The sequence below is a fragment of the Pyricularia pennisetigena genome, chromosome 1, assembly GCF_004337985.1.
Source record: "Pyricularia pennisetigena strain Br36 chromosome 1, whole genome shotgun sequence".
Taxonomy (NCBI): Eukaryota; Fungi; Ascomycota; class Sordariomycetes; order Magnaporthales; family Pyriculariaceae; genus Pyricularia; species Pyricularia pennisetigena.
In genome coordinates, this window is record NC_043740.1 from 546,770 (window position 1) to 690,948 (window position 144,179).

The following is a 144,179-nucleotide window of genomic DNA, read 5'->3' on the forward strand; positions in this document are numbered from 1 at the left end:
CCATTAATAGATATTACCGGATTAATACAGTTTGAAAAACTGGACTATATGCTACGACGATAATTGTATAATCCATAATAGCGTAAAAATGGACGCAGGATAATACCCACAAAAATTTAAAGGCATTCGGACCCTAGCAGTAGGAAACCGTGTACTTATTAAAACCAGACCACCGGCATAATTACGCAGGTAAAACACCAAATTACCCGAATTTACGGAATTAAATATTTCAAAAAAATTAGAACCAGAACCATTGGGATAAACCTACCGTATCCGGATGATCTAATAAGCCCCAACGGACGAATTTAATAACGAATTAAAAGACGAATTTAGCGAAAAAAAAACTATATTTTTAAACTTATATAATGCAGCAAGGGAAAATAACCCCTATGTATATAAAAAGAAATTTATCGATTTATACCGAAACGACCAATTAGTGCAATTTCCCGGAATACTATTTCGAATATAAATATAAAACCCCATAAGATTAATCGATCCAAATTTCGGAAACCACCCAATTTTGGATATTAAATATCCCAAATATATAGAAATTTTTTGGGTAAAATGTTTTCGAAACAATTGCGGATTGCATTTTAGCAGAAAAATAGTCCACGATTTTTTCCCACGACGACGCAAAACAATAGGCATCCACGAAATATATACCATTACTAAACTATTTAATTGGGAAATTAAAATAAGATTTAATACCGAACCAGCGGTAATTTTTACCCCTTATGGCGATTACCCCATGGCATACTATAATTAAAGACAATTCCCATGGTACGAATGCACCCGAAACATTTGCAAAATATATATGTTAGCCAAAGCACAGGTATGGCACGAAACGAAGTTACGATAACCAGGACCCGCACCTATAACCAGAATTGTGTGGAACCCCAACGTTAAAAATAACGAAATACCCACAAACGCACGAAAAACGCCTGCACCAATAGGGCACCGATTTAATAAAATTAACGTTAAAAACAATTATACGCCCCGAAATAAGAAGAATAAAGACCCACGACGCGAGTCCAATAAACCAAAAAACTAGGATAGCCAGACGGTATAAGGCACCAGACGGTAGTAACAAAAACGGAATAAAGAACCCTAAACGCCACGCAAACCACGAAAGCAGTACACGAATATATATTCCTGAATATACGATTTAATGGAAAACCTATACGAGCGTTCCTTGATAGCGGAGTATAAAATAACTATATTTTTCCAAAAATTGTGAAAAAACGACGAATATTTTGGCGATAAAAGGAAGAATTATATCGATTACAGACCGTAAAAGGAAAGGCAGTTTTATACGGGAACGGCACTATCGAAATAAAAACCGTACACCTTTGGATGGAAAGCTATGGACGAAAGGAACAAATTACTTTAGACATTACGGAAATAAGGAATAAAAATATGATTTTAGGAATTCCCTGGTTTAAAAGGAGCAACCCCCGGATAAATTGGATTATAGGCCAAATTTAATGGGAAAAACATTTAATTATTAAACGACCTCCAGCATAGCAGGGTTTATATAGGAAGTATAGGGCACGGAAGGACCAAATAAAACAAATGGCGTACCTATAGGAAGGACGACTAACCCCGGAACCAATATCGGAAAAAAAGCGATTATTTACAGGCCAAAACCGATCCAATTACATAATATAAACCACGAAAAAATAGACCAAAAACGGCAAAATCCCAAAAAAATATTAAAATTATATACGATTATTTAGCCAAGAATTCGAGACAGGATTACCCGAGCATAGTCCGTTCGACCACGAAATACTATTAAAAGAAGGAACCCAACCAAAATTCCACAAAATATACGGTTTAAATCCGACATAAATGGAGGTTTTAAACGAATATTTCGCGGAAAACCTTAAAAAAGGTTACATTAAACCATCGATATTACCAGCAGGATACCCAATCTTTTTCGTACCAAAGAAGAACGGAAAACTACGACTATGCGTGGACTACCGACAACTAAACGACATCACCAGCAGGATACCCAATCCTCTTCGTACTAAAGAAGAACGGAAAACTACGACTATACGTGGATTACCGACAATTAAACGATATTACAATAAAGAATTGCTACCCGTTCCCACTAATAGGAAAATTTCGAAACATGCTCTACTAAATATAATGGTTTACGATATTAGACCTTAAAGGAGCATACAATTTAATCCGCATAAAGGAAGGCGAGGAATGGAAAACAGCATTTCGCACCAAACGAGGATATTACGAATACCTGGTAATACCTTTCGGTTTTACCAACGCCCCCGTAACCTTTTAAACCATAATTAACCACGTTTTTAGGGAATACCTAAATATTTTTGTCGTTGTTTACCTGGACGATATCCTTGTTTTTTCCAAAACGTTAGAAAAATATAAAAAACACGTCCATACAGTTTTACAAAAGTTACAAAACGCTAAGCTCTTAATTAAGCCCGAAAAATGCATTTTTTACAGCAAGTAAATCAATTTCCTAGGATATATTATCGCCCCTGGAAAAATTAGGATGGAAGAATTAAAAATTTAAGCAGTAAAGGAATGGCCCCAACCACAGAACGTAAAAAACGTTCGGGTATTTTTTGGATTCGTGAATTTTTATAGAAAATTTATTAAAAGTTACGGCGCGATCGCCACCCCATTGACCAATATGACCAAAAAAAACCTAGAATTCCAATGGACGGAATAAACATAACAAGCTTTCGAACAGCTACGAAAGGCAGTAACACAAGAACCGATCTTTAAAATACCAGACTTAACGAAACCCTTTAAAATCGAAACCGACGCATCCGATTACGCAATCGGAGGACAATTTAACCAACGAAACGAAGAAGGACGCCTGCACTTTTGCGCCTTTTTTTTACAAAAATTATATGGACCAGAATTCAATTACCAAATCCACGATAAAAAATTTATAATTATTATCCGAGCATTTGAAAAATGGAAACCACAACTATCCGGAATTAAATACGAAATATTAATTTACACGGACCATAAAAACCTAACCCATTTTATTACCAGCAAAATGTTAAACAAACGACAAATTAAATGGGCAAAATTCCTATTAAAATTCCATTTTAAAATTATTTACCGAAAAGGAACAGAAAATGGCAGGGCCGACGCTTTTAGCAAAAAATTAAATTATAAAAACATAATATCCGAGGAAATACGGAAAATTTTTACGGTAAACGACAACGGAAACCTTTTGCCAATTCACCGAAATCTTATAACGACCAATACGGTAACTATACCAAAAAAAATACGGAAAATCCACGAAAGCAAAGTTTACGGATACCAAGGGATTTCCAAAATATGGAAACGGTTAAAACAGCATTATAATTTTAAAAAAATACGATAAAAAGTACGAAAAGCCATTAAAAATTGCGAATTTTGCGCAAAAAGCAAATCCGCCAAATATAAATTTTACGGGTTTTTACAGCCTTTACCAGCCTTTAACAAGGCCTGGCAAACCATTATAATGGACTTTATCGTCAAACTACCACCTTCCGAAAAACTATTTATTAAAACTAAATACAATAATATATTAATTATAATGGACAAATTTACTAAATACGCCTATTTCCTACCTTATAAAGAAAGTAGCAACGCCGAAGAAATCGCCTACATATTCTTACAAATAATTATCAATAACCACGGACTTCCAGGAAACATTATTACGGACAAAAATAAACTTTTTACATTAAAATTCTGGAAATTTTTAATGGAACAGCTAGGAACCGATTACAAATTATTTACAGCATTTTACCCACAGATAAATGGACAAACAGAACGAATAAACCAAATATTGGAATAATATTTAAAATGCTATGTAAACCATAAACAGGATAATTGGGTACGGTTATTATTTACAGCACAATTCGCATATAACAGTTTAAAAAATGAAAATACCAAGATAACCCCGTTTTATGCTAATTACGGATTTAACTTTACGGTATATGGAGAATTAAAAACCACGATTACGGCCCCACGAACCGATAAATAAGTAAGCGAATTACGAAAACTCCACCAAGAATTTTAACAAAAATTGGAATTCGTACGAAGAAAAATGACCAAATACGCTAACCAGCATCGGATAAAAGGACTATTTTTCCAGGAGGGAAATAGCGTTTACTTTATTCGACGCAATATTAAAATACAACGACCAAATAGCAAACTTAATTACAAAAAGTTTGGATTTTTTAAAATCGACAAAAAAATTAGTAAAACCAATTACAAACTATTATTACCAGGAATTATAAAAATCCACCCAACGTTCCACGTATTATTATTGGAACTAACACCACCCGGTACCAATATATAAGAAACAATCGAAATCGACGAGGAAGAAATATACGACGTCGAACAAATATTGAACCACAGACGCAACCACGGTAAAATAGAATATTTTATTAAATGGGAAAACTACGGACACGAAAAAAACACTTGGGAACCCCTTAACCACCTCCAAAATTGCCAAAAACCACTCCGTTAATATTACCAGGAACTGGATTTGCGAGCAAATTAGTTAAAAAAAAAAGGACGACCTAAAAAAGCACCACCTACCATTCCTAAAAGCTAAAAATCGACCAGGACTCGAAATTATACCATTAAACGAACCTATAAAAAAACGATTAACACATACCAATAAACCGAAACACACGGACAAAACAATTCACCGACCGAATACTGCGCAAAAACATTTATTTTATCCAGCAAAAAAAAATTTAAAAAACTTATTGGGAAAAACGAATCCCAAGCGAAATTGGAATCCGGAAAAAGCGATTCCAGAAATATTTTAAAAAAAATTTCGGCTGATCGCCGCCGCTCCTCCTATTCCGCTTTTTCGCGTTCCACCCGATCCAATTCCTCCAAATTGTCGATACCGCGACGAACCGCCCTTATTATTTTTTCAAACCATATTTTTTTTTGTTTACGCAATCGAAGAATTTTTTCTTCCGCCGCCTCCAATTTAGATTTAAATTTTAAATGTTGGGCCGCGATTTTATATAGCTATTTTCGGGAAATACCCATAATATCGCATCGCGAACGACCCAAGCGAATACATTCGATATAACGAAAGGAATCCCGAGGCGATATAACGTATTTCGCGATTCTTTGCGATTCGCAAGCAAAATAAAAAGGTATTTCGACCGCCGAAAAAAGAAGTATAAAAAACAAATCGTTACGACGAGCGGTGGACGTGCGATTACGGGTTTTAACTACGCGATTGGATATGGCGTAAAAAGGTTAATAAAAAAGGAATATAGAAACAGAAACAAGGATTAAAAAAGTATAAACTATTTAAAAGCCAAAAAGATTTGGCTAAGGAAGGGGAAACCTAATATTACGACCAAATAAAATGGGTCGGTACCAATAAGGCCAGGCGGGGTTACCCCCCTCCTAACGACATTCGACCAAAGGAAATACCGACCGACAGGAAATAAAATAATATAAAAGATTACGTAACCCCACGTAATCGCCAAAAAAACGATATAATTGATATGTTATATATTAATTATAGTAGAACAAATAATATGCGGGTTATGGGATATATTAAACATATTATACCCAGGACAACGGACTATATAAGATACGTTTATTACCATGTAAATAGATTCGATTTTAGGATTATTTAGCAGCAATTAAACTCTAATTAACCTTAATACTTACTTGAAAACGATTATAATTTCACCCCAATTATTGAGAACCCCAGTTACCCAGTTAAGACGCTTAGTTGCTTTAACCCACTGTATTTTACCCTAAGAACAGGTTACCCGATACCTTGATCGTAACATTTCTATATATAAATTTTAATATAAATAACGCAAAACCACTAATTTTACAATCCGTATAAAATATATATTATATAATACGTTATATATCCACCCATTAAAAAAAACCATTATTTCCGCAAATTTTTATATATTCGTATTAAATTACATATATATAATATTCGGAAACACGCCCATATATATTTCGTTTTCCCACCAAATCGACGCAATTTTTCGCGGTCCCAATCCCGCATACGCGGCGGCAAATACCTTCTCCGACGTACACATTTTCCCGGAATTATACGCCAAAACCAAAGCTTTTGGTAATTTAAACCTATAATATAAACTCGTTTCCTTAGCTGCTATATAGCTTTTAAACCTCCACAAACCCCCCAATATTCCTGCACGAATCCCATATTATAACCAAATGCAATATATATACCGGGTTTTATATAATACAAAAAATATTATTTTGCTGGTAAAAACCGGGTACGGGAAAAATATAATATTGCAAACTACCTCGGTAATTCGCAATAACATTATTATTATCCAAATAATCCCATTAAGCAAATTAAGGCAAAAACAATTACGCAATATACAGCGTTATCCCGCCGCGAACCTTAAATTAATCGACTAATCCATTTTAAACGTAAATATAAATATACGGTTTTTATTACCAAAACTAATTTTATTTAGCATAACCCTTTTTGGAACCCGCAAACCGCTTGTAAATACACGCACATTCTTTTAAACCCGGAACAAACCACCAATTACCGATTCCTTAAACTTTTTCGAAACTCTATATTTTACTAACGTATCGCTTTATTTACTATTAATAAATTTTACATAATTTTACAGTGGAAGGATTTTAGGGAATTGTTTTCCATATTGCGTTTAATCCGGGCAATTATACCAGCAAACGTATTTATATTCGGGTGCACCGCAACCTTTATAATAAAAGCTAAAACCTACGTTTTCGACTAATTATATTATAAAAAGATAATACGTTTCGTTAAAACGCCTTTCGACCGACCCGAAATTACGATTATAATACAGTATTTGGAACGCAAAACCCTTATTAACGATTACCGGCGCCTTTTATTCCTAATAGGGAATACTATACCATTATCCGCCACCCGTATTCCTAAAACCATTATATATATAAACGCCAGGAACCGTATTATCCAAACACGCCAATTCCTAATAAAAAACCTCGTATTTAGGAAATTTATTAAACGAAACGCAACCGATATAATTATCCGGTATAATGCATTTACACTTAAAATCGACAAAATTAAAATTTACGCAAAATTTTCCAAACCGGATTTTAAAATTCGTATTATATTTTCCACTTTATTTTTGGGTATAGGTATAAATATACCTAATATAGAACGTATAATGCAATACGGCGCGTTAATATTAAATGACCCCGCAAACCTATGGTAAAAGTTCGGACGAACCGCACGCGGGCCCAACCGTAAAAAAACCGCATATTTTTTTACGCCCTATTGGTATTTCGATACGCAGGGGTTTATCGCTAAATATAAACTAACCAGGTTAAAATTATTAACCAAATTAACCAAATAACCCGTAATATTACGAGGAAACGCTAAAAATTTACAAATTACCCATTCAAATTTTTTAACGTATTTATAAACGCGGTTATTCCTTATTAACCTTCCACGTATCGTTAAATTTAATTTAAACGATAATAACCGGGCAAAAGCGTCGGAATTACCACAAACCGGCCTTTTAGGTATATTTAAACCACGCGTTCCGCCCTATTGGACGCAATAGGAAATAATAAATAGGAAAAAATTAAAAAAAAAGGCGCCAAATATATAAACCTTCGCTAACGTTAAATATTTTCGACGAATTATATTGGATTTTATATAGGAAACGAATCCATTTTTTACAATAAATTAATTTGAAAATTGTTGCAACGTTTACGTCCACCAAATTAGAGTTTTACCCGCATTACCCCCTAAAAAGCAGCCAATTAAAATACCCAGGAAAAATTCCAAAAAAAATTATATATTTAAATAATTGGATAAATGGGGTACCCATTTTGCAATAACCATTTTTTACCCAAACCCGCGGCGGTTATACGACCTATTATCCCAGTTAATATTACCCAAACCAATAATTTTTAATATCGCTAAAAAACTCGTCCATTCCTATAACCGGGAATGGACGAAAAACGATTTGTTGGAAAATATTCCAAATTTATAATTAATTAAATGGTTTAAATAATATAGCGATTATTTCGTTGCTCAATTCCCAATAATATACGAAGATGGGATACGAAATTACGCCTCCTATTTGCACAAATAATAAAAAAAAGGCGGCGGAATTAAAACACGGTGGTATTTTAGGAAACGATAAATATAATTAATAATGATTCGGGAAAATAAACTAATAAACGCCGACGAACAAATTAAACGGTATTATAACTACAGGTTAAAATGTTGGTTAGCGTTAACGGTTATAAAAATATCCAATATAGGAACGTTTATAAATTTATAACCTAAAAACTAAAAAGCGAGTAAAATTAAATCCTAATTAAATTAAATAACGTGCCCTGGATTACAAAAGGGTCGAACGACAAAAAAAGCGACGCCGAATTGGATTAACCAGGGGGGGAAAATTAAGCAGCGCAAAATATATAATTGTTAAATATTAAAATCCCCAATTAACGGCTTAAATAAAACGACCAAATACTGGATAATAACAATTATTACGTAAATTGAAAATTTGGATTATATATAGGCTGGTACGGCGTAACGGCGCCCCGATTAAAAATAAAAGGGTTCGATATTGCGAATTGTGACAATTATTACGGCTAAATTCCGGAAATTTTGGCGTTTCCATTTTAACCTTATTTTATCAGCAGAAAGCCCCATACGTAAACCTAGCTATAAATACCTCCTTTTTTATTTTTATTAGCTTTTTTTCTTTTTTTTTACAATAAAAACCTTTTTCCCAACCGCTAAATTCTTTTTGTAACGATTGATAAAAAATTATAACAATTAAACCAACGCTCAATTTTTAACCAATAAACGTAACAACTATTACAATCGCAAAATTGCCTCAGCAAATACTGCAAACATATTCGTTAAAAAACCTAATTAAAACATTTTTAATTGGATAAAACTGTTTATATTTTACCCACCCAAACAGGCATTAACCTAATCGTAACGAAGGTAAATTATAATTAACGCCCCTGTATCGCAAAAATACCCCCTACCCGGCTAAGTCCGGGGCAGTTTAATTAATTTTATTATAATAATAGTTACAATAATTGCTCTAATTCGCCAAAAACCGTAACAATTGTTACAATTACGTTCCCTTATTACCATAATTCCCAAAAAACGCCAAAAAGGCCAAACCTCCGCCCAAATTACCACCAAATTTACGTTGGAACACATACCTAATAATGTTAAATTACCTGCCAATTTAATAACCACACCATAAAAAAAAGCGCGGATAAAAAAAATAAACCAATACTTTAAAAATTTGGAAAATTACGACGCGGATACTACAATTATTTTGGAGTTAAATTTTGTTCGGTTGGACCGTTTTACATTACAGGGTTATTCGGATGCAACCGGAATCCTTTTAAATTTTCCCCCTATTCCTAATAATAATAATAATAATTAAAATAATATTAATATAAATTCCGGCGATAATAAATTTACCCCCGCCCCCGTCGATAAAAATGGAAATAATACCGATATGGACGCCGGCGATAACGAATTTGCCCCCGCCCCCGTCGATTATAATAACGACGATATTTATATAAACGAAAACGATAACCAACCTGCCCCCGCGTCCGCCAATAAAAGCGATAATAATATTAATATAAACGATAATTATAACGAATTTGCCCCGGATTTGGATAACCGCCAATTGTAAACTCCCCTGGCATCCTTTAAACCATTTACCAACGCATTATCCCCGCCACCAAAAAACCCCAAAAACCGGCCCCCTGCATTATAACCGGAAATTATTATTAACCCGGTACCCGCGCTATTAAATAAGCCGCCCGCACCCCGTATATATAAAACCACCACCGCTCGGCCAGCCAAAACCAATTTTATTTCGGTATCGCGGACGCAACCCAAACCTAATTCGACGCCAAATAATGGACTAGTAAATTTCGCATAACCCGAATATTATTTCCTATTGTATAAGGATACGGATTTCCTGGATCGTTTACCCGTCCCGTTATGGAAGGATTTTTAATTGGGTAAAAACCAATCCGTATCGGCGATAATTATTATAGCCTGGCGCAGGGTAGGGAACACGAATATTGCCAAAATAGTTCGCATTATGCCCCATTTAGGTTATATTAATTATTTTAAAATTAATAATAATACCAACCCGCCCGCCTGGTTCGGTCGCGGAAATAATATTTTCCGTAACACGAACGAAACCCTAATCGCCCAAACTTTTAAGCGTTTTTAATCCGTTGCTGGCGTTACCGCAGCAAAAATACGCGTTAATAACCAAATTTTGGCATACTATTTTAACAGTAATTCGTTAAATATAAACGAGGTAATAGTCGTACTTAATTACGAAACGATAAATGCTTTAATATAATATATTAATATAATAGGTTAATATTTCCTTTTATTGGATTGCGACAATTGTTATAATCCCTGCATTAATATATCCTGCTATTTATTATATTATAACAATTATTACAATTTTTTGCGGTAATACCAAATAATTATTGTTACAATATAACAACTATCACAATTTGGTTTTTACCCTTTTATATATTTTGGGACAACGGGCACAATTTTAATTATTGGTTAATTTATTTTTAATCGCCGACGTATTCGGCTTTTTAGCTTATTTTAAGGTAAATAATCCCGGCAAACAAATTAAAGGTAATAAAATGCCCGTTTGGTAAAAGACCTTGGCCTCCGTACCGGATATATTTAACGACAGGGGTATCAAACCCATTTTCGATAATTTGGCAAATCGGCGTCGCCTACCCTTTATCCCCCCCTTTATCCGCCAAAACGATATTAACTTCCCCGGGCTGAAAATATTCGCAAACAAATTTAAACCGGCTATAATTCCCACAATCTTCGCCACGATGTTAATTTACCTGCGGATAATAACCACCGGACCTAATTTTAAAAACGGCGATTTAAAATTTAAAACCGCTAATTTTGGACCACATATATATAGCGGTTACCACATCGACGATTAATTTAAAATTTGCTACCATTTCCTTTACTTTATTTTTCGCCGGTAGGCAAAAATCGTTATTGGAAATAAAAAAAATCCTAGCGATTTTGGTGGAAATTACCGTAACCCCTTTGAATTTAATATCGAATAATTTTCCACCCTATTTATTATCGCCGATTATACAATTATCGCCGATAACGTTATCGTTTTAAACAATTTATATTTAATGCAATTTTAATATCGTTTAATTGCCCGTTCGCGAACCGACCAAATTATCGACGTCGCCAATTTATTTGGTTTTAACCGCGTTTGTTATAACAGGATAATAATAATATTCGTTATTAATACCTGGTCCCGTTTTAAACCCATTAAAGTCGGACGGTTAAAAAAGAAAAAAAAGCGTGCAAATCAAATTTAAATACACCTATTGGATTTGTTAATATTTAAAAATATTTTTAATAATTTGTACGATAAGGGGCGGTTCCATCGTCCTATCTTTACTAAACCCAAAATAAAAATTACCGAATTTTATCCCAAACTTTTTGGCGACGACCAATAAAACGATTTCCTTAATTTTATATAAACCCAATCCACCATCGCCGATCGATTTGCTAATATGGACCGCGCAAAAAAAAAAACTTTCGAGGACGCCCGCGAAAGGATCCTAGCGGCTTCCTTGGCATACTATGCGCAATTTTTTATTTTAACCAAAAATTATCCCTGGACTGGTTATTTTTCTGATTCGGACGCGATTTAGGCTGCTATAAAAAAGTTGCGCCTTTTTTAAAACACTTTACCTGTCGACGGTCTAAATACCGACAACAAAATCGGTTTTAAATACAAAAAAATCAAGGGCAAATACTTTTAGTCTAACTGGGATATACCTCATGCTCCTTTTAATCGCTATTAGCTACCCCATTAACTGGTTGGTAAATTATATATGCATTATCCCTAATAGTTGTAACTATCGTTACAATTTTGCCCTTATTTTTGTAATTATTATTACAATCCCACCCCTATTTTTATAATTATTATTACAATTTTTGTTTTTATTAAACTAATTTTTTTTTCGGTTTAAATACCCACACCTTACTAAAGTTGGAACAATTAGCTTTTAAAAATTGGCTATTAACGAACGAAATAAACACAGGAAAAACGATTATTTATTTTACGGCGATTTATATATAATACATCCGTTACCAACACGACCGATCTATCCAAAATGCCGACGGATGTTTTCCCACCTTGATTTTCGTCCCGGCCAACCTTGTTTCGCAAACATTTAAAAAAACAGTAACCAATTTCCCAACCTTCGACGTTAAATGCTACTATAGTTTAACCGAAATATGCGTTACCGATGCCCCGCGAACGGCTGCTATTTTTACCCAGGCGTAATTTTACAATACCTTAACCAAATTCGCCGCCCGCAAATTTAATCCCAAATTTGCGGGCACGGTTATTATTACATTTTATTCGATATTTTTAATCCGAAAAATTAAACAATTGGACGAAATCCATAACGCGGAAAAAATGTTTAACCCATAATATATAAATAAGGTTATCGATTCCAATCCTTAGCAGCGCCCCCCCCGACGTCGATAATTTCGACGATAATTCCGATATTAAAAATAATACCCAGTAAATATTTTTTATAACAATTATTATAATTTCGTTATACTAATATATTTGTTTAAATTAAATAATTTTATTAGGAACCGTTAACGCAAAAACGGTCGGAAAGCCGACTTTTCCACGGGCGAAAACACTAAAAATATCCGGCGTCTGGTTATATATTTATTATCCGGTACCTTTTCTCAACGTATAATTGGAAACGAAATTTAATATTTCCGCTACCGCGAATCGATAATATACCGCGTATTTCGCCTTATCTTTTATATTAATCGGGGTATGGCCATTATTACACCGACTATTAACAAAATTAGGGATATTACTGGCCTTAATACCCTGGTTTGGGATAAAATTGCGATCCCTTTCGCCCGACCTAAAAGCTTATCCTAGGAAAATATATTTACGGTCGATTACATTTGGGAAAATAATGGTTATTTCGTCGTTTTTAATATCGATAAAAATACCAAAACCTCCCTACAAAAATTCGAATCGATGGGTTGGAAATGGTAGCTATTTTACCTTCGAATTTTAAACCTTATAATTTTTACTACTATATTAAACGAAAAATCGTTAATAATTTTTAAACATACGGGCGTATTTACGGTACGCAGGGGTATAAATACCGGGTTTATTTTACCCAACGGTATAATTATTTATCCCCGTAAACGTATTCCGCCCTATAATATTATTATTAAAAAACTCCAATTTGGCCACCGTTTCGAAAACGTTATAACAAATACCGAAACAATTTTTAAAAACATTATTACCGCATTCGTGGGCGAAAATACCGACGATATTAGTCCCGTTCCATTAGGAATTCCCATTAATACGGATATTACAACTAATAACCGCCAAACCTCGGTTTTTTTTAACATAGGTCTTATCCGCCTGCTGCAGTTTTTAGTAATTAATTACCTTTTTTGATTAATAATCCACGCCGAGGACGATACCCGGGATGTTAATTCGGCGGAATTGGGTAAAATATTAGCGTTAAAAGGAATGGATTTTAAGGCCAAATACCGCAACGTCCGACAAAGTTTTAAAAAAAACTTATAGGAAGGAAAAACCCGCTTTAAATCGGTAATTATGGACGTTTTAATTTAATATAACGGCGACGGTCCTTTTAGCTGGGTTTATTCGAAAACTTGCACTAATCCTAAAACGCTACCTCCGTGTTACGACCAGACAAGATGGGTCGGTACCAATGAGGCCAGGCGGGGTCACCCCCCTCCTAACGACACTCGACCAAAGGAAACACCGACCGACAGGAAACAGAATGATATAAAAGATTACGTGACCCCACGTGATCGCCAAAAAAACGATATAATTAATATATTACATATTAATTATAGCAGAACAAGTAATATGCGGGCTATGGGATATATTAAACATATTACACCCAAGATAACGGACTATATAAGATACGCTTATTATTATATAAATAGATTCGATTTTAGGATTGTTTAGCAGCAATTAAATTTTAGTTAACCTCAATATTTACTTGAAAACGATTATAATTTCACCCCAGTTATTAAAAACCCCAATTACCCAGTTAAAACGTTCAATTGCTTTAACCCACTATACTTTACCCTAAGAACAGGTTACCCGATACTTTAATCGTAACATTTTAATTGCTCCTATTCAGTATTTTGCCTTAAAATATACCGAACAGTATCGCCGAAATAATGTTTTCCAACAAAACCACCCCTTAAACCCCCTTTACCATTAACGCTCCGGCCAACGCTAACGCTTTGCGTTAAATGGTCGCGACGCTTTAAGCAAAAAATCGACAATTCCAGGAACGAATAACCGAACAAATTAATCGAACTAATAGGAACCATATTAAATACCTTTTACCATTACCCTATAATAGCACCCCAGGTACCCTGCAGGGATTTTTTACGGGAACCCGGGTTTATTTTTATTTTAACGAGGACAATTTCGATAATAACGCAGAAAAGGTTACCTACGCAGCCTCGCTATTAAAGGGCGATGCGTTTGCCTGGTTCGAACCAATTTTACGAAATTATTTGGACCACGATAAGGAAGAAAACCGTAAGGTTAAAACTAACCGCATTTTCGACGATTACGAGAATTTCGAAAAATGCCTTAGGGGAGCATTCGGTAGCCCAAACGAGGAACGCACGGTTAAGCGTAAGCTGGTACGCCTTACCCAAACCAAATCGGCATCCAAATATGCCAGTAAATTTCGATAAATTACCGCTAAACTACCATGGGGCCCCGAAACCCTAATGGCACGCTTTTATGCGGGATTTAAAAAAAAAATTAAAAACGAATTTGTTAAAAAAAAACGACCCGATACTTTAACCGAGTACGTAAAACTAGCAATTAAAATCGATAACCGATTTTACGAACGGAAATTGGAACGACGCGAAAAACGCAACGTGTGGGGGCCAGTTTTGCGATAAACCAATACGGGACGCAAATATTAACACTTTAAACCGTTTCGCTAATACAGTATTTCCTACGGAATATACAACGGACCCATGGATTTTAACGCGACCCAATATAAAAAATTTCGTAAAGATCCTAAAAGTGGTAAATGTTTTAAATGCGAAAAACCAGGATATATAACCAAATTTTATCCCCAAAACATTCCGGATTTACACCCCGATTCCAAAAAACTACGAGAATTAAATACCACCACCCACTAACAGATACCACCGGATTAATACAATTTAAAAAGCTGGACCATATATTACGACGATAATTGTATAATTTATAATAACGCAAAAATGGACGCAGGATAATACCCACAAAAATTTAAAGGCATTCGGACTTTAGTAGTAGGAAACCGTGTATTTATTAAAACCAAACCACCGGTATAATTATGCAGGCAAAATACCAAATTACCCGAATTTACGGAATTACATATTTTAAAAAAATTAGAACCAGAACTATTGGGATAAACCCACCGCATCCGGATAATCCAACAAACCCCAACGGACGAATTTAATAACGAGTTAAAAGACGAATTTAGCGAAAAAAAATTATATTTTTAAACCTATACAGTGCAGCAAGGGAAAATAACCCTTATATATATAAGAAGAAATTTATCGATTTATACCGAAACGACCAATTAGTGCAATTTCCCGGAATACCATTTCGAATACAAATATAAAATCCTATAGGATTAATCGATCCAATTTTCGGAAACCACCCAATTTTGGATACCAAACATCCCAAACATACAGAAATCTTTTGGGTAAAATGTTTTCGAAATAATTGCGGACTGCATTTTAGCAGAAAAATAGTCCACGATTTTTTCCCACGACGACGTAAAATAATAGGCATCCACGAAATATATACCACCATTAAATTACCCAATTGGGAAATTAAAATAAGATTTAATACCGAACCAGCGGTAATCTTCACCCTTTGTAACGACTACCCCATGGTATATTATAATTAAAAACAATTCCCATAGTACGAATGCACCCGAAGCATTTGCAAAGTATATATGTTAATTAAAGCACAGGTATGGTACGAAACGAAGTCACGATAACCAGGACCCGCACCCATGACCAAAATTATGTGGAACCCCAACGTTAAAAACAACGAAATACCTACAAACGCACGAAAAACGCCTGCACTAACAGGGCACCGATTTAATAAAATTAACGTTAAAAACAGCCATACGCCCCGAAACAAAAAGAATAAGGACCCACGACGCGAGTCCAATAAGCCAAAAAACTAGGATAGCCAGACGGTATAGGGTACCAGACGGTAGTAATAAAAACGGAATAAAAAACCCTAAACGCCACGCAAGCCACGAAGGCAGTATACGAATATATATTCCTGAATATACGATTTAATGGAAAACTTATACGAGCGTTCCTTAATAGCGGAGCATAAGGCAATTACATTTTTCCAAAAATCGTGAAAAAACGACGAATATTTTGGCGATAAAAGGAAGAATTATATCGATTATAAACCGTAAAAGGAGAGGTAATTTTATACGGGAACGGTACCATCGAAATAGAAACCGTATACCTTTGGATGGAAAATTATAGACGAAAGGAATAAATCACCTTGGATATTACGGAAATAGGGAACAAAAATATGATTTTAGGAATTCCCTGGTTTAGAAGGAGCAACCCCCGGATAAATTGGATTACAGGCCAAATTTAATGGGAAGAGCACCTAGTTATTGAACGATTTCCAGCACAGTAAGGTTTATACAGGAAATATAGGGCACGGAAGGATTAAATAAAACAAATGGCGTACCTATAGGAAAGACGACCAACCCCGGAACCAATATCGGAAAAAAAGCGATTATTTATAGGCTAAAACCGATCCAATTATATAATATAAACTACGAAGGAATAGACCAAAAACGGTAAGATTTTAAAAGAATACCAAAATTATATACGATTATTTAGCTAAGAATTCGAAACAGGATTACCCGAGCATAGTCCGTTCGACCACGAAATACCATTAAAAAAAGGAACCCAACCAAAGTTCCATAAAATATACGGTTTAAATCCGACATAAATGGAAGCTTTAGACGAATATTTCGCGGAAAACCTTAAAAAAGGTTATATTAGACCATCGATATTACCAGCAGGATACCCAATCCTTTTCGTACTAAAAAAAAACGGAAAACTACGATTATGCGTGGATTACCGATAATTAAACGACATTATAATAAAGAATTGCTACCCGCTCCCACTAATAGGAGAATTTCGAAATATATTTTACCAAATATAATGGTTTACGATATTAGACCTTAAAAAAGCATATAATTTAATCCGTATAAAGGAAGGCGAGGAATGGAAAACAGCATTTCGCACCAGACGAAAATATTACGAATATTTGGTAATACCTTTCGGTTTCACCAACGCCCCCGCAACCTTTCAAACCATAATTAACCACGTTTTTAGGGAATGTTTAAACATTTTTGTCGTTGTTTATCTGGACGATATTTTTATTTTTTCCAAAACGTTGGAAAAATATAAGAAATACGTCCATACAGTTTTACAAAAGCTACAAAACGCTAAACTCTTAATTAAGCCCGAAAAATACATTTTTTACAACAAGCAAATTAATTTCTTAGGATATATTATCGCCCCTGGAGAAATTAGGATAAAAAAATCAAAAATCCAAACAGTAAAGGAATAACCCTAACCACAAAACGTAAAAAACGTTCGGGTATTTTTTGGATTCGTAAACTTTTACAAAAAATTTATTAAAAGTTACGGCGCGATCGCCACCCCATTGACCAATATGACCAAAAAGGATTTAAAATTCCAATGGACGGAACAAATACAACAAGCTTTCGAACAGTTACGAAAGGTAGTAGCATAAAAACCGATCTTTAAAATACCAAACCCAACGAAACTTTTCGAAATCGAAACCGACGCATCCGATTACGCAATCGGAGGACAATTTAACCAACGAAACGAAAAAGGATGCCTGCATTTTTGCGTTTTCTTTTTACAAAAGTTATATAAACCAGAATTTAATTACCAAATCCACGATAAAAAATTTATGGCTATTATCCGAATATTTGAAAAATGGAAACTATAACTATCCGGAATTAAATACGAAGTATTAATTTACACGGATTATAAGAATTTAACCCATTTTACCACCAACAAAATGTTAAATAAACGATAAATTAAATGGGCAAAATTCCTATTAAAATTCCATTTTAAAATTATTTACCGAAAAGGAACAGAAAATGGCAGGGCCGACGCCTTTAGCAAAAAACCAAATTATAAAAACATAATACCCGAGGAAACACGGAAAATCCTTACGGCAGACGACAACGGAAACTTTTTACCAGTTTACCGAAGTTTTATAACGATTAATACGGTAATTATACCAGAAAAAATACGGAAAATCCACGAAAGCAAAGCTTACGGACACCAAAGGATTTCCAAAATATGGAAACGGTTAAAACAGCACCATAATTTTAAAGGAATACGATAAAAAGTACGAAAAGCTATTAAAAATTGCGAATTTTGCGCAAAAAGCAAATCCGCCAAACACAAGCCTTACGGGTTTTTACAACCTTTACCAACCCCTAATAAGGCCTGGCAGACTATTACAATGGATTTTATCGTTAAACTACCACCTTCCGAAGAATTATTTACTAAAATTAAATACGATAGTATATTAATTATAGTGGATAAGTTTACTAAATACGCCTATTTTTTACCTTATAAGGAAAATAGCAACGCCGAAAAAATCGTTTACATATTTTTACGAATAATTGTTAGCAATTACGGATTTCCAGGAAGCATTATTACGGATAAAAATAAGTTTTTTATATTAAAATTCTGGAAATTTTTAATGGAATAGCTAGGAACCGACCACAAATTATTTACAGCATTCCACCTACAGACAAATGGACAAATAAAACGAGCAAACCAGATATTGGAATAATATTTAAGATATTATGTGAACTATAAGCAGGATAATTGGGTACGGCTATTATTTACAGCACAATTCGCATACAACAGCTTAGAAAATAAAAGTACTAAAATAACCCCGTTTTATACCAATTACGGATTTAACCCTACGGTATATGGAGAATTAAAAACTACGACTACGGCCCCACGAGCCGATAAACAAGTAAGCGAATTACGAAAACTCCACCAAAAACTCCAACAGGAATTGGAATTCGTACGAAGAAAAATGACCAAATACGCCAACCAGCATCGGATAAAGGGACCATCTTTCCAGGAGGGAAATAGCGTTTATTTTATTCGACGTAATATTAAAATATAACGATTAAATAACAAATTTAATTATAAGAAATTTGGACCTTTTAAAATCGATAAAAAAATTAGTGAAACCAATTACAGATTATTATTATTAGGAATTATAAAAATCCACCCAACGTTCCACGTATTATTATTGGAATTAGCACCACCCGGCACCAGTATATAAAAAACAATCGAAATTAACGAGGAAGAAATATACGACGTCGAACGAATATTGGACCACAGACGCAACCACGGTAAAACAAAATACTTTATTAAATGGGAAAATTACGGACACGAAAAAAATATTTGGGAACCCTTTAACCACCTCCAAAATTGCCAAAAACCATTCCGTTAATATTACCAAAAATTGGATTTGCGAACAAATTAACCAAAAAAAAAAGGACGACCTAAAAAAGCACTATTTACCATTCCCAAAAGCTAAGGATCGACCAGGATTCGAAACCATATTACCAAACGAATTTACAAAAAAACGATTAATATATACCAATAAACCGAAACACACGGATAAAACAATTCACCGACCGAATGCTGCGCAAAAACATTTATTTTATCCAGCAAAAAAAGATTTAAAGGATTTATTGGGAAAAACGAATCCCAAACGAAATTGGAATCCGGAAAAAGCGATTCCAAAGATATTTTAGGAAGAATTTCGGTTAATCGCCGCCGCTTTTCCTGCTCCGCTTTTTCGCGTTCCACCCGATTTAATTCCTCCAAATTATCGATACCGCGACGAACCGCTTTTATTATTTTTTCAAACCATATTTTTTTTTGTTTACGCAGTCGAAGAACTTTTTCCTCCGCCGCTTTTAATTTAGATTTAAATTTTAAATGTTAGACCGCGATCCTATGCAGCTGTTTTCGGGAAATACCTATAATATCGTATCGCGAGCGATTTAGGCGAATATATTCGATATAACGAAAGGAATTCCGAGGCGATATAGCGCATTTCGCGATCCCCTGCGATTCGCAAACAAAATAAAAAAGTATTTCGACCGCCGAAAAAAAAAATATAAAAAATAAATCGTTACAACGAGCGGTGGACGTGCGATTACGGGTTTTAACTACGCGATTGGATATAGCGTAAAAAAATTAACAAAAAAGGAATATGGAAACAGAAATAAGGATTAGGAAAATACAAATTATTTAAAGGTTAAAGGGATTTGGCCAAAGAAGGGGAGACCTGATGTTACGACCAAATAAGATGGGTCGGTACCAATAAGGCCAGGCGGGGTTACCCCCCTCCTAACGATATTCGACCAGAGGAAACACCGACCGATAGGAAATAGAATGATATAAAAGATTACGTGACCCCACGTGATCGCCAAAAAAACGATATAATTGATATGTTATATATTAATTATAGCAGAACAAGTGATATGCGGGTTATGGGATATATTAAGCATATTACACCCAGGACAACGGACTATATAAAATACGCTTATTACCATGTAAATAGATTCGATTCTAGGATTGCTTAGCAGCAATTAAATTTTAGTTAACTTTAATATTTATTTGAGAACGATTATAATTTTACCCCAGTTATTAAGAACCCCAGTTACCCAGTTAAGACGCTCAGTTGCTTCAACCCACTGTACTTTACCCTAAGAACAGGTTACCCGATACCTTGATCGTAACACTCCGTCGGGCAGGGTTAAAATAGTTTATTTTATATTAAACAAATCGCCATTTATTGCCCGCGTGATCGAAATTTGCATGGAGGAAAAGAAAAAGGGTTAACGCGTCCTGGTTATAACCCCCAATCCTTGGATTTAAACGTAAATTGGCCATATAATAATAGTTATTATAATCCCTTTCCTTCCCCACAATTATTATAACAATTATTACAATTTTTATATTTTTGGATTGTAATAAATGTTACAATAACTATTATTTTTCCATTTTTGTAACAATTGTTACAATTTTTAATATATTTGTTAATTTTTTTAATTTCATTGCTTTTATTTTGGAAAAAACCAGTTTCGGTGTGGCTATTATCCGATTAGGCCTATCCCAAACCGAACGCGATAAAACCGTTTCCGATTTCACCGATTCCAGCTCCAATTTTAACGTTTATATTTTAAATATTAATATTTCCAGCGCTGGTTTTAATTTGCACCCCAATTGTTGCACTGGCATTATTATCCCCTTAATATGGAACGCCAATACATAATTGCAAATTTGTGGTCGTTTAATTCGGTTGGGTTAAAATAAACCTGTTATTTAGCGCATTTTCGAAATGCGAGGTATTTTTTTCGATTGGGTAAAAAATCGCATGTTCCGGAAGGTTAGTGCCCCTTTTTCTACTGTTCCGGCCGTTATTAATATATAATAAATATTATTTAAATACATTACGCGTATACGTTTCCCCAAAGTTATCCAATTTCCAATTATTAAACAATTCCTGGCGTATAAGGTAATAGCAATTATATTTTCCTGGCCTTTTAACTGCTTCGTTTGGATAATAAAACCCCCCCAGCATTTTAATACCTTTTATTTTAACAGGACGCGTCGTATGGGCGAATTTTATTTTCGCCTGGTTTTAATATTCGTGTTAAATATCCTTAAACAATTTAACAAACAGGATTTAATGGAAAAAACGTTAATTTTTATTTTAACGTTGGGTCCAATTTATATTAATTATTAATACCAGGAGCAAAATGGTGGCCGTAATACGTTTATTAATTATATTAATCGTACACATTTGCCTTATTTCGATTTTACCACTATGGATTAAAGGTTTATGGTTAAATTGATAAAATGGATTAAAAACAGCGATGGATTTTACGACGAAACCGCGACCGCGCGGGTTATCGGGGCCCCAATAAGGGATTTTAGCTCCTGGGTTATTAAACGCCGGGAAACCAATAAACCGTTTAAAAAAAGCACTTTTGGTCATAATAACGCCAATCCTTTGGCGGTCGTTATTCCGTTTTCTTTATCTATCGATTTTGGCCTTAATTACGATAAATTTATATTCGATTCGTTAAAAAAGCCCTGCATACCCATTTTAGAAAAGGATGAGGAAAAGGACGATTCGGTCCCTGGATCGTTTACCGCGACCCCAGCTCGGAAAAAAAGGCGTAACGCTGATAAACCCACTCCTAAAAAAACATTTAACGCTGCCAAACGTTTTCGTTTTTTTTAATCGGTTTGGGTTTTTTTGTTTTGCTTTTTTTTTGGGGTTTAATGCTATAAAATTGGGGGTTTTATATATATAATATTGTAACAATTATTATTATTAGGATCCGGTTTAATGGATTTATTATTCGTGGTTAATAGGGTATTATAATAACGGTTATTACCAGGATTTTTTTTGCTGGATTTATAATTGGCGGTGGATGGAGGATATAGTTTATTTGGGTAAGGAAAATGGATAGGAAATGGGTTATTTATGCGGAAAATTTTGGAAAAGGTTATATTTCGCATTTTATTTTAGACCAAATTTATAATTGGTATTTGTTTATTTGTATTTACTGGTTTTGCGGACGCTGTTTTACCTCCGTTATTCGCGGGTGAGGTCACCGTTATTCGTCCATTTAATTCCTTTTTATAATAAAACGATCCTCGTTTTTACCCGTTTTAGTTTGCGTAATTTGCCTTTTATCATTTTAAATTTTATACGCCTTTTTCGTCGGATTTTTCGTATATTCCGTCCAGCAAATCTCCTTTAATGTTAATTATACCACTAATATTTAAACCGTTTATCCGGTTATATCCTTCCTTTAAATTTGCCCCTATTTTTTCAATATCCGCCTAAAATAGCACGCTATTAGGGCGTACGACTTTTTAATTAAATATTTCCAATTTATCGCCCATTAACTTTTTCAAACCCAAATATAATAAATTAGGGCCGTCGAAATCGAAACTGGGTAATACCTCGGCCTTTTCGCTTCCCCAACTATTTTGGAATAATAAATACGTATAATGGATTATATCCTGGTTGGTTAATATTATATAGTATTTGCTGTTAATACGTATACGGGCGATATTTTCCAATATTTTGCGCACCGTAATTGCGATTAGCCCCATCGCTGCACAATTTAGGAATGTTTTTCGCAAATCGTGTGTGGAATTGCGGTTATTTTTAATATTTATGGCGAAACCCCTGTTAATATATTTAATTGTTAGGTTTACCGGTTTGAATCCACTCCCGGCCGTGGTATATTTTACGAACGTTAATTTTAAAATCCCGGTACGCAGCGGCTAATTTGTGACTTTTGGTCGTAATAACCAGGTTAAATATAGCATTTTAGGGCCATAGTTTTTTGCTTCGCAACCGTAAAAAAATAGGACCAATTGCGGCATTATAATTTCTAATACGCCGTAATCTCCTTAGTGGAACGCGTTTATTATTATTTATAAAAAATTAATTATTTGCAAATAACGGCGTTACGTGCGGAAAACGATATTAATTTTAGGTTTTATATCCCATAATCCAATACCCATTAAACCGTTAATATAACCAGCGAATATATTATCGTAAATACGGTTTACCACGGAAATATATATATTATATAATATATCGGTAAAAACCTTTTCCAGGGCGTTTTTAAAAATTTAATCCTTATCCAATAATCCGTTTTGGATTAAAACAGCAATTATAATGCACAAAATGCGGGACCGGAATGCATTTTGTAAAAACCGTAAAGCGTGGTAAAACTCCTTTTTATTTTTTTAAAACTGGTTATATTTCCCCAACCCTATTATATTTATAGATATAATGGGGGCGTAATATTGCCACAATTGGTTAATAAAATTGAGTTCGATATGGAAAAACGCTAGTACGGGTAATATCCATTATTTTTTATTAAAAGGTTAAAATAATTCGATATAAATTCCCTAAATAGCACGGATATATAACGTTGTTTTTTAATCCCCATAAACGAGGAGCAGGACGGAAAAGTAGTCGAAATAATTGGGTAATAAGTTTAAAAAACGTTTAAAAAAGATTTCGTGGATTTGGATAATTCCTGCGTATTCCCCTTCGTTTTCGGTAATGGCGGGGGTTTGGATAAGGTAGGAAGTTAATATAATTCGTGCGAGGGTAGGGTATTATGGGATTGCTTTAGGCGTATATGGGCGGTTAGGGAATAAAAAACCACAAATTTGGTGCATTATATAATATTTGGCGCTTTCGTAATAGGTATCCGGATATTGTAAAAAGGCGGGCGTTTGCAACCATTTTTGGCGGAAAGGTACGGTGGCGTACCATTGGGATTGCGTGTATCGTTTAAATCCTGGCGTTAATATAAGGAAATACGATGTCAAATTTTGCATTCGGTTACGTTTTCCATGTCCAAGGTCCTGTACTTTGTCCAAAAAATTGAAATTGTTATATACGAAGGATAATATTGGGTCACGAGCGATCCTTTTTAAATTTGTTTATATATTAATATATATATATATATATATATATATATATATATATATATATATATATATATAAAAAATTATTATTGCTGTTCGCGGTAAAAGCTAAATATAAATATGGATATTGTTAATAACGTATTCGGGTAACGGCGACAAGCTGTTGGGTTTACCGTTTAATAATTTTATAAAATAAACATATTCCAAACCCGGATAGTGTATCTATAATACGTCGTGGAATTTTATTATTTATAAGGTATAATGCGAGTGCGCGTAATAAATAATTGCTTTTTTGGGGGGAATATCCGTGGGTTAAAATCGCCAATATTAATATAACGCGTTGGTCTTTTAACGTTGGGGGGTTTGTGGTTTTTAAAAAAGTATTTAGTTCCAGGTGTATTACGTTCGAAATTTGTAACGATGGATAAAACGGGCGGTAACCCCGGGAATGCAATAATAGTAAAAATATAAATTTGTATAATATTGGCGTTTTGGACGGGATTTCCTGGGTGAACGTGTCGAATACTTGTTTAAACTAATCCATATCGCTCACGTTTTTGGCGGAATAATTTTTTATTCCCGAAAATTGGAAATTTGTGGGTTCGAACCGGTTAAAAAAACGTAAATATTGTATTAATTGCTGCAATTCCCTACGCAAAGGGTCGGTTTCAATGGGCGCAGGAAATTTATTATTAAAACGGTATTCAACCCCATTAGCGCGTAAACGTTTTCGGATTTAAGGGTTTCGTAATACTTTTTTAAAAAAAAATATTCGCGATGGGGTAGGTCGGGTAATTTCGTGAAAATTTGCCGTTATTACCTAAACGTGGATAAATTGCGTAAAATTGGTGCGTCGGTAACGGTTGCGCCAAAATTTAGTAATATCGCGAATAAATTTGGTTTCGGGGTTTATTTCCGTTTCGGATTCGGATTCCTTCGGTAATTGCTTTTAATTAATTAAAAAGGGCTTAAATTCCCATTTATTTTCGAATATACGATTGGGCGATGGTAATTGGGATAACGATAAAAACGAAGGTAATTGCGATATCGATGGAGGTAATGGGGTTAGGTTGGACGTAAAGTATTGGGTTACAGGTTGCGCGGATGGGAATACTTTTTCGGGTATATTTATTAGTATTATTGGAAATATGTTTTTTATTGTTGGATTCGGGTTTTATTTGGTTTAATGGTATATCGAATAAAGGTTAATATGCGTAAATATATGGTATAGTGGTAGAAATTTTTTATTTTTTTGTGTGTCGGGGGGAATGGTGGTTGGCGATATCGCAGTATTGGGTGTTTTGTTGGTGGTACCGCCATAAACGGCGAAATGCGACAAATTGTCCTCAGATTAGAACGAGCGCGATTTTTTCGACCAATGTAATTGGTCGAAAAACCATGTGGCTGAAAGGTATATGGAGCGTTCGGTCCCCACTGCGAAGCAGGGGGGTTTAGTCTGAGCACTGAGACTATCGAATCCGTAGGTGCAGATCTTCGATCCGGATGTCCGGAATGCGGGGTTACGTCACATGATTTGGCCTTATTCATGTGACTGACCTGCCGACCTATTGAGCCCAACGGCCTATTGTGCTTATGCATGCACAGAAAATCTGCGACCACCACGGGATTCGAACCCACGAACTTTAACAACGTATATATGATATAGATTATGGTACGTGCATTATACCACTAAGCTAGATTATATATGACGTGTTTGTTTTGTTGTTGAAACTATGAACAAAGACGTGATATATAAAGCTTTGTGTGTATGCTAAACGCGTATACGTTTTATTTGTTATTTGTTTATTTATTCGATGCAGGGTGACTAATAAAATTAGCCCGTGCTAGCCGTTATAAGATAATGCAGGGTAGCTAATATAATTAGCCCTGCGCTAGCCATGTTCACATTTTTTATACAAACAAATGCTAAATATGTGTTATTTTTCTATTTTTTGCTTTATCTAATTAAATACAATTTAGAAAAGTAAAGTTAAATAGTATTTATATATAGATTTATAAAAACATGGATGTATTAGAATCTCTTCTAATTCTGCCTATATTAGCATAAATTATTATTTGATTTTTTAATAAATATTAATAAACATAAAAATAAAAATAAAATTCTTATTTTAAACGATAATTGCGTACGCTTTATAGATTTAAATGCGTTAAACCAAAAATATTGTAATCTCATTTTAACTTAATATTATATACCATTATTCAAGTCAATAAATAAATAAAATAAAAACCATAAACTTTACTAAATATTTAAATATCTCTCCAAATAAATTGCTCACAAAAACGCGGTTTTTAACAAAAGAATTATTAAATTCCAATTAATCCAACGCAGGTCATTTTATATTTTTACAACTTTTATTTAAATTTATATTCCAACATTTAATTGCATACTGTGGTTACACGATTTTCTTTCGTATTACAATGCGAATACAGTACGTATATACCCGCTATAAACGGCGAAATGCGACAAATTATCGTTGGTAGTACCGCTGTAAACGGCGAAATGCGACAAATTGTCCTTAAACTAAAACGAACGCGATTTTTTCGGCCAAAATAATTGGCCGAAAATCCATGTGGCTGAAAGGTATATGGAGCGCACGGTCCCCACTGCGAAGCAGGCGGGGTCTAGTCTGAACACTGAGACTAAATGACCTACAGGTACATTGCAAAGCCACAACTGGCCACAATTGTGGAGCTTTGGGCTTTAGGAGTGAGCCCTGAGGCTAGTGCCATATCAATTGCGAAGGCCTTCATATGTTATTGAGCAAGGTAACGACCGACCATATTTTGCACGCCTCTTTTCCGCACCGTAGATTTACATAACGGCGTTTCGACTCCCTTTTTCACTTTTAAATATATATGTAGATTAGGGTCTAGTGAAATTCCTTCCTTGGGCTTGCCTTTACCCACAATGGCCTTTTTTTCCGGATGATGCGGATATGGTCGGCCCCATTGGCCGTCTTCCAATCAAGAGACTGCGGCGCAATCTCGAAATCAAAATGCCAGAGTAGGGCTGCAAAAGCCATGCCTACCTCGTGTCGAACAAAACTGGCAAGACGAGAGAAAGTCAGTGTTTGGTCAGGATCATGGTGAAACTCGGTCTTACCGTTGTCCAATGCAGTCCAAACTGCCTTTGGCAAATGGGCGAAACGCGCCTCTGATGTCTTGGTCATATTTGGGATCACGCTCTTCGGGGATCCAACGCTCGGGGACAAAGCTCTCTGGGTCCTTGAAGTTGAACTTCCAGTGACCAGCGCAATAATGAGGTACTCCACAGGTGGTCTGTGCCAGTCAGCTCTGCTTTAAATGACAGAAAAAAGCATGTGTGTCCATCTCAAGCACTTACACCTTCAGGCAACCAAAAGCCGTCCACCCACGCGCCTCCAGGCGGAACAATGCGCGGTATGGTGGTAGCAAAAGGCGTATCCAGCCGAAGACTCTCCTTCATCACGGCCTCCATGTACGGAATCTTCTCCACGTTGGCAGCAGTGATGTCGGCTCGACTGTTGAAAATACCAGACTCACGGACATCATTTCGAAGGCGTTCGTAGCAGCGTGGCGTATTTAGGAGATTCCACATCATAGCCGTCATAAGGATGGGGGTGGCCTCCCCGCCCGAAAGTGTCAAGATGGACGCTACGTCGAGGGCTTCGTAATAAGTGACTGGATCTTTGGTGCCCTTCATGCCGCGGTATACGGTGGCCATGATATCGTCGCGCTTCTCGTCGTGGATTTCCCTAATCCATCGCGCCCCGAAAGAGTCCGACATTTCCCGCAGTGTGTTCCAGAGACGCATCCATGGCAGCCGCAAGGCGATGTTGTAAAAGCCACGGGTGATTCTGTACCGCAGAATAACCTGCATCCATGAAAGGAAAGGAGCGCCCAACTCGGCGGCTCGCAGATACGGATGGTCCTTCTCGCCGTCAAGACAGCCGAAATTCTCGCCAAAGCTGAGGGCGCCCATCACGTCAAAAGTAAACCAGGTGAAGAGACGGTCGATGTTCATGGGCTCACCAACCTGCCGAGCCGCGATATGGCCCAAAAGCTTGTCTAACCATTCGTTGACGAGAAGTTCATGCTTTACGTAGGTCTTATTGGAAAAGGCCGGCAACAGCAGGCGACGAATCGCGTGGTGTTCGACCTTTTCAAGGGATATAAAACTTTTGTTGCCGGTTGGTTGCAGTTGCGAAACGGTGAAAAAGTTGGGGTCACGCATAAACTGTACCGAACCGCCTCCGATGGCTTCCCAAGCTTCCGGGGATGCGTTTGAAACCTCGTCTGGTCCGACTCGCACGCTAGTGCCATATTTTTCGTGTAAATCAATAAGGTCCTTGTGGTGAGCGCCTTTTACGTGCTGCCGCCAGAGACGTGGGATCCAGGATATGGCGTATAGCTTGGGTCCTGGCACTTTGGCAAGAGGGTGGAGGTACAGGTTGTAAATAATACGGTAAAGGCGATAAAGAACGAACTTGGGACGATTTGAGTATCAGACTATGTCTAGTGGTTCTAGGGATAAAAGAGTATAATATGGACGCGGAAATGATGTATTGGAACGACCTACTGCGATGAATAACCAAATAAATGGAGTCATGATGACCTTGGCGTAGGAGGCAAGTATAGTATTCAGGCTATTGTCGAATGTGTTTCAAAATGTTGGCCTTTGTTGTAGACAAGTAGATGCCACTAACTTTATATCAGTACATCTGGTCAATTTCGCTGGCAAAGGAACATGTGGTGAGCCACGGATGACAAATTTGTAAACAAGCAAAAAACAAGCAAAAAACAAGCATGAGGCTTTTATGCGCTAATATAAGCTTGTTAGAACGTTGGGCGAGGGCAGCATTGAGGTGATTCGTTTATCCCATTTTGGCATGAGAAAAATCTTGCTTTGCCAGTACATTAAAGCAGAATCTAAAAAAAAAAAGGATGGTCTCGCAAACTCGGGCCCAACTTTATCTGTTCTAATTCCATTAATCTCATTGGGCCGTGAATTAGGTGAAACCCCTCGTGGAATTGATTGATCAACTGATCAATTGAGAGCCTAAATCCAATATTCTGATGGGCACGGTAGTTTGACGCACGGAAGTAAAAGTATAAACAGCTTGTGCGGAGTTTGTTCAAACTATGATATATTCACACTACGATGATGACATGGAAGTGTTTTTGCCTGAGTAGACGGAGGGGTACAAAAACTAAACCTTGCTCTGGTTCACCATTACACAAAATCTTTCTCGCCCTCTAGATCGTCTTGTTCCAACCCTAAGCACATTTTTTTTACGATATGCTCGCAGCCTTGCCAAGATGCTGGGTGCCAACGAACTTTACCCTTACTCAGTCTCCGTCAAGCGTGAATCTGTGGTAAACTCTGGTGCTCTCACCACCCTCCCCGTGCGGATCCACCGTCATAACCATCTCGCCGACGCCGGGAGCTTTTGTCTGGCAAACTACTGGCGACGGATTATGAAAGATGGCCAAGAGCTCAAGTCCAATGGAGCTCCAAGCATCGTTGGTAACTGGGCAAGCTTCATCTGGCCCGAAAGGTGATGTTGGTCTCCTGCCCGTCTCTAATTCTTTAGCTAACGGGGGCACCATATAGCGATCCGAAAAGACTGGGACTTCTTACGTTCTTACTCGATGCTGGCTGCTTCCACGACGGTAGGTGATGAAAAAGCCGGCATGATCACTCACGGTTAGTATCTGACATACTCGAAAATAGATGCTTGCGAGGAAATGCCCATTGCAACGGCACATGAAGAACATCTGGACATGGCCGACGCAATGAACATCGAGGATGAGAGAGTCCTGAGCAGCAGTTCACGTTTGATGAAAATGAAACAACTGATCTGTAGAGCCATTTTGGAGTGTATGGAGATAGACAGAGAAGGTGCCCTGCGAATGGTCGAGGCGTATAGGAAAAAATGGTTGGGCATCATGGAAACATACAACACGGACGAGATACATCAAGCTGATGAGTACCTCCTAGCACGTGCGAACAATGGAGGAATGGGGTGGGTATAAAAGAACAAAACACACCGAGTTCTCCCCCTGGTTCTGAGTGGAGACTGACGCTTATACAATGGAATCAGGGCCTATTATGCCATGTTGGAATTTTCCCTCGGGATCATCATCACGGATGAAGAGTACGCCCTGATGGCAGAACAAATACGGCATGTGGAGCGCTGCATGCTTTTGACAAATGACTATTGGAGCTGGCGCCGGGAGCGCGAGCAGGCGCGGCACCAAGATGCCGGAAAGGTGTTTAACATGGTCTGGTTTTTGATGAGGAATGAGCAGCGCGACGAGGATGATGCCATTTCCAAGGTCCGGGACATGATTCATGAGGAGGAAAGAGCATGGGTGGACAGCAAAGCACGCCTTTACAGCCAGTGGCCGGATCTTCGACCGGAGGTGATCAAGTTCTTGGAGAATTTGCATACGGCACTGGCAGGAAATGATTATTGGGCCAGCCAGTGCTACCGCCACAACGACTGGCGACACGTCCCAGAGATTCCTGCCACAGGTGTCCCCGAAGTTTACGAGCTGGCAGCTTTGGGGAAATCCTTGTCGACAGATTTTGGCTCGTTCAACAGCGACGAGAATGATGGTTCCGAGTTTGGCCAGAGCTCCAAACCGACTACTGCATCACTTCAATCTGGCACCGGAAACACGAGCGTAACTCCCAGATCGGATTGTTTTACACCTCACCTTACTCCACCTGATCAACACGCGGACCAGCAAGTACCAGTCACGGAACCGGCAAAGTACATTGGTCGACTGCCTTCCAAGAACTTGCGCGTGCAGCTGATAGACAGCTTCAATCTCTGGCTTGTTGTCCCTCAACCCTGTCTTCTGGTCATCAAAAAGGTCATAGACTGCCTTCACCATTCATCGCTCATCCTGGACGATATCCAGGACGGTTCCGACATTAGACGAGGGTCTCCAGCCGTGCACGTTGTGTACGGCATCGGGCAAGCAATCAACAGCGCCACCCACCTTTACGTGCAGGCAGTCGAAAGTTTGCACTATTTAGCCGAGTGTGAGGGCCGGCATGTGATGATGGAAGTGTTTATACGGCAGCTGAATCGACTGTTCATCGGCCAGGGGTGGGACCTATACTGGTCCCACAACCGGTACTGCCCCACGGAGCAGCAGTACCTCGAGATGGTGGACCAAAAGACGGGTGCCATGCTACAGATGCTGCTGGAGTTGATGCAGGCGGCAGCGCCACAGCAGCAAGGTCGGACGGGAGAGGAGCTTGCCACCGGCGCTCGCCTTTTGTCCGAGTTCACACAACTCTTTGGCCGTTTTTTCCAAGTCCGTGATGATTACATGAACCTGGCGTCTGAAGAGTATGGACGGCAAAAGGGCTCCCTGAGTGACTTTGACGAGGCTAAATTTTCTTACATGCTGGTGCACATGTACCAGAGGTTCCCCGAGGCACGAGACAAAGCAGAAGGAATCTTCAAAAGTATCAGCCGTGGGAATTTTTCGTCAGAAGGGAATGTCCGTGTGGGCAAAAAGCTTGTCTTGTCTCTCCTGGGTGAGACGGGCGTCATCGCGGCCACCCTCATGATGTTACGGGAATGGCATGGAGAGTTGTTGGAAAAGTTAGGGGTGCTCGAATCGCATTTTGGGACGGAGAACCATATTTTGCGATTGCTAATAGGAACTTTAAAAATCTAGTCTAATTTGGTTTGGTTGAGCTCTGAGCTTTCGATTGAGGTTATTTGCCACTTGGGTTGTATTTTCGTCTCATATGAGGCCGACACAGCGTGACTCGGTCCGTATCAATGTCAACGCGTCATTTGCTGAGATCGAGATACAAAGAGGGGAAATTGAAAGGAAATCCAGTTACAAGGAATCAGCACAAAGCCTAAGTTCAAGCTCATATGGGAAGGGGGGAGGGAAAAAAAAAAAAGGGAAAAAAAAAAAAGGGAAAAAAAAAAAAAAAAAGACTGCGCCCTTACGTGCTTCGGTAAGTGGATGACATCTTGGCGCTCGCATATTTTAACTACGAGCGTATAATCAGTGCTACATACTATTACAACCCAGATAACTACGATGGATAACAACAAGACTGACAACAACAATTCCGATGAATCCAACGAGGCCACCAAACCCACCGCGGACCAGGCTTCACAGCAAATATCGAATGCACTTACAACCACCAACGTCGAGGTAAACGACGATGTGTGGTCAATCTGGTCCGCCAGGGGCAAAAATGCTATTGTGTTTGCGGGGTCCTTCGCATCCATGTTTTCGCCTCTTTCCAGCAACATCTACCTCCCAGCCCTGGGGCCGATTGCGCACGACCTTGACGTCTCGGACGCGCTGGTCAACATATCCATCTCGACATACATCATACTGGAAGGAATCGCCCCAACCTTTACGGCTCAGCTGTCAGATACGGGGGGCAGGCGGCCGGTCTACTTGGTTTGCATGGTCTTCTTCGTGGCAGCCAACGTGGGCCTCGCCATACAAAGCGACTATGCGGCACTTTTGGGTCTGCGCTGTCTGCAAAGCGCCGGCAGCTCGGGCGTTCGAGCCTTGTCCAATGCCGTCGTCGCTGACATTTCAACCCCTGCCGAGCGAGGCAGTTACGTTTCCTTTCAAGCAGCCGCGCCCATGTTCGCCACGGCTTTTGGGCCCGTGATGGGCGGACTGATGGCTCGCTTTTCCGGCTGGCACTCCATCTTCTGGCTCCTAGCCGCCCTGGGCGCCGCTGTGCTCGTGCCCATGGCCGCTTTTTTCCCAGAGACTTGTCGCAAAGTCGTCGGCAACGGCTCCGTCCCGCCACCAAAGTGGAACAAATGCTGCACCAACATCTGGTATGAGCGCCGTGGCAAGCATCAATCGCATCCCGAGCCTCTCAAGCTCGACGTGCGGTTTCCTAATCCCATGGGCCCTGTCAAACTTCTTGTGCGGCGAGAGAGTGGCTGGGCTCTGCTGTACAGCTCCATACTAGCCTGCTCCTTCTACTCAATCCTGGCCCTCATCCCGTCCCAGTTCGGTCAAATTTACAACTTCGATGCGCTCCAAATCTCCTGCTGCTATGTCCCGTTTGGGGTGGGGGCGCTCGTGGCCGCGTTCAGCCGTGGACGCATGATTGACGCCAACTTTGAGCGTCATGCCGCACGCCTAGGTATCGTGGTGGAAAAGAATCGCGAGACGGACCTGACCGGGTTCCCGATCGAGCGTGCCCGGCTAGAGGTCGCCGTACCCACCATTGTTCTCACCACTGCGTGCATTGTTGCCTTTGGTTGGATGCTGCAAGGTCAAGTTCACGTAGCCGGCCCACTGGTCTTGCTTTTCTTTGTAGGGTTCTGCGCTGCAGCCAGCCTCAACTGCATTGCCGCACTGCTGCTCGACGTAAACCCCACGAGGGCCGGCACCGTGACGGCGTCCAACAACTTGCTGAGGTGTACACTCGGGGCTGGTGTAACGGCCGCAACGGTGCCTATGATAAATGCGGTGGGTATCGGGTGGACGCTTACCATCTTTGGCGGTTTGAATGCTGTGTTCATGCCGCTTCTGTGGTATATCATGAGGGAAGGTCCAAAGTGGCGAGCAGAAGAGAAATACGGATAAACTATGCAGATGAGGAAAAGTTTCAAGACATCCAGGTGGTCTCGGTAGTGGCTATGTTGAGGCTCAGGCCTCCAAACCTCTCCTCAAAATTCCCACTCTACCCCGGCGCAGTTTCACCGCTGGCAGGTATAACGACGTTAGGCCTGGGGTTGGATAAGGAAACCCATTAGTCCCTGACTTACACGCGTTAAGGTTTTAATCCAGGTTTACTAAAGAGACAGGAGGAAGGCTCGCTAAAGCGTCCGTATTATGTGAATCAAAAGCATGTATAAATCCAGATAATGCGTTGCAATTCGGGGCAAGATCGACAAAGTAGGGGGAAGGTGGCAGTCGTGTCGGCCATGATTCCTTTTGATGTTGCGGATGAAAGGAGATTTTACATAGGAGCGCCAGGAGATGCGTTACATTGCCCGCTGCCCGTCCCCACATCTCGGGCCTGCGTGCCCGTTTTACCCCGCGCGGTGCTGGCCAAGTTAAACAACGAAGCCAACCGAACCAAGCCGCATTCGGATATTCTGGGGTACGCGTGCGTCCAATTTGATCCGATCCATTGTATCATCGCCTCAACCTGTCCTGTTTCAATCAGATCCCGCGGCTCTATATCCATCCCATTGTACTCTAAATCAACATCACCTTCCAACGTCATGCCATCCTCCCTCGACGTCAACAACGCCCGCTTCAACGCCGAGGCGGCCGAGTGGGACAACAACGTCAAGCATGTCGAGTCGACACAGAAAGCCCTCGACGCAATCAGGCGCCACATCCCCGCCTTTGCAGACGGCACAGCCAAAGGTGAGCGGAGACGAGCCCCAGCAACGTTCAACCTGTTCCCATCACGTGAGCCCGCAAGACACGCGTGCACTGAAAGAAAAACCCTCAACCCCTCGCCTGACATGACTGACCACCGCTGCAAAAANNAAAAAAAAAAACAGACCTCGACGTCCTCGAGATCGACTGCGGGACAGGCCTGCTATCATTTCTGCTGGCGCCGCAGGTCCGAACCCTGATCGGCGTGGACACGGCTTCGGGCATGCTATCAGGCTTCGACGCCAAGCTAGCCGCGCTACCGGACCGCGGCACCGCCAACCTGACGAGCGTCAACGTGCTGCTGCGGGACCCGGACGACGCGGCGCTGCAAAAGGCCGCCGCCGAGCTCGACTCGCGCGTCACGGGCTCGTCGGCATCTCCTCGGCCGCGCCGCTTCGACCTGATCGTGTCGCACCTGACGCTGCACCACATCCCGTCCATGCCGGACATGTTCGCCACGCTGGCCGCGTGCCTCAAGCCGGGCGGCCGGGTCGCGCTGACCGACTACGAGGACTACGGCGACGAGGCCATCGCGTTCCACCCCGTCGCCAAGCGCGAAGGGGTCGAGAGGCACGGCATCCGCAGGGCCGAGGTCGTCGAGGCGATGCGCGAGGCCGGGCTGGTCGACGTTGGCGTCGAGGAGGCGTTTGTTCTTCGCAAGGAGGTTGAGGCCGAGGCCGAAAACCCGGCGAGGGCGATGGACTTTCCGTTTCTGATCATGCTGGGCAGGAAAAAGGAGTAGCAAGTCGCAGGTCAGGAAGATGGGATGGCCAGGAATAAAACCGGGCTGCGCCGTCTCGGGAATTTACTGCACTGTGTTTGGCAGGCGGGGGGGCGACGGGACGCAGAGATCATAATAATGGTCGATTATAGATCGCGGATTGTGGGTCATGCCGAGCGATCCGTGTCTCGGACTCTTTTATTTTTTCCCCCAGCAGGGATGAAGCACTATGTTTCCAAGACGTAAGGAAACAGGGGCAAAGTCACCAAAAACAAAAGTTTAAATGATCAGCTTTGATTGGCAGAAAGCCGTGTTCTTTTTTTAAGTGCCCTGGTATCGTGGAATGTAAAATACAAAAAGAAAGATCAACAGAGCCCAGCCTGTCAAAGGCAAGGGATGCGACAAGAAGAGAAAAAGAAAAAAAAAAAGGAATGACAAACAGGAAACACTGCCCATAGACGGGCGATCAATGAATGTAATACACCGTGAGAGGCCCAAAATCCAAAATCCTACAACCTCATTTCTACAAATGCCCCAAGGGAAGGAAAAGAAAAAAGAAAAAAAAAAAAAAAAATCAGTGTGTGCTATGTTAGCTCCGATGACCGCTTAGGCGTCAATGTTAGATGCAGACGACAGTGTGCGAGCACTAAATGTCGTCAAGCCACTTAGGCGCGGTTGTTTAGGGACATGCGCTTGCGCAGCCTGTAGGCGATGGCACGCTTGCGGGCGGCAGGGCTCTGGGTGAAGGCACAGCTGCCACCGAAGGGGCCGGCAGCAGCACCGTTGCGGACGCGGACGATACAGACGTTGTTGACACCGGCAACAGTAGCCTCGCAAGTCATACCGGCGGGCATCTTGACCTCGAGCGGGAACTCGGTGGCGGTGGCCAGGCTCAGACCCTGGAATCCAATGCCCGGGACGTCCTTGACGACCTCGGCCCTCTGGAAAGCATCGGCCTTGGTACCACCCGAGGTGGCATCAACATCGGCGGTCATGGGACCTGCGCCATCCTGGTTGATCTGGCGGAATGTCATCTTGATGATGCCGTCGGTGCCGACGGTCGGCAGGCCGGAGCTGCTACCCTCACCCTCGCTGGCCTTGACGCTGGTCTCAGGGCCGGCCAGAACCTTGGTGCCACCGCCGCCCTGGAGACCACTCAGACCCTTGAAGAAGTTGCCAAGCTGACGGACAACGAAGTTGCTGCTCGAGACGGGCGCGACGTCCTCGGCCTCCTCATCCTCCTCGACGGCGACAAACCTGCCTCGGTTGGCGGCAGAAAACCTCGCAGCACCCCTGCCTCCAGCAGCCTTGGCTCCGGCAGCCTTGGCACCACCACCTCCGACGTTTGCTGGGATGTTGTCCTCCTCACCGACACCGGTGGCGTTGCCGGCAGGTGCTGAGCCCTGACCCATGAAGTTCCTGATCATGACAGCGGCGTCGACGGGACCGCCACCCTGAGTCCGCCCGAGAGGTGATCCGCCCTGTCGGATCTCCCTGTCGCGAATGATGGCGGTGTCGGCCTGCGAGCCGCAGCCGTTGCTGGTGCAGTCACGAGGAGTTCCATCGGCAACTATGATCGACCGACTGTCAGTATATAATCTCGGATACACTTTAGCATGGCTGCGTAGACGAGAGGCAAGGACTTACTTGTAAGGCCGGGCATCTCAACGCCGTTGGCACCGGTCGTCTTGATCACCACACCGTGGGCCGAGACGGTTGCGCTGAGCGCAAGAATGATAGCAGACTGGGTCTTCATTGTGAAAAGAAGTGTGAAGGAAAGTAAATGTTTTTTTTAAATAGAGAAAAATAAAATAAAAAGATAATGCTTCACCTGTGAAGTTGAAGAGAATTGCCTCCGGGGCTAGAACTAAAGGGACTTGGAAAAGAGAGGGTATCTACCGGGCTGAGAGATGAGGTTGTGGATGGATTGAGCAAGACAAGTCGTGATGGAGGGTGGGAGCAGTTAGGCTTATATAGAAGGCCTTGAAACGTTTCCCGGCGAGGCAAACACCAGACGATACAGCGTACAATGGCTACCAAGACAGGACCATACCTTACACAAGCCGACCCGAACACCCATCCAAGGAAACGCCGGGTTATCCAGATGACCGATTGTTTAACAGACGCCGGCATAGTTGCGACAGCTTACACCCCAGAACAGGTTTAGCGCGATGCTCCAGACTGAACCTTGTCAGCGAATCGCATTCACTGGTGATTACATCGATGTGGGAACCACGGTGTTGTTTCCCGGAACTTAAGCTTGCTCACATATTAGTGGGACCTCTGTTGCTGAGAAACGCTGAATATGGAGCCTGGGGTTCCTCAGAATACAAGGTAAAACTTAGCGTTAATTCTTGCACACGTTATGTTGGACCACGTCCCTTGGAATATCCAAGAACAAAACATGCCTAAGGGCTCTCTACCATTGCCTGTTTCGGTAGTCGACCCGGCTGGGTTTCGTGCACTTGTTTACATCAATCAATGATAGATGCTTGGCGATACCTGGGTGGACGACTGTGCCTCAGCCGTCAGGGCTTGGAACGAGACATGACAAGAGAAACATATCAGCCGCAGACCCAGATTTTTCCAGCTGTGCGATAGGCTTCCGGGGTATTCGGCAACCACCAGGCCAAATGCTGGACGGTTCACATTATCAGAGTTGCATCGTTGCAAGGTGGCAGTGCGAAGTGCGGAGATGTGTTGAGGATCAGTCTCGCCGATCATCAATTGTTTCTTGCCGGGGGACCCTCCATGCGCACCGTACGTATGTAATTTGATGGATGAAGTTGCTTTTTCCATGGAGCACCCCAGCGGCTACCAAGAGCCTCCATTTTTGCCTTTTCTCATCGTGTCTTCCAATCTCGAGACATTAGCGGAAAGCTGAAACTTGGAGCTTCTGGAAAGGGGTTATAGTCATCTGTTCTTTGGCCGTTTTCCTCCTGAATTATAGGCCGCAAAAATTAAGGCACAGTGGAGTTGGACGTGTCTCAACTAGAATTTGGGCGGCGACAGGGAGCAAATGAAACAAACACTTGCTATGTTTAGATGTGAACCCCAAAGGTTGGCGAGGGATAAAAGCCTGTGCGGTGTGAAAAACAAGAGGCAAAAAAGAAAATATTGGCGATACGGAAACAGACGAAGAAAGCCAGAGACGAAATCTCTCACACGGCCTCAACTGCGCAGGCAGGCAGAATTTCGAACTGCACTCGAACGGTGGACGCACACAACAATTCCACGGTTAATGCATTGTCTGGCGACCTTGGATGCAATGAGCAGTGTAGGTGAAAATTTGCAGCACAAGAATCCAGAGGTCGATTCAGTGGTCGAGAAAGATTGGACGAATCGCAGCTCTCACAACAACAAAGTAGGCGCCGCCAGGAGAATGAAACCAATGGAGAGACGACAAGGGATGAATGAGATAGATTGCGCGCAATCGTTGCCTATGCCTCCGATCGACGTCTACCAGCAGACTCGCTGTTGCGTAGGTTGGTTGCCAGCCATGATTGCGTCGCCGACGGCGGACAGGTCGCGGTCGGAGATTATTCGTGGTCGAGACGCGATAATCTCGAGTCGGGCAACTGCCGCAGAGACAAGACATCGAGGATGGATTGCTTGAACGACATGATTTTCAAAGAGCTCGTGTCGTGAAAATGGGCAGTGGTTGTTGAGCTAGTCCAGTCTCGCTGGGTGACGGTGCTTGGAGAACTGTCGAACGACTGTATCACGTGTCTCAGCTCAGCTCTGGCAAGTGGCAAAGCGGGGTAGGCGGGGTCCATCCTCAACAGCTAGCTGCCTCAACCAAAATACGAGGCGATGAACGAAGAAAAAAAAAAAAAAAAAAACAGAACCCCTCGTACTCAACCTAGGGGTTTCTCAAAAACGATAGCAGAATCCAATCATCTCATATCATCGATTATTGAAAAAGAAATAGCACATGCACGAACACATCAAAAAAAAGTAGCATCAGCTAAAAAAGAACAGAGCAAATATGCTTCACCGCTTCAACGACTGTCAGCTAATGTTCAGCACGAGACGCAAGTGCAAGGGATCCGTTGCGGCCTCGAACAAACAAGTCGCGCCAAGTTTCGGACTACCGACAGGCGTCAGCACACCGCCGCACGACCGTTCCTGTCTCTTTTCCTTAGTGCTGTAGAAACCGTCTTAGGTCATCGTCTCCTAAACGTCAAGCGCGCGCGCACGTACCTGTCAAGAACCACTTTAAGGGTCTTTCTGTTGCACACTACCGCGACTATTCGACAGGAGTCGGTGCGAAAATTACTTTTCGACCGATCCGAGCTTATCATGGTCGTAATTTGTGGTCGCCCTTCGGCAGCTTTTTTTTTTTTTTTTCTCACCGCTCGGAGCCGCGAATACCGATCCAGCGCCTTTATCTGTGTGTAGGTAGGTAATCAACGTTTTTCGTGTGGCGGCTGCGGTGTAAGTGCAAAAGCAAGGGCCGCCTGCAAACCGGACGCCCGACGGGGGAGTAATCCAAATGGGCACTGAACCTCTACGCGCTACTTTGCGGGAAAAAGAGGGAAAGGGACTGGTATATAAAACGTCTGCTTTTCTCCAGCTAGAAAGCCAGAAATAAAAAATTGAAACGAATTACATCCATTCTCATTCATCCATCATTCTTTCGCCGCTATAGTCTCTTTTGACGCCCGTTAAACCGCCCGATATCCCCCAAGTTCAAGCCACCGGACGATCGATTAGCCTCGCAGCCTTTCGCCGGATTTCTTCTTTGCATATCTGAATCAAGATGCCTGCCGTTACCCAGTCGCGCGGCCAGAGCAAGTATGACGAGATCCCAGGCCCCCTGGGTCCTCAGTCAGCCTCTCTCGAGGGCAAGGTTGCCCTTGTGACCGGTGCTGGTGCGTGTTCCTCACCTTGCAGCCCCCTTCCATATTGCCCATATGGTCATGCGACTAACGTATTCCCCTCGCCCCGACAGGCCGTGGTATCGGCAGGGAGATGGCCATGGAGCTCGGCCGTCGTGGCTGCAAGGTCATTGTCAACTACGCCAACAGCACCGAGTCCGCCGAGGAGGTCGTCGCCGCCATCAAGAAGAACGGCTCCGACGCCGCCTGCATCAAGGCCAACGTCGGTGTCGTCGAGGAGATTGTCAAGATGTTCGAGGAGGCCGTCAAGATCTTTGGCAAGCTTGACATTGTTTGCTCCAACAGCGGTGTCGTCTCCTTCGGTCACGTCAAGGATGTCACCCCCGAGGAGTTTGACCGCGTCTTCAACATCAACACCCGTGGCCAGTTCTTTGTCGCCCGCGAGGCCTACAAGCACCTTGAGGTCGGCGGCCGTCTGATCCTGATGGGCTCCATCACCGGTAAGTCGCCAGAACAGCCAGTCTGTATGCCAAAAGTATGTTGCTGACTGTCACCTGATCCAGGACAAGCAAAGGGCGTCCCGAAACACGCCGTCTACTCCGGATCCAAGGGCGCCATTGAGACCTTTGCTCGCTGCATGGCTATCGGTGAGCCTTGATCTTCCACAGAGAGAGCCCTCACCCCTGTCATGTCCTGTCGCATGTCACGTGATGCCCCTTGCCACAACCACCTACAGCCACTGACTTTTTTCTTCCCGCAGACATGGCCGACAAGAAGATCACCGTCAACGTTGTTGCCCCGGGTGGTATCAAGACCGACATGTACCACGCTGTCTGCAGAGAATACATCCCCAACGGCGAGAACCTCACCGACGAGGAGGTCGACGAGGTATATCCCTCCGCATCTGCGCGATCCCCAAGGTCCTTGGCCCGGAGCAATGCTAACTTCGTCCTTCTCTTTGCAGTTTGCTGCACAAGCCTGGTCGCCGCTAAAGAGGGTGGGCCTACCCATTGACATCGCCAGAGTCGTTTGCTTCCTGGCTAGCAACGACGGAGGCTGGATCGTAAGTACTGATCTCAAAGGACGCCCAAGATCTGAATGTATAGCTAACAGACCTCAAGACCGGCAAGGTTATGGGCATTGACGGTGGTGCTTGCATGTAAATGGTCCGGGACCTCATGGGCAAGGTTATCGGTATCGATGGCGGTGCCTGCATGTAAATTGAAACCGCAGCTGGAGGTATATACATGCATATCGATACTACAAAAAATGGAAACTGTCAATACACAATTCTCTGCCTTTTTCTTGGTCCTGTATGCAGCCACCCGGGCGGCTTTTCCTTCTCACGGTATGCCATTCGGTCAGCCTCCGACATCTCCCTGATCCTCTTCTTCCTGCTTGAACCATCTCGCGCGAGCTTGTTCTTTTTATCCTCTGTTGTCATATTGGCCCTGTACAGCGCCCCTTGCCTGCGCGATGCTTCGTTTTTTTATTTATCTTACCCTCGGACAGCTCAAGAGCCCGTTCGAGGACGATGGTTATTGCACTTCACTTGATGGCCACGGTTCGTGGAGCTCCAGCGTAGCGATTTGCTTAGCCCGAACAAAAGCGTCCTTAGATAAGGTGGCAGCTGCAAGATCCAGGTGAAGTGCAAGTACAGCGGCAAGTAGCATCCTGACAACCTACATTCGCAAGACGAAATCGCCTCTATTATCTCGAGAATCAGAGTGGACAACTTCAGGCTTTGCCATCGGAGCACTGAGGATTTTGCTGCCACTTACAGCTACATGGCCTCCATTTTCTCACTGTGCACAAGGGCCTAGAGTCTGGTGAGCTGTCTCAAGAGCAGAGGAACGCTGTCTTGAAGCAGTTTTTGCACTGCATTGTCACGCCAAGCAAACCCTTTGCCGAAATCCGGTCGGGGCAAGCTGGGAAAAAGGAGGAACGAAGACGACACACGCTGGAGCGGTCGTGTTCACGCTTCCACTCTTGAGCATGTAGAAAACTACAAGGTTTCTTCCTGGAGGGCTTTTGATAAACAGCTAGACTAAGTACGCTGAGCGAATCCAAGTGCCTCAATGGCTGAGCCAAGCCGGCAATGTGGTCTTCATAGCCGACACTCCTATGCAGGCCATATTGGCCAAAAAAAAAAAAACGAGAGGAATGCGGAACATCAGCATGCGCCTCGACCGTTTTTTTGCGTCCCAAGTTCCCCTCCGTCCTAGCCAATCGCAACATGGTCGACGTCATTGCGAAGGATCAAGAAGGGAAGCAGGTCCCTGGTAAGATTCTCATGGACGAGGATGACATCAACCGTCGAGGCTCAGCTGGCCGCTATCAACGGCATGGCTACCGCCTCTCAGAATCCCGACAGCAGCGCCTCCTTGTCTTCCTTTTTGCGCATTCACAACAATCTCATTGCTGAGCTCGCCAAGATTCCCCAGTCTGAGTCTTGTCACGACCTGATTGACACTTGCACTGTCAATTCATCCATGGGTCATGATGCAGACTACGTCGTTGCTCTTACCAATGGTGTCAGAACAGACAAGGAGGTCTGTGATCTGTTTGCGCTTGTCTTCTCTGTCCAGACTGTGTCTGTCCTGGTTTTTCTCACTCTCCGCAGAGCTAAAATTGACCATGTCCTGAGGACATGCGCTTCGCAATGGAATTTGATATTGCAGTGGATTTGAAAATGAACTTGTGTCATGGTGCTCTTTTATTTCTTCCCACTTGAGAATGATACTCTGCTAGGAATGGACTCACCTCATGCAGTTTCCTTCCTTTCGCCTGTATTAGAGACACAGATTCGACTAATCACCGCAATGCAGGTCTTGACCTGTATATTTCCTTTTGTACGTGAGATGCTTTGAAGAGATTGATGCTCAGTCTATTTATTTATTGATAAACCGACCTACGTACCGACCTACATACTGATCTGTCTAGTGACTTGTTTACGAATCCGTCAATTTACCCATCCAACATTCGGCGTTTGCCAAGCTTGGGACACACAAAGATGGCCGATCTAGGTTTCGTAAGGCAGGCGGGTATTCTTATATACTCAATACAGGGCGAGCAATTTCGGCAACTTTGGAAGTCTTATGGAAGATTATATTGTAATTATTTTACCAAATATCGCGTCCAAATCCACCCCGAGCCTCATTCCCAATTGGGAACGACTTTTCTGCAAAGTCCCAGTCAAGATGGACTCGCCATTACAATTTGCTGGTGACATCGAGGGCCGAGACACTGGATGCAGATTCTTTCCCAACGCAGCTTGTACAGGAACAAGACTGGCCAGGACCGTGACTTTGTCGCAAAGCCGATTCCTCCTTTGGCTTGGCCACTTGTCAGGAACCAAGATAAATTGAAAAAAAAAACCCCCCCGACCAAAGTCGGCATTACCTCCACAGTTTTCGCTCCCATCCAAGTCTCTCGTACAAAACCACCAGCACGCGGTCGGCTTTGCTCCCGCATCCCTCTTCAAGAGGAATTCTCCTCTTCTGATCCCCCGAACAAGCGGCAAAACAAGTTGCACGGTTTTGGTGGTTGGAGTGCGGCTTTGGCAACGTCTCCACGTGTGGCGCCCGAGGGCGCCGAGGTTCTGGGCCCCGACACTCTGGGTGCCCCGAACCTGGATCTGGGCGACCGCTCGACCAGATCGCCGTCGCTGCGGGCCGCCAGAGAAGCGAGGTTGGTGGCGCCGCCCACATGGCGGACCTGGATGGGGGCGGCTGGTCCGTCCTGTCCGCTGGCCAGGGCGGCTGGCACCGAGAGGAGGACGAGGGCGGTTAGGCGGGTGAGCTGCATTTTGCTTAAGGATTGGTTTGGGTTGAAAAAGAATGTGGTGCTTCAATCGAATACGTCCCGCGTGATGGCGCCCAGCTTCTTTTTCGAAAAGAAAAGTGGCTCGATGAAAAGAATGTTAACTTTTGGTTTGTAAATGAGAGGTGTTGTTGTCGTCCTTCTCTTGCGGGGGAAAGAAGGGGAGGACTCATGGGGTTTATATAATCCCAAGTACAGCATTGCTTTGGGGACTGGCACTATTCCCGGTGTCAATCAGAAAAGACTATTTCATTCTTTATTTTGTTTCCCCCTCCACCCTTGGACATTCTTCACACTCAAGCGACTTTCTGATGGCCTTTGGAGCAGAAAATCCTGTAAACAGCGATGGCGCGAGTCACATGGAAGATCCGATCCGGGTCGCTAAGGTGATCTACGACATGTAACCAAGCAAACGATGGCGATGAATCCCAAGTTTCAAGTTAGATTATGCATCTAGCTATTGTGAAGAGTCTATTTAAAGAAATATTTGGTCCTCCGGCGATATGGCGAAGTAGAGATGAACATGGCATTTCTTCCTTCCCTGAGACGAGAGTCGGGCGATGAACTTCAGATAATAATGCTGGCTTCCTCTTCCCAAGCTTCGCTGGCGATTCATTAACCACTGGGAAATTTATGCTTGAAATGTCTTGTTTTGCCCTTCTTATTTGCGAGCGGTAAGGGCAGCCTCCGTGGCACCTCTGCTTTGTTGACGAGCTTTGCATTCTTCCTGTTGTCTGGATATTTCAGTCGTGCAGACAACGAGCGACCAAGTGCAAGTGTAGTGCAACCCACAGCAGTATGATTCAAAATTTACCAAGAAAAAAAAAAAAAAAAAAAAAAAACAACGTTTACAAACATTTTGTACAACGCCTCGGCAGGGATTACCCCAGAGCGTCTGACGGAGCATGGCCCGGTTTTCCCGACCCCATGTCTGAACTCTGCTCGATACCTGACATAAGCTTATCTGATGAATCATGCCTTCCCCTGTGCCGGCGAATACCGACCAAGGTTATCTTGGCATTCTAGAAACATTGCCGGAAGCCCAACATCAGCTTTTAAGGTGGAGGGCTCCCTCAGCCATCGGTCCCGCGGGGACATGACCTGAAAATCTGTGGGAAAGCCAGGAGTAAGCCGGGGGCAAGCCAGTTGAAATAGAAGAAATGAAGCATGGCAGAACCTGACGGTGAGATCTGCAGACTGTCGCTCCGGCACGACGTCTTCCTGATGTCGGTTGAGTGGACACGGAGGACAAAGTTGGGGTCCAGAATGATGATCGCGGTGGCATTGCAGGTGAGGCAAATACCAAAAAAATACAAGGACGTAACGGACAAGAGTGACTTGAAATTTTGGAGTACGATGCCCACCTCAAAACTCGTCGCGGCTCATCTTCAGCGTATCGATTCAAGGCTTGATGACGGCAGATGGGTCGCCACGAAAGGCCGACATAGTACAGAAAAATTATGATCTTATAGTCCCAATCTCTTTTCTACCCTGCCGGGCATCGTTAAAGCTTTCAAACCCTGGGTCGTCCGTACAAAGTTTCTTCAGTGTCGTGCACAGCCACTACAAGGAAAATGGAGGAATTTTGAGGTCTCGAGTCTCTTTTCCTGAAAGCTCAAGCCATAGAACACAAAGCAGCTTGCGCCATCACATCAACACAGCCATGACAACAACTTCCACCTTTACCGTCACAGACCTCCTGCCATCACTCCAGCCCAATCCAGCCCCTCAAAGCCGACGTCGAAGCAGCGACATCGGGAGCCGCGCTTTCTCCGTCGCCAAAATCCCGCGGCCAGAGATACAAGCACAAGCCAATCCACCAAGTTCCGACCAGCGAAACCATGTTCATCGCCCTGGCACGACCGCGACCCATGGCAGCGACCACCATCTCGTTGCCGCCGAGCGACGCCAGCAGCATGTAGAGGATCTGCACGTCCGACGTCGCGCAGCCGATCCATGCGTGACAGATGGCAAAGGTGGTGAGGCTCTTGGCGGGGAGCTGTCCGTCGGCGACGCGCGCCGAGACAAAGATCCACGACACGACCAGGAAGGCCCAGAGCAGGGCGCGGGTTGCTGTCGCGCTCAGCAGAAGCCAGTCTCCGTAGGCGGGTGGGCCGAGGAGGTAGGATAGAGGGTTGAACGGCTCGGTTGGCATGCCGCTGGGTTGGGCTTCAAGGTTAGTCGGTTGGTGGCTCTTTGCGCGGGTCAGAAGTATACGATTATGAAATCATGATGTTTGCCATGTCTTGTTTTTGGGACTCTTTCTTTGAGGCCTTGGTGTGATGTGAGCTTCTATGACAAAAGGTGAGGGGCAACTCAAGCCCACTTGGCGGCTTCAGTCGTACTGCAACGGTACTTCCTGCCTCTGTGGGTTTGAACTTTGAAGGTAACCTGCGAGCTTGAGCTTTCCCCAAGTGGAATATTGTACAGTCTAGCGAATCGGAAAGCTCAGCCAAACGCGACATTCAACGTGCAAAGTGAGAGGTATACTAAAAAAGAAAAAGTCATCGTATGTATTATTGGAAAATTACAAAGGAGATCTATGTGTCAGGTATATCTCTATGCTATCACAAAAGGAGAAAAAAAAAAAAGAAACAAAAAGAAGACAAAAAAAAAAAAAAGCCAATCTCGCATGTCACCAGACCTATACAGCTTGGGCCTTGGGTGATGGTATCGCATTCACCCACGGCACTGCGCCCACCAGCTTCTCTTCACCCTCGACATAGTCAAAAATGGGCGTCTTGGCCACCGCGTTCTTGTTCATGTTGACAAACAGCTTCTGCACCATCTGGCTCGAGAAGACGTAGAGGTCGAGGAACTTCATGAGGCCGCTGCTCCAGGCCGCCATGGACGTGGCGCCGCCCGACAGCTTGCACGCCGAGGTGACGACCTCTCGGCGCGCGGCCTGGTACTCGGCAAAGGCGGCGTCGAGGGCGTCGCGCGACGGGGCCGCGCCGCCCGCATAGAGCTTGTTGAGCTGGTTGGCCAGGACCACGACGTCGATGATGCCGTTGTTGCAGCCGGCGCCGGTCGAGGGCGTGAACTTGTGCGCCGCGTCGCCGACCAGCACGGCGCGTCCCGCGCAGCTCCAGCTCTGGATCACGCCCTCCTCGAGGTTGACGAGTCCGGACTGCAGCTTGGCCTTGTAGGCGGCGGCCAGGGTGATGGCGCCGCCCTCGACCAGGGGCAGGTGGCCCCACCTTTCGACAAAGGCCTCCTCGTCCTCGGGCTTGTAGCGCTGCGGCTTGTGCGTGGGCTCGGGCAGCTTCTCGTAGACGCCCGCCACGGCCGAGTCGTCGCCGGCAAACACCTGGATCGTGGCGTCAGGGCCGTGCGTCTCGCTGGCGTCGCCGGGCTGGAGACCCGGGAGGACTGGGAAGCGCAGCCAGAAGCAGCGGTAGCTGGTCAGGAAGGGGCCTTCGGTGCCGCTCTGGGTCTGCTGGGCCTCCTTGGGGACCAGCCCGCTCATGTGCTTGCGGACGGTGCTGTAGGTGCCGTCGGCGCCGATCACCACGGAGCCCTCGTACGACGTTCCGTCGGCGCACTCGACGACGACGCCGTTGTCTGTCGATTGGATGTTGGAGACCTTCTTGTTGGCGTGAACCTTGGCTTGTGCGTCGGCGGGGAGAGCATCCCAAAGGGTCTTCATCAGGTCGTGACGGCTGATGACTCGGGGGTAACCACCAAAGCTGAAGACAGAGAAAAAAAGAAAAAAAAAAAAAAAAACTCGTTAGAAAATGTCATCAAGTGAAGAGACACGTTCGCCCGTCTTGAGGTATTGGCAGCCGCTTACTTTTGTTGAAAGTAGGTAAAGAACATGGTGTCGCCAATGTCGCGTCCCTGGTGGTCGATCCGGCTGAACTTGGCGAGTGGGGAGCTGCACTTTTCCAGGGCGGGCAGGATGCCGAACTGGCTCAGGGCTCGCAGGCCAGTCAAGGACAGGACAAGGTTGGACCCGGCGTCCATGACGATCGTGGGTCGGCTCTCTAGGAGGACAAAGTCGATGCCGGCCCTGGTGAGGGCGTGGACGGCGGTCATACCCACGGGGCCGCCGCCGACTATGATCATCTTGGGGGGTGCAGCCATTGGGAATCGAAGAGTGTGTTGATGATTATGTTGTACAGGTTCACTGGGTGTTTTGTCTCGCTGCAATGGTCGAATGTCGTGGTTGAGTCGGGAATGGAGTCAAGGGGGAATTGAAAAGTCTGGTCCAAGTCAACCATGACTTTATATCCATCCCTCTCGGACCAAAGCCCTACAGAGATTCAGGGGACCAAATGCAACCCTGTCAAGGCTGTCCCACCTGCCGAGGCTTCGTTCAGCATTATGCAATTTGACAGACTTGGCCAACGGTGGTGCTTTGCCACGCGTGGGGACATGAACTGCTGCAGGGATCGTATCGTACCAGACTGTTCTAGTGCCCACATGTGTTCGTCGCATAGGGACAGGGGAAATGCGAAAGTCGGGATGACAGCCAATTTGATGGGGGCGGAATTCTGTCTAAGAGTTGGGCCGATTGATTGACTGACTGACTGACTGACTGACTGACTGACTACATGCTGCTTACCGATTATGATGTTGACGTCGTTGTGCGTTGCCTTGTTTGTGTCCCACGTATCCAGATCTCTTACCTCGTCGATTACATAGTTTAGCGGCAGTACGAGTAATGCCGGCAAACAATGACAACCTCGGCTGCTCCACATGCTTATTCGTCCTTCCGGTAACTTGCAAATAACGATGGTATTACATAGTAATCAGTCTGCGAGTGCCACAGAACAAGATGCGAATGCGAGCTTGGCCCCCCCTGCATGATCGATTTGACGATTTCCTTCCGAGTGCGAATTTGACGCTAGTCTGTGCGGTGCTACTTGTGTCGTTGTGCCCCGCCCCTGGATGGCCCACTCTGGCCCCACTCAATGTGCGCCGCCCTACCGGTCGCAAAAGCGAATGCGAGCCTGTCTGCGAATCGTAAAGCTGTAACCCTCTGGCTGGTTCCATGTAGAATTTAGAAGGACCCGCCGTCCCGCTCCTTGGCACACACACTTTCCACTTTATGATTGGTTTCGGTATCCACTTGTGGCAGGGTGAATCAGTAGACAGACGATCCAGTCAGTGGTGGGTAAGACTTTTGCTTGCTTGTAGTACCATAGTATATACATAGCTACCTGCCTCGGTAGCTATTATCTACCCGCATATAATTCCTTCCAAGACCGATTCCACCTTCAAAATTTAGTGCAATTAATCAAAGCAAAGGACTGCATGTGATTGTCGTTATTTCTTTTGTTACCCGCTAACCAAGTCTTGCTTATTTGCATACAGCTCGCATTTCGCATCTCGCATCTCGCATTCGTCAAGTCGTGATGATGCAAATCATCACTCGAAGCTACTTCTCCGCCGCCGTCGACTGGCATTAGTCCGGTGCTCTTATTCAAACCGAGGCAACCACTCATCCGCCTGCTTTTACTCCCTTTTCATGATATCCCCACGAACCTGGCTCCGTAGGCTGACGTTTAGCCTGGCCGGCTTCGGCTCCAGCATAAACGCGCCATCATAGCCCGTTTCTATGTTTGTGTCGATCTTCCCGTCGGGCGACGTGATCTCAGACGCCCAAAGAAGCTTTTCAACCACCCAACAAGACCAAACACTCAGCCATCTTTTGGCCCGGACAGTTCCTCAAGCCCGCCCCGACCCCGTACACGGGCAGAGGCTTGGCGTCGTTTCGGTCCTCCCCACCGTTGATCATGGTCGAACCAAAGGACAGTATTCTCGCCTCGGGATACGCCTCACCCTCCAGCTGAAGCAGCACGCCATCGCCCTCGCGGCTCATCTTGCGCTGGGACGAACCAGTGGGCGCCAAACTTCTTCTCCTTTGCGATCCACACCCGCCAAGGGTTTTGATAAAGTCGGGAATGTAGTCGACAAAGGGGAACACCTCAAACGGCGGCGCCGCCATCAGCGACAGCAATTCTCCACACCATCTGCGTGCCCTGAGCGCCCTGGATCGGCAGCAACTTCTCGACCTGCCCGGACCGCAGCATGTACTGGCGAGCCGCCCGCCCCGCCGGGCTTGAGCTCTCCGTTGTACTGCCAAGAGGCAAAGCTGCCCACGTAGCGCCCACCGGGTTTGGTCCAGGCATGTATCTTGTCCAGTGTCGGGACGGGCCCGCGGCCGTCGTAGATGGTGCTGAGGGCCTCGAGGAGGTCGCGGATTTGCTTGTGCTTATTCAGCACGATGAGCTTGGCCCAGGGATCCAGGCGCAGTCCGTGCAGCCCGCCGGAGGAGCTGCGGTATTCCCGACTCCGTTGCTGGAATTTGAGGCACGCCTTTGTCATCGGGATCTGCAAAAAGATTTCCAGCGATTGGGCTCCCCGGCGGCCCCGGCGGGAAGGGTTTTCGGCGTGTGCGCAGGTGGCTGCCGATAATATACAACAGGACGAGGCCTGATGCGACGCCGATTGTGGCTAGGCTCAACATGATGTTCTCGTGGCTTGGTTCAGAATAGAGTATCCTAGGTTGGTCTTTGGTTGGAATTGTCCTATCGATTGCATCAGACCAACGTCATTTGCATCGGGAGTAAGGCATTCCAAAACCCCCCCACGGGTAGTCTCAGTGCTCATCCCTGAAGCCCAAAGCTCCACAATTGATCCACTCCGTTCGCTTCGCTCCACTTCGTGGCTCAATTGCGGCTTTGCAATGTATTTGTGGGTCCATCCAAAAAACGTTTTGGTTCAGGTCTAAGGACAATTTGTCGATTTTCGCCGTTTATGGCGGTATTTTTGGCCTTTTTGCGACCGACACTCCCTTATTATTCCACAATTACGCAAAATATCGAAAAAAAAAACATCGTTGAAAATAGGAATTGGTAAGCCTTTTTTATTAATTTAAAATTTTTTGCACCCGGTACGCCAGTTAAAAATTGGATATAATCCGCCTTTTATCCGTTTATAGCGGTATCCCCATTATTAACCCAAGAACACCATCGATACCTATTTCGTATTTTAATAATAACGATTATAATCCGTTAAAATTTATATATAAAAAATCGCAAAAGCGAAAGGAATTTTTACATATAAATTTTAATTTAAATATCGCAAAAATATTTATTTTATAATCCGTATAGGGTAAATTCCATTTAATATATTATACGTCCACCTATAAATACCATCGATACCCATTTCGCATTTTATTAATAACGATTATAATCCGTTAAAATTTATATAAAGAGAATCGCAAAAGCGAAAGGAATTTTTACATATAAATTTTAATATAAATAACGTAAAACCATTAATTTTACAATCCGTATAAAATATATATTATATAATACGTTATATATCCACCTATTAAAAAAAACCATTATTTCCGCAAATTTTTATATATTCGTATTAAATTATATATATATAATGTCCGGAAACACGCCCATATATATTTCGCTTTCCCATTAAATTAACGCAATTTTTCGCGGTCCCGATCCCGTATACGCGGCGGCAAATACCTTTTCCGACGTATATATTTTCCCGGAATTATACGCCAAAATTAAAGTTTTTGGTAATTTAAACCTATAATATAAATTCGTTTTTTCAATTATTATATAGCTTTTAAACCTCCACAAACCCCTTAATACTTTTACACGAATCCCATATTATAACCAAATACAGTGTATATACCGGGTTTTATATAATATAAAAAATATTATTTTACTGGTAAAAACCGGGTACGGGAAAAATATAATATTGCAAATTACCTCGGTAATTCGCAATAATACTATTATTATCCAAATAATCCTATTAAATAAATTAGGGTAAAAATAATTACGCAATATATAACGTTATCCCGCCGCGATCCCCAAATTAATCGATTAATTTATTTTAAACGTAAATATAAATATGCGGTTTTTATTACCAAAACTAATTTTATTTAGTATAACCTTTTTTGGAACCCGCAAACCGTTTATAAATACACGCATATTTTTTTAGGCCCGGAATAAACCACCAATTACCGATTTTTTAAATTTTTTCGAAACCTTATATTCCATTAACGTATCGTTTTATTTATTATTAATAAATTTTACATAATTTTACAGTGGAAGGATTTTAGGGAATCGTTTTTTATATTGCGTTTGGTCCGGGTAATTATACCAGCAAACGTATTTATATTCGGGTGCACCGCAATTTTTATAATAAAAATTAAAACCTACGTCCTCGACCAATTGTATTATAAAAAGATAATACGTTTCGTTAAAACGCCTTTCGACCGACCCGAAATTACGATTATAATATAATGTTTGGAACGTAAAACCCTTGTTAACGATTACCGGCGTTTTTTATTCCTAATAGGGAATATTATATTATTATCCGCCACCCGTATTTTTAAAACCATTATATATATGGACGCCAGGAACCGCATTATTTAAACACGCCAATTCCTAATAAAAAACCTCGTATTTAGGAAATTTATTAAACGAAACGCAACCGATATAATTATCCGGTACAATATATTTATATTTAAAATCGATAAAATTAAAATTTACGCAAAATTTTCCAAACCGGATTTTAAAATTTATATTATATTTTCCATTTTATTTTTGGGTATAGGTATAAATATATTTTATATGGAACGTATAATGCAATACGGCGCGTTAATATTAAACGACCCCGTAAACTTATGGTAAAGGTTCGGACGAACCGCACGCGGGCCCAACCGTAAAGGAACCGTATATTTTTTTGCGCCTTATTGGTATTTCGATACGTAGGGGTTTATCGCTAAATACAAATTAACCAGGCCAAAATTATTAACCAAATTAATTAAATAACCCGTAATATTACGAAAAAACGTTAAAAATTTACAAATTACCCATTTAAATTTTTTAACGTATTTATAAACGCGGTTATTCCCTATTAACCTTTTACGTATCGCTAAATTTAATTTAAACGATAATAACCGGGTAAAAGCGTCGGAATTACCATAAACCGGTTTTTTGGGTATATTTAAACCACGCGTTCCGCCCCATTGGACGTAATAGGAAATAATAAATAAAAAAAAATTAAAAAAGGAGGCGCCAAATATGCAAACTTTCGCCAACGTTAAATATTTTCGACGAATTATATTAAATTTTATATAGGAAACGAATCCATTTTTTATAATAAACCAATTTGAAAATTGTTGCAACGTTTGCGTCCACCAAATTGGAGTTTTACCCGCATTACCCCCTAAAAAGTAACCAATTAAAATACCCAGGAAAAACTCCAAAAAAAGTTATATATTTAAACAATTGGACAAATGGGGTATTTATTTTGCAATAACTATTTTTTACCCAAACCCGCGGCGGTTATACGACCTATTATCCCAGCTGGTGTTATTTAAACCAATAGTTTTTAATATCGTTAAAAAATTCGTCCATTCCTATAACCGGGAATGGACGAAAAACGATTTGCTGGAAAATATTCCAAATTTACAATTAATTAAATGGTTTAAACAATATAGCGATTATTTCGTTGTTTAACTCCCAATAATATACGAAAATAGGATACGAAATTACGCCTCCTATTTACATAAATAATAAAAAAAAAGGCGGCGGAATTAAAATACGGTGGTATTTTAGGAAACGATGGATATAATTAACAATTATTCGGGAAAATAAATTAATTAACGCCGACGAACGAATTAAACGGTATTATAACCATAAATTAAAATACTGGTTAACGTTAACGGTTATAAAAATATCCAGCATAAAAACGTTTATAAATTTATAACCCAAAAATTAAAAGGCGAGTGAGGTTAAATCCTAATTAAATTAAATAACGTGCCCTGGATTACAAAAGGGTTGAACGATAAAAAAGGCGACGCCAAAATGGATTAACCAAAGGGGGAGGATTAAATAACGCAAGGTATATAATTGTTAAATACCAAAATCCCCAATTAACGGCCTAAATAGAACGACCAAATGCTGGATAATAACAATTATTACGTAAATTGAAAATTTAGATTATATATAGGCTGGTACGGCGTAACGGCGCCCCGATTAAAAATAAAAGGGTTCGATATTGCGAATTATAATAATTGTTACGGTTAAATTCCGGAAATTTTAGCGTTTCCACTTTAATTTTATTTTATTAGTAAAAAACCCTATACGTAAACCCAGCTATAAATACCTCCTTTTTTATTTTTATTAACTTTTTTTCTTTTTTTTTACAATAAAAACCTTTTTCCCAACCGCCAGATTTTTTTTGTAACGATTAATAAAAAATTGTAACGATTAAACCAACGTTTAATTTTTAACCAATAAACGTAATAATTGTTACAATCGCAAAATTGTTTTAGCAAATACTGCAAACACATTCGTTAGGAAGCTTGATTAAAGCATTTTTAATTGGATAAAGTTATTTATACCCTACCCATTTAAACAGGTATTAGCCCAGTCGTAACGAAGGTAAATTATAATTAACGCCTTTATATCGCAAAGATACCCCCCACCCGGTTAAATTCGGGGCAGTTTAACTAATTTTATTGTAATAATAATTACAGTAATTGTTTTAATTCGCCAAAAGCCGTGACAATTGTCACAATTACGTTCCCTTATCACCATAGCTCCCAAAAAACGCCAAAAAGGCCAAACTTCCGCCCAAACCACCATTAAATTTACGTTGGGATATATACCCAATAATATTAAACTACCTGCCAACCTAATAACCATACCACAAAAAGGAGCGCGGATAAAAAAAATAAACCAATATTTTAAGGATTTGGAAAATTACGACGCGGATATTGCAATTGTTTTGGAATTAAATTTTGCTCGGTTGGACCGTTTTATATTATAAGGTTATTCGGATGCAACCGGAATCCCTTTAAATTTTCCTTTTATTTTTAATAATAATAATAATAATTAAAATAATATTAATATAAATTCCGGCGATAATAAATTTACCCCCGCCCCCGTCGATAAAGATGGAAATAATGCCGATATAGACGCCGGCGATAACGAATTTGCCCCCGCCCCCGTCGATTATAATAACGACGATACTTATATAGGCGAAAACGATAATTAACCTGCCCCCGCGTCCGCCAATAAAAGCGATAATAATATCAATATGGACGATAATTATAACGAATTTGCCCCGGATTTGGATAACCGCCAATTGTAAATTTTTTTAGCATTTTTTAAACCATTTACCAGCGCATTATCCCCGCCATTAAAAAACCCCAAAAACCGGCCTTTTGCACCATAACCGGAAATTATTATTAACCCGGCACCCGCGCCACTAAATAGGCCGCCCGCACCCCGTATATATAAAACCATTACCGTTCGGCCAATTAAAACCAACCTCATTTCGGTATCGCGGACGTAACCTAAACCTAATTCGACGCCAAATAATAAACCAATAAATTTCGTATAACCCGAATATTATTTCCTATCGTATAAGGATACGGATTTCCTGGATCGTTTGCCCGTCCCGTTATAAAAGGATTTTCAATTGGGTAAAAACCAATCCGTATCGGCGATAATTATTACAGTTTAATACAGGGTAAAAAACACGAATATTGCCAAAATGGCTCGCATTATACCCCATTTAAGCTATATTAATTGCTTTAAAATTAATAATAATACCAACCCGCCCGCCTGGTTCGGTCGCGGAAATAACATTTTCCGCAATACGAACGAAACCCCAATCGCCCAAACCCCTAAACGCTTTTAATCCGCTGCTGGCGTCGCCGCAGCAAAAACACGCGTTAATAACCAGATTTTGGTATACCATTTTAACAATAATTCGTCGAATATAAACAAGGTAATAGTCGTATTTAATTACGAAACGATAAATGCTTTGGTATAATATATTAATATAACAGGTTAATGTTTCCTTTTATTAAATTGCGACAGTTGTTACAATCCCTGCACTAATATATCCTACTATTTATTATATTGTAACAGCTGTTACAATTTTTTACGGTAATGCTAAACAATTACTGTTACAATATAATAGCTGTTACAATTTGGTTTTCACCCTTTTATATATTTTGGGACAACGGGCACAATTTTAATTATTGGTTAATTTATTTTCAGTCGCCGACGTATTCGGTTTTTTAATTTACTTTAAAGCAAATAATCCCGGCAAATAAATTAAAGGTAATAAAATGCCCGTTTAGTAAAAGACCTTGGCCTCCGTACCGGATATATTTAACGATAGGGGTACTAAACCCATTTTCGATAATTTGGTAAATCGGCGTCGCCTACCCCCTATCCCCCCCTTTATCCGCCAAAACGATATTAATTTCCCCGGGTTAAAAATATTCGCAAACAAATTTAAACCGGTTATAATTCCCACAATCTTCGCCACGATATTAATTTATTTGCGGATAATAACCACCGGACCTAATTTTAAAAACGGCGATTTAAAATTTAAAACCGCTAACCCTGGACCATATATATATAACGGTTACTATATCGACGATTAATTTAGGGTTTATTACCACTTCTTTTATTTTATTTTTCGCCGGCAGGGAAAAATCGTTATTGGAAATAAAAAAAATTTTAACGATTTTGGTGGAAATTGCCGCAACCTTTTTAAATTTAATATTAAGCAATCCTCCACCCTGTTTGCTGTCGCCGATTATACAATTATCGCCGATAACGTTATCGCTTTAAATAATTTGTATTTAATACAATTTTAATATCGTTTGGTTACCCGTTCGCGAACCGACCAAACCATCGACGTCGCCAATTTGTTTAATTTTAACCGCGTTTGCTATAACAGGATAATAATAATATTCGCTATCGATACCTGGTCCCGTTTTAAACCTATTAAGGTCGGACGGCTGAAAAAGAAAAAAAAGCGTGTAAATTAAATTCAAATGCACCTATTGGATTTGTTAATATTTAAAAATATTTTTAACAATTTGTACGACGAAGGGCGGTTCCATCGTCCCATCCTTACCAAACCCAAAATAAAAATTACCGAATTTTATCCTAAATTTTTTAGCGACGACCAATAAAACGATTTCCTCAATTTTATATAAACCCAATCTGTTATCGCCAATCGATTTGCTAATATAAACCGCGCAAAAAAGGAAATTTTCGAGGACGCCCGCGAAAAAATCCTAACGGTTTTTTTGGTATATTATACGCAATTTTTTATTTTAATTAAAGGTTATCCCTGGATTGGTTATTTTTTTAATTCGGACGCGATTTAGGCTGCTATAAAAAAATTGCGCCTTTTTTAAAACACCTTACCTGTCGACGGTTTAAATACCGACAATAAAGTCGGTTTTAAATATAAGAAAATCAAGGGCAAATACTTTTGGTCTAACTGGGATATACCTAATGCTCCTTTTAATCGCCATTAATTACCCCATTAACTGGTTGGTAAATTATATATATATTATCCCTAATAGTTGTGATTATCGTTACAATTTTGCCCCTATTTTTGTGACTATTATCACAATCCCACCCCTATTTTTGTGATTATTGTTACAATTTTTGTTTTTGCTAAATTAACTTTTTTTTCGGTTTAAATACCCATACCTTATTAAAATTGGAGCAGTTAACTTTTAAAAGTTGGTTATTAGCCAACAAAATGGGCACAGGAAAAACGATTATTTATTTTACGGCGATTTATATATGGTATATCCGTTGCCAACACGACCGATTTATCCAAAATACCGACGGATGTTTTCCCATTTTAATTTTCGTCCCGGCCAACCTTATTTCGCAAACATTTAAAAAGGTAATAACCAATTTCCCAGCTTTCGACGTTAAATACTACTATAATTTAGCCGAGGTATGCGCTACCGATACCCCGCGAGCGGTTATTATTTTTACCCAGGCGCAATTTTACGATATTTTAACCAAATTCGCCGCCCGCAAATCTAATCCCAAATCTGCGGGCACGGTTATTATTATATTTTATTCGATATTCCTAATCCGAAAAATTAAACAATTGGACGAAATCCATAACGCGGAAAAGGTGTTTAACCTATAATATATAGATAAAATTGTCGATTCCAATCTTTAATAGCGCCCCCCCGACGTCGATAACCTCGACGATAATTCCGACATTAAAAATAATATTTAGTAAGTATTTTTTATAATAATTATTATAATTTCGTTATATTAATATATTTGTTTAAATTAAATAATTTTATTAGGAACCGTTAACGCAAAAACGGTCGGAAGGCCGATTTTTCCACGGGCGAAAACACTAAAAATATCCGGCGTTTAATTATATATTTACTATCCGGTACCTTTTTTTAACGTATAATTGGAAACGAAATTTAATACCTCCGCTACCGCGAATCGATAATATACCGCGCATTTCGCCTTATTTTTTGCATTAATTGGGGTATAACCATTACCACGCCGATTATTAACAAAATTAGGGATATTATTGGCTTTAATGCCCTGGTTTGGGATAAAATTGCGATCCCTTTCGCCCGACCTAAAGGCCTGTTTTAGGAAAATATATTTACGGTCGATTACATTTGGGAAGGTAGTGGTTGTTTCGTCGTTTTTAATATCGATAAAAACACCAGAACCTTTTTATAAAAATTCGAATCGATGGGTTGGAAATGGTGGTTACTTTACCCTCGAATTTTAAACTTTATAATTCCTACCATTATATTAGACGAAAAATCGTTAATAATTTTTAAATATACGGGCGTATTTACGGTATATAGGGGTATGGATACCGGGTTTACCTTACCCAACGGTATAATTATTTATCCCCGTAAACGTATTCCGCTTTATAATATTATTATTAAAGAGCTTTAATTTGGCCACCGTTTTAAAGACGTTATAACGAATACCGAGGCAATTTTTAAAAACATTATTACCGCATTCGTGGGCGAAAATACCGACGATATTGGTCCCGCTCCATTAAGAATTCCCATTAATGCGGATACTATAGCTGGTAACCGCCAAACCTCGGTTTTTTTTAATATAGGTTTTATCCGCCTGTTGCAGTTTTTGGTAATTAATTACCTTTTTTAATTAATAATCCACGCCGAGGATAATACCCGGAATGTTAATTCGGCGGAATTGGGTAAAATGTTGGCGTTAAAAGGAATGGATTTTAAAGCCAAATACCGCAACGTCCGACAAAATTTTAAAAAAAGTTTATAGGAAGGAAAAACCCGTTTTGGATCGGTAATTGTGGACGTTTTAATTTAGTATAGCGGCGACGGTCCCTTTAGCTGGGTTTATTCGAAAACCTGCATTAATTTTAAAACGTTACCTCCGTCGGGCAGGGCTAAAATAATCCATTTTATATTAAACGAATCGCTATTTATTGCCCGCGTGGTCGAAATCTGCATAAAGGAAAAAAAAAGGGTTAACGCGTCCTGGTTATAACCCCCAATCCTTAAATTTAAACGTAAATTGGCCATATGGTAACAATTATTATAATCCCTTTCCTTTCCTATAGCTATTGTAACAATTATTACAATTTTTATATTTTTGGATTGTAATAAATGTTATAATGGTTATTATTTTTCCATTTTTGTAACAATTATTACAATTTTTAATATACCTGCTAATTTTTTTAGTTTTATTGCTTTTATTTTGGAAAAAGCCAGCTTCGGTGTAATTATTATCCGATCAGGCCTGTCCCAAGCCGAACGCGATAAAACCGTTTCCGATTTCACCGATTCCAACTCCAATTTTGACGTTTATATCCTAAATATTAACATTTCCAGCGCTGGTTTTAATTTGCACCCCAATTGTTGCATTGGCATTATTATCCCTTTAATATGGAACGCTAATATATAATTGCAAATTTGTGGTCGTTTAATTCGGTTGGGTTAAAACAAACTTATTATTTGGCGCATTTTCGAAATGCGAGGTATTTTTTTCGATTAAGTAAAAAATCGCATATTCCGGAAGGTTAATACCCCTTTTTCTACTGTTCCGGCCGTTGCTAATATATAATAAATATTATTTAAATATATTACGCGTATACGTTTCCCTAAAGTTATCCAGTTTCCAGTTATTAAACAATTTTTGGCGTATAAGGTAATAGCAATTATGTTTTCCTGGCCTTTTAACTATTTCGTTTAAATAGCAAAACCCCCCCCAATATTTTAATATTTTTTATTTTAACAGGACGCGTCGCATGGGCGAATTCTATTTTCGCCTGGTTTTAATATTCGTGTTAAATATCCCTAAACAGTTTAACGAATAGGATTTGGTGGAAAAAACGTCAGTTTTTATTTTAACGTTGGGTCCAGTTTATATTAATTATTAATACCAGGAGTAAAATAGTAGCCGTAATACGTTTACTAATTATATTAATCGTACACATTTGCCTTATTTCGATTTTATTATTATAAATTAAAGGTTTGTGGTTAAATTAATAAAATAAATTAAAAACAGCGATGGATTTTACGACGAAACCGCGACCGCGCGGGTTATCGGGGCCCTAATAAAGGATTTTAACTCCTGGGTTATTAAACGCCGGGAAACCAATAAACCGTTTAAAAAAGGTATTTTTGGTAATAATAACGCCGATCCTTTGGCGGTCGTTATTCCGTTTTTTTTATTTATCGATTTTGGCCTTAATTACGATAAATTCATATTCAATTCGTTAAGGAAACCCTGCATACCCATTTTAAAAAAGGATGAAAAGGAGGACGATTCGGTCCCTGGATCGTTTACCGCGACCCCAATTCGGAAAAGGAAGCGTGGCGCTAACAAACCAACTCCTAAAAAGACATTTAACGCTGCCAAACGTTCTCGTCTTTTTTAATTGGTTTAGGTTTTTTTGTTTTGCTTTTTTTTTGGGGTTTGGTATTATAAAATTGGGGATTTTATATATATAATATTATAATAATTATTACTATTAAAATCCGGTTTAATGGATTTATTATTCGTGGTTAATAAGGTATTATAATAACGGTTATTACCAGGATCCTTTTTGCTGGATTTATAATTGGCGGTGGATGGAAAATATGGTTTATTTGGGTAAAGAAAATGGATAGGAAACGGGTTATTTATACGGAAAATTTTGGAGGAGGTTATACCTTGTATTTTATTTTAAACCAAATTTACAATTAGTATTTGTTTATTTATATTTACTGGTTTTACGGACGTTGTTTTACCTCCGTTATTCGCGGGTAAGGTTACCGTTATTTATTTATTTAACTCCTTTTTATAATGGAACGATTTTCGCCTTTACCCGTTTTGGTTTGCGTAATTTACCTTTTATTATTTTAAATTTTATGCGCCTTTTTCGTCGGATTTTTCGTATATTCCGTCCAGCAAATCTCCTTTAATGTTAATTATACCATTAATATTTGAACCGTTTGTCCGGTTGTATCCCTTTTTTGGATTTGCCCCTATTTTTTTAATATCCGCCTAAAATAGCACGCTATTGGGGCGTACGATTTTTTAATTAAATGCCTCCAATTTATCGCCTATTAGTTTTTTCAAACCCAGGTATAATAAATTAGGGCCGTCGAAATCGAAACTGGGTAATATTTCGGCCTTTTCGTTTCCCCAACTATTTTAGAATAATAAATACGTATAGTGGATTATATCCTGGTTAGTTAACACTATATGGTATTTGCTGTTAATACGTGTACGGGCGATGTTTTCCAATGTTTTGCGCACCGTAATTGCGATTGGCCCCATCGTTGCACAATTTAGGAATGTTTTTCGCAAATCGTGCGTGGAATTGCGGTTATTTTTAATATTTATAGCGAAACCCCTATTAATATGTTTAATCATTAGGTTTGCCGGTTTAAATTTATTCCCGGCCGTGGTATATTTTACGAACGCTGATTTTAAAATCCCGGTGCGCAGCGGTTAATTTATAACCTTTGGTCGTAATAACCAAATTAAATATAGCATTTTAAAGCTATAATTTTTTGTTTTGCAACCGTAGAAAAACAGGACCAATTACGGTATTATAGTTTTTAATACGCCGTAATTTTTTTGGTGGAACGCGTTTATTATTATCCATAAAAGGTTAATTATTTGCAGATAGCGGCGTTACGTGCGGAAAACGATGTTAATTTTGGGTTTTGTATCCCATAATCCAATATTTATTAAACCGTTAATATAACCAGCGAATATATTGTCGTAAATACGGTTTACTACGGAAATATATATATTATATGGTATATCGGTAAAAGCCTTTTCCAAGGCGTTTTTAAAAATCTAATCCCTGTCCAATAATCCGTTTTGGATTAAAACAGCAATTATAATGTATAAAATGCGGGACCGGAATATATTTTGTAAAAGCCGTAAAACGTGGTAAAACTCCTTTTTATTTTTTTAAAACTGGTTATATTTCCCCAATCCTGTTATATTTATGGATATAATAGGGGCGTAATATTACCATAACTGGTTAATAAAATTGAATTCGATATGGAAAAACGCTGGTACGGGTAATATTTATTGTTTTTTGTTAAAAAGTTAAAATAATTCGATATGGGTTCCCTAAATAGTACGGATATATAACGTTGTCTTTTAATCCTTATAAACGAGGAACAGGACGGAAAAATAGTCGAAATGGTCGGGTAATAGGTTTAAAAAACGTTTAAAAAGGATTTCGTGGATTTGGATAATTCCTGCGTATTCCCCTTCGTTTTCGGTAATGGCGGGGGTTTGGATAAAGTAGGAAGTTAATATAATTCGTACAAGGGTAAGGTATTATGGGATTGCTTCAGGCGTATATGGGCGGTTAGGGAATAAAAAACCACAAATTTGGTGCATTATATAATATTTGGCGTTTTCGTAATAGGTGTCCGGATATTGTAAAAAGGCGGGCGTTTGTAACCATTTTTGGCGGAAAGGTACGGTGGCGTGCCATTGGGATTGCGTGTATCGTTTAAATCCTGGCGTTAATATAAGGAAATACGATATTAAATTTTGCATTCGGTTACGTTTTCCATATCCAAGGTCCTATACCTTGTCCAAAAAATTGAAATTGTTATATACGAAAAATAGTGTTGGGTTACGAACGATCTTTTTTAAATTTGTTTATATGTTAATATATATATATATATATATATAAAAAATTATTATTGCTGTTCGCGGTAAAAGTTAAATATAAATATGGATATTGCTAATAACGTACTCGGGTAACGGCGATAAACTGTTGGGTTTGCCGTTTAATAACTTTATAAAATAAATATATTCCAAACCCGGATAATGTATTTACAATACGTCGTGGAACTCCATTATTTATAAGGTATAATGCGAATGCGCGTAATAAATAATTGCTTTTTTGGGGGGAATATCCGTGGGTTAAAATCGCCAATATTAATATAACGCGTTGGACCTTTAACGTTGGGGGATTTATGGTTTTTAAAAAGGTATTTGGTTCCAGGTATACCACGTTCGAAATTTGTAACGATAAATAAAACGGGCGGTAGCCCCGGGAATGCAATAATAATAAAAATATAAATTTATATAATATTGGCGTTTTGGACGGGATTTCCTGGGTGGACGTGTCGAATACCTGTTTAAACCAATTTATATCGTTTACGTTTTTGGCGGAATAATCCTTTATTCCTGAAAATTGGAAATCTGTGGGTTCGAACCGGTTAAAAAGGCGTAAATATTATATTAATTGCTGCAATTCCCTGCGCAAAAAATCGGTTTCGATAGGCGCAGGAAATTTATTATTAAAACGGTATTCGACCCCATTGGCGCGTAAACGTTCTCGGATTTAAGGGTTTCGTAATGTTTTTTTAAAAAAAAATATTCGCGATAGGGTAGGTCGGGTAATTTCGTAAAAATTTACCGTTATTATTTAAACGTGGATAAATTGCGTAAAATTGGTGCGTCGGTAACGGTTGCGCCAAAATTTGGTAATATCGCGAATAAATTTGGTTTCGGGGTTTATTTCCGTTTCGGATTCGGATTCCCTCGGTAATTGCTTTTAATCGATTAAAAAAGGCCTAAATTCCCATTTATTTTCGAATATATAATTGGGCGATAATAATTGGGATAGCGATAAAAACGAAAATAATTGCGATATCGATGGAGGTAATAAGGTTAAATTAGACGTAAGGTGGTGGGTTGCAGGTTGCGCGGATGGGAATATTTTTTCGGGTGTATTTATTGGTATTATTGGAAATATGTTTTCCATTGTTAAATTCGGGTTTTATTTGGTTTAATAGTATATTAAATAAAGGTTAATATGCGTAAATATATGGTATAGTGGTAAAATTCTTTTATTTTTTTGTGTATCGGGGGGAATAGTGGTTGGCGATATTGCAGTATTGGGTATTTTGTTGGTGGTACCGCCATAAACGGCGAAATGCGACAAATTGTCCTCAAACTAGAACGAGCGCGATCTTTTCGGCTAATGTAATTGGTCGAAAAGCCATGTGGCTGAAAGGTACATGGAGCGCTCGGTCCCCATTGCGAAGCAGGGGGGTCTAGTCTGAGCACTGAGATTACCCCACGGGGGCCCGTGGCAGCCCAAATCGGTGGGGCGGCCAACCCGTGGGTGGGTTGAATTTTTTGTGGGGGGGCCCGGCCCGGCCCAAAACCGTACACGGGTTTTCTTGGCAACCCGCGGGCCACCGTGGGAAAACCCGTAAAATTACAAATTTTCCATATTTATACTTATGATTTTTTTTCGAATTATAGGTAAAAATCACAATTACAAATAAAATATAATTTACGATTAAGAATAAAATATAATATATATTGACGATTACAAATAAACCATAGCATAAAATAACGATAATAAATAAAATATAATATAAAATAACGATTATTAATAAACCATAACATAAAATCACGATAATAAATTATATATAATATAAAATTACGATAATAAATTAAATATAATATAAAATCACGATAATACATCAAATATAATATAAAATCACGATTATAAATCAAATATTATATAGATTTACGATTGCAAATAAAATATAAAAAGGAAAATAAATATATTAAACTTTTATTTTACAATTGGGAGTTTTTCGAATTACGCCCATATACGATATTACCCCGTACCCGTTTCACTGCCCTAAATGGGGTTTTTATTAACAATTTATTAGGTTAAAACCCTTTTTAATTAAAAACGGGTAATGGGGGTATACGGTTAATATTTCCCCGGATTAGGGTAATAGCGACCGTTATTTAAATAGGATTATCGTTATCCGAATTTAAATTTTCGCTTAATTCACCCAAATTATATACGAACCCAATAAATTCCTTAAAACGGTCGTTTTTAGCTTTTTCGTTTTCCGGGGATATAAATTTTTTATATACGATAAAAATTTTAATACCGATTAAAAAAATGATTTTTTTTTTAATCGAGGCGTAAATAATAATACGGTCCCGGATTACCGATAAAGTTAACGAAAATTGGTTAAAAATAATCGAATTACCTAATTATAATTATAACCGTTTAATAAAAGTGGAAATAGCAGGAATAGTTAAAATATCGCGGGCGATTTAGGCAAATTCCGGGAATTTGGTTTTATGGGTAATTTATTAGTTGAAAATGTTATTATCGTTTTCCATAATTGCGGTAAATAATCGAGGATTAATATATATATACTAATATAATTATCCGTATAATTATTTATAATTTAAAAATAACGAACCTTAAATAAGGAATATTTTGATTTTTAACCGGATATTCTTTTTAACAAAACGATCGATGGAATATAGGTTGGTCATTGGATTTAAATTTTAATTGGGAATATATTTGCGTTTTTTTGGATTCGGTTTCCGTTATAAAATAAATAAAATTGGATCCGTTCCCGGGTAAATTAATTTTATTTGAAAGTGGAAATTTGGATTTCGTTTTTGCGAATATAATTCGGCCAAACGATTAGTGTTTCGGTTAATTATATTTTCCATTTTTTGATTAATATGTTTTACGTAATATCGGAGCTTGTTTTTTTTTAAAATCCGTCCGCGTAGGTGGGATTAAAATAGCCGTTATAAAATATATTTTTTAAATTTTTTCACGTTAAATTAGGTCGATATATTTGTCCAGTTTTGCTCGTGTAATACGAATTGCGTTTTTTAAATTGGTACATTATCCCGTTTGTGGATATTTTTGGGCTTTTCCCTAAAATTTTCGTTTGAAATTGGTAAAAGCAATTCCAATAGCTTTTAACCCAAATAAAACGTACGTAATTGTTTCCATTTTATTGGCGTTAAAAACATTGGTAAAAACCGCGATAGTTTTAGTCGTTGTTAAAAAATATTTAAAAATCGTCCAATTTTTTGCAAATATTCGAAATTTGGATAAAATCGAATTCGCCCGGTTATCCTGGCCTTTTATTAACACAAAGTATTATTTAATAAATAATTCGATGGTTTTACGCAGTTAAAACGCACGCGCAATAACCGAAATGGTTAAACTTTATTTCGTTTATATATGTTTAATTAAAAAACGGGGTCCTTTAACGCCACATTTGCCAGTAATTTGTTACAAATTGCAAAAGAATTCGATACGTTTGGGCTTTGGTGCAATAAAACCGCCAAATAACGTAATTAATATGAAAAATAATATTTTAAATAATTATATTTTAAAATCTTTAATAAAATTAAACATTTATTTGGGCGATAATATGTTTTGGGGATATATTTTATATTTTAAATTCCTCCAAATTATTAATCGCAAATTGTTTTTTATCGTTGGAATTAATTAAAAATGCGCGGAAATCTGTTTTGGGAATATAAAAATTTTAATATATAGCCCCTTCTATTAGTTGTAAAACGTGAATTATATAAGGGATTTGTAAAATGTTTAATTGCATTTGTGGTTAGGGAATATTTTTTCGAATTTCCGCAACAACGTCCCCGGTGCGGAAATTGGAAATATTATTAATTGTAATAATTAATATTTTGTTTTCCAATTTGTGTTTAAAAATAGTTTAAACGGTAAATTTTACCAGTTTTTCCCTCGTTTTGCTGGCGTTAATCGTAATAAAATCCAAAATGATATACCGACGTACCCAATTATTGTCGATATAAACGGCCATAATACCCTAAAAAACGTGTTTTAAACCGGGGTTTGTCCATCCGTCCACGATTAAAAAAATTTGCCTTTTTTGGGGATATTTATTAAATTTTGGGCAATAATATTTTCGGATATATTTTTGCATTTTTTGGCGAGGGTTTGTGGCGATAAAACCTTTTATCGATCGTTTCGGGTTTGTACAAACATTTTAAACTCCGAATTTTGTATAATATTAAATCCTTTTCGCAATAAAATGCAAAATCGGACGTATAATTTTTCGACCTCGTTTTTCGTATATTTGTAGATTTTTTTCGTTTAAAAAATGTAATTACATATTAATTTTTGCAAATATATAAATAATAGTATAAAATGGTTATATAGATGGTTATATAAAAAGTTATATAAATGGTTACATTTCGTTAATAAATGGAAACAATTTACCATATAAAAATCCGTAGGAATTAAATTGGGGTTAAATAAATCGTTTTGTGATCCGAATTCGTTTTAAATACAAATAATTGTATTCCGATGCCGTGTAAGGGTGTTAGTTCCATTATATTCCTTTTTTTCATTAAATTGGGGATATTTTAACATTTGCAAACATTTTTTGCAAATTAAATATGGTTCGCCGTTTTTTCGAAAAAAACCCTAATGGTAATATTGCCAAATTTCCGCCAATTTAGGTTTTTAAAACCCTTTAACGGTTAAATCGATTTTATTGTTTATCGGTTACCAACGTCGAAACCAAAATCCAGAAACGAATAAATCGAGGAAATTGTTCTATAATTTAAATGTCTATATATAATACGCATCCTTTTTCCCGCCGTATAAAAGAGGATCGTTGTAACCTGTATTTTGTTTATTTGCAAATACCGCAATAAATTTGATTTTAATTTCCAAATTTAATTTAAAAAGGAAATTATAATCGTGCGAATTAACGCCAGGTAAACGTGGGACGGGTATATATGTATTCGAAAAATGATTACAAAATTCGTTAATAATTTTGATATCCGGAAATACCAGTTTTTCGACTAAAGTTTCCGGAGGTGGCGATGCGGTATCCATTACGATAATGTGGTTAAAAGTTTAAAAAAAAAAGGAAATTTTTTTTCGTTATTGTTTTAAAATTTAAGAAAAAATGGGATTGTGTTTAATTTGTCCGTTTAATTAAACAGTGGAGTTTTAAATAATCGATAACGAGGAAATATCGGTTGAATTTTATATTGAAAATTTGTTAAAATTAAAAATTTGTACTGTTTAATTGTTTTTTTTTTTATATTATTATTTATCGCCAGGCTTTACCTACACAAATATGGCAAAAACAAAACAAAAGAAACGTCGACAAATTCCTAATTTTCCCGAATTAGACCAAATACTACCATATAATAAGTAAACATTTTTTTTAATTATCGGATATTTAAATTAACAATTTGAAAATTTCCGGTTAATTTACGTCGAGCCTATTCCGTATTTTTACATTTTTCTGAACAAATAAACCCCGAATTACCTTCACGATTACGGGAAATTCCAAAAATACCTTCACCTATTATCCATTTAAAGGATAATTTACAAATAAAACGAGGGAAAATTAAAAAAACCGCAAAAAAGATAATTGGGGGTAAACCACCAAATCGAAATACCGGAAAATTTAATATACGGGTATAAAATAATTCATAATAAAGGAATAATCGTGCAAAACGGTTTAAACCTGGGAGTAAAAAATATAATTGGTTATATTGGATGGTTATATTTTAATAACTGTTTACAATAATTGCGTTAAAGGAAATCCGCCAATTATAATCCCGTATAAACCTTTTAATTCCCAAAATCGCTTTTTAGCGTTTGGTTAAAAATGTAATGTCCACAATTGCGCCTTATATTATATTGCAAATATAAAAAAAGGTTTTATTGGTATTATAAAAAGCGGCGGAAATGTTTTTCGTACAATTATTTATTATTTCAAACTTTGCTGCTATTTATACAAAACAGGTTATAATATCGACGAAAAATAAATAATTGGTTCGGTTCATATTAAAAGTAATGGGTTATAAACTTCTTTTTAAAAATATTAAAATATAAAATTCAATTAACCGTTTGAACATTTTTTTTAAATTTTGTTTTTGTTTAATTGGAAATTTATTACGTTAATTAAATGTAAATAAAATTTACGCAATTAGAAATTTTAACTGCTAATATTACCGTAAAATATATGTGAACATGGCTAGCGCAGGGCTTATTATATTAGCTACCCTGCATTATCTCATAACCTGTGAGGAGGTTACGAGATAGAATAAGCTTAATCTTGAACGCGGGGAAAAGTGGATCACGTATAAGGTTGATGGAACGTTGAAATGGCAGATAACCGTCTGCTAGCGGGTAATAGAGATAATATATTGTTGCACAATCGATTCGTTGAATCGTTGAATCGATGAAGGTTATGAAGGTGATGAATCTAAGGCTAAGTTATGAATTACGTGTTCGAATCCGTAGGTGCAGATCTTCGATCCGGATGTCCGGAATGCGGGGTCACATCACATGATTTGGCCTTATTCATGTGACTAACCTGCCGACCTATTGAGCCTAACGGCCCATTGAGCCTAACGGCCTATTGTGCTTATGCATGCACAGAAAATCTGCGACCACAACGGGATTCGAACCCACGCACTTCAACGTATATATAATATAGATTATGGTACGTGCATTATACCACTAAGCTAAATTAAATATGACGTATTTGTTTTGTTGTTGAAACTATGAACAAAGACGTGATATATAAAGCTTTGTGTGTATAAACGCGTATACGTTTTATTTGTTATTTATTTATTTGATCGATGCAGGGTGACTAATAGAATTAGCCCGTGCTAGCCGTTATGAGATAATGCAGGGTAGCTAATATAATAAGCCCTGCGCTAGCCATGTTCACAATATATAATTAAAACTCGCAATTATTCCGCGTATTTAAATTAAATAGCAAATAAAAAATCCCCCTCAAACTCCTTAAGCATTTTACTGTAAATTGGTTTTATAATTAGCATTTATAACCTTTTTACCTAACGTTTAGGTGCTTTTGGGTAATTAGGTACCCTAACCCAATTATTCGTAATAAATGGGAGCGTAACTTATCCATCCACATTTTCCTAAATTACTATTCGGTAAATAGTGCGAATGAATTTATTTAATATATTTGTATAAATTTTATAAGGGGTTTATTTAACCCAAATACGCTGGACAGGTGTTTTACGATTAAAAGCCCTGTGCGATCATTAAACGCGGAATAAGGCGGTAATTTTAGTATAATTATAATTAACAATTAAAGGTTTGGGTACGCCAAAACAAATAAAAACGCGCAAAAAAGTTACTTTAACCAAAATAAAGGACTATATAGGCGTAAGATAAATTACAATATAAAATAATTAGCAATTATTTTTCTTCGGAAAATTAAAATGTGTAAAATTTACTTTGTTTTAATTTTAAATAATTGGTATATTTGGTTTATATTAAAATTATAAACCGCAGTGTTTTTCGCCCAATAATGCGTTTTGGTGGCCAAATAGGCTACCAGGGAATGCTAACATCGATATATTGTATAGTAAAATAAATTACGCAATATTTAAAATTATTAACCGTATATTTAAATAACCATCCTATATAACCATTTGTAATTTACCAATTTAGCTACTTTAATTTGATTCAAATTGGCCGTTTTACCAAAATGCGCGGTTTTATAGCGGATCTGGCGCATTATATAACCAAATTAAAAAGAAATTTTAGGTAAAATACCTTTTCCAAACCTGTGGAAAATCTGGCGGATAAATTAACTCGTTTTACTTTAGTAAATGTATTATCTATATAATAATGCAATAACTATTTTTTCCCATTTTTATATTTTAAATTCGGTTTTTTTAATGGGAATTTGAAAAAACGTTTTAAAAACATCCTTTAAATTATTTAAATCCTCCACATTTTCCCAATTTTCGTCGTCGATTAGGGCAAGGGTGCGGGATTTTAAACCGAATTTGGATTGCAGGTTTTTCCAATATTGGCTTTAAAGTTTCCTGGATAATTATATTTAATAATTACCACGTTATTTTGGTATTAAAAAAGGTTATATATAATAGTTATTCACTTTTGGGCAATAAAATCAATTTTAAATTTATTTTCCATTTGCTTTCGTACGAATTCAGTAAACGCAAAATATTTATATTCGTTCCGTAATTTGGATTTTTGACGAAATAATGCGGTGTTAAAACGTTTACGTGCGCGGTTCAGTACTAATTCAAATTCGTCGCCATTTTCTGCTTGCGTTTTCAGTTTTCTATTGCAATCGCGCGATTTGTGGGCTTTTTGTCCTATTTTTTCGTCGTTTTTGCGTTTGCGGGTTAGAAATTGTTAATTTTTAAATTAAAACTGAAATACATTTTTTAAAATGAAAATATTTACCTATATTTGCAAGTATAATAATATTTAAAAATAATTAATTATTCGAAATATAGCAAAAGTATAATCAAAATTTGAAGTTGAAAATTCTGGTTAAAATTCAAATTTTTGTTGTTTTAATAAGTTTGATAAATTTGACAAAACAAAAAAGATTTGCGTTTGGATTCCCAATTTGGTTACCCCATATTCAATTTATTTGCATTTTACCCAATTAGGTTTAGCGTCGCTGTAAAAATTTTCCACGCTAAATTTAATTAAATTTAAATCAAATTATATCCCGCTTTTATTCACTTTTTCGCAATTGCTAAAAAAAATTCGGTTTTTAACCCGACCATTTATCCGTACCAATTTTTTTTTTGTTTTTATTTTTCGTTATCCATTATTCGTATTATTTATAACCATTTTTCGTTACTATTTTTGTTTTTTTTAAAAAATTCATTACCAGGTTATTTTTAATTAATTTAATTAAAATGGTTTCTCGCGCCCAAATTCCCCGTTCGACTGCAGGTAAAAAACCTTAAACCTTTTTTCAATTTACGAAATTTTAAATTTTTCCTTAATTTACACAAAAGGTTTTAAAAAAAATATACCAATGGGTAAATAGGGGCAAAATCGCCGGTTAAAACCTGCTAATAAATTTTATCCATTTTTTATTTTATAATTATATATTAATTCCATTTTAATAATCTTTTACGCGAAATTAGGCGGTACCGAAAAACTTTTAAACTATTCGTCCCCAAAACTCCTTTCCGACGGCTGGTACGGGAATTGGTTTAAAATTATAAATATAATTTTCGTTTCCAATTAATTGTTTTTATAATTTTGCAAAAAATAGCAAAATGTTTTTTTATTATTTTTTTTACAAATAAAAACCTTTTATTATAGCCATTTTATATAAATATTTTAATATTATTTAATTACCAATTTTTGCGGTATCCACGTTTGCCGTATTATTATCCAAATTAAAAATATATATTTCGTTAAATATATTTTAAATATTATAAATAAATGGATATACCCCCAATATTCCAACCAAAAGGATTTTCAAATGGCTGGTTATTTCCGCATTGGCCCCAAAAATGAAAAACTTATATCCCTATTACCCGTCGTTTCGATTTTATTTGGTTTTAATAATTAAAATTTATTACGCCCTATATCGAAATTCCCAAAAATTTCCAAAATAGCGAAAACTCCGTCACCTGCCAAATTTATAGGTAAAAAACCTGCTAAAACTATTGGTAAAATATTCCCTAAAATTGCTGGAAAAATTTACCGCAATTAACTATTATTGCAAATTCGTCGTTTTCGTTTTCGTCTGCGGATTCGACTTCCTTTTCGTTTTTGTTTTTTTTATTTAACAATATAGGTAAAAATAATTATAAAAATAAAAAGGAAAAATAGGATAAAAAATTGGATAAAAAATAGGATGAAAAATTGGATAATAAATAGGATAAAAAACAGGAAAAATAGCAGGATAACCAGGTTAATTTTATGAATTTTAATACGGATATTAAAAATACTAATTAAATTGTGTAAGGAATAAAACAATGGGTTTAAAAAAAGGGATGGTTATTTAGGATGGTTATTATAATTTCCCTCCCATTATATTGCGTTGTTTTTAATTTTAGAACCTGTTAATCGATGGTTATATTAATGCATATATTTTATTTATTAATTATTTATCCCAATTTTAATAAAATTGTTTTTTTTTTTTTACATTATTATTCCTTTTTAATCGCTTTAGCACGAAAACCCGCGGGTTACCCAATTCGGGTTGAGCCCGCCAACCCGCGGGCCCCCATTTACCCGCCAAGAAAACTCGTGGGCCATTACGGGCCCCCGCCAAGAGCCCATGGGTTGGCGGGCCGGGCTGGGCTAAACCTGTTTTCGGGTTTTGGCAGGCCTTAATCGGGAGATAGATGGTAAGCTTAGCTAGCAAAATGAGACATTGGCAAAATTGTAAATCCCGAGACAGACAAGGCATACTGGGGTGAAGGCACAAGCTCCAAGTACTGTCAAATCTTGGCATCGGAAAAGACAGTTTTCTGCGCCAAGGCTAAACTTGGCTACGGCGTAATTTGGACAGTTGGCAGGCACCTACAGATGTGACTTTTTTTCTTTCCAAAATAGTTTGACACGAGTTGTTTGACATGCAGTCTCACCCTATTTATCTGCACTCCTATCCGTCAGTACCAGCTTTTATACCCCGTATAGAGGCATGCTAGGGAATCGGTTCATCGAGCAGTGCCGTCATTATAGTGAGACCAATCAGAGCCACAATGTCAGTTGCGCTATCACTGATCGTATCTGCCACCCTGGAGCCGGCCCCATGTCGCTGTGTGGCCGCCTCCTATCCTGGCCGGTATAGCGGCATATTCATGGTCGACGTTGTGTAGGAAGGACACGTGCACGGCAGCCTCCATGAACCTGAACCACATGGAGCTCATGGCGGACTAGAAGATGCCCTGTATAACCTCGAGGTCGACCAGGCGAGAGGATACTGCAGACAGTACAGAACTCCTCTTGTCCCCCGCGTCAGGTACTGGAAATCACCTCACAGCAGCTGGTCATGGCGCGGCCGGAGGTTGCTGCTATCCATCGGGCGCAAGCCTCACAGCTAAACACCCGAGCCCTTTCGCTCTTCAATAAACCGCAACGACGGGAGATACCTCAGTCCGCCATCGACAAGGCCAAGTCGTTCGCAGCCAGGGACAGCTGACCATGCCACGTCTTGCAGATATGGGAAGTAGGTTGCTTGTGCTCTGGGATTGGTTGGCACAGGGAGAACACCAAGCCAATAAATAAACCATCGATCCAGTTGACCTACGTGCCGGACAGGAAGGGGATGCTCTCAGGACCTGTTTGGATGCATTCGGCTTGTTGCAGGCCGGCGTCGACCGTTGGGGCATGTTTTCTTTCTCACTTTCGCATCGCCCTCTGCAGCAGCACAGGAGACGATTGCATCAACATCGGATGAACTTGTCCGGTCCAGTTGATGCTCTGTCAGGTTGAACCGACTCGTCTGGCAATAGTGTCGACCAGCCGGACTGGTCATCCTGGCTCACAATGACAGTATGCCCTGCCGCTCCATATGAACCATCACTTTCGCCCGAAAGAACCTTCGCCCCGCGTCTTTTCCGAGTTGTAGCTGGCGTGGAGACCAAGAGCCAAAAGTCCCCGACGACGCCCGATTCGGACGCTTGACTGCATTGATGTTGATTCACATGCGCGAACTATACCGATCTGACTCTGAGAGTCTGAGTTAATGTGCATATGCATCATATCTACAGCAACCATACCCAACCCAGCCATGACACCCAATGCCGGAATTGCCGCCATCGTGGCTCCAGCCGCCTTGCTCGATGTCGAAGAGACCGAGTTGTTCTTTTTTTTTGGTTCCCGTTGCTTCTGGTGTAGATGCTTTCCCGGTTCTGTTTTTATTAAATCCAGGTTAGAATATTTGGTTGTGGCAGACAACTTCGCAATTAGAGCCCCTCCAAACACTTACCCAAAGGCTGCTACCACGTCTTCGTCCGAATCGGACCCGGAACTCGAGGAAGATCCCGGTTTCGTTCTCGATGAACCCCCAGCGCTGGAGGAGCTGGACCCCGCGCCTGACTCGGAATTCGACCCAACAGACCCAGAACCCGGGGCACCGATGCCGCCCTTGGCAACGGCCTCGGGCGAGCAGAGCCGGTCCCAAGTTTTGTCGTCAAAGTGCTCCCTCGCTTCGGGGCACAACTCTTTGAAGAACATGGTGCATGCAGTACATGGACCAAGACATGACGACGATGTGGTTGAACGAAGGGTCGCAGTAGCCGCTCATGCAGGTGGCCGCGTTGGCGCACATACACTGCATTGTGCGTGGACGTTGTGCAACTTGTGCTTCATTTAGTAGATGAGGATTCTGGGTGTTTGTGCAACAGGGTCGGGGGAGTGAAAGGCATAGCAGGACGGCTGATTTTGGGGCCATCTTCTACTCACAGTCGCATAGCTCCAGGTCTGGTAGTCGCCAGGGCACGATTGAAAAGTCCTGTCGAGGCAGGCCTCGCAGTTGCGGTTTGCGTAGGCTCCGAATACCATGTTGGCGCCGCTGACGGTTCGGGCCAGGTGGGCCACAGCCAAAACAAGTGCAGGAAACGATCCAAGCATGACCATAGGTAACCAAAAACAAATTTCAAAATAGTTGACGAGAAATTCAACAGCCTGTTCGCAAGGCAGAACCAGCCTAGTGGCTTGTTGTAGGGCCGTTGGGCTGTTTCTGACCTGGGGAAACCACCGGGCCCCAGCGCCGCACGCCGGCAAGATTCTCTTGAATTAAAAAGACCGGCCTCTATTGTTCCTTGGAAAGGGCTGAGCTCCACGGACGAGCCGAATCTGACCAAGGAGCCAATTTCACGACGGCCCTTGAGTAAAAAGGGCTCCTGGCTGAGTATGGGGTGGTTTTGCTTAAGGAACCTCAGCCGCAGCAAAGCTATTTTGCCGCTAGGGGTAGCAAGGTCGCACCAAAACCAGTGCGCGTGACGAGGGATATGAGAGAAATCGATGAGCTGTATTTTTCTTGGGGAATGTTGTGTTGTGCAAGCATCTGGTGTTTGCTTGTCGCAATCCCAATGAAAAACCTCAATATGGCGATATCAATGTACGATTGATAGTACAGGCTGTTTACCACTTCATATCTGCCTCTTTCAGGGACTTAGGATTCAGGTGTCAGATTCACTTGTACTCGCTTCGCAGGTGTTCTCCGCCCAAGTGACATGAGAATTGCCCTTGCGACTCCCTCGTTTCGTTTCTTCTGCTTCAAATACACGGGCATTTTCTTTCGCCCATTTGCCGACCGGCGGTGCAAACGTTCACCTTCTATAGGAACAAGCAAAAAAAAAAAAAAAAAAAAAAAAAAAAAAAAAAAAAGAAAAGCTGGTGATTACAATAAATTTCTCAGGGCAGGCAGAAAAGGGTGCGGAAATTTATGAGAATAGAGCGGTGGAAACTACCATGCGCAAAAAAAAAAAAAGAACTTGATTCTGGGAAAGAGATGAAAGCGTCCGAGGATAAATAACCTTTATCTGCAATTCTGCATAACTGCCAAAAACTTTGTACCTGCAGATTACGAATAATAAACTCATTGGCTTGTTCTTTGCCTGTAAGTTTCTCTCGCTGCCTCTTGATCGCGTATCTATTCTACAACAAGGCTCAAACTTGCAAGCAAGCAAGCCTCTAGAGCACTGCTTCGACGCAAGCTCCAACAAGTTGATTGCAGGTAAAGCACATCGATAGCATACGTCCCTAGAGTAGACGAATTACCAATGTCGGGCCACCAAGACGTTCCAGCCACGCCCGCTGTCTTCTTTCACATGGCTGACAAACAGCCCAAGGAAAGCTACAGAGTAGAGTCACAACGGACCATCTCAATGATGGAAAGCTCGCCTTGCGTCAGGCGATGAACTCGGTGCACCTTCAACTGAGGCGTCACGGATTTACCCAATTCCTCAAACGTTCCAACGTTTCGCTCGCGGCCATTGAGATTTATCAGCATCAGTATATCGTTATCACTGTTGTGAGACATGGTCAGCATCCAAGTATCATGTACGGCGTAAGATGAGATGACACGACTTACTGCACCCTTCGCGCCCGACGTCGATCTGCCGTTCCCGGTTCCGGCAGAAGGAATTCGTTGATGATGATTCTATCTCCTGGTCGCAAAGCAGACACAAGACCCTGCAGGATTTTGGTCGCATACTTGTCGCTCCAGTCGTGGAGGATCCAACGGCAAAAGTACGCAACGCCCTCGTTTTCAACATCCTGCCGCGGCGTTTGCGGTGTCATGAAGTCGTTGGCCCGGAACTTGATTCGGTCCTTGAGCGCAGCCGGACAAAGCTCCTCGCCCATTGCGATGGTCTCCGGGAGGTCCTGGACCTCGAACCTTAGCTTTGGGTACTTTTTCGCCAGGGCGACCGAGACGTGGCCGGTTCCGCCGCCAATGTCCACCACCAGATGACCACCACCCCTCTCCAGCTCGTGCCAAGGGTAGCCCCCGTCCACGACGTGCTGGTAGTCATAGCTGCCCTCGGCGCCGATGCCCTTCATGGCACGCGCGAATATCTCGTGGTACTGCTTGCCGTCCGCGTCCGGCTCTCGGAAGTGCTGGAACTGAGTAATCTTGCGTCCGACCGCAACTCCGAACGGGGCCTCGTCCGATTCCGGGCTGTACCCGTACATCTCCAGAGCTTTCACCAGGGCTGCGCCGGCAGGGTAGGCTACGGTGGCGTTGAGCTCCATCCAGGATTCGAGGTCCGGGTCCATGACGAGCAGGGACGACGTGATGTTGTGCGACACCAGCCCGCCGCTCCTCACATTGAACAGATCGTAAGTCGCAGCGTGCTCGAGCACCCGCCCGACCAGCGCCGCCGTCATCTCCCTTTTGCCCACCGACTTGGCGATAGCCGCGTACGTAGTCGTGCCCTTGAGCGGCACGTGCCTGGCCAGCCTGTACTTCATGATGACGTGCAGAGAGGCGGTTGCGCAGTGCTCCAGGCTCAGGCTGATCAGGTGCTCCCTTGGACCACGGATCAGACGGACGAGTTGTTCGGCCTGGGCGAGGAGCGCGTCCCTAGCCTCGAAATATGGCGCGTTCTGGAGGCTCCGTGGGACGTCTGGAGCCAAAGACAATGACGGCTGCTGTAGACCTTCAGCCTCGCAGAACGCCGTCATGTTGGCAGCTGCCTGGTGGATTGACGATGCGAGCTGCATGAGCTCTCCTTCATCTTTTCTAGTGACGGTAGGCATGATTAGGATTTTTTGTTTTTTTTTTTTTTTGTTTTCTTGGTTGAAAATTGGCGGAAATGCAGTATCTAGGTCTGGAGATGACGTGAATGTAGCCACAACAAGTTTCAAGGTGTATGAAGATGTATTCTAATTTCTGATACTGTCACCGTTAGAAATGAGATTTGCTTTTGCTGCAATTATACGACACCAGCAACGGATAGACCTGACAGCTTTTATCTGCTCAATTGACACAAGCCGCAGACATACACCATCTTACAAAGCCAAACTCCGCACCCCCTGGAGTAGTTGGGATTGTCCGAGGAACACATCATAACATTCAGCCCTTATCAAAGAAAAAGAATGGACGAAAGACTAAATTGACGCGGTAACTAGAGCAAGCAGTCTTTACTTGATGCAGGGCAAACTTACAAATTCAGGCCCAAATCTATTGGATGAATTGATTGCACGTGGCTTCGGACCACTGGCAACATTGGTGGCCTCGGCCAATCAAAAGCCAATACCCTGAGTTTCCTCGGCATATTTACCAGGTCCGAGGCAGTGGGCATTCCGGAGCATCCGGATTATGCTTCCCCTCAAGCTGACCAGGTTTTGAAAAACAGGGAATCCTTTGGATGGCAGTTGAATTGGGAAGAATCGTTTCATACGTTTCATGTACGTGATTACCCCCATCAAATTTATACTTTGCCGCATGATCCCCATCGCGCCCGCAACACGATATGGGATGAAGACATTACTGTCAGGGCATGCGACTGTACAGTTGTCAATCTTCTGCATACGAACCTGAACGGTGTTTCGGTTCTCAGTTCTCATGTGACGGCTGAATGAGCGCAATTAGATGAATAAACCTCTTACTCTCTTAGTTGGTTTAATAGAATGTGTTGTGCTTTTTGTGGGGGCAGGAGCGTTTGAATCAACCTTTGAATGTAAACCTGACTATAATGTCATTTGTCAGTACCCCGGATATATTAACACCTTAATGTTATTTCGAAATTTATCGCGATTATTTTGATATACTAATCAACAATTCCCGTTCTATTTTTGGGGATAATATTTTACTTAAATCGCATTTGATTTTAACAGTATTGGTAATATCAATATAACCTGGTGCTAACAAATGCACGTTACCTCATTTTCCCGGAGTTTTTTGCAATTTCGTTGATCGTAAACGTCGTGAACCGCGGAAAAATATAGTCCCAGGGCTCATCCCTGGAGCCCAGAGCTCCACAATTGATCCACTTCGTGGCTTAATTGAGGTTTTGCAATGTACCTGTGGGTCCATCCAAATATCGCTTTGGTTCAGGTCTAAGGACAATTTGTCGAATTTCGCCGTTAATGGCGGTATTTTCGGCATTTTAGCGACCGACGCTCCGTTATAAACAAATAAATAAAAATTTCAAAAATAAGCGGGTTGCATGTTGGAAATAGCTTTTGATACAGCTATTAACCACGATATAGTTTATATTTTTATTTCTTGTAACGGCCGAATTGGATACCACCTGCCCTTAATCCGTTTATGGCGGTACTATTTTTTTCGATATTTTGTCGATTTTCGATTTTGTTTATATTATTGTTGTTTTTCGACCAAATTAAATAAGTTTTGTACATGGAGGGTCGTATACGTATATATACCGTTATAATAAACTTTGGTATATATACCGTATTATATGAGCAGTTATATAAAAGGATGGGTGAAGTGTGTATAATTTTATATGAGATTTACAATGGAAACGCCTTTGTATTTTTACCAATTTTAACGATAATAAAAACCAAAATTTCGAGGATTGGAGTACGTATATAAATAAGTGTCCACGTTAAATCTGAATTATAATACCGGTTTTTATTATTCTTTTACATAAAAGAATGTTAAATTTGTATTATTTATTGATTTTCTTGCTTTATTGAATTAATTTTATATTATTATTCTTTCCCGCCCAAATGTTAAAGTTTTTGCATGTGGAGGGTGGCCCACGTATTTATAATAATATGTTACAATTTGGTGTATATATCGGATTTCACAAACCGTTAGATAAGCGGATAGGTCAGGTATATGCAATTTTGTATGTAATGTGTAATCGAAACGCTTTTATATTTTTATTAATTTTCACGATAGTAATACCAAGATTTCAGGGATGGGACGACGTATATAAGCAAACGTCTAGGTGAACCCTGATATATACCACGCGATTTTATCATCTTTTTATATAAAAGAATGCTAAATTTGTAGTATTTTTCTATTTTTTGCTTTATTTAATTAAATAAAATTTGTAACAAAATATTCGATGGTATTTTGATAAAGTAATATCAAAAGATAATTATATTAGAGGCTTAATCTCTTTGACTGATAATTGGGCGAATTATTCGACTGTTTAATAATTCAATAATTAATACAAAAATATTAATAAAATATTTATTTCCAACGATAATTAAGGCCTGCCAAAACCCGAAAACAGGTTTAGCCCAGCCCGGCCCGCCAACCCATGGGCTCTTGGCGGGGGCCCGTAATGGCCCACGGGTTTTTTTAGCGGGTAAATGGGGGCCCGCGGGCTGGCGGGCTCAACCCGAATTGGGTAGCCCGCGGGTTTTCGTATTGGGGTAATTAAAAAGGAACAACAATGTAAAAGGAAACCGATTTTATTAAAATTGGGATAAATAGTTAATAAATAAAATATATCCATCAATGTAACCATCGATTAGCAGGTATTAAAACTAAAAACAACGCAATATAATGGGAGGGAGATTATAATAATTATCCTAAATAACCATCCCTCCTTTCAAACCCATTATTTTGTTCCTCACACAACCTAACTAGTATTTTCCATATCCATATTAGGGTCAATAAAATCAACCTGGTTATCCTGCTGCTTTTCCTGTTTTTTATCCAGTTTTTCATCCAATTTTTTACCCTGTTTTTCCTTTTCGTTTTTATAATTATTTTCACCTATATTATTAGGTAAAAAAGATAAAAACGAAAAGGAAGTCGAATTCGCAGACGAAAACGAAAACGACGAATTTGCAATAATAGTTAATTGCGGTAAATTTTTTCCAGCAATTTTGGGGAGTGTTTTGTGAGGAGGTTACGAGATAGAATAAGCTTAATCTTGAACGCGGGGAAAGGTGAATCACGTATAAGGCTGATGGAACGTTGAAATGGCAGATAACCGTCTGCTAGCGGGTAATAGAGATGATATATTGTTGCACAATCGATTCGTTGAATCGTTGAATCGATAAAGGTATAAAGGTGATGAATCTAAGGCTAAGTTGTGAATTACGTGTTCGAATCCGTAGGTGCAGATCTTCGATCCGGATGTCCGGAATGCGGGGTCACGTCACATGATTTGGCCTTATTCATGTGACTGACCTGCCGACCTATTGAGCCTAACGGCCTATTGTGCTTATGCATGCACAGAAAATCTGCGACCACAACGGGATTCGAACCCACGCACTTCAACGAAAATATGATATAGATTATGGTACGTGCATTATACCACTAAGCTAGATTAAATATGATGTATTTGTTTTGTTGTTGAAACTATGAACAAAGACGTGATATATAAAGCTTTGTGTGTATAAACGCGTATACGTTTTATTTGTTATTTATTTATTTAGTCGATGCAGGGTGACTAATAAAATTAGCCGGTGCTAGCCGTTTTAAAATAATGCAGGGTAGCTAGTATAATTAGCCCTGCGCTAGCCATGTTCACATGTTTTACCAGTAGTTTTACCAGGTTTTTTACTTGCAGGTTTGGCAGGTAACGGAATTTTCGCTATTTTGGAAATTTTTGGGAATTTCGATGCAGGGCGTAATGGGTTTTAACCATTAGGACCAGAATAAAATCGAAACGACGGGTAATGGGGATATAAGCTTTTCATTTTTGGGGCTAATGCGGAAATAACCAACCATTTGAAAATATTTTGGTTGGAATATTGGGGGTATATCCATTTATCCATAATATTTAAAATATATTTAACGAAATGTATATTTTTAATTTGGATAATGATACGGCGAACATGGATGGCGTAGAAATTAGTAATTACATAATGTTAAAATGGTTATATAGGATGGTTATAATAAAGGGTTTTTATTTGTAAAAAAAATAATAAAAAAACATTTTGCTGTTTTTTTTGCAAAACCATATGGGCGATTAATTGGAAGCGAAAACTATATTTATAATTTTGAGCAAATTCCCGTACCAAGCGTCGGAAAGGAGCTTTGGGGTCGAATAGTTTAAGGGTTTTTTGGTACCGCCTTATTTCTCGTAAAATAATTATTAAAATGGAGTTAATATATAATTGTAAAGTAAAAAATGGATAAAATTTATTACCAGGTTTAAACCGGCGATTTTGCCCCTGTTTGCCTATTAGTATATTTTCTTTTAAAACCTTTTATGTAAATTGAGGAAAAGTTTAAGGTTTAGTAAATTAAGGAGATGTTTGAAATTTTTTGCCTGTAATCGAACGGGGAATTTGGGCGCAAGGAACCATTTTGACCAAATTAATTGAAAATAGTTTGGCGATAAATCTTTTAATAAAAATAAGAATAGTAGCGAAAAATGGTTATAAGTAATGCGAATGGTGGATGACGAAAAATAAAAATAAAAAAGAAATTGGTGCGGATAAATGGTCGGGTTAAAAACCGAATTTCTTTTGGCAATTGCGAAGAAGTAAATAAAAACGGGGTATAGTTTGATTTAAATTTAATTAAATTTAACGTGGAAGTTTTTTACAACGGCGTTAAATTTAATTGGGTAAAATGCAAATAAATTGAATATGAGGTAACCAAATTGGGAATCCAAACGCAAAACTTTTTTGTTTTATCAAATTCATTAAATTTATTAAAATAACAAAAATTTGAATTTTAACCAGAATTTTTAATTTCAAATTTTAATTACAACTTTGCTATATTTGGAACAATTAATTATTTTTGAATATTATTATTACTTCCAAATATGGGTAAGCATTTTTATTTTAAAAAATTTATTTTAGTTTTAATTTGAAAATTAACAATTTTTAGCCCGCAAACGCAAAAACGACGAAAAATTAGGACAAAAAGCCCATAAATCGCGCGATCGCAATAAAAGGCTGAAAACGTAAGCAAAAAATGGCGACGAATTTAAATTAGTAATGGACCGCGCACGCAAGCGCTTCAATACCGCATTATTTCGTTAAAAGTCCAAACTGCGGAGCGAATATAAATACCTTGCGTCTACTAAATTCGTACGAAAGCAAATGGAAAATAAATTTAAAACTAATTTTATTACCAAAAAATAAATAATTATTATATATAACTTTGTTTAATATTAAAATAACGTGGTAATTATTAAGTATAACCATCCAGGAAACTTTAAAGCCAGTATTCGAAAAACCTGCAATACAAATTCTGCTTAAAATCCCGCACCCCTGCCCCAATCGACGACGAGAATTGGGAAAATGTAGACGATTGAAATAATTTAAAAGATATTTTTAAAACGTTTTTTCAAATTCTCATTAAAAAAGCCGAATTTAAAATGCAAAAATGGGAAAAAAATGGTTGCTGTATTGCTATATAAACAATACACCTACCAAGGCAAAGCGAGTTAATTTGTCCGCCAGATTTTCCACAGGTTTGGAAAAGGTATTTTACCTAAAAGTTTTTTCAAATTTGGTTATATAATGCGCCAAATCCGCCATAAAACCGCGCATTTTGGTAAAACGGCCAATTTAAATTAAATTAAAGTGGTTAAATTGGTAAATTATGGATAATTATATAGGATGGTTATTGGAATATACGGTTAATAGTTTTAAGTATTGCGTGGTTCATTTTACTATACAATATATCGACGCTAACATTCCCTAGCAGCTTATTTGGCCACCAAAGTGCATTATTGGGCGAAAAAGACTGCGGTTTATAATTTAACTATAAACTAAATATATCAATTATATAAAATTAAAACAAAATAAATTTTACACATTTTAATTTTCCGAAATAAAATAACTGCTCATTATTTTATAGGGCGATTTATGTTACGCCTATACAATCCCTTATTTTGGTTAAAGCAATTTTTTTGCGCGTTTTTATTTGTTTTGGCATACCCAAACTTTTAATTGTAAATTATAATTATATTAAAACTACCGCCCTATTCCGCGTTTAAAAATCGTACAGGGTTTTTAATCGCAAAGCATTTATCCAGCGCATTTGGGTTAAACAGGACCCCTATAAAATTTATACAAATATATTAAGCAAATTTATTCGCACTATTTGCCGAATGGTAATTTTGGAAAACATGCATGGATGGGTTACGTTTCCATTTACTGCGAGTAATTGGGTTGGGGTGCCTAATTACCCAAAAATACCTAAACGTTAAACAAAAAGGTTATAGGTGCTGGTTATAGAATTAATTTATAGTGAAATGTTTAAGGAATTCAAAGGGGATTTCTTACCAGCTATTAAATTTAAATACGCGGAATAATTGCGAGTTTTAATTATATATTCTACGGTGGTGTTAGCAGTTAAAATCTTTAATTGCGTAGATTTTATTTATATTTAATTAACGTAGTAAATTTTCAGTTAAATGTAAACAAAATTTAAAAAAGATGTTTGAACGGTTAATTGAATTTTATATTTTGATATTTTAAAAAGAAATTATATAACCCATTGCTTTTAACATTAACCGAACCAATTATATATTTTTCGTCGATATTGTAACCCGTTTTGCATGGATAGCAGCAAAGTTTGAAATAGTAAATCATTGTACCAAAAACATTTCCGCCGCTTTTTGCAATACCATTAAAACCTTTTTTATATTTGCAATGTAATATAAGGCGCAATTGTGGACATTATATTTTTAACCAAACGTTGAAAAACGATTTTGGGGATTAAAAGGTCTGTAAGGGATTGCAATCGGCGGATTTCCTTTAACGCAATTATTATGAATAATTATTAAAATATAACCATTTTATGTAACCAATTATATTTTTTATTCCCAGGTTTAAACCGTTTTGCACGACTATTCCCCTGTTATCCATTATTTTATACCCGTGTGTTAAATTTTCCGGTATTTCGATTTGGTGGTTTACCCCCAATTGTCTTTTTTAAGTTTTTTTTAATTTTCCCTCGTTTTATTTATATATTATTTTTGAAATAAATAATAGGTAAGGGTGTTTTTGGAACTTCCCGTAATCGTAAACGCAGCTCGGGGTTTATTTGTTAAAAAATGTAAAAATACGGAATGGGTTCGACGTAAATTAACCGGAAACTTACAAATTATTAATTTAAATATTCGGTAATTAAAAAAAATGCTTACTTATTTTATTGAAGTATTTGGTTTGATTTGGAAGAATTAGGAATTTGTCGACGTCTTGTATGTTTTGTTTTTGCCATATTTGTGTAGGCAAAACCTGGCGATAAATAATGATGCAAAAAAGAAAAAAAAACAATTGAGCAGTTTAAATTTTTGATTTTAACAAATCTTTCATACAGAATTTAACCGATGTTTCCCCGCTATCGACGATTAAAAATTCCACTATTTAATTAAACGGATAAATTAAACATAATCCCATTTTTTCCTAAATTTCAAAACAATGACGAAAAAAGATTTTCTTTTTTTTGAACCTTTAATTATATTATCGTAATGGATACCGCATCGCCACCTCCGGAAACTTTAATCGAAAAACTGGTGTTTCCGGATATTGAAATTATTAACGAATTTCGTAATAACTTTTCTAATATATGTACACCCGTCCTACGTTTATTTAACGTTAAATCGTACGATTATAATTTCCCTTTTAAATTAAATTTGGAGGTTGAAACCGAATTTATTGCGGTATTTGCAAATAATCAAAACACAGGTTGCAACGATCCTATTTTATACGGCGGGAAAAAGGATGCGTATTATATATACATATTTAAATTATGGAACAATTTCCTCGATTTGTTTGTTTTTGGATTTTGGTTTCGACGTTTGCAACTGAGAAATAATAAAATCGATTTAACCGTCAAAAGGTTTTAAAAACCTATATTGGCGGAAATTTAGCAATATTACTATTAGGGTTTTTTTTCGAACGAACGGCGAACCATATTTAATTTGCAAAAGATGTTTGCAAATGTTAAAATATCCCAAATTTAGTGAAAAAAACCAACATAATAAAACCAGCACCCTTACACGGTATTGGAATACAATTATTTTTATTTAAAACGAATTCGGATTACAAAACGATTTACCTAACCCCAATTCAATTACTACGGATTTTTATATGGTGAATTTTTTCCATTTGTCAACGAAATGTAACCATTTATATAACTATTTATATAACCATTTATATAACTATTTATATAACCATTTATATAACCATTTTTTATAATTATATATATATTTTCAAAAATTAATATATAATTACATTCTTTAAACGAAAAAGATCCACAAATATACGAGAGACGAGGTCGAGGAATTATACGTCCGATTTTGCATTTTATTGCGAAAAGGATTTAATATTATACAAAATTCGGAATTTAAAATGTTTATACAAACCCGAAACGATCCATGGAGGGTTCCATCGCCACAAACCCTCGCCAAAAAATGCAAAAATATGTCCGAAAATATTATTGCCCAAAATTTAATAAATGTCCCCAAAAAATGTAAATTTTCTTTGGTTGTGGATGGATGGATAAACCCCGGTTTAAAACACGTTTTTTGGGGTATTGTGGCCGTTTATATCGACAGTAATTGGGTACGTCGGTATATTGTTTTGGATTTTATTGCGATTAACGCCAGTCAAACAAGGGAAAAACTGGCAAGATTTACCGCTTAAACTATTTTTAAATACAAATTGGAACGCAGAATATTGGTCATTATAGTTAATAATGTTTCCAATTTCCGTACCGGGGACGTTATTGCGGAAATTCGAAAAAATATTCCCTAACCACAAACATAATTAAGCATTTCACAAATCCCTTATATAATTTACGTTTTACAATTAGTAAAAGGGGCTATATATTAAAAATCTCTTATTCCTAAAGCAGATTTCCGCGTATTTTTGGTTAGTTGCAACGATAAAGAATATTTGGCGATTAATAATTTGGAGGAATTTGAAATATGGGATATATTCTTACAACATATTATCGCCCAAATGAATGTTTAATTTTATTAAAAATTTTGAAATGTAATTATTTAATATATTATTTTTTCTATTAATCACGTTATTTGGCGGCTTTATTATATTAAAGACCCAAACGTACCGAATCCTTTTGCAATTTGCAACAAACTATTGGCGAATTTGGCGTTAAAGGACCCCGTTTTTTAATTAAAAATATATAAACGAAATGGAGTTTAACCATTTCGGCTATTGCGCGTACGCTTTAACTGCGTAAAACCATCGAATTATTTATTGAACAATACCCTATATTAATAAAAGGCCAGGATGACCGGGCGAATTCGATTTTATCCAAATTTCGAATATTTGCAAAAGGTTGGACGATTTTTAAATGTTTTTTTAGTAACAATTGAAGCTATCGCGGTTTTTACCAATGTTTTTAGCGCCAATAAAATGGAAATAATTGCGTACGTTTTATTTGGGTTAGGAGCTATTGGAATTGCTTTTACCAATTTCGAACGAAAATCTTAGGGAAAAGCCCAAAAATATCCATAAACGGGATGATATACCAATTTAAAAAACGCAATTCGTATTGCACGAGCAAAATCGGATAAATATATCAACCTAATTCAACGTTAAAAAATTGAAAAGAATGTACCTTATAACGGCTATTTTGATCCCACCTACGCGGACGGATTTTAAAAAAACAGGCTCCGATATTACGCAAAATATATGGACCAAAAAATGGAAAATTTAATTAACAGAAACATTAATCGTTTGGCCGAATTATATTCGCAAAAGCAAAATCCAAATGTGCACCCTAAAATAAAATCAATTTACCCGGGAACGGATCCAGTTTTATTTACTTTATAATGGAAACCGAGTTTAAAAAAACGCAAACATATTCCCAGCCAAAATTCAAATCCAATAACCAACCCATATTCCATCGATCGCTTTGATAAAAAAATATCCGGTTAAAAATCAAAATATTCTTTATTTAAGGTTCGGTATTTTCAAATTATGGATAATTACACGGATGGTTACACGGATGGTTACACGGATGGTTATACGGATGGTTATACGGATGGTTACACGGATAATTATACGGATGGCTATATTAATATATATACTAATCCTCGATTATTTACCGCAATTATGGGAAACGATAATAACATTTTCAGCTGGTGGGCTACCAATAAAAGTAAATTCCCGGGATTTGCCCAAATCGCCCGCAATATTCTAAGTATTCCTGTTATTTTCACTTTTATTAAACGGTTATAATTATAATTAGGCAATTCGATTATTTCTAACCAATGTTCGTTAAATTTATCGGTAATCCAGGACTGTGCTGTTATTTACGCCTCGATTAAAAGAAAATCATTTTTTTTTAATCGGTATTAAAACTTTTATCGTATATAAAGGATTTATATCCCCGGAAAACGAAAAAGCTGAAAACGACCGTTTTAAAGAATTTATTGGGTTCGTGTACAATTTGGGGGAATTAAGCGAAAATTTAAATTCGAATAACGATAATCCTATTTAGGTAGCGGTCGCTAATACCCCAATCCGGGGAAATATTAACCGCATACCCCCATTACCCGTTTTTAATTAAAAAGGGCTTTAACCTAACAAACTATTAATAAAAACCCCATTTAGGGCAGTGAAACGGGTACGGGGTAATATCGTGTATGGGCGTAATTCGAAAAACTCCCAATTGTAAAATAGAGGTTTAATATATTTATTTTCCTTTTTATATTTTATTTGCAATCGTAATTTTATATGATATTTGATCTATAATCGTGATTTTATATTATATTTGAAGTCTTATCGTGATTTTATATTATATCTGATTTATTATCGTGATTTTATATTACATATAATTTATTATCGTGATTTAATATTATATTTTATTTATTATCGTCATTTTGTGTTATGGTTTATTTGTAATCGTGAAAATATCTTATATTTTATTCTTGATTGTAAATTATATTCGACTTATAATTGTGATTTTACCTATAATTCGAAAAAAATCATAAATATAAATATGGGAAATTTGTAACTCTACGGGTTCTCCCACGGGGGCCCGCGGGTTGCCAAGAAAACCCGTGTACGGTTTTGGGCCGGGCCGGGCCCGCCCACAAAAAATTCAACCCACCCACGGGTTGGCCGCCCCACCGATTTGGGCTGCCACGGGCCCCCGTGGGGGGGTTTTGGAATGCCTTAACGATGATTGCGTGCACTTTGCTCGGTCAAATATGCAAACATTAATATTTTATAATAAATTAACGTCTTCTTAATATTTCTCTTTATTTGGAATAATAATTAAACATAATGAAAAATTGCAAATTACATTTGATATTTAAATATTGAAGGAATAAAAGCAGGTATATTGGCGCCATTTGCTTCTTAAAGACCTCGAAAGTTCAAGCCTTATAATGCCGGTCAGCTTATATTTTTACGATTTCTATTTGTTTTTTAATTAAATATTTGATTATGAGCTATAGTTATACTTTTTCGTTTTGCGTATATTATATATAGATATATATATATATATAAAGCAAATATAGTGCATACACCCGCCATAAACGCGGAAATGCGACAAATTATCCTTATATTAAGGAAATTTATCAGTGGTATTACCATGAACGGCGAGATACGACAAGTTGTCCTTAGGCTAGAACGAGCGCGATCTTTTCGGCCAATGCAATTGGTCGAAAAACCATGTGGCTAAAAGGCACATGGAGCGTTAGGTCCCCATTGCGGAGGAGGGGGGGTCTAGTCTGAGCACTGAGACTAGGAAAAATACTTGATTTTAATAAGGGCTCGATTTTACCATATGGAAAAGGTTTTAAACCATAAACGCAGGTACTAGTCTCAGGGCTGATCCCTGAAACCCAAAGCTCCACATATAATCCACTTCGTTCGTTTCGCTCAATTTCGTAACAGAATTGCGGTTTTGCAATATATTTATAAGTTTATCCAAAAAACGCTTTTGTTTAGGTTTGAAGACAATTTGTTGATTTTCGCCGTTTATGGCGGTATTTTCGGCATTTTTGCGACCGATATTTCCACATTATTCCACGGCCACGCAAAATATCAAAAGAAAAACATCGTTAAAAATAGCAATTGGTAAGCTTTCTTTATAAATCCAAATTTCTTTGTACACGGGACGCTTATTAACGATTGGAGATAACCCGTCTTTTATCCGTTCATAACGGTATTTCATTATCAAATTTTAAAATATTATTAAGACCCATTTTTCATTCTATTACTAAGAATCATAGTCCGTTAACATTGATATATAAAAAATCTGGTAAACGAAAGAAACTTTTATGCAAAGATTTCAATATAAATAACGCAACATTATCAATTTTATTATCCGTATAGGGTAGTGTTCATCTGATATAGTATACGACCGCTTATAAGTATTATCGATAACGTTAGGTACCCCCTGATGGCCACCACCCCTAATGGACACCCTTTTTACACCAAAACTCCCCATTTGGAAAACGTTATAATAAGTCGAATAAAAAACGATCTTAATACCATTTTAAAAATCTATAAAGGGGTTTAATAATGAAACCTATACCGAAAAGGATTTTTAAATATATAAAATATATGTTGAAAGTTTGGCTGTTAAATCCGGTTTTAGATTTTCCCATACAAATTGTATGGTAACGAAAAACGGTAATGTTAACAATATGGGTTGCTAACAGGGGTTTAGGCATTCGCCTAGGTGCGGCGTGGTGCTAGTTGCGTTGTAAAAGCCTGTAATTACAGGGTTTATATGCACTAAATTCACTAATTCTGGGATTAATAGATTTAATTCATTGGTGGGGGAAACTTTGTTTTATCTCCCTTATATACTCTCCGACATCGAAGCGGGGGTCCGCACCCCGCAAAGGGTTCCGGTACCGCACACGATTTTCCGAAAAATTATTTTGTATGCGTTGTTGAAAAAACACCCTTATTTCCTAGTCTCAGTGCTCAGACTAGACCCCCTTGCTTCGCCGTGGGGACCGAACGCTCCATGTACCTTTCAGCCACATGGCTTTTCGACCAATAACATTGGCCGAAAAAATCGCGCTCGTTCTAGTCTGAGGACATCTTGTCGCATTTCGCCGATCATGGCGGTACCACCAACGATAATTTGTCGCATTTCGCCGTTTATAACGGTATTATTAATAATAGACCTAATATTGCGATATCGCTGATAATTATTTTACTAATATAAGGATAATTTGTAATATTTTACCGTTTATAGCGGGTATACACAATATATTCGCATTATAATAGCAAAGAAAAATGGTGTAACTATAATATATAATTAAATATTTAAATAAAAAAACAAATCAAAATTATAAAAATATAGAGTAATTTGCGTTGAATTAATTGGAGTTTGTTGAGTATTTAAATGACGGCCGCGTTTGAATAGCTACTGTATATGGAAAGATATTAAAATATTAAGTAAAATCTGTAATTTTTCATTATAATTAATTTTTATTTTAAATAATGGTATATGATATTAGCTTCAGTTAAATTAACAGTTTTTAAAGCTTAGTGGACCTAACATAGCAAATTGCATGCAATTGTCGATTAAAACAAAAGTTTTATTAATATATTTATATAAATTAGCAATTTGTTAAAAAATTAAATAAACTACGCAAATATTGGTCGAATGGAAATATTTTTGATTGGTGCATTCCTTTATCAGTTTGTTCATAAATTTGACAGAAGTCTTCCTTTTATAAATTTTATTTAATTAAGTAAAGCAAAAAATATAAAAACAACACAAATTGGGCAATTTTCTATTATAAAAAAAAGAAAAGGGCCGGTATTGTAAATCGGGTTTCACGTTGACGCTTATTTATATACATAATCCACTTTTACAAACCTTGGTTTTATTAATGTTAAAATTGGTAAAAATATAAAATCATTTCGATTGCAAAATATATATAAAATTGGATACACCTTACCTATCCGCATATTTAACGGCTAAAATAATTAAATATACGTACCAAAATGTAGTGTTATATTAAGTATACATATGCCACCCCCACGTGCAGAAACACCAGGATTTAGCTGCAAAACAAAAATAATATAAAATTAATTAAATAAAGCAAAAAGATTTATAAAATACTCATTTAGCATTTTCTTTTATTAAACAGCTTTTAAAACCGATATAATAGGTACAATTGGACCTGGACGTTTGTTTATATACGTAATCGAGTCTCTGAACTTTTGGTTTTATTATCGTTAAAATTCGTAAAAATATAAACGAGTTTCAATTGTAAATTATATATAAAAAAGTATATACTTTGCCTATCCGCTTATTTGACTATTTATATAATGTGATATATGCACCAAAATTTGATATAATAATATATAAGTATATACGACCCTCCACGTGGAAAAATTATAAAATTTGGTCAAAAATTAAAAATAATATTAAAAAAAAATCGAAAAAACAGTACCGCCATAAACGGATTAAGGGCGGGCTATATCCAACTTTTAATTGGCGTACCGGGTGCAAAAAGTTTTGGATTTATGAAAAAGGCCTACCAATTCCTATTTTCAACGATATTTTCTTTTTTCGATATTTTGCGTCGTTATGGAATAATAAGGGAGTGTCGGTCGCAAAAAGGCCAAAAATACCGCCATAAACGGCGAAAATCGACAAATTGTCCTCAAACCTAAACCAAAACGTTTTTTGGATGGACCCACAGGTACATTGCAAAGCCGCAATTGAGCCACGAAGTGGAGCGAAGCGAACGGAGTGGATTAATTGTGGAGTTTTGGGCTTCAGGGATGAGCCCTGAGACTACTTATTTCCATATAAACCATTTCTAAGTTCGCACTGATTTGCTGATTTGGTGAAAATTTTAACCCGGTACAAGGTAGTTGATTCGTAAATGCAGGGTGGGTATTAAACCCGGTATAGGGTGAGACCCCATTCGCTGATTTTAAATCGCAATTCCTGCAACACACACACAAAATATAATAGAAAATCCGACAGCCCCAATAACCCCATTTCGGCACTATTTATTGTGGTTTATATACAAACAAAAATGGACCCATTATATGTTAAATAACGCATATAATTAATACCCCCTTTTTTGCTACTATTTACATAAAATCGGAAAAAAAAGTATATAAAAATTAAAACCCTAAAAAAAAGATCCCCTTTATGTCCCAACCCGACTCGAACTCCCGATATAAACCGCCTGGATGACTAAACCTTTTATACCGACCTGTAACCCCCGAAATGGACGAACCCCCGAATTGGAAAAAACCCCCAAAATTGTAATAACCCCCGGATTCGAACCCCCGATTTTGCATAATATTGACCCACGGAATTAACTATTAAACCAGGTAATTAATTTGGTTATTCGTTGGTAATAGTCCAAGCTAAGCATACTATATAGGGTATTTCGAATGCGTAAATCGCCCAAAATACGAGCTTTTTCAATTTCAATTCAATTTCTGGTGTAAGGTCGGTATAAATTGTTTATTAATCAACCTGTGCAGGGTAAATTCGGGTAATACGGCCGGTATTGGGCTAACGAAAAACCAATATTTGCAAGCAAAAGAAATATAATAGGTAATTAATCAACGAATTAATTAAATACTCTAAAGTTCAGTAGGTAAAAACTAAATTTTTAGGGGTTTAAACCCTATAAATTTGAAAAAAAACTTTGTAAATTGGAAGCGTTAGGGGTTTTGTTAAGCCATTAACGGGCATTTGTTTGGATTCCTGGTATTTTAGGGTTATTAATTCTTTTATAACTAGTTCCCGTATATAGTGAAATTTTAATAACGTATATTTAGTACGTTGGTGGTGCTAGGGTTATATGCGCTAGTTATAAAGTTTGTATTATTTCCAAATATTGCAGTAAAGCCTTTTATAAGTAATTTAATTTTTATAAATAGGCTTTTAAACCATTGTGTTTTACGCAGGGTTTCCGTGAAGGTATCGGTTTCGGCTTTTGGAATGTTTAAAGCTATAGTATTAACTTTTTTGCATTTCCACGTTATAAGGTCCCCAGATAGGGTATACAAATATCCGTAAATGGATTTTGAATTTTCTTTAACCCCGGCAAAATCGCTATTATTAAAACCCAGTAATTTTAGGCCTTTAAAGCCCTTTATTAATAAATTGGGTGGTAATTCGGTTTTAAATACTTTATTTCCGTAATAAATAAATAAGGATTTAGTACCCGCTAAATAACGTAATAGGTTTTTAGCTGCCGTTAAGTGGATTATAGTGGTTTTTGTTAAAAAACGTAAAAGCCACTAAACCGCAAAACCGATATCCGGGCGCGTTAATAGTATTAAATATATAAGGGTGCCGATAATACGCTGTAATAATTTGACTTCCAGCGCATTTACGGGTTTACCCCCGCCATATTTTAGCACACCCGGTTGTAAAGGAACAAATATAAATTTGTCATTAGTTAATCCAAACGTTGTTAATATTTCTTTTATATACTGGTTTTAATGGAGCCAAAATAGGCGTTTAGGCCTATCCCTTATAATTTGAACGCTTAAAAAATAGGTTGCAGGGCCCCTGTTTTCCAACGCGTATACCTTATTGAAACGGGTTTTTAAATCCTGAATATATTGCAATGTAGGACTTATTAGCAGGTAATCGTTTATAAAAGTAACGATAAAATATTTGGATTTAATGTTATAAAAAACAGCGGGATTAAAGATTAATGGCTTAAAATCTTTTTTAGAAAATAGGGTTTTGAGTTTGTTTTACCATTTTTTTGGACCTTGTTTCAAACCGTATAACGCCTTTTCCAATTGTATAACCGGCAATTCTTTCGGGTTATAACCCATTTCCACTAAAATCTTTGCGGTGGTAAGGTTACAATTTTTTACCCATTCGTTAAAACCGTTTAGAATTTGCAGATATACATTTACGTCGGTAAAGTCACTATTTAAAAACGCACCGATAAAATTGATTTGTTCCATTTTCCAATTTTGTGCATTAGTTATAACTAATAGTATACGCCAGGTAGGTGGTATATTAGTGCTAATAAAAATTTCGATATAATTTAGGCTCTCGACCTGTAAAAAACCCCTAACAATAAACCTAGCTTTGTATTTTACAGGCTTATTAATTTCATCCTTTTTTAATTTAAATACCGGCCGGGTAAAAACGAGTTTAGGGCCTGTAGGCATTTTAATTTTTGGGATAAAACGGAAGGTTTTTGTAGTAACGATTTGGTCAAATTTAAACGCTAAAGCAGTTAACCATTTAGCGTTTTCAGGGTTATTTAAGGCCTGTTGGTAACTATTTGGTTTACCGTTTTTCGTGGGCTTTTTTTTATTTTCTTTTGGGTTTGAAATGAAAGATAATGCACGTAATTTATATCCATTAAATTTGGGTTTTCGAACTGCGAATTTAATTCCATATTCTGTATTTTAGGTGCTGAAAACACCGGAATTTCCGTTGTTGTAAATACTGGATTAGGTACCGCTACCGTTATAGGTTCTGGGGGGCGAATAATAGGTTGTACAGGCTTAACGGGCAGTATATTTTCAGGGTTTAAATGCCCTATAACGGGTGGTAACTGCCCTGTAACAGGTGGTAAATACCCTGTAACAGGTGGTAAATACCTTATATTTTCAGGGTTTTTTAGGGGATAATTATCCGCTGGAACGCTGTTAATTTGGTTTTCCAATTCAAAATTATAATCCCCTTTTAAATTTGTATTTTCCCCTTTCAAAATTTGAAGCGTTTCCCCTGGACAACCAAATTTTTAACGGTTATACCCTTTATAACTTTTACGGTGAAGGTTTTATATACGGCCCATTTAACGGGTGCGTAGACCAACGCTGTAGAATTTGATAAATGGGCTAAAAATTTCACCGTTTCGGTGCGGGGAACAAATTTATTAAATTTTTGGCCTTTTTCCAACGGTATGATAACCTGGTATATAGTATTAATAACCCAAAAATACCCTAAATTGGGTTTGTGCGGTAATCCAGGTTGGAATGCGGAATAAAATTCCTCGTAAAATATTAAATCCCTATTAATTACCGCTGTACGGTTAATTAAATTAACCACGGTAGGTAGTGAATAATATTATAAATATCATGGTAAACCCGCCGTTATAATGGTAAACCGAAACCTATCCAGAGTAACCCTAACGGGCCGTTCCGTTCATCCGTTTTGGCCGTAGTTATAGGGATTTAAAATGCTCAAATTAACCTTTTTGCTTATAAACCAATTTTAAAAGTTTGTATTAACTTCGTACCCTTTATCGAAGTGAAAACTTAAGGGGTAACGCCCGTACGTAGCTTTTAAACCCTTAAACAAGCTTTTAATAACCACTAAAACCGTAGGTCCGGTTTTATTTTTTTATAGGATAAACCACCGAAAACGTAATTTTAGGTCCACTAATAACAAAAATACCGGTTTTTTACTGTAAGGATTAGGTCTAAAGGTTACTGTATTACCCTTTATAAAATCGAAAATATTAGGGGGTGTAAGGAGTGCGATTTTATTTGTACGCCTAACAAAAATAGTTTTAATACAAGCAATACAGGTAATTGCCCTAATTTTGTCGAAATTAGGTAAACCTTTTGTGATTTTAGCGGTTTTTTTTAGCAATAATAACCTTATATACCCCAAGCGCCTATATTATAACAAGGCTTTTTGGGCCTGGATTTCGTTACAATTACCTATAATTCCGTTTCCTTCAAGGGTTAACTAACCGTCCGTAATCTGTTTGAGGCTTAAAAAAAGGTAATTTACAGGGGTTTACTTTTAATCCGATAATAAAAAGCTTTTAACAACGGATTTTTTGTGTGGGAAACCCCTTTTTTTCGGAAATAATCCCTTTTATATTAGGTTGTATAAAAAGGTTACCTAACGGTGTGCCGGGCCTACGGAGCCCAATTTTACGTGGATTTTCAGGGCTTTTATCGCTAAATTTCTGCGTTACAGGTGAATTTACGGCTATTTCCGTATTTTGTTCGGGATTTAGTTTTTCCGTTACCGTATTTTCTTCCGGTTCCGAATCGGTGTAAATTCTATAGTCCTCGTAATTTTCGGGGTTTATATTATTTAATTTTATTTCCAACGGGGTTGCGTAACCACTTATAACCCCCTATAAGGTTATGCTAAAAACGGTGCGATATTTACTTATTACACAGGCGTAATTCGAAATAACGTTATTTCGAACAAGGGTATTGCACCCTTTAACCTTTAAATAAAACGAATGTTTGGCGGTATTTAAACGTCCCCACGCTTTGCGATTTTTATCTTACAGGGTATTTTTTAATAATACGCCCCCTGTATTATAATGTATTAAACTATTAACGATATTTATTCCAAACGAGGGGATATATAAAACGTTATTTAATGTAACCTTTTTAAATTCGTCAGCTTTTTGGCCACAACGGACCTGTATTTTTACAGCTCCGGTACCTACAGGCCTAATAGGGCCACCTCCTGTACCAATTTCGACTGTAGAGCCGGGGGTATAATCGGTAAAAAAATTGCTTATTTGCAAAAATATGGTGCGTGCTACCTGTATCGTACAGGATAGGGTAACCTGGCTTCTATGGTTTAGGGGTCCTTTTTACGCCGCGTCCAGGTTTCGTTTTAACCCTAAAATTAGCTGTTAAAACCTAGTCTCAGTGCTCAGACTAGACCCCCCTGCTTCGCAGTGGGGACCGATCGTTCCATGTACCTTTCAGCCACATGGCTTTTCGACCAATTACATTGGCCGAAAAGATCGCGCTCGTTCTAGTCTGAGGACATCTTGTCGCATTTCGCCGTTCATGGCGGTACCACCAACGATAATTTGTCGCATTTCGCCGTTTAAAACGGTATTCTTAATAATATATTTAATATTACGATATCGCTTATAATTATTTTATTAATATAAGGATAATTTGTGGTATTATGCCGTTTGTAGCGGGTAAATGCAATATATTCGCATTCTAATGGCAAAAGAAAATAATGTACCCATAGTATGCAATCAAATATTCGTATAAAAAAATAAATAAAAATTATAAAAATATATAGTAATTTGCGTTAAGTTTATGGGAGTTTGCTGAGTATTTGAATGCCAGCCGCGTTTTTATAGCTACTGTATTTAGAAAGATATTAAAATATTAAATAAAATCTGTAATTTTTTATTATATTTAATTTTTGTTTTAAATAATGGTATGCAATAATTATTTTAACTTAGTTTACAGTTTTTATACCTTAGTAGACCTAATACTGCGAAATGCATGCAATTATCGATTGAAACAAAAGTTTTATTAATATTCTTATATAAATTAACAATTTGTTAAGAAATTAAATAATTTACGCAAATATTGGTAAAATGAAAATATTTTCACTTGATATATTTTTTAATTAATTTGCTTGTAGATTTTATATAAGTTTTTTTTATAAATTTTATTTAATTAAATAAAGCAAAAAATACAAAAAAAACACAAATTTAGCATTTCTTTATATAAAAACATAAGAAGGGCCGGTATTGCAAGTCGGGTTTTACGCTAACGCTTATTTATATATATAATCCATTTTCTCAAATTTTGGTTTTATTAATGTTAGAATTGGTAAAAATGTAAAAGCATTTCGATGGTAAAATATATATAAAATTGGATATACCTTACCCATCCGCATATTTAAGGGCTTATATAATTAGGTATACGTACAAGGATGTGATATTATATTAAGTACATATATGCCACCCCCCACGTGCAAAAACCACAGAATTCTGCTGCAAAACAAAAATAATATAAAATTAAGTAAATAAAGCAAAAAGATTTATAAAATACACATTTGCCATTTGTTTTTATTAAACAGTTTTCAAAACCGATATTGTAAGTATAATTGTACTTGGGCGTTTGTCCATATACGTAATCGAATCTTTGAAGTTTTGGTTTCATTATCGTTAAAACTGGTAAAAGTATAAACGAGTTTCGATTGTAAATTATATATAAAAAAATATATACCTTCCCTATCCGCTTATTTAACTGCTTATATAATCCGATATAAGCACCAAAATTTCTCATAACAATAAATACATATATACGACCCTCCACGTGCAAAATGTATAAAATTTGGTCAAAAATTAAAAATAATATTAAAAAAAATCGAAAGTCGAAAAAAAAATCGAAAAAACAGTACCGCCATGAACGGATTAAGGGTAGGTGGTATCCAATTCCGCCATTATAATAGATAAAAAAATCAATCGAATCGCTGCTAATAGCGGTATTAAACGCTATTTTCAACGATATTTTATTTTTTCAATATTATGCATGGTTGTGGAATAATAAAGGAGTTTCGGTTAAAAAAAGGCCAAAAATACCGCCATGAACGGCGAAAATCGATAAGTTGTCCTCAGACCTGAACCAGAGCGTTTTTTGGATGGACCCACAGGTACATTGCAAAGCCGCAATTGAGCCACGAAGTGGAGCGAAGTGGATCAATTGTGGAGCTCTGGGCTTTAGGGATGAGCCCTGAGACTAGTTAAAACCTGTAATTTGAGCGTTGTACCGGTATCGGTTTCCGAATCCGAATCTGAACGTAATTTTATAATTCCGCTAATAGCGGAATTAACCTCCTATTCCAAAGCGTTATACGCTGCGTTTTCGTTAACGTTACCTGGAATCGAACCCGCAAATAATTCGAAATTAATAAAAATTATGGACGTTCCTGCGGTTAACTCACTGGAGTTGGAAGATTTAGTATTTTTTGCAAAAGCGGAATCCGAATTAAAGTTTTTATTTAGTCTCAGTGCTCAGACTAGACCCCCCTGCTTCGCAATGGGGACCGAGCGCTCCATATACCTTTTAGCCATATGGCTTTTCGACCAATTACATTGGCCGAAAAAATCGCGCTCGTTCTAATTTGAGGACATCTTGTCGTATTTCGCCGTTTATAGCGGTACCACTAATAAAACACCCAATATTGCGATATCGCCAACCACCATTCCCCCCGATACATAAAAAAATAAAGGATTTTTACCATTATACCATATATTTACGCATATTAACTTTTATTCGATATACCATTAAACCAAATAAAACCCGAATCCAATAATGGAAAACATATTTCCAATAATATTAATAAATATACCCGAAAAAGTATTCCCATCCGCGCAATTTGCAACCTAATATTTCACGTCCGATTTAACCCTATTACCTCCATCGATATCGCAATTATTTTCGTTTTTATCGTTATTCCAATTATTATCGTCCAATCTTATATTCGAAAATAAATGGGAATTTAGGCTTTTTTTAATCGATTAAAAGCAATTACCGAAAAAATCCGAATCCGAAACGAAAATAAACCCCGAAACCAAATTTATTCGCGATATTACCAAATTTTGGCGTAACCGTTACCGACGCACCAATTTTACGCAATTTATCCACGTTTAGGTAATAGCGGCAAATTTTTACGAAATCACCCGATTTACCCCATCGCGAATATTTTTGTTTAAAAAAGCATTATAAAACCTTTAAATCCGAAAACGTTTACGCGTTAGTAGGGCCGAATACTATTTTTATAATAAATTTCTTACGCCCATTAAGGCCGATTTTTTGCGTAGGGAATTGCAGCAATTAATATAATATTTACGCCTTTTTAACCGGTTCGAACCCACAAATTTCCAATTTTCGGGAATAAAAGATTGTTCCGCCAAAAACGTGAACGATATAAATTAGTTTAAATAGGTATTCGATACGTTCACCCAGGAAATCCCGTCCAAAACGCCAATATTATATAAATTTATATTTTTACTATTATTGTATTCCCGGGGCCACCGCCCGTTTTATCCATCGTTACAAATTACGAACGTGGTATACCTGGAACTAAATACTTTTTTAAAAACTATAAACCCCCCAACGTTAAAAAATTAACGCGTTATATTAATATTAACTATTTTAACCCACGGATATTCCCCCCAAAAACACAATTATTTGCTACGCGCATTCGCATTATACCTTATAAATAATGGAATTCCACGACGTATTGTAAATATATTATCCAGGTTTGAAATATATTTATTTTATAAAGCTATTAAACGGTAAACCCAATAATTTGTCGCGGTTGCCCGAATACGTTATTAGCATTATCCATATTTATATTTAACTTTTACCGCGAACAGCAATAATAATTTTTTACATATATATATATATATATATATATATATATATATATATATTAATATATAAACCAATTTAAAAAGGATCGCTCGTAACCTAATATTATCCTTCGTATATAATAATTTCAATTTTCTGGATAAAGTACAGGATTTTGGATATAAAAAACGTAACAGAATGCAAAATTTAACATCGTGTTTCCTTATATTAACGCCAGGATTTAAACGATATACGTAATCCCAGTGGCACGCCACCGTACTTTTCCGCCAAAAATAATTGCAAACGCCCGCCTTTTTATAATATCCGGACACTTATTACGAAAGCGCCAAATATTATATAATGCACCAAATTTGTGGTTTTTTATTCCCTAACCGCCCATATACGCCTGGAGCAATCCCATAATACCCTACCCACGCACGAATTACACCAATTTTTTACCTTATCCAAACCCCCGCTATTACCGAAAACGAAAAGGAATACGCAGGAGTTATCCAAATCCACGAAATTCTTTTTAAACGTTTTTTAAATTTATTACCCGACCATTTCGATTATTTTTCCGTCCTGCTCCTAGTTTATAGGGATTAAAAAATAACGTTATATATCCGTACCATTTAGGGAATTTATATCGAATTATCCCAACCCTTTAACAAAAAATAATAAATATTACCCGTACCAGCGTTTTTCCATATGAAATTCAATTTTATTAATTAATTATGGCAATATTACGCCCCTATTATATCCATAAATATAATAGGGTTGGGGAAATATAACCAGTTTTAAAAAAATAAGAAAGAGTTTTACCACGCTTTACGGCTTTTACAAAATGCATTACGGTCCCGCATTTTATGCATTATAATTGCTGTTTTAATCCAAAACGGATTATTGGACAGGGTTTAAATTTTTGAAAACGCCCTGGAAAAGGCTCTTACCGATATACCATATAATATATATATTTCCGTAATAAACCGTATTTACGATAATATATTTGCTGGTTATATTAACGGTTTAATAGGTATTGGATTATGGGATATAAAACCCAAGATTAATATCGCCTTCCGCACGTAACGCCGTTATTTGCAAATAATTAACCTTTTATAAATAATAATAAACGCGTTCCACTAAGGAAATTACGGCGTATTGGAAATTATAATGCCGTTATTGGTCCTATTTTTCTACGGTTGCAAAATCAAAAACTATAGCCCTAAAATGCTATATTTAACCTGGTTATTACGACCAAAGGTTACAAATTAGCCGCTACGCACCGGGATTTTAAAATCAGCGTTCGTAAAATGTACCACGGCCGGGAATAAATTTAAACCGGCAAACCTAATAATTAAATATATTAATAAAAATTTCGTTATAAATATTAAAAATAATCGCAATTCCACGCACGATTTGCGAACAATATTCCTAAATTGTGCAATAATAGGTCCAATCGCAATTACGGTGCGCAAAATATTGGAAAATATCGCCCGTACACGCATTAACAGCAAATACCATATAATATTAACTAACCAGGACATAATCCATTATACGTATTTATTATTCCAAAATGGTTAGGGAAGCGGAAAAGCCGAAATATTACCCAATTTCGACTTCGACGGCCTTAATTTATTATATTTGGGTTTAAAAAAGCTAATGGGCGATAAATTGGAGGTATTTAATTAAAAAGTCGTACGCCCCAATAGCGTGCTATTTCAGGCGGATATTAAAGAAAAGGGGCAAATCCAAAGGAAAGATATAACCGGATAAACGGTTTAGATATTGGTGGTATAATTAACACCGAAGGAGATTTGTTGGACGGAATATACGAAAAATTCGACGAAAAAGGCGTATAAAATTCAAAATAATAAAAGGTAAATTACGCAAACCAAAACGGGTAAAGGCGAAAATCGTTCCATTATAAAAAAAAGTTAATGGACGAATAACGGTGACCTTACCCGCGAATAACGGAGGTAAAACAGCGTCCGCAAAACCAGTAAATACAAACAAACAAATACCAATTGTAAATTTAATTTAAAATAAAAAACGAGGTATAATTTCCTCCAAAATCCTCCGTATAAATAACCCGTTTTTTATCCATTTTTTGACCCAAATAAACCATATCCTCCATCCACCGCCAATTATAAATCCAGCAAAAAAAATCCTAATAATAACCGTTGTTACAATACCCCATTAACCACGAATAATAAATCCATTAAACCGGATACTAATAATAACAATTATTATAATATTATATATATAAAACCCCCAATTTCCTAGCACCAAACCCCAAAAGAAAAGCAAAACAAAAAAACCCAAACCGATTAAAAAAAACGAAAACGTTTGGTAAACGTTAAATGTTTTTTTAGGAATGGGTTTGTTAGCGTTACGCTTTTTTTTCCGAATTGGGGTCGCGGTAAACGATCCAGGGACCGAATCGTCCTCCTTTTTATCCTTTTCTAAAATGGGTATGCAGGGTTTTTTTAACGAAGTAAATATAAATTTATCGTAATTAAGGCCAAAATCGATAAATAAAAAAAACGGAATAACGACCGCCAAAAGGTCGGCGTTATTATTACCAAAAATGCCTTTTTCAAATTGTTTATTGGTTTTTCGGCGTTTAATAACCCAGGAGCTAAAATCCTTTATTAGGGCCCCGATAACCCGCGCAATCGCGGTTTCGTCGTAAAATTTATCGTTATTTTTAATCCATTTTATTAATTTAACCATAAACCCCTAATCCATAATGGTAAAATCGGAATAAAGCAAATATATACGATTAATATAATTAATAAACGTATTACGGCCACCATTTCGCTCCTAATATTAGTAATTAATATAAATTGGACCCAACGTTAAAATAAAAGTTAACGTTTTTTCCACCAAATCCTGTTTGTTAAACTGTTTAAGGATATTTAATACGAATATTAAAACCAGGCGAAAATAAAATTCGTTTATACGGCGCGTCCTGTTAAAATAAAAGGCATTAAAATATTGGGGGGGTTCTACTATCCAAACGAAATAGTTAAAAAGCCAAAAAAATATAATTGCCATTACCTTACACGTTAAAAATTATTTAACCATTGGAAACTGGATAATTTTGGGGAAACGTATACGCGTAATATATTTAAGTAATATTTACTATATATTAGCAACGGTCGGAACAGTAAAAGAAGGGGTATTGACCTTCCGGAACATGCGATTTTTTACCTAATCGAAAAAAATACCTCGCATTTCGAAAATGCGCCAAATAACAGGTTTATTTTAACCCAACCGAATTAAACGACCACAAATTTGCAATTATATATTGGCGTTCCACATTAAAGCGATAATAAGACCAATATAACAATTGGGGTGCAAATTAAAACCAGCGCTGGAAATGTTAATATTTAGGATATAAAAATTAAAATTGGAACTGGAATTGGTAAAATCGGAAACGGTTTTATCGCGTTCGGCTTAGGATAAACCTAATTGGATAATAGCTACACCGAAACTGGTTTTTTCCAGAATAAAAGCAATAAAATTAAAAAGATTAACAGGTATATTAAAAATTGTAATAATTGTTACAAAAATGGAAAAATAATAGCTATTATAACATTTATTACAATCCGAAAATATAAAAATTGTAATAATTATTATAACAACTGTAAAAAAAAAGGGATCATAATAATTGCCACTATATAACCAATTTACGCTTAAATTTAAAAATTGGGGGTTATAACCAGGACGCGTTAACCCTTTTTCTTTTCCTCCATACAAATTTCGACCACGCGGGTGATAAAAGGCGATTTATTTAATATAAAATGGACCATTTTAACCCTGCCCGACGGAGGTAACGTTTTAAAATTAGTGCAAATTTTCGAATAAACCCAGTTAAGGGGACCGTCGCCGCTATATTAAATTAAAACGTCCACAATTACCAATCCAAAACGGGTTTTTTTTTCTTATAGGTTTTTTTTAAAATTTTGTCGGACGTTGCGGTATTTGGCCTTAAAATCCACATTTTTTAACGCCAGCATTCTACCCAATTCCGCCGAATTAATATCCCGGGTATCGTCCTCGGCGTGGATTATTAACCAAAAAAGGTAATTAATTACCAAAAACTGCAGCAGGCGGATAAAATTTATATTAAAAAAAACCGAGGTTTGGCGGTTACCAGTTATGGTGTCTGTATTAATAGGAGCTCCTAATGGAGCGGGACCAATATTATCGGTATTTTCGCCCACGAATGCGGTAATAATGTTTTTGAAAATTACCTCGGTATTAATATAACGTTTTCGAAACGGTGGCCAAATTGGAGCTTTTTAATAATAATATTATAAAACGGAATACGTTTACGGGGATAAATAATTATACCGTTGGGTAAAATAAACCCGGTATCCATACCCCTGCGTACCGTAAATACGCCCGTATATTTAAAAATTATTAACGACTTTTCGTTTGGTATGGTAATAGGAATTATAAAATTTAAAATTCGAAGGTGAAACAACCACTATTTCCAACCTATCGATTCAAATTTTTAAAGGGAGGTTTTGGTATTTTTATCGATATTAAAAACGACGAAACAGCTATTATTTTCCCAAATATAATTAACCGTAAATTTATTTTTTTATAATAGGTTTTTAGGTCGGGCGAAAAAGATCGTAATTTTGTCCCAAACCAGGGCATTAAAACCAGTAATATCCCTAATTTTGTTAATAATTAACGTGGTAATGGTTATACCCCGATTAATGCAAAAAATAAGGCGAAATGCGCGGTATATTATTAATTCGCGGTAGCGGAAGCATTAAATTTCGTTTCCAATTATATATTGAAAAAAGGTACCGGATGGTAAATATATAACCAAACGCCGGATATTTTTGGTGTTTTCGCCCGTGGAAAAATCGGCCTTCCGACCGTTTTTACGTTAACGGTTCCTAACAAAGTTATTTAATTTAAATAAATATATTAATATAACGAAATTATAATAATTATTACAAAAAAACATTTACTAAATATTATTTTTAATATCGGAATTATCGTCGAGGTTATCGACGTCGGGGGGGCGTTGCTAAAAATTGGAATCGACAATTTTATCCATGCATTATGGGTTAAATACCTTTTCCGCGTTATGGATTTCGTCCTATTGCTTAGTTTTTCGGATTAAAAATATTGAATAAAATGTAATAATAACCGTGCCCGCAGATTTGGGATTAAATTTACGGGCGGCGAATTTGGTTAAAATATCGTAAAACTGCGCTTAGGTAAAAATAATAACCGTTCGCGGGGCATTGGTAACGCATGTTTCGGTTAAATTATAATAATATTTAACGTCGAGGGTTGGGAAATTGGTTACTGTTTTTTTAAATGTTTGCGAAATAAGGTTGGCGGGGACGAAAATTAAAATGGGAAGATATCCGTTGGTATTTTGGATAAATCGGTCGTGTTAAAAACGGATATACCATATATAAATCGCCGTAAAATAGATAATCGTTTTTTTATACCTATTTCGTTGGTTAATAGCTAATTTTTAAAAACTAACTACTCCAATTTTAATAGGGTGTGGGTATTTAAACCGAAAAAAAATTAATTTAGCAAAAACAAAAATTGTAATAATAATTACAAAAATAGGGGTGGGATTATAATAGTAATTACAAAAATAGGGGCAGGATTGTAATAATAGTTACAAAAATAAAGGCAAAATTGTAATAATAGTTACAATTATTAGGGATAATGCATATATAATTTACCAACCGGTTAATGGGGTAGCTAATAACGACCAAAAAAAATATTAGGCATATCCCAGTTAAATTAAAAATATTTGCTTTTAATTTTTTTATATTTAAAACCGACTTTATTATCGGTATTTAAACCGTCGACAGGTAAAATGTTTTAAAAAAAGCGCAAATCTTTTATAATAACCTAAATCGCGTCCGAGTTAAAAAAATAACCAATCCAGGGATAATTGTTGGTTAAAATGGAAAATTGCGCATAATATGCCAAAAAAGCCGCTAGGATTTTTTCGCGGGCGTCCTCGAAAATTTCCTTTTCTGCGCGGTCCATATTAACAAATCGATCGGCGATAGTAGATTGGGTTTATATAAAATTAAAAAAATCGTTTTATTGGTCGTCGCCAAAAAATTTGGGATAAAATTCGGTAATTTTTGTTTTAGGTTTGGTAAAAATGGGACGATGGAACCGCCCCTCGTCGTACAAATTGTTAAAAATACTTTTAAATTTTAACAAATCCAATAGGTGTATTAAAATTTAATTTGCATGCTTTTTTTTTTTAGCCGTCCGACCTTAATAGGCTTAGAACGGGACCAGGTATCGATAACGAATATTATTATCGTTTTATTATAATAGGCGCGGTTAAAACCAAATAAATTGGCGACGTCAATGGTTTGGTCGGTTCGCGAACGGGTAACCAAACGATGTTAAAATTACATTAAATGCAGATTGTTTAGGGCGATAACGTTATCGGCGATAATTGTATAATCGGCGATAGCAAATAGGGTGGAGGATTATTCGATATTAAATTTAAAGAAATTACGGCAATTTCCACCAAAATCGTTAAAACTTTTTTTGTTTCCAATAACGATTTTTCCCTACCGGCGAAAAATAAAATAAAAAAAATGGTAATAAACCCTAAATTAATCGTCGATATGGTAACCGTTATATATATATGGTCCAAGGTTAGCGGTTTTAAACTTTAAATCGCCGTTTTTAAAATTAGGTCCGGTGGTTATTATCCGCAGGTAAATTAATATCGTGGCGAAAATTATGGGAATTATAACCGGTTTAAATTTGTTTGCGAATATCCTTAGCCCGGGGAGGTTAATATCGCTTTAACGTATAAAGGGGGGGATAGGGGGTAGGCGACGCCGATTTACCAAATTATCGAAAATGGGTTTAATACCTTTGTCGTTAAATATATCCGGTACGGAGGCCAAAGTCTTTTACCAAACGGGCATTTTATTACCTTTAATCTGTTTGCCGGAATTGCCTGCCTTAAAATAAGTTAAAACCCCGAATACGTCGGCGACTAAAAATAAATTAATTAATAATTAAAATTGTGCCCGTTGTTACAAAATATATAAAAGGGTGAAAACCAAATTGTGACAGTTATTATATTATAATAATAATTATTTGGTATTACCGTAAAAAAATGTAACAGCTGTTACAATATAGTAAATAGCAGGATATATTAATGTAGGGATTATAATAATTGTCGCAATCCAATAAAAGAAAATATTAACCTGTTATATTAATGTATTATACTAAAGCATTTGTCGTTTCGTAACCAAATACGACCATTATTTCGTTTATATTCGACGAATTATTATTAAAATGGTATACCAAAATTTGGCCATTAACGCGTGTTTTTGTTGCGGCGACGCCAGCAACGGATTAAAGGCGTGTAAGGGTTTGGGCGATTAAGGTTTCGTTCGTATTACGGAAAATATTATTTCCGCGACCGAACCAGGCGGGCGGGTTGGTATTATTATTAACTTTAAAGCAGTTAATATAGCCCAAATAGGGTATAATACGAATTATTTTGGCAATATTCGTATTCCCTACCCTGCGCCAGGTTATAATGGTTATCGCCGATACGGATTAGTTTTTACCCAATTGAAAATCCTTTTATAACGGGACGGGTAAACGATCCAGGAAATCCGTATTTTTATATAATAGGAAATAATATTCGGGTTATACGAAATTTACTGGTCCATTATTTGGCGTCGAATTAAATTTGGGTTACGTCCGCGATACCGAAATAAAATTAATTTTAATTGGCCGAACGGTGGTGGTTTTATATATACGGGGTGCGGGCGGCCTATTTAATGGCGCGGGTGCCGGGTTAATAATAATTTCCGGTTATAGTATAAAAGGCCGGTTTTTAGGGTTTTTTTGTGGCGGGGATAATGCGTTAGTAAATAGTTTAAAAAATGCCAGGGGAATTTGCAATTGGCGGTTATCCAAATCCGGGGCAGGTTCGTTATAATTGTCGTCCATATTAATATTATTATCGCTTTTATTGGCAGACGCGGGGGCAGATTAATTATCGTTTTCGCCCATATAAATATCGTTGTTATTATAATCGACGGGGGCGGGGGCAGATTTATTATCGCCGGAATCCATATCGGTTTTATTTTAATTGTTATTATTATTATTAAAAATGGGGGAAAATTTAGAAGGATTCCGGTTGCATTCGAATAATTTTATAATGTAAAACGGTTTAACCGAGTAAAATTTAATTCCAAAACAATTATAATATCCGCGTCGTAATTTTCCAAATCTTTAAGGTATTAATTTATTTTTTTTATCCGCGTTCCATTTTATAATGTAATTATTAGGTTGGCAGGTAGTTTAATATTATTGGGTATATATCCCAACGTAAATTTGGTGGTAATTTGGGCGGAGGTTTTGCCTTTTTGGCGTTTTTTGGGAATTATGGTGATAAAAAAACGTAATTGTAATAATTGTTACGGTTTTTGGCGAATTAAAGCAATTATTGTAATTATTGTTACAATAAGGTTAATTAATTTGCCCCGGACCTAACCGGGTTGGGGGTATTTTTGCGATGCAGGGGCGCTAATTATAATTTACCCTCGTTACGATTGGGTTAATGCCTGTTTGGGTGGGTAAGGTATAAATAACTTTATCTAATTAAAAATACTTTAATTAAGCTTCCTGACGAATGTGTTTGCAGTATTTGGTAAGGCAATTTTGCGATTAAAACAATTATTACGTTTGTTAATTAAAAATTAAACGCTGGTTTAATCGTTACAATTTTTTATTAATCGTTACAAAAAGAATTTGGCGGCTGGGAAAAAGGTTTTTATTGTAAAAAAAAGAGAAAAAGCTAATAAAAATAAAAGAGGAGGTATTTATAATTGGGTTTACGTATAGGGTTTTTTACTAATAAAATAAGGTTAAAATGGAAACGCCAAAATTTCCGGAATTTGACCGTGACAATTGTTACAATTCGCAATATCGAACCCTTTTATTTTTAATCGGGGCGCCGTTACGCCGTACTAGCTTATATATAATCGAGGTTTTCAATTTACGTAATAATTATTATTATCCAGCATTTGGTCGTTTTATTTAGGCCGTTAATTGGGGATTTTGGTATTTAACAATTATATACCTTTCGCTATTTAATCCTCCCCCCCTGGTTAGTCCAATTCGGCGTCGCCTTTTTTATCGTTCGACCTTTTTGTAATCCAGGGCACGTTATTTAATATAATTAGGATTTAACCTTAATCGCCTTTTAATTTTTGGGTTATAAATTTATAAGCGTTTTTATATTGGATATTTTTGTAACCGTTAACGTTAACCAGCATTTTAATTTATAACTATAATACCGTTTAATTCATTCGTCGGCGTTTATTAGTTTATTTTCCCGAATAATTATTAATTATAGCCATCGTTTCCTAAAATACCACCGTGTTTTAATTCCGCCGCTTTTTTTTTATTATTTATGCAAATAGGAGGCGTAATTTCGTATCCTATTTTCGTATATTACTGGGAATTAAACAACGAAATAATCGCTATATTGTTTAAACCATTTAATTAATTGTAAATTTGGAACATTTTCCAGCAAATTGTTTTTCGTCCATTTCCGGTTATAGGAATGGACGAATTTTTTAACGATATTAAAAACTATTGGTTTGGGTAGCACCAGCTGGGATAGTAAGCCGTATAACCGCCGCGGGTTTGGGAAAAAAATAGTTATTGCAAAATAAATACCCCATTTATCCAATTATTTAAATATATAACCTTTTTTGGAATTTTTCCTGGATATTTTAATTGGTTATTTTTTAGGGGGTAATGCGGGTAAAACTCCAATTTGGTGCACGCAGGCGTTACAACAGTTTTTAAATTGGTTTATTGTAAAAAATGGATTTATTTCCTATATAAAATCCAACATAACTCGTCGAAAACATTTAGCGTTGGCGAAAATTTGTATATTTAGCGCCTTTTTTTTAATCTTTTCTTATTTATTATTTCCTATTGCGTCCAATAAAACGGAACGCGTGGTTTAAATATACCCAAAAAACCGGTTTATAGTAATTCGGACGCTTTTGCCCGGTTATTGTCGTTTAAATTAAATTTAACGATACGTGGAAAATTAATAGGGAATAACCGCGTTTATAAATACGTTAAAAAATTTAAATAAGTAATTTGTAAACTTTTAACGTTTCCTCGTAATACCACGGGTTATTTGGTTAATTTGGTTAATAATTTTGGTTTAGTTGGTTTATATTTAGCGATGGATTTTTACGTATCGAAATACCAATAAAACGCAAAAAAATATACGGTTTTTTTACGGTTGGGCCCGCGTGCGGTTCGTCCGAACCTTTACCACAGGTCTGCGGGGTCGTTTAATATTAACGCGCCGTATTACACTATACGCTCCATATTAGGTATATCCATACTTATACCCAAAAATAAAATGGAAAATATAATACGAATTTTAAAATCCGGTTTGGAAATTTTGCGTAAATTTTAATTTTGTCGATTTTAGGTATAAATGCATTATACCGGATAATTATATCGGTTGCGTTTCGTTTGATAAATTTCCTTAATACGAGGTTTTTCATTAAAAATTGGCGTATTTGGATAATACGGTTCCTAACGTCCATATATATAATGGTTTTAAAAATACGGGTGGCGGATAATAATATAATATACCCTATTAGGAATAGGAAACGCCGGTAATCGTTAATAAAGGTTTTACGTTCCAAACACTATATTATAATCGTAATTTCGGGTCGGTCGAAAGGCGTTTTAATAAAACGCATTATTTTTTTATAATATAATTGGTCGAAAACGTAGGATTTAGTTTTTGTTGTAAAAATTACGGTGCACCCGAACATAGGTACGGTTGCTGGTATAATTGCCCGGACCAAACGCAGTATGGAAAACGATTCCCTAAAATCCTTCCACTGTAAAACCATGTAAAATTTATTAATGGTAAATAAAATAATACGTTGGTGGAATATGGGGTTTCGAAGGAGTTTAAAAAATCGGTAATTAATAGCTTGTTCCGGGCCTAAAAAAATGTGCGTATATTTACAAACGGTTTACGGGTTCTAAAAAAGGTTATATTAAATAAAATTAGCTTTGGTAATAAAAACCGCATATTTATATTTACGTTTAAAATGGATTAATCGATTAATTTGGGGTTCGCGGCGGGATAACGTTATATATTGCGTAATTGTTTTTACTTTAATTTGTTTAATAGGATTATTTGAATAATGGTGGTATTATTGCGAATAACCGAAATAGTTTGCAATATTATATTTTTCCCGTACCCGATTTTTACCAGCAAAATAACATTTTTTATATTCTATAAAACCCGGTGTATATATTGCATTTGGTTATAATATAGGATTTGTGCAGGAGTATTGGGGGGCTTGTAAAGGTTTAAAAACCATATAGCAGCTAAAAAAACGAGTTTATATTATAGGTTTAAATTACCAAAAACTTTGGTTTTGGCGTATAATTCCGGGAGGATGTATACGTCGGAGGAGGTATTTACAGCCGCGTGTGCAGGATTGGGACCGCGAAAAATTGCGTCGATTTGGTGGGAAAACGAAATATATATAGGCGTATTTCCGGATATTATATATATATAATTTAATACGAATATATAAAAAGTTGCGGAAATGATGGTTTTTTTTAATGTGTGGATATATAGCGTATTATATAATATATACTCTATACGGATTGTAAAATTAGTGGTTTTGCGTTATTTATATTAAAATTTATATATAAAAATTCCTTTCGCTTTTGCGATTTTCCCTATATAAATTTTAACGGATTATAATCGTTATTAATAAAATGCGAAATGGGTATCGATGGTATTTATGGGTGGACGTATAATATATTTAATAAAATTTACCTTATATGGATTGTAAAATAAATAATTTTGCGATATTTGGATTAAAATTTATATGTAAAGATTTTTTTCGCTTTTGCGATTTTTCACATATAAATTTTAACGGATTATAATCGTTGTTGTTAAAATGCGAAATGGGTATCGATGGTGTTTTTGGGTTAATAATAGGGATACCGCTATAAACGGATAAAAGGCGGGCTATATCCAATTTTTAATTAACGCACCGGGTGCAAAAAATTTTGGATTAATAAAAAAGGCTTACCAATTCCTATTTTTAACGATGTTTTCTTTTTTCGATATTTTGCGTGGTTGTGGAATAATAAGGGAATATCGGTCGCAAAAAGGCCAAAAATACCACCATAAACGGCGAAAATCGACAAGTTGTCCTCAAACCTGAACCAAAGCGTTTTTTGGATGGACCCACAGGTACATTGCAAAGCCGCAATTGAGCCACGAAGTGGAGCGAAGCGAACGGAGTGGATCAATTGTGGAGCTTTGGGCTTCAGGGATGAGCCCTGAGACTAGTTTTTATTACCTTTTTTTCGTGATTTAAAGATGGTTTCCTGCCCATTATTTTCATTTTTAGCGCCCTTTTTAACGTTTTTTTACCCGTTTTTTTGCCTTCAAACCTATAACTAGCTGCTTTAACCGTTGTAAAGCCTAAAATCGAATTTTCGGATATAAGGTCCGCCATAAGGTATTGCAAATTTAACTTTTCCGAATTTTAGCCTATTGCCTGCAGGGCCCATTAGGTACTGCGTTGGCGTTCGGTCCAAATAGGGAATGTCCCCTCCAGGGCCCGTAGGTATTAACTTCGTACGTTGACGGGGTTAATTTGCACGTTGGTATTTATTAATTTAGCTACCAGTAAATCAAAACGGCTGTTAAATTCAGGTATTAATCCTTTAAATTTCGAAATATTTAAAGCGTGGAATTCCCGATATGGTAAATTTCGACTAATTTCGGGTGCAACGGAATAGCTATTTTCCAGGGTTTTATAAGCCGTTACGGGGTTGGAATATCATGCAATGGATCTTAAAAATTCCTTTGTTAAACTGTTTTTTATAAGCAATGATAGGATTAATTGCTCGTGTTCCGGTAAGGTATAGCCAATTTCAGGGTTGGAAATAAATTCCGCTGCTTTTATAGCCTTAAAATGTACTATTAACGCCTATTGTCACAAATCGTAATTGCTAACCCCTACTAATTTACAATTTTCGGGGAAAGAAAGTACCCGTTTCGATAGTTTTTTACCTATCCCGTCACCTAAAATTAGGTTACCAGGTGGATTAGGGGGTGCGGTAGCGGTAGTTGGTTTAACATCCAAATTACCATTGAAATTAATGGAATTACCGCTTTTTAGGGTTAACAGGGTGTTACGACCAGACAAGATGGGTCGGTACCAATGAGGCCAGGCGGGGTCACACCCCTCCTAACGACACTCGACCAGAAAAAACACCGACCGACAGGAAACAGAATTATATAAGAGATCACGTAACCCCACGTAACCGCCAAGAAAAACGATATAATTGATATATTATATATTAATTATAGCAGAACAAATGTTATACGGGCTATGGGATATATTACATATATTACACCCAGGACAACGGACTATTTAAAGACACGTTTATTATTATGTAAATAAAATTTAGCTTAGGATTGCTTAGCAGCAATTAACTTATTATTTACCCAGGAATCGATCATAATTTCACCCCAATTATTGAAAACCCCCGTTACCCAGTCTAAACGCTCAATTGCTTTAACCCACTGTACTTTACTTTAAAAACAAATTACCCGATACCTTAATCGTAATATTTTAATTGCTCCTATTTAATATTTTGCTTTAAAATATACCGAATAGTATCGCCGAAACAATATTTTCCAACAAAACCACCCCTTAAACCCTTTTTACTATTAACGTTCCGGCCAGCGCTAACGATTTACGTTAAATGGTCGCGACGTTCCAAACAAAAAATCGACAATTTTAGGAACGAATAACCGAATAAATTAATCGAACCAATAGGAATTATATTAAATATCTTTTACTATTACCCTATAACAGCACCCTAGGTACCTTGCAGGGATTCCTTACGGGAACCCGGGTTTATTTTTATTTTAACGAGGATAATTTTGATAATAACGCAGAAAAGGTTATTTACGCAGTTTCGCTATTAAAAAACGATACGTTTATTTGGTTCGAACCAATTTTACGAAATTATTTGGACTATAATAAGGACAAAAACCGTAAGGTTAAAACTAACCACATTTTCGACGATTACAAAAATTTCGAAAAATGTTTTGAGGGAATATTCGGTAACCCAAACGAGGAACGTACGGTTAAACGTAAATTGGTGCGCTTTACCCAAACCAAATCGGTATCCAAATATGCCAGTAAGTTTCGATAAATTACCGCTAAATTACTATGGGGCCCGGAAACCCTGATGGCACGTTTTTATACGGGATTTAAAAAAAAAGTTAAAAACGAATTTGTTAAAAAAAAGCGACCCAATATTTTAACCGAATACGTAAAACTAATAATTAAAATCGATAACTGATTTTACGAACGAAAATTGGAACGACGCGAAGGACGTAGCGTATAAGGACCAATTTTGCGATAAACTAATACGGGACGCAAATACTAATACCCTAAACCGCTTCGCCAGTATAATATTTCCTACGGAATATATAACGGATTTATGGACTTTAACGCGACCTAATATAAAAAACCTCGCAAGGATTCCAAAAATGGTAAATGTTTTAAGTGCGATAAATTAGGATATATAACCAAATTTTATCCCTAAAGCACTCCGGATTTATATTTCGATTCTAGGAAATTACGAGGATTAAATATTATTATTTACCAATAGATATAACCGGATTAATACAGTTTAATAAATTGGACCGCATGTTACAACGATAATTGTATAATCCATAATAGCGCAAAAATGGACGCAGGATAATACTTATAATAATTTTAAAACATTCGGACCTTAATAATAGGAAACCGCGTACTTATTAAAACCAGACCACCGGTATAATTACGCAAATAAAACGTCAAATTACCCGAACCTACGGAATTAAATACCTTAGAAAAATTAGAACTAAAACCATTGGAACAAACCCACCGCATCCGGATAATTTAACAAACCCCAACGGACGAATGTAATAACGAATTAGAAGACGAATTTAGCGAAAAAAGATTATATCTTTAAACACATATAATGCAATAAAGGAAAATAATCTTTATATATATAAAAAGAAATTTATCGATCTATACCGAAACGACCAATTAGTACAATTTCCCGGAATATTATTTCGAATACAAATATAAAACCCTATAGGATTAATTAATCCAATTTTCGGAGACCACCCAATTTTGGATACCAAATATCCCAAATATACAAAAGTCTTTTGGGCAAAATGTTTTAAAAACAATTGCGGATTGCATTTTAGCAGAGAAATAGTCCACGATTTCTTTTTACGACGACGTAAAACGATAGGTATCCACGAAATATATATTACCATTAAATTACCCCATTAGGAAATTAAAATAAGATTTAATACCGAACCAGCGGTAAATCTTACCCTTTGTAACGATTACCTTATAATTTATTATAATTAAAAATAATTCCCATAATACGAATGCACCCGAAGCATTTGCAAAGTACATATATTAACCAAAGCACAGGTATGGTACGAAATAAAATCACGATAACCAGGACCCGCACCTATAACCAAAATCGTGTGGAACCCCAATGTTAAGGACAACGAAATACCCACAAACGCACGAAAAATACCTGCACCAATAGGGCACCGATTTAATAAAATTAAAATTAGAAATAGTTATACGCCCTGAAATAAGAAGAATAAAAACCCACGACGCGAATCCAATAAACCAAAAAATTAAAATAACCAGACGGTATAAGGTATTAAACGGTAGCAATAAAAACGGAATAAAGAACCCTAAACGCCACGCAAACCACGAAAGCAGCACACGAATATATATTCCTAAATATACAATTTAATGGAAAATTTATACGAGCGCTCCTTAATAGCGGAGTATAAAATAATTGCATTTTTCCAAAAATCGTGAAAAAACGACCAATATTTTAGTAATAAAAGAAAAAATTATATCGATTGCAAACCGTAAAAGGAAAGGCAATTTTATACGGGAACGGTATTATTAAAACAAAAACCGTATACTTTTAGATGGAAAGTTATGGACGAAAAAAACAAATTATTTTGGATATTACGGAAATATGGAACAAAAATATGATTTTAGGAATTCCCCGGTTTAAAAGGAGCAACCCCCGGATAAAATGGACTATAGGCCAAGTTTAATAGGAAAAGCACCTCATTATTAAACGACCTCCAATATAGCAGGGTTTACATAGGAAATATAGGGTACGGAAAAATTAAATAAAATAAATGGCGTATTTATAGAAAGGACGACCAACCCCGGAACCAATATCGGAAAAAAAGCGATTATTTACAGGTTAAAGCCGATTTAACTATATAATATAAATTACGAAAAAATAGACCAAAAACGGTAAAATTCCAGAAAAATACCAAAATTATATACAATTATTTAGCCAAAAATTCGAGACAGGATTACCCGAGCATAGTCCGTTCGACCACGAAATATTATTAAAAAAAGGAACCCAACCAAAATTTTACAAAATATACGGTTTAAATCCGATATAAATGGAGGTTTTAAACGAATACCTCGTAGAAAACCTTAAAAAAGGTTATATTAAATTATCGATATTACCAGTAGGATACCCAATTTTTTTCGTACCAAAAAAGAACGGAAAATTACGATTATACGTGGATTACAAACAATTAAACGATATTATAATAAAACATTGCTACCCGTTCCCACTAATAGGAGAATTTCGAAACATGTTTGACCAAATATAATAATTTACGATATTAAATTTTAAAGGAGCATATAATTTAATCCGTATAAAGGGAGGCGAGGAATGGAAAATAGTATTTCGCACCAAACGAAAATATTACGAATACCTGGTAATTATTTTTCGGTTTTACTAACGCCCCGGCAATTTTTCAAACCATAATTAACCACGTTTTTAGGGAATGTTTAAACATTTTTGTCGTTATTTACCTGGACGATATCCTTGTTTTTTCCAAGACGTTGGAAAAATATAAAAAACACGTTTACACAATTTTATAAAAGCTATAAAACGTTAAACCTTGAATTAAACACGAAAAATGCATTTTTTACAGCAAGTAAATTAATTTGCTAAGATATATTATCGCCCTTGGAAAAATTAGGATGGAAAAATCAAAAATCCAAATAGTAAAGGAATAGCCCCAATTATAAAACGTAAAAAACGTTCGGGCATTTTTTGGATTCGTGAATTTTTATGAAAAATTTATTAAAAGTTACGGCGCGATCGCCACCCTATTGACCAATATAATTAAAAAGGATATAAAGTTCCAATAAACGAAATAAATACAGCAAGCTTTCGATCCATTACGAAATATAATAATACAAAAACCGATTTTCAAAATACCAGACCCAACGAATTTTTTCGAAATCGAAACCGACGCATCCGATTATATAATCGGAGGATAATTTAACCAACGAAACGAAAAAGGACGCCTGCACCTTTGCGCCTCTTTGTTACAAAAATTTTATAAACCAAAATTTAATTACCAAATCCACGATAAAAGATTTATAGCTATTATCCGAGCATTTGAAAAATGGAAACCACAGTTATCCGGAATTAAATACGAAATATTAATTTACACGGATTATAAAAACCTGACCCATTTTATTACCAATAAAATGTTAAATAAACGATAAATTAAATGGGCAAAATTCCTTTTAAAATTCCATTTTAAAATCATTTACCGAAAAGGAACAAAAAATGGCAGGGCCGACGCCCTTAGCAAAAGACCAAATTATAAAAACATAATACCCGAGGAAGCACGGAAAATTTTACGGTAAACGACAGCGGAAACCTTTTACCAATTCACCGAAATTTTATAACGATTAATACGGTAACCATACCAAAAAAAATACGGAAAATCCACGAAAATAAAGTTTACGGATATTAAGGAATTTCCAAAATATGGAAACGGTTAAAACAGCACCACAATTTTAAAAAAACACGATAAAAAGTACGAAAAGCTATTAAAAACTGCGAATTTTGCGCAAAAAACAAATCCGCCAAACATAAACTTTACGGGTTTTTACAATTTTTACCAGCCCCTAATAAAACCTGGTAAACCATTATAATGGATTTTATCGTTAAATTACCACCTTCGGAAAAACTATTTACTAAAACTAAATACGACAGTATATTAGTTATAGTGGATAAATTTACTAAATAAGCCTATTTCCTACCTTATAAAAAAAGTAATAACGCCGAAAAAATCGTTTACATATTCCTACGAATAATTGTCAGCAATTACAGATTTCCAAAAAACATTATTACGGATAAAGATGAATTTTTTATATTAAAATTTCGGAAATTTTCAATGGATTAGCTAGGAATCAACCACAAACTATTTACAATATTCCACCCACAAGTAAACGGATAAATAAAACGAGTAAAGCAAATATTAAAATAATATTTAAAATGTTATGTAAATTATAAATAGGATATTTGGGTACGGTTATTACCTATAGCATAATTCGTATATAATAATTTAAAAAATGAGAGTACCAAAATAACCCCGTTTTATACCAATTGCGGATTTAACCTTACGGTATATAAAGAATTAAAAACCACGATTACGGCCCCACGAACCGATAAATAAGCAAACGAACTACGAAAATTCCATTAAAAATTCCAACAGGAATTGGAATTCGTACGAAAAAAAATGACCAAATACGCCAACCAATATCGGATAAAAGAACCATTTTTCCAGGAAGGAAATAGCGTTTATTTTATTCAACGCAATATTGAAATACAACGACTAAATAACAAGTTTAATTTTAAACAATTTGGACCTTTTAAAATCGATAAAAAGATTAGCGAAACCAATTACAGATTATTATTACCAGGAATTATCAAAATCTACCTAACGTTCCACGTATTATTATTGGAACCAGCACCACCCGGTACCAATATAAAAGAAACCATCGAAATCGACGCAAAAAAAACGTACGACGTCGAACGAATATTGGACCATAAACGCAATTACGGTAAAATAAAATATTTTATTAAATGGGAAAATTATGGATACGAAAAGAAAACATCTGGGAACCCTTTAACCATTTCCAAAATTGCCAGGAATTATTCCGCCAATATTATTAAAAGCTGGATTTGCGAACAAATTAGCCAAAAAAAAAAGGACGACCTAAGAAAATACCATTTACTATTCCCAAAAGCTAAGGATCGACCAGGATTCGAAATTATATTATTAAACGAATTTATAAAAAAAATAATTAATATATACCACGAATTAGAATATACGAATAAAGCAATTAACCGACCGAATGCTGCGCAAAAACATTTACTTTATCCAACAAAAAAGGATTTAAAAGACCTATTGGGAAAAACGAATCCCAGGCAAAATTGGAATCCGGAAAAAGCGATTCCAGAAACATTTTAGGAAGAATTTCGGCCGATCGCCGCCGTTTTTCCTATTTTGCCTTTTTACGTTCGATTCGATTTAATTTTTCCAACTTGTCGATATTACGACGAACCGTTTTTATTATTTTTTCAAACCACATTTTCTTTATTTACGCAATGGAAAATGTTTTCCTCCGCCGCCTCCAATTTAGATTTAAATTTTAAATATTGGGCCGCGATTTTATGCAGCTTTTTTCGGGAAATACTTATAATATCGCATCGCGAACGAGCCAGGCAAATATATTCGATATAACGAAAAGAATCCCGAGGCGATACAGCGCATTTCGCGATTCCCTGCGATTCGTAAACAAAATAAAAAAGTATTTCGACCGCCGAAAAAAGAAGTACAAAAAACAAATCGTTGCGACGAGCGGTGGACGTGCGACCACGAATTTTAATTACGCGATTGGATATAGCGTGAAAAAGCTAGCAAGGAAGAAATATGGAAATAAAAACAAAAATTAGGGGAATATAAATTAATTAAAAACCAAAAGGATTTGGCTAAGGAAGAGGAAATTTAATTTTACGACCAGATAAAATGGGTCGGTATTAATAAGGCCAGGCGGGGTTATACCCCTTTTAACGATATTCGATTAGAAAAAACACTGACCGATAAGAAACAGAATTATATAAAAGATTACGTAACCCCACGTAATCGCCAAAAAAACGATATAATTGATATATTATATATTAATTATAGCAGAACAAATAATGTGCGGGTTATGGGATATATTACATATAATACACCCAGGACAACGGATTATTTAAGGACAAGTTTATTATTATGTAAATAAAATTTAGTTTAGGATTGTTTAGCAGTAATTAATTTATTACCTACCCAGGAATCGATTATAACTTCACCCCAGTTATTGAGAACCCCCGTTACCCAGTCCAGACGCTCACTTGCTTTAACCCACTGTACTTTACCCTAAGAACAGGTTACCCGATACCTTGATCGTAACACAGGGTAATCAACTGTTGAATTGTCTTTTAAAACTGATCCATTTGCGTAATTAAGGCTTTTAATTGCAGGTTGTGGGCCTGTAATTTAGCGGTTAAAACTTCGTTTGGGCTGGGCTCAGGCCCCCTCTCTGTTGGAATTGGGCCTGGAAGGCCCGATATAAGGCTGTTTTCCATTATAGGGTAGCCTAAATTATAATTGCAATTCGCTAATTTATAGGTATAATTAATTAACCTAATTATTTAAGGGTAAATACCCTATTTAAATTTAGGATTTGCTATATCGTTTGCCTTTGAACGGGTATAGGCCTGTGATTGCCAACTACAGGGTTTATTGCTATTTTCAGTGGTTAAAGTCCACTAAAATACAGGGTTGGAATCCCTAAAATCCCCAATTAATGGGTGCCCTGGTATTTGTACCAATCCAGGTGCACGTAACGAATTTAATTCGTTAAATGGGTGCAGGGTAGACTGCAGGGTATCGTACAGGGTAAACTGCAGGGTATCGTGCAGGGTAGACTGCAGGATATCGTGCAGGGTAAATTAACCATTAACGTAATTCCGTTAATGGGTTTATGGGTTATTGTAAACCCTATTAAACGCATTAGGATTCAGTGGGCTATTAGCGAACGAATATAGGGGCTTTTGGCCCTAATTCGCTAGCGTGAACCCTACTAAAATTTGAACCAATTACAGTGGCGTGCACGATCCACAAAACCCACACCAAAAATTTTGGATTTGCAATGCAAGCGATCGCTGCAGTACCTGAAAAAACCTGAGTCGAACGCTAATTTTTAGCGATCCCCATTGAAAATACAGGGGGTTAAATGCTGAATTAGCGCCTAAAACCAACGATTTCGCACAAAAACAGCAATATTTTCGTCAATATACGTGCTGTAAGGATGCGATAATAACCAAAATAAAGCTTAAATTTCAAGTTTCCCAGCGATGCACAATACATTTTAGTGCACAAACTAAAACCTTTCCGGGCTTATAACCTGTTAACAATATGGGTTGCTAACAGGGGTTTAGGCATTCGCCTTAATGCGGCGTGGTGCTAATTGCGTGGTAAAAACCGGTAATTACAGGGTTCGTATGCACTAAATTCACTAATTTTGTGATTAATAAATTTAATTTATTGGTGGGGGAGATTTTGCTTTATCTCCTTTATATATTTTCCGATATTGAAGTGGGGGTCCGCACCTCGCAAAGGGTTCCGGTGCCGCACACGAGTTTCCGAAAAATTATTTTGTATGCGTTGTTGCAAAAACACCCTTATTTCCATACAAACCATTTCTGGGTTCGCACTCATTTGCTAATTTGGTGAAAATTTCAACCCGGTACAGGGTAGCTGATTCGTAAGTGCAGGGTGGGTATTAAACCCGGTACAGGGTGAAACCACATTCGCTGATTTTAAATCGCAATTCCTGCAACACACACATAAAATATAGCAGAAAATCCGACAGCCCTATCAGCCCCATTTCGGCACTATTTATTGTGGTTTATTTACAAATAAAAGTGGACCCATTACATGCTAAATAACGCATATAATTCACAGGTAATTATCACCGCAATTTCCCGTTTTAAAAGCCAAAATTACAAATATTATCAAATTGCTATTTATCCAGCTAATTACTTGTTTTAATACTGTTTATTTGCTATCTTTCGATACGTCATACGTAATATTTATATAGCCACCATAAGCTTATATCATATATACATATATATATATATATATATATATATATATCCGCTGATGAAACGCTACATATATCGTAAAAAAACAGGGCAATTACTCTAATAAGGTTATATATGTACAATATAATAGCATTTTTAATTTTGGCTTTTAAAACGGGAAATTGCGGTAATTATTGCCGTTTTTCGTTACCATACAATTTATACAGGAAACTCTAAAGCCGGATTTAACCGCCCAACCTTTCACATATATGATACATATCCAAAAGTCCTTTTCGGTATGGGTTTTACTATTAAATCCCTATATACATTTTTACAATAATAGCGATACGATTTTTGTTCGATTCATCATACCGTTTTCTAAAAGGGGAGTTTTGGTGTAAAAAGGGTGCCCATTAGGGGGGGTGGCCATCAGGTGGTACCCAACGTTACCTAGTGTGAGGAGGCTACGAGATAGAATAAACTTGATTTTGACCGCGGGGAAAAGTGGATCACGGTTAAGGTTAATGGAACGTTAAAATGGCAAATAACCGTTTGCTAGCGGGTAATAGAGATAATATCTTGTTATTACACCATCAGTTCGTTTAATCGTTAAATCGTTAAATCGATAAAGGTTATAAACCTAAACCTAAGTCGTGAATTACGTGTTCGAATCCGTGGGTGCAGATTTTCGATCCGGGTCGCCGGAATGCGGGGTCACGTCCTATGATTGGCCTTACCAATGTTACTGACCTACCGGCTTATTAAGCCTAACGGCCTATTGTGTTTATGCATGCACAGAAAATCTGCGAGCATAACGGGATTCGAACATACGCACTTCCACAACGTATATATGGTATAGATTATGGTACGTGCATTATACCACGAAGCTACATTATATATAGCGTATTTGTTTGTTGTTGAAACTATCAACAAAGACGTGATATATAAAGCTTTGTGTGTATAAACGCGTATAAGTTTCATTTATTATTTTTTTGTTCGATGCAGGGTGACTAATAAAACTAGCCTATGCTAGCCGTTATAAGGAGATGCAGGGTAGCTAATAAAATTAGCCATGCGCTAGCCATGTTCACACCTAGCGGCCTACCGGGCCTACGGAGCCTCAATTTACGTTACCTTTTAGGGCTTTTACCGCTAAAATTCTGCATCACAGGTGAATTTACGGTTATTTCCGTATTTTGTTCGGGATTTAGCTTTTCCGTTACCGTATTTTCTTCCCGTTCCGAATCGGTATAAATTTAATAATCCCCGTAATTTTCGGGGTTTATATTGTTCAGTTTTACGTCCAACGCAGCTGCGTAGCCCTCTGGAAACCCTTGTAAGGCTATGCTAAAAACAATGCTATATTTACCTTTTATACAGGCGTAGGTCGAAATGGGTATATTTCGAACAAAAATAACGCACCCTTTTACCTCTAAACACAACGAGTGTTTAGCGGTCTTTGGGCGTCCCCACGCCTTGCGATCTTTAATATACAAAATATCTTTTAATGATACCCCCTTCATATTATAGTGTATAAGGATATTAGCGATATTTATTCCAAACGAAAAGATATGTAGAACGTTATTTAACGTAACCTTTCCAAAGTCGCTAGCCTTTTGGCCGTAACGGACCTATATTTTAATAGTTCCGGTGCGTATAGGCTTTACAGGGCCACTTCCGGCTCCGATTCCGACTGTAAAACCGGGGGTATAATCGGTAAAAAGTTGCTTATTTGCAAAAATATAGTGCGTGCTACCTGTATTATACAAGACAAAGTAACCTAGCTTCCAGAGTTTAGGGGCCCATTTTACGCTGCGTCCAGACTTCATGTTAAACCTAAAATTAGCTATTCATAGTCTTAACGTGTTACCGGTATGGGGTTCCGAATTCGAATTAGAACGTAATTCTATAATTTCGCTAATAGCGGAATTAACCTCCCATTCCAGCGCGTTAAACCCTGCGCATTCGTTAGCGTTACCTGGAATTAAATCCGTAAATAGTTCGAAATCCGTTTAAACTATAATAATTCCAACGGTTATCTCGCTGGAATTGGAGGATTTAGTATTTCTTTTCCATAATTGAACCCGAATTTGGGTTTTTACACTTTTTTCGTAGCCTCAGTGCTCAGACTAGACCCCCCTGCTTCGCAGTGGGCACCGAGCGCTCCATGTACCTTTTAGCCAGATGGTTTTTCGACCAATTGCATTAGCCGAAAAGATCGCGCTCGTTCTGGTCTGAAGACAATTTGTCGATTTTCCCCGCTTATAGCGGGTATTTGTACTGTATTCGCATTGTGCATGCACTGCATACGAAACAATAATAGTATAACCATTATGTTTAATTGAATATTTAAATAAAGAAATAAATAGCAATTGTAAGAAAATGGGGTGATCTGCATTGCAATAGGTAATCTTTTTACACTCTTTTGACGCAGGATTCGTTAGTATAGCTTTCCTGGTTACATGGATATTTCAATATTAATCATATTTTGAAATTTTTAATATACATTGTAATATTTCGTTTATTATTTAAACTAGAAGTATCTTATTAAAATAAAATAAACCGGCACAAAAGGGGCCTTTGCAGTAGCGTAGCGGTGATGAGCGCACGCGATTGACGCTTGAAATAATTATTCTATTAAATCTTTTCTTCTTATTAATAATGTATTAAAAGAAGTAATGATTCGCCCATTACTTTGTAAAATTAAACAAAGCTAAAATACAGCAATTGGATTAGACTACTACAAAGAAAGACTATTTAACGTTTTTTTAATTAATTTTATTTTATTAAATAACATAAAAAATATAAGAACAATACAATTTTAAAATTCTTTTCAATAAAAGGATTATTAAAACTGATATCAAAAAACGGGCCCAAGTAGATGCTTGTATATCTACGTCATCTAATTCCTGAGATTTTGCTTTTATAATCGTTAAAATTGGTAAAAATATAAAAGCGTTTCGATTGTAAATTATATACAAAATTGTATATACCTTATCTATCCGCTTATTTAACGGTGTATATAGTATGGTATAAATACCAGGATTCGATATACCGTATCTTACACGTACGCCCCCACCCACCCGCAAAGATTTTAAAATTTGGTTAAAAAATAAAAATAATAATAAAGAAAGTCGAAAATCGAAAAAAAAAATCGAAAAAACAGTACCACTATGAACGAATTAAAGGCAGGTGGTATCCCATTCGGCCGTTATAGCAGATAAAAGAATAAGTTAAACCGTTGCTAATAGCGGTATTAAACGCTATTTTCAACGTACAAACCGGTTATTCTTACGATTTTTATTTATCTTTTTATAACGGAATGTGGGTCGCCAAAATACCGAAAATACTGCCATAAACGGCGAAATTCGACAAGTTGTCCTCAGCCTTGAACCAGAACGATCTTTGGATGGACCCACAGGTACATTGCAAAAACACAATTCAGCGACGAAATGGAGCGAAGTGAACGAAGTGGATTAATGGTGGAGTTCTGGGTTTCAAGAATAAGCCCTATAACTAATCAATTGTTTAATCTCAATCCAGCATTTCAAATGCGAGACCGAGGCTTATTTTCGGAATTTATTATAGATTGTCCAAATTTATATTACGTTGTTTAAACTAAAATGCGATTACTTTAGCAGAATTAATTTAACAAGTGATTATATATTATTCTTTATTTATAGTCCTACTATATTAATAAATAATGACGTAATTTGTGCTGACAGCGTTAACTTGGTTAATTATACCTATTTGTGGACGGTGATTTAAATTTAATTTGACGGGTAAATTTGTAAACGGTCCAATGTTAGAACCTGCTCGGCCTGCCCTTCCTTTTGAATATAATTGCTTTTTATTACGACCAGACAATTGGGCCGGTACCAGGGAGGCCAAGCGGGGTTACACCCCTCCTAACGACACTCGACTAAAGAAACACCGACCGGCAGGAAGCAGGATTATATAAAATCCCGGTTACGTAATAATAAGTAACCATTAAAAAATAATTTCGGTCAATCTGTAAAACCTCCATTAGGAATTACCAATCAAACAAATCAGGAAAAATGATATTAAAAACATAATTTATATAAAACGCGCTCATTACGATATAAATAAATTCGGTTTCCAGATGTGCAAGTGTAATCTCAATATTTAAACGCTTGCATAATTATACTAATACTAACATTTTTGCCAACAACTTTATATTATTATTAGCAATTTCATGATACGGGTTCTATTTGATCTGTTTTGTCATTAAGATACCTATTTTGGCAATCTCCCTAACTTAATACTTTCCAGGTATATTTCTTTGAGATACTAATTCAAAAGCTTAATTATAGAATATGGTTTGTGGATTATTATTTTTTCAAAACTTTAAAACTGGGTATATGCTTGTTATCATCCGCAATACTAGTATTTACGCTAAATATGAAAGAATCCTGCAAATATACCGCCATTTTTCCAAAAATAAATATATTAATTAATTTTTCATCACAATCTATTCCCTTGACAAATGTTTCCTCTAAAAAAACAAAGTTCTCGCGATTATATATTAAACCGCTTTTCCATTATTAATTCGAAATATTATAACTCTAGTACCAACCCACCCTTTTTTAATTATTCAATAGTGGAATTTCAAATACTTTCCCTCGGGTAACTTATTCCTTTACGATATGTTCGCGAACGGTTTTTTATTTAACGTTACTTCTTTTCTTTTGTTTTCGAACAAAATTTTGGCCATTCGGCCTTTTATGCTTGCCACCACTGCCACTCCAAATATGATTAAAAAATATCAAGGTTTTACTGAAACAACTGCCTCCCACCTCGATGATCAATTTATTGCAATATTCCCATATTATATTGGATTTGCTGCTCAAATTTTTACTCGAGACCGCCCCGACACAGCATTTCACGTTTACGAAATCGATACCAACAAAATATCCGACAAATATAAAGCTTTTACTGAATTACCCAAAGAACAGAGTATAGATCGTTTTGGCATTACTTATACAGCGGAACGGTTTACAAAACATGTTCCTATTCCCTTGTCAGCTTTTAACGGGTATTTGTCGTTTAACGCTGGAGGTGAGGTTTCGGGAATATACCAAACGTGGCCCGAATCTTCGGTTTAAAACAAAATCCTCATATTTGAATTATTTCTGAAGGAAATTTGGATGAATATAAGGTATAAATGGGTGGAATTAATGTATTTATTGCGTTTGGTCTGTGATTATTAATTTGGTAAATTTAAGTGGAATTTCTTTTGTTTTTTTACTAAATTGCCCAAGGATTTACGCGACCGTTTTTATAATTAGCTTAAGTGTCTATCCTTAAAGCCATGAGCTCCAACATTGATGCATTTCGTGGCTCAATTGCGATTTTGCAATGTACCTGTGGATTTATGAAAAGAACGCTTTGGTTAAGGTATGAGGACAGTTTGTCGATTCTCGCCTTTTATACCGGTATTTTCGGCATTTTTGCCTTTAATATTCCGTTATAATTAAACTAAGTAAAAGTCGTAAGAATAAGCGGTTTGAGCGTTGGATTTAGCATTTAATAGAACTAGTAATAACGATTTATGTTTTATTTTTATACCTCCAATTGGGCGAGTTCGATAATTTCCGCCTTTAATCCGTTTAAAGCGGTATAATTTTTCGATTTCTTGTCAATATTTGATTTTGATTATATTATATTTATATTTTTTTTACCAAATTCGAAGGTCTCTACCTGTGGGGATAGTGTGAGTATAATAAGTATTTTATATAATCTTGACATATACACGGTATCACATAGGCCGTTAAAGAAACAAATAAGTCAGGTTCATGTATTTTCATATAAAATTTATAATCGGAACCCTTTCATTTTTTCACCGATTTTTATAATTAGCAACAATTAAACTTTCAGGAATTCAATTCCGTATATAAACAAGCGTCAACATTAGACGCGATCCATAATGTTTGGCTTTATTATTGTTTGATTGTTTGTTTTATTCGATTAAATAAACTCGGGCAAAAAAACAAATGTCATTCATATATAATATTAATGTTAATAGGCTTTCCGTAATGTCGATCGATCAACATAACGTTGTTATACGAGTATAAAGGTATATTAACTGTCTGTTCTATGAAACTGTCTAAAGGTGAGTTTCTGAACGTCCTTCCGTCTTATACTCCGCAATTGGGCGTGTGAGTCACGTGAAATTGGCCCGGGCGGCATTGCACGTAATTCATCGCTTTATCGTTGATTTAACCGCGATTACCTCTATTCCAGCATATACTGCAAAATAGGAGGTGTACGCACCAAAAGGAGGCGTGAATTTCATTTGTATTTAGTAAAAGAAAAAGCCCGGAGCACGCAGGTGCACGCAATAAAAATACAGCAAAAGCCACCGAAAAAAAGAAAAAATCCAGCGCACCCAGGCGCGCGCAGCAGAAAACACAAAAAACCCAGAAAAAAAATACTCTCAGTGCTCAGACTAGACCCCCCTGCTTCGCAGTGGGGACCGAGCGCTCCATGTACCTTTCAGCCACATGGCTTTTCGACCAATTACATTGGCCGAAAAGATCGCGCTCGTTCTAATCTGAGGACATTTTGTCGAATTTCGCCGTTTATGGCGGTACCACCAACGATAATTTGTCGTATTTCGCCGTTTATAACGGTATTATAATAATATATTTAATCTTGCGATATCGTTAATGATTATTTTATTAATATAAGGATAATTCGTGGTATTTTGCCGTTTATAGCGGGTATATACAATATATTCGAATTATAATGGTAAAAGAAAATAGTGTAACCATAATATCTAATTAAATATTCAAATAAAAAAACAATTATAAATTATAAAAATATATAGTGACCTGCGTTAAGTTCATTGGAGTTTGTTGATTATTTGAGTGCCGGCCGCGTTTTAATAGCTACTATATATGGAAAGATATTAAAATATTGAGTAAAATATGTAATTTTTCATTATATTGAATTCTTATTTTAAATAAGGGTAAATAATACTAATTTTAGTTTTAATTACAGTTTTTATAGCTTAGTAGACCTAACACTGAAAAGTGCATGCAATTATCGATTAAAACAAAAGTTTTATTAATATTTTTATATAAATTAACAATAGTAAAAAAACTAAATAATTTACGCAAATATTGGGAAAATGAAGATATTTTGAATTCATGCATTCCTTTATCAACTTATTAACTAATCTTGATCAAGCTTTGTTTTTATAAATTTTATTTAACTAAGTAAAGTAAAAAATACAAAAATAACACAAATTTAGCATTTTTTATATAAAAAAACAAAAAGGGCCGGTATTGTAAATCGGGTTTTACGTTGACGTTTGTTTATATACATAATCCACGTCTTGGGATTTTGGTTTTATTGATGTTGAAATTGGTAAAAATGTAACAGCATTTCGATTGTAACATATATATAAATTTGGATACACTTTACCTATCCGCATATTTAACGGTTTATATAATCAGATATACGTGCCAAAATGTGATGCTATATTGCATATATACATGTCACCCCCCCCCGTGCAAAAACCACAGGATTTGGCAGCAAAACAAAAATAATATAAAATTAATCAAATAAAGCAAAAAGATTTATAAAATACACATTTAACATTTTTTTTTAAACAGCTTTTAAAGCCGATATTCCAAGTAGCACTGGATTTGGACGTTTGTTTATATACGTGATTGAATTTCTGAAGTTTAGGTTTCATTATCGTTAGAATTGGTAGAAATATAAACGAGTTTCGATTGTAAAATATATATAAAAAAAATATACTTTGCCTACCCGTTTATTTAACTGCTTATATAATTTGGAATATGCACCAAAACTTAGTTTAACGATATATACATATATACAGCCCTCCACGTGCAAAAATTATAAAATTTGGTAAAAACTAAAAACAATATTAAAAAAAATCGAAAATCGAAAAAAAAATCGAAAAAACAGTACCGCCATAAACGGATTAAGGGCAGGTGGTATCGAATTCGGCCATTATAAAAGATAAAAAAATAAATTAAATCGCTGCTAATAGCGATATTAAACGCTATTTTCAGCGATATTTTCTTATTTTAATATTTTGCGTAATTGTGGAACAATAAAGGAGTGTCGGTCGAAAAAAGGCCAAAAATACCGCTATAAACGGCGAAAATCGACAAGTTGTCCTCAAACCTGAACCAGAGTGTTCTTTGGATGGACCCACAGGTACATTGCAAAACCGCAATTAAGCCACGAAGTGGATCAATTGTGGAGCTCTGGGCTTCAGGGATGAGCCCTGAGACTAGGTTTTATTATATATATTCGGCGAACGCGCCGCCGGAATATGGTGGTAAACGTACGTAATAATAAAATTTGGGAAACTTATTAAAGTTACCGCATTTTAATAGGTATCGTACAACCGTGCGACCCCGGGATTAAATAAAAAATGCGCGGAAATAGTTTTCGCGATATATAATAATTGTAAATAAATCTTAAATTTCGGCGGCCGAGCTAATCGCGACCCGAATTAAGATGTTACGCGACGGTATATCGGCGATCCTGCGTTTATCGTCCTATAATATATAATGTTAATTTAAACGTGCGATTAAAAAAAGAATTAAGGAAATATATATTGTTGGTAAAAACGCGGAAAAAAGCACGATTACGCGGACGAAAAATATTAATAATAATTTAAATATAGCCGTGCGTTAAACGCATATCGATAGGGCCAGAGAAAATGTCGACAATTGTTATACCATGGCCAGCAGCGGTAATAGAGGCAATGACGAAAAATATGGCAATATTTAATCGTGCTAATGAAAAAAACCACAGAAAAAGGCGTGCGTGCGACAAAAAGCTAATATTAATAACGAAAAAAGGTTGAAAATAGTTTCAGGGCTCATCCCTAAAGCCCAGAGCTCCACAATTAATCCATTTCGTAGCTTAATTGCGGTTTTGCAATATACCTATGGGTCCATCCAAAGAACGCTTTGGTTCAGGTTTAAGGACAATTTGTCGATTTCCGCCGCTTATAGCGGTATTTTCTAGTCTCAATGCCCAGACTAAACCCCCTGCTTCGCAGTGGGGACCGAGCGTTCCACGTACCTTTTAACCACAGGGTTTTTCGACCAATTACATTGGCCGAAAAGATCGCGTTCGTTCTAGTTTGAGGACATTTTGTCGCATTTCGCCGTTTATGGCGGTACCACCAACGATAATTTGTCGCATTTCGCCGTTTCTAGTGTTTATATATATTATATTATAAATGGGCCTTATAAACGCCCTGCGACCGCACGTTAAATACAATTAATTTCATTTTTAATAGGCGCAGCCAATTAAACAACGGTATAACTAATATATTGTATTTAAAATATAATAGCAAAAAAAAAAACAATATTATTACAGTATGCGATTAAATATTCGAATAAAATATTAAATAAAAAATATAAAAATAAAAAGTAATTTCCGTGACATTAGTTGGAGCTAAAGAATTTCGGGATTGTAAACCGCGTCCTTATATTTGATTTATTTGGCATAAAATTTCAATATTTAATAAACCTTGTATTTTACTAATATATTTAATTATTGTTTTAATTGATAATATATAATATTGGTACGAGCTGAAGTATAAATATTTATGACGAAGCGGATTTAAAACTGCAGAGTGCATGCAATTATCGTTTAAAACAACGCTTTTATTAATATTTTTATATTATTTATTAATTTGTCGTAAAGCTGAATATTTTACGCCAATAATTATAAATTAAGAAGAAACTTTTAATACTCCCATTCTGTGAAAAGCCTATATATAATCGTTAATCAACTCCATTTTTACAAATTTAATTTAATTAAATAAAGCCAAAGATAGAAAATAGCCCAAATTTAACATTTCCTTTTATAACCAAATAATATGAACGGGTATTACAATTTAGATTTCACGTTGACGCCTTTTTATATATTTTGTTCAATCCCTGAGATTTTGGTTTAATTGTTTCAAGAATTGGTAAAAACATAAAAGCGTTTCGATTGTGAATTATATATTAAATTACATACATCTTACCTATCCGCTTATTTAATGGTTTATATAATTCGATATATATACCAAGTTGAAGTACTATATTAAGCATATGAATGCTATCCCACACGTGCAAAATGCATAAAATTTGACTGCAGAATAAACTAGTATAAAATTCATTGAATAGAGCAAAAAATCGATAAAAGAATATATTTAGCATTTTCTTAACTAAAAGATTTTTTATGGCAAATATTATGAATTGGATCCAACGTGGACGTTTGTTTGTATACGTTTTCTAATCCCTGTGATTTTGGTCTTATTATCGTAAAAACTGGGATAATTATAAACGAGTTTCGGTTGTAAATTAGATATAAAAGTGTGTTTACTTTACCTATCCGCTTATTTAACGGCTTATACAGTCCGGGTTTAAACCAAAATTTGGTATAACGGTATATATGCATATACGACCCTCTACGTGCAAAGATCATAAAATTTGGTTAAAAATTGAACATAATATTAAAAGAAATCGAAAAAACAGTACCGCCATGAACGGATCAAGGGCAGGTGGTATCGAATTCGGCCATTATAGCAAATAAAAAAATAAATCGAATCGCTGCTAATAGCGGTATTAAACGCTATTTTCAACGATATTTTTTTTCAAAATTTTGCGTGGTTATGGAATAATAAAGGAGTTTCGGTCAAAAAAAGGCCAAAAATACCGCCATAAACGGCGAAAATCGACAAATTGTCCTCAGACCTAAACCAAAACGTTCTTTGGATGGACCCACAGGTATATTGCAAAGCCGCAATTGAGCCACGAAATGGATCAATTGTGGAGCTTTGGGCTTTAGGGATGAGCCCTGAGACTAGGTATTTTCTAATTTTAATGCTCAGACTAGACCCCCCTGTTTCGCAATGGGGACCGAACGCTCCATGTACCTTTTAACCATATAGTTTTTCGACCAATTATATTGGCCGAAAAAACGCGCTCGTTTTAGTTCCAGGATATTTTATCGCATTTGGCCGTTTATAGCGGTACTAAAAACGACAATTTGTCGTATTTCGCCGTTTATAGCGGTATTACCAATGACAATTTGTCGTATTTCGCCGTTATAGCCGTACGCCGGTAATAATAGCGATAATTTGTCGCATTCCGCTGTTTGTAACGGGTATATACAATATATTCGCACGATAATGGCAAAAGAAATGGTACAATTATGGTATATAATTGAATATTAGAATAGAAAAATAAATCAAAATCATACAAATATGAAATAACCTGCGTTCGATTCATTGGAGCTTGGTGATCTTTCCCTTTGCCATCGTGGTTTTATAGCCATTATATTTGGAAAGATATTTAAATATTCACTCAAGTATGTAATTTTTCATTATATTTAATCTTTATTTTAAATAGCTGTTAATAATATTAATTTAAAAGTTAATGACAGTATTTATAGCATAGCGGACCTAGAACTGCAAAGTGCATGCATTTACCAGCTTAAATAGAAGGTTTATTGATATTTTTATATTAATTAGTAATTTATTTGAAAATTGAACAATTTACACAAATATTGGTAAAATTGAGAAAAACTTTAATATATCCAGTTTTATATCTATTTACAGATAAATGTTATTTAACGTTCTTTTTTTAATTTTATTTAATTAAATAAAGCAGAAAATACAAAAATAACACAAATTTAGCATTTCTTTATATAAAAGAATAACAAAAGCAGGTATTGAAAATCGGATCAAACGCTGACGTTTGCTTAGATACGTAATCCACGCGTCAGAATTTTGGTTTTGTTAATGTCAAAATTGGTAAAAATATAAAAGCGTTTCGATTGTAAATCATATACAAAATTAAATATACCTTACCTATCCGTATATTTAACGCGTTATATGATCGGATATGTGTACCAAGCTGAGGTATTATACTATATATATATACATATAGACCATCCCCCACGTGCGAGAACTATAGAGTCTGGCTGCAAAACGAAAATAATATAATGTTAATAAAATACAGCACAAAGATTCATAAAATACATATTTAGTATTTTTTATTATAAGAAAGTTTTTAAAGCCAATATTATAATTTGGATTAGGTATGGATGTAAGTTCGAACCGGTTGAAAAGGCGTAAATATTAAATTAATTGCTGAAGTTTCTTACGTAAAAAATCGGTTTCGATAAACGTTTTCGGATTCAAAAATTTCGAACTTTTATTTTACAAAAAAGTATTCGCGACAAGGTAGGTCGGGTAATTTCGTAAAAGTTTGCCGTTATTATGTAAACGTGGATAAATTCCGTTAAATTCGTGTGTCGGTAAGGGTTATTCCAAAATTCGGTAATATTGCGAATAAATTTGGTTTCGGGGTTTATTTCTGTTTCGGATTCGGATTCTTTCGGTAAATGCTTTTAATCGATTAAAAAAAGGTTAAAGTCCCTTTTAATTTCAAGTATAGGATTGGGTAATAGTAATTACGTTGAAGATAAAAACGCAAATAATTGCGATATCGACAGAGGTAATGGGGTTAAGTCCGACGTAAAATATTAAATTGCAGGTTGCGCTAATGGGAATGTTTTTTCGAGTATATCTATTAAAATTATGGGAAATATGTTTTTTATTCTTGGCTTCGGGCTTAATTTGGGTTAATGGTATACCGAATAAAAGCTAATATATGTAAATATATAACATGGTAATGTAAGCTTTCTATGTTTTTATATATCGGGGGGAATGGTTGTTGGCGATATTGCAATATTGGGTATAATGTTGGTGGTACCGTTATAAACGGCGAAATGCGATAAGTTGTTTTTAGATTGGAACGAGCGCGTTTTTTTCTACCAATAATTATCCCGAGCAATTAAATAGATGTACTAAATTAGTAAGAAATAACACGATCAAAATTAATATTAGATAATATTATTGAAATTAAAGCAGGTATGAAAACTGTTGCCAATAGAAAAATAAGTTTTCTTGAATTAATGTAACGCAGCTTCCCTGATGATTTTGCGATCTTTATTTATTTTATTATTTAAATATTGAATCCTGTATGATCTTTCTACTGTAATTTCTGCGGATTTGGTGCACATACAGTGCAAATACCCGCCACGAATGACGAAATACGACAAAATATCCTCGAACTCAAACTCGCGCGATATATCGGGGCCAATTTGACTGGCCGAAAGGCTATGTGGCGGAAAGGTATATGCAGCGTTCGGTCCCCCCCAGAGGTTTAAGTTGAGCATTGAAGCTACGAAGCAGGGTGGTCTAGTTTGCGCATTGAGACTATTTATCCCCGCCCATTAATCAAAGCAGTCAACTCTATGAAACAAAGGAAAACCAACAGTTAGCATTGAACACAAAAGAAATATTCATCATATTTCATAATTTACCATTTCCGCGTAGTGCGAGGCGCGCTTCCCTGCAGTGATCTTTGTGCCAAAAGCACAATGGAGACCTACACTGCCCCGCCGACAATCCCTATTCGTACAATCGAAAGGCATTAGAATCTTAACTTCTTATTGCAGTTTTGTAAGCTTACCCCGCAACCATTGAAAATTTGCTGCCCAATACGATGAGGATATATAGGAGGATCGTAGTGAGCAGGAGGTGGTCTCGCGGCGGCTAATACAGCCCCAATGCTATAAACCAATGTTACTATATTTGAAAGCTGCATAATTATTTTCCTTGGCAATAAGTAAAGTGTTATGAATCGGTAAAAGCTTGAAAAGGTCGCAACATAATAAGACAAAACTAGTCGGAAACATATATGAATGACTGCAAACGATGGATGACTAATGAATTTATAATTTTGGCATGAACGAAAATCTCAAGTGTTTTTTTCTTCTTTGCTTATTTTTTGAGAGATTTGGGATGAGTTGGCGCTAAAAATATCTATATTAAATTATCCTATCTTATCAGCAATGCGATATTTTATTTTTAATATATTCGCATAAACCAGCACGAATCGTTACAAAGCTCCCAAATGTCAGCTGGGTAATTATATACCGTTCACAATGCATTGCGTTTAATAATAATTACGGGCCATCGATATGGATATTATTTTCGCCAGTTGTGCCGTTTTTATTGGTAAGGTAACCCGATTGAAATTGAAGCACGGGAGCATATATGTCCGCGGTCCAATCGAAACCCAATACGACAAATATTTCGTACAATTTACAAAGTGAATATATAGGACAATTTACTAAACTGGCTAAAATAATATTTGTAATAAATAGACATTTGATTTCCAGTGTTGGCGGGACAGAACAACGGATGTATGCAGCGATATAAATGGAAGTTACGCTTTTTACCCGAATCCTACTCGACAAATGCTCAACCCACGCGAGTCGTGCCATGAATTCAGAATAATTTACGATCGACGGATATTAATACCGATTTTTTTTTATTTCAGGGTTAGTCGCTAAAGCCCAAAATCCCGTTAATTAAGCCTTGGTTGGGTTCATGGTTTTATATGTATTTGTAAATATATTTGAAAAGTTTTCTTGTTTAGGTTTAACCACAATTTGTCGATTTCCGTCTTCAGTAATAGTGTTTTTGACATTTCGGCGGCCAAGATTCCCTTTGACTTGATTACATAAAAATCGTAACAGTAATAGCTAAATCGCATTACACTAGTCCGAATTTCGGTGTTTTTTTGAGTATTTGTACCGTGTTTATACCTGAGTCAGTTTTAATTATTCCAAACGTAAAATCTATCGCTTATATTTATTTATTTTATGTATATACTGAAGGTTAGAGTTGATAAAATTAGAAAAGTATAAGATTTATAGCCTTGGTTATATTATTATTTTGCATTTGTATCATTTACGCGCGGACTCAGCAGTTTTTATTTACCTTGATATAGATATTTTTATTTTGCTGTAAAACATAATATGATTCAATGGTTAGACTACTTCCTAACATAATTAACAAAAGTCAATAATAATATTTGTCTATAAATTCTCATCATTAAAAAATTGTCTGGCTTTGTTAGTTTATATTTTATTTTATTGTATAAATTGAATGTTCTTCACACAAGACTTTTGCAGGACGAATTGATAATAAGCTGATCCCACATTAAAATTAGTGTATATGTAAAGTATAATCCTTGTGACATATATTTTATTGTCAGTAAAATTAGTGTAAAATCATAAAGTAATTCGGGGGTAAATTTATTGTTAAACTTATTGAAATATCATCAAGACTAGAACAGGTAAAACCATGTAGCATATACCCAAAAATACCACAGCTCGGATGATTATAATGCCGTTACACCTTTTTTTTGCAATCTCTATTTACTCAATCATTATAAATTAAAATACGCACAATGTTTTAACTGTTTTCTTTTGCGAATACAGTGTATATGCAATGCGGATCTTGTATATTTGCCGCTAGATACGATGAAACTTGACAAAATGTCCTTCAATTGGAAGAAGGAAACCTTTTTAAATCAATTTAATTAGTTGAAGAGCCGTGTGGCTGGTACGGTACATAGAGCGTTCGGTTAACCCTACAACGCAGGGGGGTCTAGTCTGAGCATTGAACCTAGTGCTAAAGACTGGGGGGTTTTTTATTCTTGTTTTTTTGACAAGAAAAAACAAAACGAAACAAAAAAATAACAAAGTACTTCATAAACATTTCATCTATTCCCGCCATGTTCAAGGCTTTTAATGGCAGCTGAATTGTGTAATAAAATCTGCTCTTGGGCCCAGTGATGATATATAACTTGAACGTGTGCAATATACAACAGTCAATTATCAACCAAGTTCATTAGTGATATCCTCCACCAATTTGGTCAGCGGAACCGGAGCAATCAAGTTGAAGATGGCTACATTGGCTTTGATCTCTTTGAATATCCAATTCCTAATTTCAATGGCGACAAGCGAATTAATGCCGTACGACGGCAGGCTTTTATTCGGATCGATCTCGTCAGCGGCCACCTTGAGCGACTGCGCCACCTTGTGCGTCAGCATTTCCTCGACTATTGCCCGCACCTCGGCCTTTTCCCGAGTGACTTTTGCCGCTTCAAGTCGGTGCTGGAAAGATGACGCATGTCCCGACCGTTGTCCGTTGGACATTTGAGATTCCAACCGCCCATCTGCAGCCAGGACGGAAAATCGCGAGTCGTTTAGGTACACAGGCCGAGGGATGGCAGCCAAATCTGCGGCCCGCAGCGAAGCAAAGCCCGTTGGCACCTGAGGCGGGATGGCCGGTCGGGCTGTCAATTGGTCGAGGAGCGAAATACGGATCAAGTCTTGCAGTTGGCGTTCCTTGATACCAAACTGCGGCGCCCAGTCGCGCAGATTGTCCGTCAAACCTGTTTCGGCTAGAATGCCGACGTCGTTCACGATGCCAAGGTCCAAGGATACGGCCGGCTTGCCGATCGATCTTCGATATTCGGCTAGCGAGTCTTGAAAAGCGCAGCCGGCGCCGTAGTTGCTCTGGCCGGCGTTACCAAAATAGCCCGCAAACGAGGCTAGCATGGTAAAAAAGTCAAGGTCGGGCAAGATGTTGTGCAGGTTCCAGCTCGCCTGGATCTTGGGACGAACGGCGTCGTTCCACTGTGAAAATTCCATATTGGCAAAGGTGCAGTCCCGGAGCACCATGGCGCACTGAACAAGCCCACGGACCGGTCCGGAATCACGCTGGCAGTTGACGAGGGTTTGAGAAAGCTGCGAAGCATCAGCGGCATCGCAGGCATACGCCGTTACGCGGCATTGGAGGGCCTGCAATTCGGCGACGAGGGCGCGGGCAGGTGGGGAGGAGGACAGCCCGGAGCGGGAGATGAAGCAGAGTTTGCGGGCGCCCATGTCGACGAGCATGCGGGAGATGCTGCGACCGATCCCACCCAGGCCGCCCACGAGTAGGTATGTGGCGTCGGGATCGAGTTGGGATGGCATCGACGCCACGATCGAGAATGGGTTGGGCTTCAGCATAGGCACGACTGGATTCCCAGACCATGAAAAGACGATCTTGCCCATATGTTGACCGGTTTGCATGAGACGGAAGGCCTCATGAAGGTCGCTGATGGAGACGAGGCGGCAGGGGCTGGGTGGTTTGATCACGCCGCTGCGGACGTACTCGAGTGCCCCGTCGAGGAGACGGCTTGCTAGACGTGGGTTGCGACGGATGATGTGCTCCAGATCGAACACCGTATAGGTGGCGCCAACCTCGTTTCCAGGGGGACGGACGCTGTCGATAGCTGCCTTTCCAACTTCCACAAACGTCCCCCCTGGAGCCAAACACTGCCAGCTCTGACGCAGAATCTCACCGGCGAGGGAGTTGAGGACCATATCCACGCCGCGGTGGGCGGTCATCCGGTTGATGGCCATGGCAAAACTGGTATCGCGCGAGCATAGGATGTGGTCGTCGGGAATGCCGTACAAGCGTTTGATCAGGTCGCGCTTAGCCTGTGATCCCACCGTTGCAAAAATCTCCATGCCAAAGTGCTGGGCATATTGTATAGCTACCTGGCCCAATCCCCCCGCAGCGGCGTGGATTAGCACAGATTTTCGAACGTCAGGCGCCTCGCTCTCGTCTGCACGCGCAATGCGCACAAAGGCGTTGTAAGCGGTGCAATGTACCACCGGCAGAGACGCAGCCTCGGCAAACGACAGCGAATCCGGGATTTTTCGGCACACCCAAGATGGTACCCGGATCAAGGAAGAATGCATCCCGATGGAGAGACAGACTACCCGGTCATGAACACGGAACCCTGCCACGGTCCTGCCAACACGTGTAATAATGCCACTCCCTTCTGCCCCCTCCATCGTTCCCGGGACGCGTCCCAAGGCGATCATAATGTCTTTGAAACTAAAGCCGAGTTAGCTGTGCGTCATATCGAACGGTGGGAAACTTGTGACCTACTTAAGCCCAGATGCTTCCACTTGAATCTCGATCTCATCATCCTTCAGTTCAGAGCCAAAGCTTTGATGCTCGACAAAATGCAGAGTTTCAAGCTGTCCCCGCTCAGCAATGTCGAGCTTAATGATGGGTCTGTCCTTGGACGAAATTTGCTGTGAGCTTTCGTCTGGCAGAACCCGGCCCTCGCTTATGGTCCCTGCCTTTTTCTGGACGTAATTGCTGAGCATTTCGTCAGGAGCGACGCGGCAAGTAAAAGCGACCAGATCGTCACCCAGCACCTTGACTCTGAACTCGTCATCGCGCGTCTTGTTTGTCACGAGACGTACAATCACCCCGGCCATCTTTTCGGCGTCTGCTTCAACCCGCCGGCCAAAGTGTGCAACCCTGAACACAACCCTGGCGTCCTCGTTTTTGAGGCTCCGCGAAAAGCCATCAACAGCACCCCGGATGGCAATCCCTTGGCAGGTTTCGCTGGTAACCCATAGTACTTCGCTCGTTTTTGAAACAAGGTTTTTGAGCTTTGCGAAATCTGCTTCGTCGAGTGTTTCGACAACTGCTTTGCTAACTTCCACGAGCGAAATGACGTGGGCGTTGGCGGGAACAGTTGAAACGTCCTCCCACTGGCTGACCGTGGTGTTGATGCCAATTTGTTGGAGGTGCTTTTGTAGGTGACGGCTCATGCTGGCTTCAAGGCTGGATGGCTGGTTCGAACGCAAGACAACGACACTCCCCCGTCTGGATTTGCAGAGGACGGGTTCCGATTCTTTCCCGGTGGCTCTGAAGACCAAAATACCACGCTCAGCGTGCTTGTCATGGATGGACAGTAGAGGCTTGGTGTTTCGCTCCGCCAAAGCCTTTTCGACAACTTCAATAGAACTTGTGATGCATACAAAGCCGAGGGGACTCTCTTTGTTGAGTTTGTCGGTGATTTCGGTCAACAAGGCGCCAAAGTCTTGGTTTGGGGGAAGCTGCCGAAGGATGACAACGTCCACTTGGCTGTCACTGGAGTTCGTTTCCCCCGTTGTTGACGAATACTGGATGCCATCCCCAGTCCAAGCTGCAGTTTCCCAATCCAAAACACGACTCCATGAAAGTGAAAGCTTTTGGGCAAGGAATTCGTCGTCGGGACTGACTCCGATCTCCAGAATTGAAGCCTCTGGGAAGTTGTGGCATATTATCTGCATCAACTAAAAAAAGAAGTGTTGCGGACGTTAGTACAAAATCTTAAAGTGACCGACGCTGTCGGCTCAGCCGTTGTCACGTAACGACGACGACGACGACGACGACTCGAGGCCAATTTCCACAACGAGCCTGGCACACTCTCTCTTACGGTCGGTCTTACCTCATTCAAAGCCTCTCTCTCTCCGTTGATGCGATTCAGAATCACGTTTCGCAGATCGTCCGGGCGAGACAGCAAAAGTTCTAGTGACGGCCTCCATTCGATCCGGCCGCAAATCTTGTGAGCCTTTTCAAGCGCGCCAACGACGTCGCTCGGCGGCAGCAGGGTAGTTTTGAGCCCGCGCAGCAGCATGACTGGCCTGTTGGACTCCTCCTCCAGCGCGTGGATCTCGCTTAGGATGTCGTAATTCCCCCGAGGCACGACGTTCGAGCATACGTGCAGACGCCGTCCCACCTCGCGTGGAATGTCTGCAGAGATGACCAGCTCTTCGATGGCCGTGGGGACCGGCGTCCTGGAGGGCGAATCGAGCGCGGCGGTGATGGTCTGCAAAATGGGATCAAAGGTGGCCGGGTGAATGATAAAAGGCCGCTCCTCACTGTCGCATTTCGACGAGGGGTTGACGACGTCGACGACGCAGTAGCTTTGAGACTTGCCCGTCCAGATGGCCGACATGTTGCGAAAGGCAGGGCCGAATTCGAGCCCGATCCGAGCCAACTCCATGTAGAAGCCTTCCGGGTTCTTCTGCTGACGACATTCAGCCTTGGCTTGGAGCAGACGCGCTCGTATGCGTCCATCAGCCTCGGCCAGCTCGTAGGCCTCGGCGGTCTCGGCCTCTGGCTCATACTCGACTTGAAAAAGACCGGTGCACACGTTGCGGATGGTTTTGCCATCGGTGCATGTCGAAATGGTATAATGATGCCAATCTGGCGAGGTGGCCGAAGAACCTGGGGCGGGCCTCACGCATATCGTAATCTCGATGGCTTGGTGCTCGGCTGGAGCCGTGGCGGCCAGGAACTCGATTTCCCGAAGGTGAAAGGCCCGCAGGCTGCGGCTGGAACCACCCCCAGACCCGTTTTGGCTCGTCGTGGTGGCCATCTGCCTGGCCGCCTCGACGGTCATGG

At 37.8% G+C, this 144,179-nt stretch overlaps 14 protein-coding genes across 14 annotated transcripts in view; 6 read left to right on the forward strand and 8 right to left on the reverse strand.

Moving 5' to 3' along the window:
• Positions 1-27,630: 27,630 nt before the first annotated feature.
• Positions 27,631-29,348, reverse strand: PpBr36_06850 (uncharacterized protein; the record flags this gene model as incomplete). Its single annotated transcript, XM_029893992.1, has 4 exons — positions 27,631-27,805; positions 27,864-28,039; positions 28,104-29,225; positions 29,319-29,348. The coding sequence occupies 4 exons, from the start codon at positions 29,346-29,348 to the stop codon at positions 27,631-27,633; spliced, it is 1,503 nt and encodes a 500-aa protein (XP_029748306.1).
• Positions 29,349-30,058: 710 nt separating this feature from the next.
• Positions 30,059-34,345, forward strand: PpBr36_06851 (uncharacterized protein; the record flags this gene model as incomplete). Its single annotated transcript, XM_029893993.1, has 5 exons — positions 30,059-30,297; positions 30,354-30,412; positions 30,474-30,765; positions 30,844-32,371; positions 32,810-34,345. The coding sequence occupies 5 exons, from the start codon at positions 30,059-30,061 to the stop codon at positions 34,343-34,345; spliced, it is 3,654 nt and encodes a 1,217-aa protein (XP_029748305.1).
• Positions 34,346-34,989: 644 nt separating this feature from the next.
• On the forward strand, positions 34,990-35,894 carry PpBr36_06852 (uncharacterized protein; the record flags this gene model as incomplete). The annotated part of the gene is made up of 2 exons (XM_029893994.1): positions 34,990-35,137; positions 35,278-35,894. The coding sequence occupies 2 exons, from the start codon at positions 34,990-34,992 to the stop codon at positions 35,892-35,894; spliced, it is 765 nt and encodes a 254-aa protein (XP_029748304.1).
• A 644-nt stretch (positions 35,895-36,538) lies between these two features.
• On the reverse strand, positions 36,539-37,629 carry PpBr36_06853 (uncharacterized protein; the record flags this gene model as incomplete). Its single annotated transcript, XM_029893995.1, has 2 exons — positions 36,539-37,443; positions 37,521-37,629. The coding sequence occupies 2 exons, from the start codon at positions 37,627-37,629 to the stop codon at positions 36,539-36,541; spliced, it is 1,014 nt and encodes a 337-aa protein (XP_029748303.1).
• Positions 37,630-40,635: 3,006 nt separating this feature from the next.
• On the forward strand, positions 40,636-41,877 carry PpBr36_06854 (uncharacterized protein; the record flags this gene model as incomplete). The annotated part of the gene is made up of 6 exons (XM_029893996.1): positions 40,636-40,747; positions 40,828-41,214; positions 41,278-41,361; positions 41,475-41,602; positions 41,679-41,777; positions 41,836-41,877. 6 exons carry the CDS (start codon positions 40,636-40,638, stop codon positions 41,875-41,877), a joined length of 852 nt encoding a protein of 283 aa, XP_029748310.1.
• A 1,140-nt stretch (positions 41,878-43,017) lies between these two features.
• On the forward strand, positions 43,018-44,506 carry PpBr36_06855 (uncharacterized protein; the record flags this gene model as incomplete). The annotated part of the gene is made up of 2 exons (XM_029893997.1): positions 43,018-43,270; positions 44,232-44,506. 2 exons carry the CDS (start codon positions 43,018-43,020, stop codon positions 44,504-44,506), a joined length of 528 nt encoding a protein of 175 aa, XP_029748309.1.
• On the reverse strand, positions 44,195-44,521 carry PpBr36_06856 (uncharacterized protein; the record flags this gene model as incomplete). Its single annotated transcript, XM_029893998.1, has 1 exon — positions 44,195-44,521. One exon carries the CDS (start codon positions 44,519-44,521, stop codon positions 44,195-44,197), a length of 327 nt encoding a protein of 108 aa, XP_029748308.1.
• Positions 44,522-46,199: 1,678 nt separating this feature from the next.
• Positions 46,200-48,644, forward strand: PpBr36_06857 (uncharacterized protein; the record flags this gene model as incomplete). The annotated part of the gene is made up of 3 exons (XM_029893999.1): positions 46,200-46,658; positions 47,313-48,212; positions 48,345-48,644. 3 exons carry the CDS (start codon positions 46,200-46,202, stop codon positions 48,642-48,644), a joined length of 1,659 nt encoding a protein of 552 aa, XP_029748307.1.
• PpBr36_06858 (uncharacterized protein) lies at positions 46,242-46,691 on the reverse strand (the record flags this gene model as incomplete). Its single annotated transcript, XM_029894000.1, has 1 exon — positions 46,242-46,691. One exon carries the CDS (start codon positions 46,689-46,691, stop codon positions 46,242-46,244), a length of 450 nt encoding a protein of 149 aa, XP_029748312.1.
• Positions 47,181-50,869, reverse strand: PpBr36_06859 (uncharacterized protein; the record flags this gene model as incomplete). Its single annotated transcript, XM_029894001.1, has 4 exons — positions 47,181-48,225; positions 48,330-48,682; positions 50,175-50,369; positions 50,510-50,869. 4 exons carry the CDS (start codon positions 50,867-50,869, stop codon positions 47,181-47,183), a joined length of 1,953 nt encoding a protein of 650 aa, XP_029748311.1.
• A 24,343-nt stretch (positions 50,870-75,212) lies between these two features.
• PpBr36_06860 (uncharacterized protein) lies at positions 75,213-75,797 on the forward strand (the record flags this gene model as incomplete). The annotated part of the gene is made up of 2 exons (XM_029894002.1): positions 75,213-75,283; positions 75,353-75,797. The coding sequence occupies 2 exons, from the start codon at positions 75,213-75,215 to the stop codon at positions 75,795-75,797; spliced, it is 516 nt and encodes a 171-aa protein (XP_029748536.1).
• PpBr36_06861 (uncharacterized protein) lies at positions 75,407-75,658 on the reverse strand (the record flags this gene model as incomplete). The annotated part of the gene is made up of 1 exon (XM_029894003.1): positions 75,407-75,658. The coding sequence occupies one exon, from the start codon at positions 75,656-75,658 to the stop codon at positions 75,407-75,409; it is 252 nt and encodes an 83-aa protein (XP_029748537.1).
• Positions 75,798-77,282: 1,485 nt separating the features above from the next.
• On the reverse strand, positions 77,283-78,688 carry PpBr36_06862 (uncharacterized protein; the record flags this gene model as incomplete). Its single annotated transcript, XM_029894004.1, has 2 exons — positions 77,283-77,454; positions 77,520-78,688. The coding sequence occupies 2 exons, from the start codon at positions 78,686-78,688 to the stop codon at positions 77,283-77,285; spliced, it is 1,341 nt and encodes a 446-aa protein (XP_029747822.1).
• Positions 78,689-139,771: 61,083 nt separating this feature from the next.
• The window catches only part of PpBr36_06863 (uncharacterized protein), a gene marked incomplete at both ends in the record, with an annotated part of 7,522 nt that continues 3,114 nt past the window's right edge, over positions 139,772-144,179 (reverse strand). Inside the window, 3 exons of the mRNA XM_029894005.1 lie at positions 139,772-141,827; positions 141,882-143,065; positions 143,221-144,179. The exon at positions 143,221-144,179 is cut by the window's right edge and continues 1,909 nt beyond it. Coding sequence (XP_029747823.1) covers positions 139,772-141,827; positions 141,882-143,065; positions 143,221-144,179 — 4,199 coding nt within the window. The remainder of the gene's footprint in view (positions 141,828-141,881; positions 143,066-143,220) is intronic.